This window comes from Ceratotherium simum, chromosome 33, assembly GCF_057802395.1.
Source record: "Ceratotherium simum simum isolate JZ-2026a chromosome 33, ASM5780239v1, whole genome shotgun sequence".
NCBI lineage: Eukaryota > Metazoa > Chordata > Mammalia > Perissodactyla > Rhinocerotidae > Ceratotherium > Ceratotherium simum.
The window spans coordinates 24282343-24404079 of record NC_141932.1 but is presented as its reverse complement, the minus strand read 5'-3'; the positions used below and the strand labels follow the sequence as shown (position 1 = coordinate 24404079).

Sequence of the window (121737 nt, the reverse complement as noted above, 5' to 3'; positions counted from 1 at the left end):
TTTCTTTGTTGGGAGGTTTTTGATTACTAACTTAATTTCCTTTTTTGTTATAGTTCTGTTTAGATTTTCTATTTCTTCTTGAGTTGATTTTTGTAGTTTGTGTATTTCTAGGAGTTTGACCATTTCATCAAGGTTATCAATTTGGTTGGCCTACAATTGTTTATAGTATTCTCTTATAATCCTTTTTATTTCTGTGAAATTGGTAGTAATGTCCCTATTTTCAATTCTGACTTTAGTAATTTGAGTCTTATTTTTTTTATATATTCAATCTAGGCAAAGGGTTGTCAATTTTGCTGTTATTTTCAAAGAACTAACTTCTGGGTTTGTTGGTTATTTTTTTTGAATTTTCTATTTTGTTTATCTCTGCGCTAATCTTTATTATTTCCATTCTTTTGATGGCTTTGGGTTTAGTTTGTTTTTCTTTTTCTAGTTTCATATGGTGTAAAGTTAGGTTATTGATTTGCGATCTTTCTTTTTTTAATGTAAATGTTTACAGCTATGAATTTCCCTCTTGGCACTGATTTGGATGCATCTCAGAAGTTTTGGTATGTTGTGTCTTTATTTCAATTTGTCTCAAGATATTTTCTAATTTCCCTTGTTATTTCTTCTTTAATGCATTGGTTGAGAGTATGTTTAATTTCCACATATTTGTGGATTTTCCACTTTTCCTTCTGCTGTTGATTTCTAGTTTCACTCCACTGGGCTCACTGCATCCCATAAGTTTTGGTATGTTGTGTTTTCATTTTTATTCATCTCAAGGTATTTTCTAATTTAAATTTTGATTTCTTCTTCAATCCATTAGTTTTTTAAGAGTGTGTTGTTTAATTTCCACATACATGTGAATTTTCCTACTGTTATTTCTAGTTTTATCCCATTGTGATTGGTAGATACTTGGTATATTTTCAGTCTTTTAAAATTTATTATGATTTATTTTGTGGCTTATTATATAATCTTTCCTGGAGAATGTTCCATGTGCACTTGAGAAAAAATGACTGTTCTGCTGTTATTGGCTGGAGTGTTCTGTATATGTCTGTTGGTTCATAGCATTTTTCAAGTCCTCTATTTCCTTACTGATCTTCTGTCTCATTGTTTATTCGTTATTGAAAGTGGAGTATTGAAGTCTCCAAATACTACTGTATAACTGTTTCTCCCTTCAATCATATTGTTTTTTGCTTCATAGGTTTTACAGCTCTGTTCTAGGTGCATATAATGGACTGAGTGTTGTGTGCCACCCAAATTCATATATTGAAGCCCTAATCCCCAATGTGATTGTTTTTGGAAATGGGACCTTTGGGAGGTAATTTGTTAGGGTTAGATGAAATCATGGGGTGCAGCCCTCATGATGGGGTTAGTGCTCTTATAAAAAGAGACACCAGAGAACTTGCTGACTCTCTTTCTCCGTACCTGGACAAAGAAGTGGTTATGTTAGCATATAGCAGGAAGGTGGCCATCTGCAACCCAAAAGAAGAGATCTCACCAGAAACTGACCATGCTGGCTCCCTGATCTCCAAAGTGTAAGAAACTCCAGAACTGTAAGAAAATTGATTTCTGTTGCTTAAACATACCAGTCTATGGTATTTTGTAATGGCAGCCCAAACTGACTAAGACAGTGTGTATATGTTTGAGGTTGTTATATTTATTTGATAGATTGAAGCTTTTATCAATATCTCTGCCTGACCTCAGAGATAAAGGAACAGAAGCTCAGTGACCACACACAACATGGACTACACATTTTGTAAAAACAGTTTGGAAGTAACTAAACAAATGGATGGCTGCAGTCCTCAATAAGCAAAAATCAGCAATCCCTAAGGAAGGAAAGAATCTGGTTTCTAGAGTTACAATACTATATTACTCAAAATGTCAAGACCTAAAAATTAAGTTACAAAGCATACAAAGAAACAGGAAAGTATGTCCCATTCACATATAAAAAAAAGAATTTGACAGAAACTATCACTAAGGAAACCCAGACATTGCAATTACTAATCAAATACATTAAGCCAACTATCTTAAATATGCTCAATGAGCTAAAGAAAACCATGGACAAAAAATCAAAGGAAATCAAGAAAATAATATATGAATAAAAATGAATGTCAATCAAAAGACCGAAATTATAAAAAGGAAACAAAAAGAAATTCTGGAGCTGAAAAGTACAATAGCTGATATGGAAAACTCATTAGAGGAGTTTGATGGCAGATTTGAGAAGGCAAAAAACTTAATGAACTTGAAGATAAGGCAATTGAAATGATATAATCTGAAGACCAGAAAGAAAAAAGGGTGAAGAAAAATGAAGAGAATCTGAGAGACCTGTGTGACACCATCAAGCATAGCAATATATGTATAATAGAAGTCCAAAAGGAGGAGAAAGAAAGAGGCAGAAAAAATATTTGAAGAAATGACTGCCAAAGTCTTCCCAAACTTGATGCAGACATGAAATACAAACATCCAAGACTCTCAATGAACTGCAGGTAGGATAAACTCAAAGGAATTCACACTGAGACATGTTATAGTTAAATTATTGAAAATCAAAGACAAAGACAGACTCTTGAAGCAGCAAGAGGTAATCAATTTGTCATGTATAAGGGAGCTTCAATAAGGTTAATAGCCGATTTCTCATCAGAAACCATGGAAGACAGAAGACGGTGAGATGATATGTATGTTTAACATCCTGAATGAGGAAAAATAAAACTTTGACAGTTGTTCTATATCTAGCAAAATGATCCTTCAAGAATGAAGGGGAAGTAGTTTAGCTAAACTCTCAATCCTTCCTTGCAAGAAATGTTTCAGGCTGAAATTAAAGGACACTAGATAGTAACTTGAAGCCATAAATACATAGGTAAATATAAAAGCCAGTATTATTTTATTTGGTTTGGAAATCCTCTGTTTTTCTCTATGATTTAAAAGCAAAGCATAAAATATTATAAATCTATGTTAATGGGCAGACAGTGTATAAAGGTGTAATCTGTGACAATAACAATATAAAGGGGGGCAAAGGGATGTACAGGAGCAGACTGTATACTAGTGAGACTAAATTGATATTATCCAAACTATAAATTTAAGATGTTAATTGTAATCTCCAAGGCAACCCCTAGAAAAGTAACTATAAGACAAGGAAAGGGGAGAATTGAAGTTGTATACTACAAAAAATCAACTAAATACAAAAGAAATGGAGGAATTGAGGGACAAAAAACACGTAAGACATACAGAAAACAAATAGATAAATAGCAGAAGTTCTTCCTTCCTTATCGTTAATTACTTTAAATGTAAATGGATTAAATTCTCCAATTAAATGGCAGAGATTGGTGGAATAGATAAAAAACATGATACATCTATATGCTATCTATAAGAGACTCCTTTTAGATACAATGTGTTCTGCCTTACACCCCACTGGGTGAGCAGTGTGGGATAGGTTGCTGAGAGACCAAAGAAGAGACCTGGAGATGGTGAACAAGACATATGGGTTTATTGGATGTTACTTACGGGGAAGGTCCAGTGGCAGCCAGCTAGATGGAAGTGTACACTGCTACCGCCCCCTGAAAGAAGCTTGCGTAAGTAGGCAGAGGAACAAAGGCTGTGTGCTTGCCAAGGGGGATTGTCACTGTATGACCTGCATTCCAAGGACCAGAGCTCCCCCTGGAGCGCCTCTGTGTTCCCTCAGATCACCATGGTCTTTGTGCTAACTCTCCCATGAGAAACAGCTGGCCAAGCCCAGGACTGTTATCATCATGTCTGCTGGTACGTAGTCCAGACAAGGGGCCCCAAGGATGCATGGCTTAAAGGGCATGTAGGCTAGTACCCCTACACAAAGACAAAAGATATTGAAAGTAAAAGGATGCATAAAGATACTCCATGCAGATAGTGACCAATATAGAGCTGGAGTGGCTATATTAGTGTTAGAGAAAATAGACTTTAAGTGAAAAACTGTTACAAAACACAGAGTATTTCTCAATAAAACTGGGAAAAAACCCACAAATAGTACAGTATATATTGATAAAAGTTTCAATACATTCTTAAGTATATATATATATATATATATATATGTTTTTTTTTTTTGGTGAGGAAGATTGGCCCTAAGCTAATATCTCTTGCCAATCTTCCTCTTTTTGCTGAGGAAGATTGGCCCTGAGCTAACATCCTTGCCCATCGTCCTCCATTTTGTATGTGGGACACCGCCACAGCATGGCTTGATGAGTGGTGCATCGGTCTGCGCCTGGAATCGGACCTGTGAACCCTGGGCTGCTGAAGCAGAGCTTGAGAACTTAACCACTACACCACCGGCCAGCCCCCTTAAATATATTTTTAATATAAATTCCTACTTATCAATGAAACTGCTTTTTTAATTTCTCTAATTATAAAGATACATATACTTGTTAACAAAGTTTTAAGAAATATCTGTCCAGACAGAGATTAAAAACCATTAACTTGTATCTTTTTAAAAGTTATTTACTTGTTGGATTGAGTAAAGCAATATTGGCTACATTTTTTTGGTACAAGATATTATGATCAGCACTGGGGAAAGAGATGAAAGGTAGGGTTTAGTTCTAAAGTATATCATAGTTTTATTGGTGAGACCAGAAAAGTGTAAAATGTAAGATATAAAATAGTGAAGCTAGTTAGAAATATAAAGCAAAGATTCTCAAAATTCTAGCATAGTCATAGGTTTTCATTTGTTTCTACATTCATTTGGAAAGAGAGGGCAGTGACATTACACTCCTCAAAAACTAAAAAGAAATACAAAGATGGAACAGCACTTTCAAAAAACTCAAGAGGTAGTGTGGACAAAGGATTTTATATCCAGCCAAGTTTTCCTTCCTGTATAAGGCTATGGAAAAATAGTTTTAAATATCTATGCATACCCATAGTTCTTGAGGACTCTATTAAAGGGCAAACTTCATCCAATCAAGAGTTTACTGGGAAGACTTTAGTAAAACGACTGAAGTTCAGCATTTCATGTATTTAATTATACCGATCCCATGTATGCTTTACCCAGTTTCCCTCAAAAATAACATCTTGCAAAACTATAATGCAATATCACAACGAGGATATTGACATTGATACAATCCACTGATCTTATTTAGATTTTCCCAGTTTTAGTTGTACTCATTTGTGTGTGTATCTCTGTGACTCTGTGTGTTTAGTTCTATACAGTTTTATCACATATGTAGGTTTGCATATCCACCAACTTAGTCAAGATACAGAACAGTTCTGTCACAACAATCTCTTGCCTTGCCGTTTTATAATCACACCCACATCCCTCCATTCCTTTCATTCCCCCCATCCTTAATCCCTGGCACCCACTAATCTTTTCTACATTCCTATAATTTTGACATTTCAGCTATGTTATATAAATGGAGTCATACATTATGTAACCTGTTGAGATCGGCTTTTTTTTCACTCAGCATAATTCCCTGGAGATTCCTCCAAGTTGTGTGTATCAATAGTTCATTCTATTTTTTAAATTTTAATTGCTGAGTATTATTCCATGGTATGGATGTACCACGGTTTGTTTAACCATTCACCTGCTGAAGGACATCTGAATTGTTTTGTTTTTGCTTATTCTAAACAAAGCTGATATGACTATTCGTGTCATTTCAATTTCATGTAGACATTTTTTATTTCCCTTGAGACTTCCTCTTTGACTCATAGATTGTTTAGAAGTATGTTGAATAATTTTCAAGTGTTGCTGTTTTTCCTGTTGGTTTTCTGTTTTTATTGATTCTAGTTTGATTCCATTATGGTCAGAGAACATACTCTGTATGATTTCAATTCTTTTAAATTTGTTGATGTTTGTTTTATGACCCAACACATAGTCTATCTTGGTGAATTTTTTATGAGTGCTTAAAAGAATGTGTATTCTGCTATTAGTGGGTAGTCTATAAATAATATATTTAATTATAGATCTAAGACTAAAATAAAGGTAAAACCCACAATATCACTAGGAGCATATTTGTGTTTATGTCCTAGTATATCTGTGTAGGTCTTCTATAGGGGACAAATTTATTATATATCTATATGCTGAATATAACTATATACTAAGTCTTTGGGCATGTGCACCTTTAAAATTAATAGGTACTGCCTATTTCTGCAAAGTCGTAATGATTTTCACTCTTAGCAGCAAATCAAATTTCCATTTCTCCAAATCCTCACCAACTCTTGATAATTGCGAACTTTATTTTTGCCAATAGACATTTGTGAGAAGGTATCTCTGTGCAGTTCTGGTTCACATTTTCCTGATTATCAATGAGGATGAACAACTTTTCTTATGTTTATGGATAATTTATGCTTTCTCTTCTGTGAAATGCATATGAATTTCTTCACTTTTCAATTCACTTACTTGAGTTTTTCTGACTGAAAGGAGTTTATATTTTGAGGATATTCATCCATTCTTGTGCCAGTTATCAATATATTGCCTCACAGCTCCAAATTCAACTTTTAGTACCTGCTGTGCTGTAATGGACTGGCTTCTAAGCATTTTCTCCTTTATAGTAAGCATGATGTTAAGCTTTTCAATAGGCTTCTCTTACTGGTCCTGGTGTACATGGTTTTGCTTTTTCTTGCTTCTCCTGTATAGTTGTTTACCAGTGTGGGTACATGAGAACATTTGGTGGTGCTCCGCCCCAGCCATATACATAGAGAGCATAGAGTCCCTTGGCAACTCTGCAGCCCAGCCAAGGCCAACTGACTATCTTCCTGATGCCGACAATGTGAACTGTAGTCCTTGGGCCACAGCAGCGTCTGACTGTCCTTAGGTACTCACCCACTAGCTATGGCTCACCTGTGCCGTGGTGGTTTCCCATGGCCCTCTCAATGCGGACACTGTGTGCTCCAAGCTTTAACCTGCACCTCAACTCTACCAGTTGCAACTCAATTGTGTCCCAAAGGTTTGTTTCCTGCTTGCTCAGTGTTATAGATCAGCTTTGGCCCTGGCAACCCACCAAAATTCTCCACTATCCAGTGGGGCTGAAACCACAGCTTCTATGAAGCCTGAACCCCAGACTTAGATGTGGGGCCCACCTTCAAAATGTATCCTTCCTTGGATACTCTGTCTCAGACTTTGGGTACTCTTCGGAGTTCTTTTACATCTTATAGTTACTCTTGTACCATAGTTTAATATTTCTTTATACTCCATCTTGGTCCACAACTGGAAGTAAAATATATCCTTTAATAGCCACATTAAATATTTACATTAACTATAATTAATGATGTATTAGGATTTATTTCTATACTCTTATGGAAATTACTTTTTAAGCAAATGAGAGGGAAATTGGATATAATGTCACTTAGTCACAGGGCCACGATTGGCAAGGGAGAATGGGAAATTTGGTAGCTAGCTGGGTAACCAGATGCCCAAGAAAGAAAAAAAAGAGAATTTTGGCAGTGTGCCAAAATTATGGTACATCAATAAAAGAATACTATATAGCTATAAGAATAATATGCCACCATAAAAATGAGGAAACTCTTCATGTATGAGAGGATCTCTGGGACAGAATATATTTTCTAAAAATGTGCACCAAAATGTATCTCATCCTATATGCTCTACTTACAATGTGACATTCTCCCATTGAGATGTAACTGCCTAAACCAATAGAGAATGGCAGAAATGAGATTATGTGACTTCCAAGGCTAGGTATGGAAGCATGTTTATGGCATTTTCCAAAAATGGCCACAATATATCCCATCCTACTCTTCTTACAATGTGACACTTCTTCCATTGACCTATAACTGCCTCAACCAATGGAGTACAACACAAGTGATGTTATGTGATTTCTGAGGCTAGACCATAAAAATTACATGTGCTTCCACCTTGTTCTTTGGGACACACTTTTGGAACCCAAGTCACCATGCTAAGCAGCCTCATAGAGATATCACACGTAGGTATTCCGGCTGACCACCCTGAGGTCCAGCTGACAGCCAGAATCAACTGCCAGATGTGAGCAAGTGAGTCTTCAGGTGATGCCAGCCTTCAGCCATCAAGTGACCGCTAGCTTTCAAGCCACCCCATCTGAGGCTGTGTGGATCAGAGATGAGCTGTTGTTGCCAAGCCCTGAACAAATTTTTGTAGATGTGTCAGCTAAATCAATGATTATTGTATTTTAAGCCAAGTTTGGGGTGGTTGGTTGTTATACCCCAATAGAAACTGGAACAATTGCCCAAATTGTAAGTGAAAAAGCAAGGCACATTTTAAAAACAGAATATACAATTTACGTATTTTTAAAAAGCAGATGGAAAAAGAGAACTACATTCTAGGTATGTATAGATATATTTTCATAACATATATAGTTTCATATATATATTTGGAAAAATTACATAAATGGGTTATTTCCTGATGGATCTGTACCATAGCCTGGGAATTGTTTGGGAGAGTTGAATCGTAGGCTGTTGCAGGCTACGATTGGGTTTTATTAGCAGTACATTTCCCTCAAACACTCAATAGGCTTTCAAACTGTTTGCTACTGTTTAATTACAATGCCAAAGATCTGGTGTAAATATAGTTTTAAGCCTGATTATTCCTTTTGCTTACTGGCCCCTTTGCTCTTTCATTTCCCTAGCCCTCTAATGTTCCCAGGCAATCATACTGTACATTAAATATCTCACTTTAGTGACTATTTCATATTTCTTTTCTTTTAAACCCCAAACTTTTCATCTTCCTTACTTTCAGCTAACCTTGCTGACCATTTCATGAAAGCACTGAAGGAATCAGAAGAATGCTTCCCAAGACTTCTTCCATCTCATCTACCCACTTCCCAGCATCTGCACCCCATATTCTGCCGTTCTATTGCCAGGAATAAACTTTCCATGATGTTATGTAAAGCTAATCCCTCCATCCACTAAATCTTATCCCCTCTCACCAACATAAGGTCATTGCTCCAGTGACTCTCACTTCTTTGTCCTGAATCATTTTCCTTGCTCTACTGGAATATTCTAATCAGCATACAGAATTGCTATTACTTCTCTTATTCTGAAAACAAACAAACAAAAACACTCCTATTCCTATTTCCACACTAATTATTAACCTATTTCTTTGCCTTTTGCAACAAAATGCCTCCAAGCAGTTGCTCTATACTCACTGTCTCCAATTTCTTTTATCAGGTTTTACTTCAGTCACTCAAAACAAATCAACACACAAATACCCCTCCTCTTCTTAAGATAATAGATAATAATTCAACAATATCGATATTGTTAAATCCAATAGCCAGTTCTCAAGCCTTGTATTATGTAACCTGCCAATGGTATCTGATACCATTGATCTTCCTTCCTTTGACTCACTTTCACTTGGCTTCTGTAATGCCACACTATCTTGGTTTTCTTTCCATCTCACTGGTCCTCCTTAGCATACTTGGCTGGTCTGTCCTTTTATCCTTGAACTCAATGCTGGAATGCACTGTGGATCAGTCTTGGCTGTTCTTCATTTCTCTGTCTACAGTCAGTCAGGTCCTTAATGATTATCCTGCCTCATGATTTTAATTAAGTATAGACAATAACTACCAAATTAATATAATCTCTAGAATAGTACAAGCTAGAACATCCAAGTGCCTACTCAATATTGTCATTTTGTGTCTAAAAGACATTTCAAACTCCACATGTTCAAAACTGAACTCCTAATCTTCCCCCACAAACCTGACAGAACTGTAGGTTTGCCTATCTCAGCTGATGGGAGCACCATCTTTCCAGTTAGAACCACAACCTTTGAATCAAAGTCATCCGGGACTTTTTTCTTTCTCTCACACCTGACCTCTAACCCCTAAACAGATCTTGCTTGTTCCATCACATTTACATATATCTAGAATCCAACCACTTCTCAACATTGTTACCACCCTGGGCTGAGCCACTATCATCTTTCATCTGATCTAATGCCATAGCCTCTTATCCCCTTAGTTTTTTTTTTTACAATACAATAGCAGCATGTCAGATCAAGTTCTCTGCTCAGAACTCTCCAGTGGCTCCCCATTTCCCTCAGAATAAAATCCAAAACGCTTACAATGACTTACAAGGCCTTACAAGATACAGTCCTGCTCTCTCTGAGCTCCTCTATCAATCACTCCCTTGCACAGACCTGCCTGATGGTCCTCAAATACACCAGCATAGTCCCATTGTAGGGCCTCTGCTCTAGCTTTTTCTTTTGTCTGGAATGCTCTTCCCTTAGAGAACCACTGACTTACTCCTTCACATCTTCAAATCTTGACTCAAATCTTTCCTTCTCCCTGGTCTATTCTATTTCATTGGTCATTCTATTTCATACAGCAACCTAAAATGTCATACCCCTCTCGACTCCTTTTGAACGACCTTTTCCCCCATACTACTTATGTTCTAACATACTATACAATTTATTTATTATTATTCTATCTCCTCTTGCTAGAATTGCTCATTGATATATCCCAAACACCTAAGATAGTGGCTGGAATATAGTAAGTATTTAATAAATATGACTAATTTTAGAACAATAGGTTTGGGTGGGGAAAGCATTTTAAACTCATCTTTACTAGCAGACTCACTGCCTTTGTATGGATGGGGCAATGGTCTCATTTTTTGTTCAGACTGCTACTTTATTTTTTTTGGTGAGGAAGATTGGCCTTGAGTTAACATCTGTTGCCAATCTTCCTCTTTTTGCTTGAGGAAGATTGTTCCTGAGCTGACATCTTTGCCAATCTTCCTCTATTTTGTACACGGGACGCCACCACAGCACGGCTTGATGAGCAGTGTGTAGGTCCACGCCTAGGATCCAAACCCCCGAACCCCAGGCTGCAGAAGTGGAGCACATGAACTTAACCACTATGCCACTGGGCCGGCCCCTCAGACTGCTACTTTAAATCACTATAGGTGGCTTCAGTTAAGGGTATAGAATCAGTTTAGCATTTTGAATCCCACAAGTTTCAAAATTATGAATTTACTGACTACCTGGATTGAGCGCCTGCATGTAGAGATAATATCTCAACAAAGCAATATCACTTTCAATCTCTGCTAGCGGCCTCTGTAGCTAACTCTACACTAAATTCATCTCTTTCACAGGACATTAGTGAGAGCAGCAAGAAACATCCAACACACACATTCTGAGTCACTCCTAACATTTCCCCTAACATTACAGCTTTAATTGACACAAGATCTGCCTTGTAAGATAGAGTGGAAGGGAGTATGACCAAATGTCCCATCTATAAAAATAAGCATCTTCAGTTTTCTAGCCTGAAGTGGATATATGCTCATTCTTGATGGCTCTAAGTCAATCCACATCTGGGATTTCTTCAACCCACAGCACTCCACTTCCAGGTACAAAATTTTACATCCTTAATAATTTTTAGGGTCAATAACAGCATCAACAAATAAGAAATTTATGTTAATTTTATATAAAGAAATACAGGAGGCAGGTAGACCAGAGTTGGTATGGCTGTTCCATAAAATTAGCACAGGTGTAGACCCGTTCTGTATTTTTTCTCTATCATCCTTAATACCCAGATCCCGTTCTCAAAGTCCCCATAAAATTGTCAGGGCTGCAGATTAAATGTTCACATTGTAGGCAGGGAAACGAAGTGCAGAGAGGAAAAAAGGATTTCTTAAATGTCCTACTCATACAAATACCACTTCTATCTTGTTGACCTGCAAGGGAGGCTGAGAGTTTTTCAGCCAAGCATTCTATTATTAAAGAAGGGAAAATGGATATTGGGTAGGGAAACAGCAGTCTCTGACACAGACTCTCATCATTTTTCATTGCAAAATAGTCTGTAATGTAAGTTTTTAATTTTAATTCAAAAGCTGTACATTCAAGTTTAAAAAAATTTCCTAGTAGAAAGATTTATTTTGGCTATCCATTTTTTTTCATTGTTAAATAATATTCTTGAATTGTGGTCAGAGATGGTAGAAAATACTGGTTTTTGGACTTTCTTATAGTTCACATTCCTTCAACAATCCACTGATTAAATCTGAAGGGTTTTTTACAGTATGAATTGCCTCCTACAGCACATGGGATGAGATATGACTAGAGCTTTCTTGCATTCATTACAGCATACAGTACCCCTCACTCAAATAATTGGGGTTAAGAGTTATGAAAGATTTCTCAATATTTATTTTATTCATGTGTCCTCCTCTCATGCAAATTCTCTAAAATAACACTACTAATAATGATAGCTAATATATGTGATATGCTATGTTCAAGGCACTGTTCTAAGAGCTTTACATGTAATAACTCACATAATACTTCCAAGAATCTTATAAGGAAGGTATTATTCATAGGTCTATCTTACAAATCATTAAACCAAAGCAGAGGTTAATTATCATGATACATGTCACAAAGGAAAGCAATTGGTAGAGTCAAGATAATGTTGAAAAAGACATATGCCATGGCTAAAGGCCTTCCTATATTTACTACATTAACAGAATTATTCTCTATATAATTTGCTAAAGTTTAACAGGTTCCAGTAACGATAGGTTTTTCTACATGGATTACATTAGCATTATCTTTCCCCCATATAAATTTACTGATGCTGAACTTTATGAGGCAAATGTGCTCCCATATTCACATTTTAAAAATTATTTGATAATAATGGATTAATGACCAGAGAAAGCTCTCCAAATTAATCACAAATAATCAGGTAATTCATATATAAACTTGTGAGCCATGACTGAAGTCTATCCCACATTGCTTATATTCAAAAGATTTCTCACTGATATGAATTCTCTGATGTTGTGTTAGTTGTGAACCACGAGTAAAGGCCTTCCCACATTCCTTACATTGATATGGTTTCTCACCGGTATGAATTCTTTGATGTCGAGAAAGATGTGAGCTCTGAGTAAAGGCTTTTCTACATTCTTTGCATTCATAGGGTTTCTCACCAGTATGGATTCTCTGATGTAGAGTAAGTTGAGAGCCATGACTAAAGGCCTTCCCACATTCCTTGCATTCATAGGGTTTTTCTCCAGTGTGAATTCGCTGATGTTGAGTAAGTTGTGAACCACGAATAAAGGCCTTCCCACATTCCTTACACTGATATGGTTTCTCACCTGTATGAATTCTCTGATGCTGTATAAGTAGTAAGCCACGAGCAAAGGCCTTCCCACATTCGTTACATACATAGGGTTTCTCACCAGTATGAAGTCTCTGATGTTGAGAAAGATGTGAACTCTGAGTAAAGGCCATTCTACATTCTTTACATTCATAGGGTTTCTCACCAGTATGGATTCTCTGATGTTGAGTAAGCTGTGAGCCACGAATAAAAGACTTCCCACATTCTTTACACTCATAGGGTTTCTCACCAGTGTGAATTCTCTCATGTTGAGTAAGTTCTGAGCCACGACTGAAGGTCTTCCCACATTCTTTACATTCATAGGGTTTTTCACCAGTATGAATCCTCTGATGTCGAGTAAGGAGTGAGCCACGATTAAAGGCCTTTCCACATTCCTTACATTGATAGGGTTTCTCACCAGTATGAATTCTCTGATGTTGAGTAAGTTGTGAACCATGACTAAAGGTCTTTCCACATTCCTTACATTCATAGGGCTTCTCATTGGTATGAATTCTCTGGTGTTGAGTAAGTTGTGAGCCACGGATAAAGGCCTTCCCACATTCTTCACATTTATAGGGTTTTTCACCAGTATGAATCCGCTGATGTTGCATAAGTAATGAGCCACGAATAAAGGCCTTTCCACATTCTTTACATTCATATGGCTTTTCCCCATTATGAATTTTCTGATGTTGAGAAAGCTGTGAGCCACAAATAAAAGCTTTCCCACATTCCTTACATTCATAAGGTTTTTCACCAGTATGAATTCTCTTATGCAGAATAAGTTGTGAGAGCTGAGTAAAGACTTTCCTACATTCTTTACATTCATAGAGTTTCTCACCAGTATGAAGTCTCTGATGCAGAGTAAGTTGTGAGTTCTGAGTAAAGGCCTTCCCACATTCTTTACATTCATAAGGTTTCTCACCAGTATGGACTTTCTGATGTCGGGTGAGTTGTGAGCTACGAATAAAGGCTTTCCCACATTCTTCACATTTATATGGTTTTTCACCTGTATGAATTCTATGATGTAAAATAAGTTGTGAGCTCTGAGTAAAGGCCTTCCCACATTCCTTGCATGCATAGGGTTTCTCACCAGTATGAAGTCTCTGGTGAAGACTGAGCTGTGAGTCTCGACTAAAAGCTTTCCCACATTGCTTACATTCATAGGGTTTTTCACCAGTATGAATACTCTGATGTTGGGTTAGGTGTGAGGCTCGTCTAAAGGCCTTCCCACATTCCTTACATTTATAGGGTTTCTCAGGAGAGAGACATCTGGGATGTTGAGATAAGTAAGTATGCTGGTTGAAAATGGACATTTTTTCATATATGATCATCCCTTGCCTGAAATATTCCTTTTGATTTTCTTGTTGCTTTTCCAATGTGCCTTTGACTTCCAAATAATCTCTGGAACTGGACTCAAGATCACAGTTTTCAAGCCTGGCACTCATTTTCCATTGGGATAATTCTCTTTCATAAGTGTCCTTTTTTAGACGTAAGTTCGTGTTTGCACTCCTTGAAGGCAAATCTGAAAAATATAAAATGTCTGTTGTCATTTTAGAAGAGGGAGAACTTCCATAGTAGAAAAGACTATATATGAAAAAATATATATGGAAATAATACCCATAAGAAATAACTGGCTTATATCAGTTTTACAAAATTTTTCAAATATTGTTTACTATGACCTATAGTAATACCTACTTACCTTTCACATTACAACCTGATACATAAATAGTTTCATAAAACAATAACTACCCTGTTTTCTAGTCTATTCTACCCTATTCTAGTCTTCTCTTTTTCCCCCCATACACACACACACACACACACACAGTCAAAACCCACTAAACTGATTTCATGCTGCAGTAGAGTTTGAAAAAATATTAGCTTAGAATGATCTCATATATTAACATGTAAAAAGGGCACATGAGAGATCAGAGAATAATGAAAACTCACAGAGAAGATAAGGGAAGAGATTAAGAAAACTTTTTAAGTCAGTGGTTCTCAAACTGGTGGGGATAAAATCACTCGGGGACCTTGTTAAAATTAAAGATGCCCAGATACCACACCAGACTAACTAAATCTGAATCTAGTGAATCAGAAAAAGAGCATGGAGATCTCTAGTTTTAATACTTTCCACCAACTGATTCTTATTCAGATTCAGATCATGATTTGCTATCTCTGCTTAAAACTTCTAAATAACTTTCAAATTAAACTTAGAATAAAATCCAATGCCTTCCATGACTTTGACAAAGCCCTCCATGGACTGGTCCCTGCTTATGTATCTGATTTCCCCATAAGCCTTCTCAGCTTTGCTCCCTATTTGCCAAACATGCTAGACTCCTTTTAGCTCTGAAAAAGTCACAAAGCCAATTTCAACTTACAACTAGCTAGATCCTGTTCCATGTCTTTGGACTGCTTTGTATGAGATACTCTACACAGTCTGATTCTTTCTCATCCTTCAGGTCTCAATTTAAATACCATTTCCTGAATCTTACCAATCCATTTCTGGTAACAGAAGACTAGGTAATATAAACCAACCTTCCTGACAAGAGCAATTATACAAATTGCACACAATATAAAAAGGCTCCTGATGAAGGCATTGGAGAATTAACATTGGAATAAAGAGTTGCTCGGCTTGGGCTGGCCCCGTGGCTTAGCGGTCAAGTGTGCTCGCTCTGCTGCTGGCGGCCCAGGTTCGGATCCCGGGCGCGCACTGAGGAACCGCTTCTCCAGCCATGCTAAGGCCGTGTCCCACATACAGCAACTAGAAGGATGTGCAGCTATGACATACAACTATCTACTGGGGCTTTGGGGGGGAAATAAATAAATAAGTAAAAAATTAAAAAAAAAAAAAAAAAAGTTGCTGGGCTAAAAGTTAAAAAATATGAAAACTCAGAGAAATAAGCCCAACATTTGGGGCCACTTTTCCACTTAGGGAGTTCTTACAATTCTAGAAAAGGCAATTGAGATATGGAGAAACTACACAGTGTTTTGGACCATTTCATAGGGCTTGGGTGACAATAACTGGAAAACAGGGCCCACCATAAATTCTCCATATTTTGGGCTGGGAACCCTGAGGGCTACAATGAGGAACAAGGGAGAAACAGTAAACCAGTCTGGGCAGGGTCTGAAGCCTGAATCATCTTTCAGTCATCTCAAACCCAGAAATCTAGACTAAGGTAATTCAAGATTGCTTGCCATAGCAACCCTAAATCTTCATTGAAGGTGTATAACATCATCCAAGGCTTCAATTACTTTTATAATTTTTATTTACAATATCTAGCACTCAATAAAAAATAACCATGTGAATGAGGGTACAAGATAACAACTGAAAAACAGGAGAAAAAAGATAAAAGAAACAGATCTATAAGGGCTCAAGTCATGTATCACCACCGCAGTAATGATACACAACAGTTCTATCACTCCTACACCTTTGTAGTGAACCTCTCCTCACCCTACGGGTAGATGCCTGGAAACCACTGATCTGTGGCTTCCCCAACACCTCCCTACAGATGGAAACAAAAGTATATTCATACTAAATCTAAGATAAAAATGGAAAAAGTGATCATATGTACCTCTCCAGTTGCCTTGCCTCTTGCATACTGCTTCCTAGGTACTAGCCAGGGTTATTTTCTTTAGTTCTCCCTATCCTTTTCAACCAAAATACCAAGTTGCTTTTGTTTACTTAAGTCTTTACTTCAGAGTCTGTTTTGTTTCTTTATGCCCTGTCTCCTGTCTTCTCTTATTTACTCTTCTATCCAAGGCCAATTCTTATTGTTCATCCCAGAAGAATATTTATCATTTCTCAGCTACTTCTACACGTCAAAGATGTAATGAATGATTTCTGTAATCTTGTGGAATGTTGGGGATGTTGAAGAGAAAAAAAAGCAATTATTGAATATAAAGGAAGGAATCTGGAGTGATAAAGTTCCAGGAATTCTATTTAAAAAAGAGTATGTTGGATAGAAATATAGATCAAGAAAAAGAACACAAAAAAATGTCATACACTGCTAATGGGAATCCAAAACAGCACAACCACGATGAGAGAGAGTTTGGTTGTTTCTCATAACATTAAACAGACACTTATATGATCCAGCAGTCATATCTGTAGGTATTTACACTTTGTCCAGACAAAAATCTGTACACCAAAGTATATTATAGCAGCTTTACTCAAAATTGCCCCAAAATGGGAAACCTAGATGTCCCTCAAAAGGTGAATGAATCAACAAACTTTAGTATTTCCAAACAACAGAACACTACTCAGCAATAAATATCGATTCATGCAACAATATAAATAAATCTTAAATATGTTTTACTAAGTGAAAAAAGCCAGACCCCAAAGGCTACATATTTTGATTCCATTTATATCATATTCTGGAAAAGGAAAAACTGTAGACATGGAAAATAGGCCACTGGTTTTCATAGGCTGAAGAAGGACAAGGGGCTGACAACAAAGGGACAGCATGAGGGAATCTGACGGTGTCATGGAACTGTTGTATATTATGACTGTGACAGTAGATACACTTGATATGTAAATGGTGCATCATATTTCCTGAAGGACACCAATAAATGTTGGATAAAACATAACAAACAACCTTCTAAAAGTTGCCAAGCTTAAAAGAAAATAAAGAAGATCCACAGGGCCCACAATGAAGTGAGAACCAGAAACGAGAGAGGTAAACATGCTTTGAAGCCACAGCTACCCTAGGGACATTTGCTGTCTTCAGCTGCCTACATGTGAATCTTAATGATCTAAAAAAATCAAGAGACAAGGACTTGGGCCAACAATAGGTCAGGGATTAGAAATAAACCTCTTGGGCCGGCCCGGTGGCTTAGCGGTTAAGTGCACGCGCTCCGCTGCTGGCGGCCCGGGTTCGGATCCCGGGCGTGCACCGACGCACCGCTTCTCCGGCCATGCTGAGGCCGTGTCCCACATACAGCAACTAGAAGGATGTGCAGCTATGACATACAACTATCTGCTGGGGCTTTGGGGGAAAAAATAAATAAATAAAAATCTTTAAAAAAAGAAATAAACCTCTTTACAAATTTGGAACCATCCAAAGCCTACAGCGCAGAGGGAGGAAAAAAAAATTCCTCTGGCTTCAAAGGCAAATGACAAGGAAATCTTAGTCTTAGCCATTTTAAGAAATGTGACTTTTACTGAGATGGGGAGCCATTGGAGAGTTGTGAGCAGCATGACAAGATCTGACTTTCGTTTCAAAATGAATCATTCTGGTTGTTGTGTTGAATTTTTTTTTTTAAAAACAGATAGTCAGTGGAAAAGTACAGAAGCTGGGTAGACAGAAGTTAGGAGCAATAACACACATGGCTCGGACCAGATGATTGTAGAGGAAGGGGTGGAGAAAGTGAGATGTGACAAGAAATTTTCACATATTGACATATATGGGGTAGCAGCTATTCTGGTTTAAACCTGATTCAGCCTGAACTAAAACAGGCCTGACTTATGGCCTATCAAACATACATTGTACATTTGCTTTAACCATTAAAGTAAAGAATGCATTAAACATTATCTCAAAGTAAAAGAATGCACTCTTTGAAGGATGCATACTTCCTTTCCTACAATACCAGTATCAGTACTCCTGAAGGTAAGTTTCCTTTCCTGGACATCAGGGTCATTTTGACCTGCTAATCTGCAACTGAATACCTCTTTGAAACTGATGAATATGTATCCTGGGCATGTCTGATGTATGTTCTTTGTTCTAAAATGGTATAAAATTGTACTGAAAACCATGCTTCTCTAGAACGCTTTCTTCTTTTGTGGAGACTGCCTTCCCAGATGATAGTCCTCAGCCTGGCTCAAGTAAAATTCACCTTCTCTCTCTTATCTATAGAATGGTTATTGGTTATTTGAGTCTACAGATGTCACTGGATTCTGGATATATTTTGAAGGTTTAATGAAGAAGATTTGATGATGGATTGGATATGTAATATGAGAGAAATCAAAGAAACTCTTAAGTGTTTTGCCTGAGCATCTGGAACAATGGATGTGCCATTTACTGAGAACTTCTCATTGTAGTAGGAGCAGGTTTGGGAGAGAATATCACAGAGTTTGGTTTTGAACTATTAGATATTGTAAAGAAGACGTTGAGTAGGCAGATATATGTACAAATACAGGGTTCTGGGGAGATATTTGGATAGATATATAAGTTTGGGAGTCATCAATAGAGGACGTTTAAAGCTATGGAATTTGAAGAGAGCATCCCGGGAGAGTCTTTGGATACAGAAGGGATGGGAAGAGAAGGGAAGAAAAGATAAGGGAAGTTTGAGGATTGAGCCCTGGGGCACTTTAACAATTAGAAGTCAGGTAGATGAGAAGGAACCAGCAAAGGAGACTAAGACGGAGCAGCCAATGAGGAAGGAGAAAAATTTGAAGAATGTGGATCCCAGAAACCAAGTCAAAAAAGTATTTTAAGGAGGAATGATCAACTATGTCAAATGCTGAGAGATAAGGCAAATGGTGACTTCTAATTTAACAAAGGCTTTAATAATATGGAGGTAACTGGTGATCTTCACAAGACAGTTTTGGTGGAGTAATGGGGACCAGTTTTGATTGAAGCAGATTTAAGAGAGCATGAGAAAAGAGCTGGAGCTAGGGAGCATGGAAAATTCTTTTGAAAAGTTTTGTTGTAAAAAGTAGCAGAGAAATGGGGCCGTATCAAAAGGAAAATGTGCATCAAGAGATTTGTTTCTGTTTTGTTTTTCCTTTCAAGATGGGGGAAACTACATGTTTGTGTGCTGATGAAAATGATTATAACAATGTCCCTAAACAGATGAGAAGGAATGGCATTTAGTACACAAGTGGAGGTACTGGCCTTAGATAAAGGCACAGAAAGTTCATCTATCATAATAGGAAAAGAGGCAGAATGAGTATAGATGCAGGTAGATTGATAAGGTAGCAGAAGCTTGTAGAAATTCTTCTCTGATTACTTCAGTTTCCTTAATGAAATTAGCTCAGGGCAAGTGGAATTCTAACAGTCATGACCATTATGCAACTAACAACTTAGCTCTGAAGTAAATAAACAAAAATTGATAGACATACAAAGAGAAACCAATAAATCCACAGTCATAGCAGAGGACTGTGATACTGTGACATAATAAGAAATATATATTTGGTCTTTGTCCCTGATTTCTGGCACAGAGCTCCTAAAGCTCTTGGAATTTCCTGAGTGATAAAGGTAAAAGGAATGTCTCTTGTTACTCATAACAAGTCCCTTTCAACCACACCTGAGTTTATGTTAATGAGGTGACTTTTGGAAAGCCCCTAAGAATGGGGGACTGGTTGCCAGGGGAACCAACCATGTCATTAAAGAGTTGGAACTTTCAGTCCGCCCCCCCCCCCACCTCTGGGGAGTGGCAGAGAGGCTAGAAGTTGAATTAATTACTAATGGCCAATGACTTCATCAATCATGCCTATGTAATGAAGCCTCCATGAAAATCCCTAGCTGAAGGGGTTCAGAGAGCTTCTGGGTCAGTGAAGACATTGAAGTGCTGGGTGGGTGGTGTGCCCAGAGAGGACATGGAAGCTCTGCACCCCTTCTCCATATTTTCCCTATGCGTCTCTTCCACTGGTTGTTCCTTAGTTGTACCCTTTATAAGAAACTGGAAAATATAAGTGAAGTGTTTTCTTGAGTTCTATGAGCCATTCTAGCAAATTATTGAACCCAAGGAGGGGGTTGTGGGAACCCCCCATTTATAGCTGATCAGTCAGAAGTACAAGTGACAATCTGAGAATTGCGATTGGCATCTGAAGCGGGGAGGGGCAGTCTTATGGGAACGAGCCCTTAACCTGTAGCATCTGCACTAACTCTGTGCAGAACTGAGTTAAACTGTAGAACACCCAGTTGGTATCCACCCAGAATTAGAGAAGTGCTTGGTGTGGGAAAATCCACACATCTGGTTTCAGAAGTGTTGTGTGAGTAGAAGAAAATAGTTTTTTTCCCTTTCAGTATAGTATTATAAACAGACAAGAAATAAGGACAGAAGACCAGAACATAATTGGTAAGATAGATAGACAGATAAAACGGATGTTACCACATTACAGTAAAATTAGAAATGATAAAAACATAGAAAAAACAATATATAATCCTAGAATTAAGTAACCAGGATACTTCTATATAATGTTTGTCATAAAAGGAAGAAAAAATAAAACTTAGAATTTAGAACTAAATACCAAGAGCAACTCGGTGTGAAATCCCATGAGATGCAGCATTTAAGAAAACTTACAGTCTTAAATGCATTTATTAGAAAACAAGATATAATTAAAAACAAGAATTAAGATTTCAACTCAAGAAGGAGAGGTAGAAATAAAAACAAAACAATTAGCTTGCTAGAAATCAGAACACAAGTAAACTGGAATTTAGAAAGAATAGAAATGTCTAGCAAAACTAAAAGTAAATTCTTTGCAAATACCAATAAACGATACAGAAACTTGACGTGTAGAAAAAAAATCAGATTGGGCACAAATCTAAAACACTGGAAAGGAAAAGGAAGAAAAGAATATAAATCCCCAAATCCAAAGGAGTTAAAGTGTTTATGAGAAAAATTTATATATAACTCAACAGTAAATTAGAAAAATTAAATGGATAAAACTAATAAAAAGTGACTCATGAATATAGAGAATCTGAGTATACATCAATATCCACATAAGAATTTTAAATTTGAGTTCAATGTCTATGTTCTAAAAGGCAATAGATACTGATGACTGATAGTATTTCTGGCAAAGATCCTCCAAACCATTAAAGAATACATAATTCCAATTATTTGTGACTGTTGTCGAACATATAAAAATATGGAAATCTATCCAAGTCATTTTACAAAGTCAAATTAACTTAAATAACAAAACTGGACAAAGAGAGCTCAGGAAAACCAAGCCAATCTCATGAACAAACATAGGTAACATTTTAAAATAAAATATTAGCAACATAGAATCTACCTATGTATTTAAGGACTAATACATCATGATCAAATAAGGTTTATTCCATGCATGCAGGAATAGTTCAACATCAGAAAATCTATTTTGGGCCAGCCCTGGTGGACTAGTGGTTAAGTTTGGTGCACTCTGCTTTGGCGGCCTGGGTTTGGTTCCCATGTGCAGACCTACACCACTTGTCTTTCAGTGGCCATGTGGTAGTAGTGGCTCACATACAAAAAGAGGAAGATTGGCAGCAGACGTTAGCTGTTAGCTCAGGGCGAATCTTCCTCAGCAAAAAAAAAAAAAAAAAAAGAAAAAAAAATAAGAAGAAAAAGAAGAAAGAAGAACTATTTTGAGACCCTCTATTAAAAACTCTCTAAGACCTGAATGGTTCTTCCTTAACCTAATTAAGGGTATTTACCAGAAAACTCTAGAAACATATTTTAATAGTTACAGATGGTCATAATGGTTTGACTTCGATTTTTCAACTTTATGATGGTGCGAAAGCAATACACATTTAGTAGAAACCACACTTTGGATTTTGATATTTTCTTGGGCTAGTGATATGCTGTACCGATACTCTTTTATGATGCTGGGTGGCAGCAGCTGAGCCACAGCTCCCAGTCAGCCATGCGATCACAAGGGTAAACAACTGACACACTTACAACCATTCTGTACCCATCCAACCATTCTATTTTTCACTTTTAGTACAGTATTCAATAAATTACATGAAATATTCAACACTCTATTATAAAATAGGTTTTGCATGAGATATTTTGCCCGATTTTAAGCTAATGTAAGTGTCCTGAGCATGTTTAAGGTAGGCTAGGCTAAGCTATGATGTCTGGTAGGTTAAGTGTATTAAATGCATTTTTGACTTATGAAATTTTCAACCTATGATGGGTTTATTAGGACAGAACTCCATTGTAAGTCAAGGAAGATCTGTAAACATCAGAAGCACTCCCAATAAAGTTTGCAAAAGACAAGAATTGTTTTCAAATTGTGAAATACTTCAATACTCAGCTCCTACTGATTATAGTTTTTTAAAAACAGTACAAATAGAAAAAGAAGAGATAATACATTATATAGAAAGAGAAAAGGAAGAGATAATACATTATATGTAGAAAGCAAAATTGCATGTATATATATATATGTATGAGTATTAACCATTTAGAAAATGTCATAGAACAAAATATTCCTAATCATAATATCAACAGAATTACTTAACAAGAAATGTGCAAGACCTTTAAAAAAAAAAAACGATGAAATTTTACAGAAGGGCATAATAAGAAAAGTAGATATATATAGCATGTTCAAAGATAGAAGGACTCAATATTGTAAATATGTGAATGGTGCATCAGATTTCCTGAAAACACCACGAAATGCTGGATAAATATGACAAACATCCTTTTAAAAGTATGCCATGCTTAAAGAAGAGTGAAAGGAGGCACAATGAAGTGAGAACCAAAAACTAGAGGTAAACATGCTCTGAAGTCACAGCTACCCTCAGGACACTTGTTGACTTCAATTGCCTAAAAGTTTGTATCTTAATGGTCTGAAAAAATCCAGATACAAAGCCTTAAGCCCACAAAAGGTCAGGGATTAGCACTGAACATCTTCACAGAATCAGAACTATCTAAGGCCTACAGTTCAGAGAAAGGAAAAAAAATCCATCTGCCCTCAAAGGAAAATGACAAGGAAGATTTCAGTCTTGGCCTAGACTCTCAATGAAAAGGAGAAAAGAAGGCTATGGATAATTCATCATTACACAACAGTCCCCATGCATGCAAGAAACTGCAGAATTAGACCTGTTCCCCAGAAATTGGAATTGTTGACTGATACATATAATGTAAATGCTTGAAATATATAAAATTAAAACCATGAGAAAGGGACTATATAGAAGTAAAAAAAATAAGATCTAGGGGAGGGGGAAAAATTGAAGTTCTAGAAATAAAACAGTATAATCAATTATATTAAAATCTTAAGAAAAAAAATCTTAAAAGCAGCTAGAGAGAAAATACAGATTACTTACAAAAGGAACAACAATGAGACAGATGGCAGACTTCTCAAGAGCAACAATAGAAGCCAGAAGACAGTGGAATAATATCTTCAGAGTGCTGAGAAAAAAATAATTGTCAGTATAGAATTCTATACCCAGTTAAATCATCAGGCAAGAATGAAAGTTGAAACAAGGTTATTTTGCAACAATAACAAAAATAAAAACTGAGAGCATTTACTAACAATAGGCCTTGCCTAATGTATTTCATGATAAATAAAATGATCCCAGTAGGAAGGTATGATGGAAGAGGAATAGTGTAAAAATAAAAGGATAATCATGTGAGTAAAGCTATAAGCAAACATGGTCTTTATAAAGAAAAACAATGCCCATTTTAGGGGTTAAAAAGAAAACAGAACTAAAATACCAGACAACAATAACATATTAGATGGGAAAGATTAATCCAAGTTAAAGCATTCTAAGATCCTTTATATTGTCATGGGAGAAGAGAGAAATTAACTTTAGCCTCTATTAAGTATGTATTTGTTAAGTGACATTCACAGTAATGATAATGATTAAAGGACCAAAACAGGCATAAATAATCCCAAAATATTTAAACTCACCACTAATCACAGGTATATATTATTCCGTTTTTTAATCTATAAATTGACAAAGATATTTTTAAGTGAAAATATCTAGTGTTGGTAAAAGTATAGAAAAAGAGTAGTCACACACTGCTGATACACTCTTGATAAGAATTTTGTGACAATGAAACATATATTTGACATAGAGCTGTCAATATCTCAACTCTCTATAGAACTTCAACTCACTGCCACAACAGCCACCAATTTATTTCACGTAGACATGATCCTTTTTATCTGTGTTTTTCAACTTGTTGGCCTTAAAATCCTAGGGGTGAGAGAGCAAAACCTCTGCAGAGCAGTATGCAAACTGCATATTGTATGTGGAGTGAATAACTATGTTTTAATATTAATTAAAATAATTTTATCTAACAAAAATTTAATTTCCATTAAATATGTATATTTCTTCAATCATATTATAATTAATAAAAACTACAAAACTCAATTTGCATGAAAAGAAATGAAGTGCATGTGATAAAAAGTTAAAGATAACCATTAAAAGCATATAAATAGTACATGTCTTCCAAACTAAATAAGAGGGGAAATGGAGTTAAAAAGCAAAAACAAAATACTGTATCCATCCTGATTAAGGAGAGAGATTACAAAAGGAAGCAAAGAAGATTAAAAGAGTAAACTAAAAGCATAAAATAGGGGAGAAATAAATTTAAGCATATTGGCAATAATTAAGTGGAGTGAACCTTCAAATTTAAAAACTAAATTCTCAGATAATATCATATTGCAGTGGTTACCAAACATGTCTGAATATTTGAACAACCTAAGGAGCTTCAAAAAACAATGATATTTGCATCTCATGCCCAGAGATTGTGATTTAATTGGTCTGGGGTGTGGCCTGGGATCTAGAATTGTTAAAAGGACCCCAGCTGTTTCTAAAGTACATATAAGTTTGGATATCATTGCCATATTTTTTTCCAAAGTGGTTATGCCAACTGATACTGCCATCAGTAAGGTATAGAGCATTTAAAAAAAAAAAAACCGGGCTGGCCCACTGGCATAGTGGTTAAGTTCACATGCTCCACTTCGGCGGCTCAGGGTTTGCCGGTTTGGATCCCAGGCATGGACCGACACACTGCTTGTCAAGCCATGCTGTGTTGGTGTCCCATATAAAGTAGAGGAAGATGGGCACAGATGTTAGCCCAGGGCCAATCTTCCTCAGCAAAAGGAGGAGGACTGGCAATGGATGTTAGCTCAGGACTGATCTTCCTAACAACAACAACAACAACAACAACAACAACAACAAAAAAAAAAAACAGACCTACTCACATATAATTCCCAAACCTATAGTTCATTCAAAGTGTACAATTCAATGGTTTTTAGTATATTCACACAGTTGTGCAACAATCATCACAATCTAATTTTATAACATTTTATCACCTCAAAAAGAAACCCCATGCCTATTAGCTATTATTTTCAATTTCCTCATTCTCATTCTCCAGTCCACTCCTACCTCCCAGCCCCTGCCCCAGTGCTGGGCAACTACTAGTCTACTTCCTGTCTCTACAGATTTGTCTATTGTGGACATTTCATATACATAGAATCATACAATATGTAGTCTTTGTGTCTGGCTCCTTTCATTTAGCATGTTTTCAAATTTCATCCATGTTGTAGCATGTATCAGAACTTCATTCCTTTTTATTGCTGAATAATATTCCACTGTAAGGATGCACCAAATTTTATTCATCCATTGATGGACATTTGGGTTGTTTCCACTTTTTGGCTATTATGAATAATGACGTATACAGTACTTCTGCCTCCAAAAGTTGTGAACACTTGGTACTGTCAGACTTCTTAATTACTGCTAATCTAGGATGTGTGAAATAATTATCTCACTGTGGTTAATTTGCATTTCCTGATTGCTAATGAGGTTGAGCATTTTTTCAGGTTTATTAGCTACTTGCATTTTCCTTGAACTGCCTATAAATGTCTTTTACTCAATTTTTCAAAAAGGTTATTTACCTTTTTCTTATCAATCTATAGAAGCTTTTTATAGTCTAGATACTAATTTCATGGCAAATATCTTCACCCAGTTCATGGCTTGTCTTTTACTTTCTTTATGATGTCTTTTTATAAAGAGAATAATTTTCATGCAGTCAAATTTATCAATCTTTTAATGATTATTTTTAAAAAGAACTAAACAAAACCTTAAGAAATGTCCTATTTGGTTCTCTTTCAAATCTGTTCCTTTATGAAAATCCTATTGCTTGTCATTTTTGCAATTTAGTCCATTTCTTTAAACATTTTGCCAAAGCTTATATTTACATCTAATAATTCCAATATGTGAAATTTTTTGCCACGTAATCTGTTGTTTCTTTAGATTATCTATCACTCACCTGTGACCTGTTTCCTTGTGGGTGTGATGATCTTTTTGAGTTCATCTTTTGTTGATCTTAATTTGTGAGACTTCTAAAGCCCTCCTACTTTCCTCCAGAGAGGATCTGCATTTGCTGTGGCCAGGAGTCAGAGGGTACCACCTTAGCGAATAAAATTTCAACTCCTTTTTTTCTATTGCCTGTCTTTATCTCTTATTACTCTTTCACTCACTCTTCTTTAGATATAATGTTTTTCTCTTCCTCCTACAAAGTTAATGCCCATCCCAAGCCCTTTACACTTACTGCTCCATCTGCCTGGAATACTGTTCCCCCAGATATTAGCCTGACTCATGCCCTTAACTTCAGTCAAGTTTTTGTTCAAATATTACCTCTTCAGAGAGGTTTTTCCAATATCGATCTATCTAAAATGGCCCACCTCCATTCCCCATTTAGTTCTTTATTTGCCTACTCTTCTTTACCTTTATTCATAGTGCTCATTGCTACCTGCAATTGTTATATTTGTTAAATAAAGGTATATATGTGCATATATAGGCATACACATATACACATTTTTGTTTCCTTATTTATTTTGTATTTCTCCCATAAGCATTAAGTTTTAGCAGAATAGGAACTTTGTCTAGATTGTTATTTCACCAAGGCCTACTACAGTCCTTGGCACAGAAGAGGCCCTCAATAAATATATTTTGAATGATATATTGAATAAATATATTTTGAATGAATGAACACATTTTAAAGAATGAAGACAATGATATGAGTCTAAATACAAAAAAAATAAATCTGGAAAAAACCTGACTCCCAAGTTTACATAACAGGGTTGTCACTAGGGAAAAGGAAGAGCCCCTCCCTCCAATGAAAGTTGGATGGATTATTATTAAAGACTAAAAGGGAGAAGAAGAAGTAGGGATTAGATGGGATTCCTTAGGGAGATTGTGCTGCAAAGCCCTTGCTTTTCTTCTCAAGTCAGAGAGTTTTTCCCATACATCTTGGGCCCTGCAGGGGAGTGTACCCACCAATAACTTCATAAAGACTTTGAGGAAAGAGGAGCGAAGGGGCAAGAGACAGTTATATTCCACTGACTTGGAGAGTCCAAAGAATCAAGTGATCGTGTAGGTGGGAAAATCACTTAATAAAGTTTTAATTGATATAGGCTCTGTCTCTTATTTTGCTACAGGAAAAAACAAACTCTCTTAGACAATCACTGGTTCTTCCTGAGCTATTTTCCAAAAACTGGTTCTAGCATATTCATTCAATGTAAAATACAAAGTGCTTAAAATGTAATATTCAACCAAAAAACAAATAAGAGAATGTGTTTGTTGTAATGGATTGTGTTCACTTGAATTATTAGTAAAATGCACTGATTCACCCTATCACTATATAAATAATATAAGCTCTTATGTTGTCAGAAAAACGTCCATTTCTGCATCCATTTTTTAAAAAATATTTAGAGCTCCTTTAGTAGATCTAAATTGTAACAACACATAACCTGTTTTTTCTGACAATATTGCAAGTGTCCCAGAATTCAAGTCTAGCTCCTTGATCATCAAGGAAGACAGAAGAAAGGTATGTAATTATATTTGAAGGATGGAGAAGATAAATGCACCCGATGAAACTATCTATGTCGACTGCCAGTAATTTAAAACCATTCCTTTGAGAATAAGAAGAAGAAATTCAGTTATTACTTAAAAACAACCTGGAAATAACATTAGAGAAAACAGCCATTCCAGAGGTAGATCCTGAAACACTATGGGTAGATACCTTACCTAGTGACACCAGGTTACTATAGTTCTCCAACATCACATCTCTATACAAATCTCTCTGAGCAGAGTCCAGGCATTCCCACTCTTCCTGAGAGAAGTCAATGGCAACATCCCTGAACATCACAGATCTCTGAAACAACAAACATAATACTAGTTGTGGAAATAAAGAAAATATTTTTTCCATGGAGGGAAGATGATGGGGAGCTTTCCACAAAGGAGGCAACAGAGCAAACAGCCTGGGAAGCCTCTGACATGGATGAGGCACTAAAGAAATTGGTGCTTCTGAAGTGCCAATATGTTCCTTTTCATTCCTGTTGCTGTAGATATTTCCTGCATATAGAACATCTCATTATAGAAATAAGTCTGAGAATTAATAAAGTAAATGCAATGTCCCAATTAAAAGAAATAGCATACATGGGTGACCTGTACAATATGTATCTTGTATATCACACATTCTCAATAAATGCAAGTTTCTCTTTCTTCTTCTCTATTTAAGAAATAAGAAAAATAATTGGGGAAATTTTTCTGTAAAATCTTATAAAATCTCTATCTTATAAAATATGATTTGTATAAAAGTAAAGAATTTATTGAAATGTCAGGTTCATCATTATATCAGAATATTACCTGATAAGCATTTTCCTTGTTGCCAATAATTTAGTAAATATTTTTAATAGGCTACAGAATAGCTCTATATAATGAATTTATCTGACTTAATAAGTGCATATTTGAACATTTTAGGTTATATAAAAATCTCATAAGCATTTCTTACATCTAAATGTAATTTATAATTACATTTTATAATTCTCAACAACTTTTGTATATGAATGATGATCTTTCTTATTACTATTCATTACTTATAAACATAACTTTTCTTTGTGCTAAGTAATAAAAAGGTGGAAAAGATAATCCAAATGTACACATTGACGATTAGCACATAACATTGAATCTCAAAATGATCCATATTATTGGTATTTGTGAATTATAGATTCCCAGGGAAGATCCCTGATCTCTCTGCCTTCAGTCTCTAATCATGTTCCTAATCTTAAAAGCTCACAAAGCATGAGCTCTTGCCATGTAAGGAGACTGAGCCCAGTCAAGACTGACTCCTATCCTGTCTAACTGGGAAACAGGTCTAAAGAGAAGTTCAAAGTTTTCTCGTGTGGTGAATCTGCTTTTGTTATATCAGTGCTGCTAGTGAAAGATGCTCAATGAATTTTTGAAAAGTATGGAAATACAGGTTAGATTAGAAAGACATACTTAGGGAAGACGTTATCACTTATAAGAATGGAACAAACTGGGAACACATTCCTGAGTGGGGTCAGTTAGGAAGGAAGTTTCAGGAATGCAAACATGCACATATTCTGTAAAAAAGTGACTATTTAAAGAGGGCACAAGGAAACACCAATTTACCTGAGCCATGGTTTTTAGAGCTGCAAGAAATGATCAATCCTCTTCTGGATTCCTATCTTAGAGAAGCGCAGAGTCTGGAAAAGGGAGAGCTGAGAGGAGAAAACAAAGCCATGAAACCATGCTCTTTGCAAAGCTCCAAATGAGTAAGGTAGAATTATCTCTCTTGCTCTCCTCTTCTTGTCTCTTGCTTCCATCCCCAAAATACACACTAAACAGAGGAGATATAGGTGGTGGTTCTTACCCCAGTCAAGCTCAGTGCTCTCTAAATACAAAAAGAAAATATTTACAATAATTTTTCTACCATTTCTGAAATGAAACTTATAGATAATATGACATATTTATATATATATTATACCAAAAATAGAGATAATGACCAACTGTTATATTTCAACATATTAATGATCATAAACAACCTCACCAGAAACCACAAATAATTAAATGCTTATGCTTACACCTACTTATAATGAACAAATTTAAATTTATAAGATGACAATATTCAACTAAGTATTGTTGACATCTTTTATTTATATTTGACATTTTAAAATAAAGGCTGTATATGTACATAGGCATACCCCGGAGATATTGCAGGTTCAGTTCTGGGCCACTACAATAGAGTGAATATCGCAATAAAGCAAATCACCTGAATTTTTTTGGTCTCCCAGTGCATATAAAAGTTATGTTTACACTATGCTATAGTCTATTAAGTGTATTATGTAGTATTATGTCGAAGAAAACAGTACATACCCTAATTAAAAAATACGTTATTGCTAAAAGATGCTAACCATCATCTGAGCCTTCAGTGAACTGTAATCTTTTTACTGGTGAGGGTCTTGTAAAAAACACAGTATCTGCAAAGTGCACTAAAGCAAAGTACAATAAATGAGGTATGCCTGTATATATATGTGTGTCTCTGTGTTCACGTGTGTGTGTGGAGAATCAATGAAATTCATTATCTACAAATGGAGGCTTCTACAGGTATGTGATGTTGGCAAGTCAAATATCACAAGCAGTGGTGCCATCAGTGCCGTGACTTTTGAAATGGTTAAAAAAGAAATCTCAGCAAATTTCTGAATGAAACAAAGTACAGTCTTTTCTCAGTCAAACTATAGTAGCACTCCTAGAAGATTTAGCTAATAGTAAAACCAGGCAGTAATAGTAAAATAGATAAATTCAGCGATTCTTTAAAATCATGCAAAAAATGCTTTATATGAGGGGTTCCAGACCCAGATAATTATAAACACATTTTTTTACCAGCTATGGTCCTCATTTTGCAGGTTATAGAACAATTCTTTGTTGTGTACTGCAGGACATTTTGATCAAAAGTTGGCAAACTACTGCCCACCAACTATTTTTGTAAATAAAGCTTTACTGGAATACATCTACACTCAACTGTTTATAAACTGTCTTTGGCTACTTTCACACTATAGTGGTAGAGTTGAATAGTTTCAACAGAGACCATATGACCCATAAAACTTAAAATATTTACTGGCTAGCCCTTTACAGAAAAGCTATCTAAACTATGATCTAGATCCATGGCTTCAGTCCTTCAAAAGCCAGAAGCCTTCAACCCTCAACCCAGTTATTTTAACATTCAAAAGCACCCAGATATATTTCCAAACATCCCCTAGGGAGACTCACTGCCCCTCCAGAGAATCAGTGATAAAGGTGCTCAATAAATAATTAATTAGAAATTCTACTTCTTCCAGATGTGGAAAGCTCAATAGACAACTGTGCCATCTTAACAACCAAAAATAATTCAGACAAGATGAAAAATCATAAATTCTTTTAAATTCATCACAGAGTGGAAGACACAAAGAAATTTAAATGAAATAAACTTCAAAAAGTGCCAACCTCTTTTTAAAAGACATATATGGATGCTCCCATCCCTGGCAGGGCTCAAACTAAATTGTGATTACCTTAAAGGTAAACAGCCCAACCATTCCAATAAAAAGACAATGCCAAGATAAAAAAAAAGTCACAACTATATGCTCTTTACAAGAAACGCACTTTAAATATAAAGACACAGATGAGTTGAAAGTAAAATGGTGGAGAAAGATATATCATACAATACTAAGCATAAGAAAGCCTGCGTACCTGTATTAACATAAGACAAAAGAGACTTTAAGATAAAGAGTAAAACTAGAGATTAAGAGGACAACTTCATTAGGAAGACACAGCAATCCTAAATGTGTAAAGATTTAACAACAAAGCATCAAAATATATGAAGCAAAAATTGAAAGAACTAAAGGAAGAAATAAACAAACCCACAATCAGATTTGGAAATTTTAACATCTTTCTCCCAGTAATTGATAGAACAAGTAGATAAAAAAATCAGTAACAATATAGAGGATTTATATACAACACTGTCAAGTTTCCTGACAAAATTGATACCACACCCAACTGTCAAGACCTAAGCTGAGCTGAAAGAGCCGAGCTGGCAGTTGTGAGAAAAACTGATTAAGACAACAAACCAAAATGAAAGTAACAGTCAAGGCTTTAATCATTTACTAATCACTTAGTATAAGCAAGAGGCTAACCCAGAGAAAGCGCTGACTCCTCCATTGTTCCATTTTCCCCATAGAACAATATCTAGAGAGGGTCAGATGGATCAGCACAGATGTGGGGAGTCATCTCACTGCCAAGGGAGTACCAAACAAAAGACTCCTCCCATTTCCTGGAGTAGGGCCATGGAGAGGGAAATGGGGCAAGGGCTAGGAGTAGAAAAGTACTGAGTACTGAGTCACAGCAGAGAGAAAGTATCTTCAAGGTTTTCCCACCTACCCTTGATAAGGAAGTCTTGGCAGAGGTGCCTGATAAAGAGGTATCCTAATGGAGGTGCTTGGGCTAGGATGCAGATATGCATAAGAGCATGGCTGGCCAGGGGGCCTGAGTCCTTGACCACAACTCCCTTAGGAGACTGCAATGCACTGGCTATGCACTAAGTCTGATGTGGGGAGGAAACAAGTTATCAAAGATATTTTAAAATTGAATCATACAGAGTATATTTTCTGGTCTTTGTCCACACATTATTAAATTAGAAACTAATAAAAATAAGAGGTCTAGAAGAATCTCCAAATATTTACAAATTAAACACACTTCTAAATAACCCGTGAGTCAGAGAAGAAATAACAAAGGACATTAGCAAATATGTTGAACTGAATGACTATTAAAACACAACTTACCAAATTTTGTGGGATGCAGCAAAAGCAGTATTTAAAGGGAAAGTTACAGCTTTAAATGCTTATATTAGAAAAAAAGGATGATGTGAGATCAATGATTTAGGCTCCTACCTTAAGGAGCTGAAAAAAAAGAAGAACAAATGAAGTGCAAAGTAAGAAGAAAAGAAATAATTTAAATGATATGGACAAATTCCTTAAAATACAAATACCAAAAGTCACACAGAAGAAAAAGAAAACATAAATTACCTCATAGATATTAAAGAAATTGAATTTTTAGTTAAAACAAAACAAAACATCTTGCCCACAGAGAAAGTCCAGATGGCTTCACCAGTAAATTCTATCAACACTTAAGGCAGATAAAATACTATTCTTTCACATACTTTTTCAGAAAACAGAAAAAGGAGAAAACACTCTCTTCTACATTTTAAAGCCAAATAACTGTGATTCCAAAACCTAACAAAAATATTACCAAAAAAAAATTATAGCTCAATATCTCTCATGAACATAGACACACAAAAAAATTATAAATTAATATCAAGTTGAATCCATTTGACTTTGGAACCATGAGTATGTTTTATATAAGACAAATCAAAATGAAAAAAAATACCTAAGAACCAAAGGCAAAACAAAATACATTTATCTGTACATAATACTAGCAGGGTAAATACAGAAAGGAAGTGGTTATTTCAAGGAACTTTAAAATAACAGTCATTTGACATAGATCCCTAGCATAATAAACCTATAGACAGAATAACCATAAACTGTTTTTCAGTAATTACACTGTTATTAATAATATTGGCATTGTTATTCTAAAACATATATATATTCTGAAACAATTACATGCACATACATATATATCAATGAGAATAAAGCAATTATCTTAATTATCTTAATGTTATTAGGAATAAAGATTTTCAGAGTACAAAAGGAAATACAAATATAAAATCAAGAACAACTCTATAATCTTTAAATTCAGTTGGAAATATCAGTATAAACTCAGGATTTTTCTCCTTCTAAAAAATATGTATTTAACCAGCTCTGTAATGGCCTACAAGCAATACCAACCAGAAGCAATGAGAACTCCTACTATCTTACTTGTGGCTTCTTAAAACCACTTCCCACTAAAAGGAATCAGGGCTCCATAAAGAAGTGGCTGGTTTCAGGTTTGGGACAGGAAAACATATTGTATAAGATGAGCCTACAACATCTTGTCATACGAGAAAGTTTGGAATCTACCAAAGACTACTGGCGTGATGTCAAAAGGAATCCAAAAGAAGTCAAATCAGAGGGAGTAAAGAGGAACCACTGGCCATAGATGGACAATTTGGGTATTAATACTAACAATAACTGCTATGGACTGAAACGTAGCAAATATATTTAAATCCTGAAGTTTATAATGATAATTTAAAAGGAAAACATAGGATAAACTTTGGAAGATGCTGAAAAATAATGAGAGAAAAATCAAGCTTTTATCCTACCTTTTTTTGCATAAGCTATACTTCAGAGTAACAAAGACACTAATGAGAGGATGGGTCCCTTTACAGAAGCATTCCAGCTAACAAATGCAGAAGAAACGATAGAATTAGACTATCATTTTGTAACTACTGATAAAATAGTGGATTCCAAGTAAAGATGATCAATAGCTACTACCATCACATAAAGGAAAACAACCAAATATTATGCACAACTTCATAGATGTTCACACCATTATCTATAAAGGATTAGTGCAAAACAATCAAGCAAAAACACAAAAAACCTGAACTTGATCAAGCCTCTAGAATTAAATACCAGTTTACAAGAAATACAGGGTTAGGGGAACATGTTAAATGATACCACATATATGCAATCAACAAAATCCAGAATATGGGTAACTCTATAAGAAAACTCTGTTTTTGGAACACATAAACTGCAAGAAAAGAGAAAGAAAGATTTAAGAAACATATCACACTATTACAAATAGTGTGTAATATTTGTACACAAACAGACATTGTTTGGATCTTGATTCTAACAAACCATAAAAAAAATATTTATGGACAATGGGGTAAACTTGAACACTGAATGGCTGTTTCATGACATTAAGAGAGTATTGAGTTTTTTTCTTTTTAGTAGTAATGATATTGTGGTTATGTTTTTTAAATAAAAAGTTCTTATCTTTTAGAAACACATATTAAAATATTTGTGGATGAAATTATGTATCTGGAATTTACTTCAAGATAATCCATGGTTTTTTAGGGGGAGAGAGTAGTGGAGCTACAGATGAACCATGTTTAGTCATAAATTGGTATTTGTTGAAGCTGAGTGATGGGTAGGGTATATGGGGATGTATTACACTATACTTTTTAGTTTTGTATATGTTTGAATTTTTCCCTAATAAGAAGCTAAAAAAAAAAAAAAGACTTGGGCTGGCCCGGTGGCATAGTGGTTAAGTACGTGCACTCCACTTCGGCGGCCTGGGGTTCGCAGGTTGGGATCCCAGGCATGCACCAACGCACCAGTTGTCAAGCCATGCTGTGGCGGTGTCCCATATAAACTAGAGGAAGATGGGAACGGATGTTAGCCCAGGGCCAATCTTCCTCAGCAAAAAAAGAGGAGGATTGGCATCGGATGTTAGGTCAGGGCTAATCTTCACAAAAAAAAAAAAAAAAAGACTTGAAGGATAGATTCCAAATATGAACTGTGATTCATTCCAAGGGAGGGTTTTTGAGTAACTGTTATTTTCTTCCTTGTTTGTTTCTTTTTGTGTTTTCTAAATTGTGCTGACAAACATGTATTACTTTGATATCAGAAAAAAAGGAAATAACAGCTTCCTGAAATTTAAAACAAGGACATGCAATGGTTAAAAAAAAAAGAAATTATCAATAAATTCAGAGAAAAAAGAATATTTAATAGTATAAAGATAAACTCTAAGACATTTTTTTAAATTGGGTAATGGAGAAAAAGATGGGGGGGAATGAGGAAATGCACCAATTTTATTATTACTCAGAGTTGTGATTCAGGTAGAATTTATGTCAAAAGCATTAAAATAAACTAAAAGTAAGCCACTTCTAGAAATGTGCCCCAAAGAAAAACCTCTACAAATAGAAACCATATACAGTTATTGATTGCTGTATTATGTAATGCTAAATATTGAAAAAAAATGCCCACCCATAGGAGACTGGCTGAATAAACTATTACACCCACACAAAAGAATATGTAGCTATAAAAAAGAATGAGGAAGAACGCGATAAGCTGCTACGGAATGATCTCTGGGATATATTAAACATGTGAAAAAAAAAGGAAGATGCAGAACAGTGTACATAGAATGCTCCCTTTTAATTAAGAATGGAGGCAATAAAAAATATATACATACACATACAAACACATACACATAAACATATATATCATTTAAAAGAAAAATAGAAGAATAAACCAAAGAGAAGTACAGGTAGTCATCTAGAGAGGGAAAAAGGAAACAGGGTGGAGGGGACAGGAATGGATGCTAGACTTCTCTGAATTCACCTTGCTCTGTAGTTTTGATTTTGGAAATCTATAAATATTTTATGTAATTTTAAGATGAAGTTAAGTCAAAGTGGGGGAAAAACAATCCCTATAAAGTAGAAAGCAAGATGAAACAAAGAAGCCTAACTGTGTGTCTCAAACTGGTGGCTTAACTATATGAGACCTGTTATTTTAGGTGACTTTAAAAACACAGTAATTTGATTATAGATCACTAGTGGGTTATATCCTATTGAACTCCAAGAAGTCTTGATTGTTTTTCTATATTCATATGGTTGGTAAAAATATTGGTATTGCTATTTTGAAACTCTCTCAATTCAAAAGAAGGCAGAAAAGAAGGAAAAGGTAATAAAGAACAGATGGGACAAATATAAAACAAATGGCAAGATGATGGATTTGACACAAACCAGATCAACAATCACACTAAATATAAATGGTATAAATATTCCAATTAAAAGACAGATATTATCAAACTAGATAAAAACACAAGATCCAACTAAATGCTGCCAACAAGAAATGCACTTTAACTATCAGAACACAAATAGGCTAAAAGTAAAAAGATGGGAAAAGATATACCATGCTAACACTAATGAAAAGAAAGCTGGGGTGGCTACATTAAATATCAGACAAAGTAGATGTTCAGAGCAAAGAACATTACCAGGGATAAAGAAGACCATTTCATAATGATAAAGGAGTCAATTCATCATTAGGACATATAATCTAAAACATTTATGTACCTAATAACAGAGCTTCAAAATACATGAAGCAGAAACTCATGGAAACTACAAGGAGAAAGAGATACATCCAACAAACAGAGAGAAAATCAGTGAGGGTTCAGAAGATTTAAACAATGCTATCAACTAACTGACCTAGCTGGCATTTATAGAACATTCCACCCAACAATAGTAAAGTACAATCTTTTCAAGTGTACACCAAACATTTACTAAGATAGACCACACATTCTGGGTCATAAAACAAATCTTAATACATTTAAAAGGATTTAAGTCACACAAAGTATGTTCTCTAAACACAATGGAATAAAATTAGAAATCAGTAACAGAAAGATCTCTGGAAGATTCTCAAAATATTTGAAAACTAACATATTTCTAAATAACCCATAAGTCAAATAAGAAATCAAAAGGCAAATTAGAAAGGATTTTGAACTGACGGCAGAGTAAATGAAATAAGACTGGCAAGTGATGACTTTTGAGCTGGGCATATGATGGTTCATTATACTTTTATGTACGTTTGAAAATTAACAAACAAAAAAAGTTAAAAAAACCAGAATGCTGCTGTGTCAGAAATAACACAATATTATTTCCTTTTAAAATTTATGAATCTTAAATCCATTCTTCCTCAATTTAACCACTATTAGGAAGCATCTATCACAATTAACTGCACACATTCCTTGCCCCCAATCTACAGAAAATTGCTTTAGCCTTTCATCATTTGAGAATGCTTAGCTAGGGAATTTTAAAAAGAAAACAAAGATTCATATGTCCTGAAAAAACAAAGGCATTTCAAGCATTTCATTTCATCTACTCACCTTGTACTCTGCTTTTGAATGTGTAACAGCCATTCTTTCCTCCTCTGGGCTCTACTTTCAGGAAAAGAAAGTGGAATGAGATGTTGGGCCTTTCTTAGGGTATACTCTAAGTTAGAACACATCCTCCATCCCTGCCCCCACCCCCAACCCAACCATCTACCCCTTATTTAACATAGAGGAAAGTCAGAAGGAGACCACAACAGTTCTGTACTTTCTGTATCAGAAAGAAAGGCCCGCAAGATCACAGCTGTTTTGGGCTATAATGTATTTCTGGATTCAAAGCTGTCCACTGGAGACAGAGCCCTGCAGTAGAGTGCCACAGGTTCTAAAGTGTGTGGCTGGCTCCTCTAGCACACTCTCTGGAAGTATTCCCACTCCTGGAACCCCACTGCATTTCCAAGTGGCCTGTCTTGAAGGTGCTATCAGCTTTAAAATTCTCATCTCAAGACAAGGTCTGTGGCTTAGAAATAACCCATATTCTTCATTCAGGGGCTCAAATTTCTGACTTCCTTCCTTCCTGTCACTTCTCTGCATCCAATACCCTTAAGGCTATAAGGTGAGAGGGCACCGGGAAGCAGCGGGGACTCTACAACTACAATCCCAGGGTGAACTAAGGATGGATACAGAAATGAAGCAATACAGGCCATATGTCAACGGAGGGGGAGGGTAGTCACTGAGGTCAGAAAAGAAAGAAGTCAAGTGCTCAGAAGAGGCCAAAGCCACATGGGGGTCATGATCTATAGGCAGACTCAGCCCCAGGATGAGTCCCAGAAATACCAAAACTCAATGTCACCTCTGTACCTCACTAAACTCCCATTAGGTCCCAGACTATAAAATATACAAATGACCACAAAAAGTCACACACAATCACATTTTCACAGTCACACAGCCAGAGTTATAATCACCAAGTTAATGCTACATTGTCAGACCACCTAGTCTGAAACAAAATCCCATCACACACAGAGCAAACACACAATCACTCAAGCACATCCAAGCACCCTGTCAGGGACACACATGGCCAAAAACACCCTTTCACAGCAGCACTTTTACTTTCTTCACACAGTCGAGAATACGGCACACACACAATCATCCAATCAGATACTGAGAAAAACACAACCAATACCAGGTCAAGGAAACAAGCAGTCACAAAAACCGTGTCACTGCAACACTGTCAGAACACCTCAAAGTCACAGGCAAACCCCAGTAATACACGCGGGGCACATGCAATCACGTTGTCACATAAGCACATTCTCAGGTAAGCACGCGGTCACACACACAGTCACAGCAGCATTATCACACCCTCAGAGTCACAAACAACTCACACTCACACAAACGCTTATACACAAAACCTCAGTCGCACACGCCCATTCGTCCACACAGTCACCAATACCCGGCAGGCTGTAGCACGACATAAAACCGCAGGAGACACGGCCACACACGCTTCCTCCGAGCGTCTCCACCCTGGCATTCCGCACATCCTCACCTCGACAGAAGGTGCACTTTAAGGTCCAAGATCTGGCGCCTGGGCTCCAAACCCGATTTCGGGTCCGCCCGCCCTGCCGGAGCAGGGCCAAGCTCTTTCACAGACGCAGCCCTCTCCCCACGCGAGGCCCCCAAATCGCGCGAACAAACGGAAATGAAGCCGCGTTCGGGACGCGGAGGGCTCTGGGAAATGTAGTCCAACGCCAGGAAGGCTGTGGCCGGCTGGCCAGGACGCTAGGAGACCGAGGCTACTAACCCTCAGCTGGGTTTGTGGACCCCGCTGCTAGAACCGGCTCGCCCCAACGGCCGCGCCCCGGAGATTTCTGGGAGTGCCCGCCTGAGCTCAGTGCGCAGGCGTCGGGCGCAATCTACTGGAGCGGTTGCGGCCTCAGACAGGGAGCGATGAGTCGTCCGCGGGTCTTACTGCGTCAGAATGTGGGACCCGCCGGCAGGTGCTGGGGGGGAACTGGAGCGGGGCGGTAACCGACCAGCCGGAGCCTCGGACCGGAGTGAGACCCTCTGTGTGCCCTGCCAGGCCCTTTGGTGTGTGTGAATGTGTGCGAGACGACGCGAGATGTTGTCGGGCGGACTGGGAGTCCCTCAGTGGCCGGCTGTATGGTTGTGTTTCTGCCTGTGTGTGATTCTACGTGCTGAGGGGTGTGAGGCGATTCGTGCTTGGAGCCGCATGGTAATAGCATTTTATAAGTGTACGGGATTGTCTGACAGGGTCAGGGACCTCTGCTGTGTGGTTTGTGTCCATAATTGAGTGTGGTTTCGTGACTGGTGATGATATAAATGTGCTTTTCCCGTGCCTGTATTTCAGAGCGTCTGTAGGAGTTCGACTAGCGAAAGAGCGAGCATGCCTGTGACTGAAAAAGACAATGGATGGTCATTTCTTTCTTGAACACTGATGATCTGGAAAAGGTTATCAGTTTATCTGGCAAAGAATTTAAACATAATTTTTCTACTGGATCAAATACATGTATTATGGGGGAAAATGCAAAATTAGCATAGTTTTTTTTTTTTTTTTAAGAAAGATGGTTTCAAAGCCAGCCCCAGAGTAACTGCTTTTTCCTCTGCCACAGCCAGAGTAGGCATCCATTCTTTTCTACTCTTAGGGGGACATTATTGGGTCAGGTTGAGAGGCCATCGACTAATAAAATAATAAAATAACTTTATACATAAGAAGAGTGAATTTTAGTAGAGTCCAGCGTTAGTCGGATTTCCTGAATTCTAGGTCAAACCCTTGTCCCCGTTTTCTGATGAGCAAACCTTGGCTCACAGGGAGAAAGGAACTTAAGGCTATATGGTTTGTTGATAAGCCTGAACTTGTCTTCACTTACTTTAAGAACTCACGGTCGTTTTTTTTTTTTTCCGAATCATCACAAACTTTTAAACTTCCAGGACAGTGGAGATAGAGTTGTAATTCCGCCACTCCTCCAGGGGGAAAAAAATTAATAAAACTTGCTCTGACATTCAGGACCGTATACTAAATACTTTGATCTCTTCTGGGTAATGTGACTGGAGTAGCAAGTTTGGTGACCGGGATTGCTGAGGGAATGAACCTGTGTGCATGATCCAGTATAGCTATGTGAAATAAAGATGGTCAACTGCACTGACTTAGAGTGGGTCAGAGTGTCCAAGTGGAGCAAGAATTTTGTTAGGGTGTACAGGAGAGATGTAGATTGGTTTGTTTTTAGAGGTGACACATTCTGGTTTCGGATTAGACAGCATGCATTGATCTCAAGCCATATCTGTTTGATTCTGGGTTCTCTCTTGGCTTCTGAATATTTGTGATGACTGCTTGCAAGAAAAAGGAGGCTATTTTGTTTAAAAGTAAAAAATAGGAACTGTTAACCTGAGACGAATAGATTCCAAGGGATGGGCTTCTTGTTATATATTAAACTTGTGGCATTTCGTATGTGTAGATATAATGTGAATTTTTTTTTTTCCCCAAAGAAAGTACAGGCAGTTTTATCAGATTCACAAAGAGGTACTTTAACCCAAAAAAGGTTAAGACCATTAGAAATACAGACTGCAGGAGCTGAGGAGGTCTTTTTTTTTTTTTTTAGCATACTATGTGATATATTTAATATAAAAAATAGTATGTATTTTATGGAAGGATACACACCAAACTCCTGTCAATAGCAACCTTTGGGGTGAGAAGAGAGCACTGACGGTAAGGAGGGAGAAATATCAAAGGGGACTTTAAGCATTACTGATAATCTCTCTTTTTTTTTTTCTTTACAAGGAAAACATATTACTTGTGCATTTAAATTTTAATTTTAAAATTCAAAAGAAAACGGAGACGTTGAAGATTTTGGAGCAAGAAAGTGAGCCAAGGAACTTAAACGCTGTGGAAGGAGGCAAAATCCAAAAAAAGATGCCCCTTAGGAAGACTGCAGAGAGAAAGGGATACTCAGGCAATAATTTTTCATAGGCCTCAGGTACCTTATCAGCTGGCTGTTTCAGATTTATGTCGTTATGACCCGTTTTGACCTTGCAGACCTCTAAGAATTAGTTATCTCTTCAGCCCAGCAACTGGATTCAGCCCTGTGGTAGTGGCTGCCCATGAACAGCACTGGTAAGTACGTTCTCTTTCCTGGCACTGGATCATTTTCTTTGAGAGTCTTTGTCGATGCTGGCAAATGATTTTAACCTTTTTCCAATAGATAGGGTTTATACCAGTACCTGTGAGTCAGGCATTTAATCAGTGGTCCTGGGAAAGTATTTGAGGCACTCTGGTATTTTTATAATTATTGTTCCCTAAGTTTTTATTTTTTTTTTTATTTTTTATTTATTTATTTTTTAACCATTTTTTTTTTTTAAGATTATTTATTTATTTATTTTCCCCCCAAAGCCCCAGTAGATAGTTGTATGTCATAGCTGCACATCCTTCTAGTTGCTGCATGTGGGACGCGGCCTCAGCATGGCCGGAGAAGCGGTGCGTCGGTGTGCACCCGGGATCTGAACCTGGGACGCCAGCAGCGGAGCGCGCAGACTTAACCACCAAGCCACGGGGCCGGCCCCCCTAAGTTTTTATTTTGAAAAATGTTAAAGCTATAGGAAAACTAAAAGTATAATATGTACAGTGTATATAGTTCACCTAGATTCACCAGTTTTTAACATCTTGTACTATTTGCTTAATCTATGTCTATTTACATATTTTTCTTTGTTTTTTGCTCAACATTTATGAGTAAGCTGTAGACATCATATACTTCACCACTAAATATTTCAACATGCATCTCTAGGAACAAGGTTGTTCTCCTGTATAACCTCAATATCATGAATACACATAAGAAATTTAACAGTGATTCATAATATCATCTAATATATAATTTGTATTTAAATTGCCCCAGTTGTTCCCCAAATGTCCTACATGTCCTTTTTAAAAATTGATCTACAATCCAAATCAAAGTCATACATTGCATTGGATGGGTGTGTCTTTGTTTTTTGTTTAAATAAAAAAAAAAAAAAGCATTTATTTCTAACAGTTCTGGAGGCTGGGAAGTCCAAGATCAAGGTATGGGCAGATTTGGGTCCTGGTGAGAATGCCTTATTGGTTTACAAATGGCCGCCATCTTGCTGTTTCCTCAAGAGAGGGCTTATTATTAGTTTCTGTAGTATAGAGCAGTGTTCCCCTTACCTTTTTTTGTGTTTCACAATGACATTTTTGAAGAGTTGAAGGTCTAGAACATATGTCTTGTAGAATGTCTAACATTCTGGATTTGTTTCTTTTGCCGTGATTAGGTTAAGTTTAAATATATTTGGCAAGAATACTATGGGTGGTGGTGTGTTCTTCCTATTATATCACATCAAGAAGCACATAATTTAAGTTTGATCCATTCTTGTTGATACTAAATTTGATCACTTTGGTTCAAGTAGTGTGTGCACCTGGTTTCTCCATGGTAAAAGTTACCTTTTTTCTTTGTAAGTCAAGAAGTAATCTGATGGGGATATTTTGAGACCATTTCACATATAACTTTACCTAATGGTTTTAGCATCCATTGATGATCTTTGCTTAAATAAATTATTAAATTAGGGGTTGCAATGGTGATTTTTATCATTCCTTCTTTTGTATAAAAAAGCTTTGCCTTTTCCCCCCTTTCCCTCTCTACCTCTGTTTTTTCTCTTTTGAGTATCACTATAGTTCATAGGTTTTTTTTTTTTCCATTCAAAGTATTTTAGTACAAGGAACAAAATATTTTAGCCCATTATCATCATTCTTTGTGTTGCTCAAATTGTCCCAAATCTGGCCTCTCAAGCTGGCTCCTGTCCCCATTTATCTTTGAGCACTTCCTTACTTTTTGACACAGATGTTCCAGACTTAACATTGTACCTTCCCTGTCCTAGACCTGGAATTAGCCACTTTCTGAGGAGAATTTTTGAGATGATCTTTTCAAATATATATCCTTAACAAAGTTAGGTAATTTGTGGTACACATGCAATGGAATGTTATACATCCAATAAACTTGGGTTTATAAAGATTATACATTTTAAATTAACAAAAATGAATCTTAAATATTTACTCAGTATTATATTGGAGACATCTATCCATGTTGATTATTGATGTTCTATATCATAAACGTGAATGACTGTATTGATAGTGTTCCATTTTTTTAATTTATCACAATTTGTCATTCCTCTCTGATGAATATTATGTTGCCATTTTTTCAATATAATGAATAATACTCCCATGAACATTCTTATGCATTCACTTATGGGTACCTGTCAGGTTGTTACTTCTGAGAAATCAATGAAAATGAAGAGTTTGGTTAAAAATGAGGACATTTATCAAATTATTATAATATTCAGGGTACTAGGTACTTGGTATTAGGTACTTAACAAAGATACAAAGATGAAAAGTTGTTTTTAGCCTAGCAAAGAAGATAAAAGCTATACTGAAGTAACTCTGAGTATATAAAAGTCATTACCAAGTTACAAATGCATGTTCTGGAAGTTTAGAGGAGGGAGGTATTCCAAAATATAATATCCAAAATACAAAGAACTCAAGGGATCTCTTGATATTAATGGATTTTGTGAGTCAGTTTTACTCGCAGTTTTTATTTTGATGATCTTATTAATTAAATTAAAATTGAAGATAGTTGAATGAGGTGACTTGATAGCTGTTTGGGATCGTTTGTCCAACTGGGCTGGTTTGGAAGTAAAGTTAAATAGACCAGCACTGATTTAGGTAACAAAAGGCTCAAATAACTTGCAGTCATTACTTTCTAGGCAGGAATTGAACACATAACTGTATATTTCACAAAACAAAAAACTCATTCAAGTTTTGGGAAATCACAGTAAACTCCATTTAATAAAAATATAGCAGTTGTTTAAAAATTATCTGTTTATTCCTTCTCTTGTTATTTGCAAATAGCTTTCATTTAACCAAATATAAAAAAATATTAGAAAAATATATATGTTCTTGAGCATAATAAATGGCCATTATTGAAAAATTCAGAAATAAACTTAATGAAAAGAAAAATTAAAAAATCACCAATAGTCTCACAACCAAGAGATAACCACATTTTAGGTTTATCTTTCCAAATGCCATTCAGATATTTATATGGTCATATATGATGGTATCCTGTAGTACATACTATTTTATAATCTGCTTTTTTCACATTTTGAAACAAAGTATTGCAATAAAATTCATATACCTTTTAAATGTTCATAATATTTAAAAACAGATCATTAGTGTTTTGAAGTAATGATATAATACATTTTGAATATTTTTGACTAAGTTGTTAAAATTTGTTAATATGGCATATGTTTTATTGGGATGTACATATTAAAGGTTACATAGTACCTACTGACCTATTGATCATCATAATTTTTTAACCATTCTGCACTTGTCGGAATCCTGAAACATAACTGAATAGTTCCTCAGTCATGATGGCCACCTCTTGGATCTGACCTTGGCTTTGGGTGATTAAGAACTTGTCATTGCAGGGGCCAATGACCTTCAAGACTTCTAAGAAAAGTAGAGATAATTGAACTCAGAGGAGTTTGTATACAGATTGTATGTTGGAAAACTAGAGGGATCTCATCTGGCTAGAGAAGGACATCTTCTTTCTAAAATTTTAAATCTACCACCTGGAACATCTTGTTTTTCCCTTTGTGAATCTGTGAAGCTTTGCTCTATGTTCTCAGAAAATGGTTAGAGCTTTGCAGTTGTACAGAGACAACTCTGCCCATTGCTTTATTTTCTCATCTTGCATACCTTTCTCTAGCCCTTCCTGGGATGGCCTTGCTTCCCTGATTATCATGGAAATGGGCCTCAATTACTGAACAGCCAGACCCTGACCAATTCCTCATCTTTTACTATATGCAAGATGGTAGTTTCTAAGCCCATTATTATTTCCTTATTGGATCATGAGAAAGAAAGACATGGTTGAAGGACGAGTGACAAGAGTCTAGGTGAGTGAGGAGAAATCATGCATGGTAAAACCATTGGCTGGTGAAGCCCAGTTTTTCAGTTAACAGGAATTATATTTTATAATGTTATTTGGGAACTTGCTTTAGAGGTTCCAGTACAGTGGGGAAAATTGAGTCGACTTCAGGATGACCTACCAAAAGAATTTAACTTTCTTTTGGTTTATTCTGCCATTTTTTCCCTCACATTCTAAGTTGGATACTTAGGTAATTAATTTTTATACTTCTAATATAAATTCTTAAGGTTATAACTTTTCTTCTAGGTACTACTTTGGCTACATCCTACAAATTTTGATATATAGTAGCCTCATGATTCAGTTTTAAATACTTTTAAATTTCTGCTATGATTTCTTTCTAAAGTAATTTAGCAGGATATTTCTTAATCATATAGTTTTTTTTCTAATTATCCTCTGATGACTTATAGCTAACATAACTGCATTTGTGGGCAGTATAAAATTAGTCCATTGGAATTTTTTTAGATTTGCTTTATGGCCAAATATATGTCTAATTTTTCTGAGTATTCAGTGTGTCTCTGAAAATAATTTGTCTTCTGCAGTTATTGTGTATAGTATTTAAAAAAAATATATCCATTAGATAAAGCTTATAAATTTTTTGTCCTAATCTTCTATAATTTCACTGATTTTGTGTCTTTCATCTATCAGTTACTAAAAGAAATAAGTTAAATCTCCAACTATGGCTGTGATGTTATTTTTCCTTGTAGTTTCACTAATTTTCATTTACGTGTGTTTTTAGTAACACAAGTTTAGAATTTTTATATCTTCATGGAGATTTGAACGTTTCATCACTATGTAGTGATCTCTTTATAATTATGCTTAAAAGTCTATTTTAGGGGCCGGCCCCGTGGCTTAGCGGTTAAGTGCGTGCGCTCCGCTGCCGGCGGCCCGGGTTCGGATCCCGGGTGCGCACCGAGGCACCACTCCTCCAGCCATGCTGAGGCCGCGTCCCACATGCAGCAACTAGAAGGATGTGCAGCTGTGACAGACAACTATGTACTGGGGCTTTGGGGGAAAAATAAATAAATAAAATCTTTAAAAAAAAAAAAAAAAGTCTATTTTATCTGATATTAATATAGCTACACCAACTTTCTTTTGATTAGTATTTTGCCTTATGTTTTTTCTGTTCTCTCATTTTTAGCCTTTCTCTATAGTTCTTTAATATATCTCCTGAAAACAGCATATAGTTAGATTTTGTTTCTTTATCCAGTCAGACATTTACTGACGTATTTGTATTTGTTTCTACCATTTTATTTTGTGATGTGATATATATCACACATATATATATATCACATATAACTTCTTAAGGTTTCCATTTCTCCCTTTATTCTTTCTTTAGATTGATTCCCCTCCCCTTCCTTTATTTGCTACTCTTTTGGAAGGTATACATTCTATTTGCATTACTTTGGTACTTTTGCTAAAACTTTAACAGAACATGCTTAAGTTACCGAAGTCTAAACTTAATTAACATTTTTCCTGCGCGGCAGTATAATGATGTTAGAATACTTTTACACCAATCATTACTTTTACCAACTTAAATGTCATCATTGTGGTATATTTTAGTTATATATGTATATATGTGTGTGTATCTGTATACACACAGATACATAATTTAAAAATACCACAATAATAGCTTATAAGCTGGCAGGAGAAGTGACTGGAGTTGAAGTAGTCTAACATCATTGGACTGCTGGGCAGAAAATAAAAATGTTAATTAAGTTTAGACTTTGATCATTTAAGAATGTCCTGGTAAATTTTTTAACATAAGCATTAAAATAATGCACACACACGTATGGAGACATTCTTATAACTGTTTTCTGAACTGACTGTTTAATTCCACATAAGTGTACTACATCCTTTGCCAAAGTCTTTCTTCTTTCATCACTTTCCTTCCACCTGAAGTACAGCCATCACAGTTTCCTTTAGGAGGGTCTGTTATTGAAAACTCTCTCAGTCATTATTTGTCTAAAACCCCCGCATTCTTAAAAGATATTTTTGCTGAGTGTAGAATTATAGGTTGATAGTTATCTTTTTATATTACATGAAAATTTCCAAACATATAGGAAACTAAAATAATTGTACAATGAATACCCATATATTCACCACCTAGATACTACAATTAATATTTTGCTATATTTGCTTTATCAAATAATTAACCATCTATCCATCTATGTATTCATCCGTGAATTGATTTTTTTTTTTTTTTGGAGAGGAAGACTCACTCTGAGCTAACATCTGTTGCCAATCTTCCTCTTTTTTTGCTTGAGGAAGATTAGCCCTGAACTAACATCTGTGCCAGTCTTCCTCTGTTTTGTATGTGGGTCGCCACCACAGCATGGCTGACCAGTGGTGTAGGTCCACACCTGGGATCCGAACCTGCAAACCCGAGCTGCTGAAGCGGAGTGTGCTGGATTTAACCACTATGCCATGGGGCCAGCCCCTGATTCATTTTTTGAAGTATTTCAAAGTAAGTTGCAGACAGCAGTATACTTTACCCCAAACACTTAACATGCAGATCACTAACTAAAGTTGAATATTTAGTTACAGTTTTTTAGGTAAAATTAATATACAATGAAACACACTCATCTTAAAATTACCATTTGAAGAATGTTGACAAATTGATACACTTGTGCAAACCAAAATCCTATCAAAGTAAAGAAAAATATCATCATCGCAGAAAGTTTCCTCTTGCTCCTGCCCAGTTTCCATCCCCATATCCAGAAGCAACTACTGTTCTGATATTTTTCAATTGTAGATTAATTTTGTCTCTTCTAGAACTTCACATAAATGAGATCATAGAATATTCTTTTGTGTAATGCTTCTTTCACTCAGTATGTTTTTAAAATTCATCCATGTTGTAATGTGTGTGTGGGTGTGTATTTGTGGTGTGTCTTAGTAGTTCTTATTGCTGAGTTATATTCCATTGTATGACTATATCACAGTTTATCCATTCTCCTGTTGTTGGACTTCTAGGATATTTCTAGGGTTTTGGCTATTATGAATAATGCTATTATAAACATTCCTGGACATGTCTTTTTATGAATGTATGTTTCCATTTCTTTTAGGTAAACTCCTAGGAGTGGAATTCTTTGGACATAGTGTATGGGTGTAAGTTCAGTTTTATAAGAAACTGCCAGACCTTTATCCAAAGTAGTTGTACCATTTTACACTCCTAACAACAGAGTATGGGAGTTCCAGTTGCCCTACGTTTTCACCAACATTCAGTGCTGTCCTTCTGGGTATCTCTCTCATTGGTGTTCTGTAGTGTCTCATAGTGGTTTTAATTTGCATTTCCCTAATGACTATTGATGTTGACTACTTTTTTATATGCTTATTGGCCATTTGAACATTTCCCTTTGTGAACTGCTCAAATTTTCCATTTTTAATTGATTTGTTCATATTTTGATTGTTGAGTTATGTAAGTTCTTAATATATCCTAGATATCAGGCCTCTGTCAGACAAATGCTCTGTGAATATTTTTCCTAGCCTTTGGGTTTCCTAGTCATTTTTTTTTTTTTTGTGAGGAAGATGGGCCCTGAGCTAACATCTGCCAATCCTCCTCTTTTTTGCTGAGGAAGACTGGCCGTGGGCTAACATCCATGCCCATCTTCCTCCACTTTACATGGGACGCTGCCACAGCATGACTCGCCAAGTAGTGCGTCGGTGTGCGCCCGGGATCTGAACCGGTGAACCCCGGGCCGCCGCAGTGGAGCACGTGCACTTAACCGCATGCGCCACCGGGCAGGCCCCCCCCAGTCATTTTTTTAATAATGTGTTTTGATGAGCAGGAGTGTTGTTTTTTATAAAGTTTATCAATTTTTTCCTTTTACAGTTATTACTTTCTGTGTTCTAAGAAACTGTTGTCTATTGCCAAGTTGGAAAGATATTTAGATAGTTATCTATATTTTTTTTCTAGAAGCTTTATAATTGCAGCTTTTTATATTCAGTCTAGGATTTATCTTGAATAATTTCTGTTCATGGTGTCAGATGGGGTTGAAGTTCTTTTTTTTTTTTTCCCTATATGGATATCAAGTTGTTTCAGTACGATTTTGTTACACATAGCATTTTCAACAGTAGATGTCTGTGGTACCTTTCTTGAAAATTAAATGACCATTGTGTTAGTTTTCTCTTGCTGCTGTAACAAATTCCCACGAACTTAGTGACTTAAAACAACACAAATTTATTATCGTACAGTTCTATAGGTCAGAAGTCCAGTACAGGTCTCACCAGACTAAAATCAAGTGTCAGCAATGCTGTTATTTTCTGGAGGCTCTAGGGGAGAATCTGTTTCCTGCTTATTTGGGTTATTGGCAGAATTTAGTTGCTTGCGTCTGTAGATCCTAGGTCTCCATTTTCTTGCTGGCTATAAGCTGAGGATCATTCCCAGCTTCTAGGGCCCACATTCCTTGGCTCATGGCCCCCTTCCTCCATCTTTAAAGCCAACAACAGTGGGTTGAGTCCTTCTTACAATACATCTCTCTAACCTAGCTGCGAAAGATTCTTCACTTTCTTTTCTCCTAATGATTTAATCCTAAAGCCATTAGGTGGAGCTGAGCGAGGTAGGCATACATGCCAGTGAAGCCATGATGGCCAGAGCAGTGTGCTGGAGCCTGAGCACGGTGAGGAGAGAGTATGGCAGTGGCAATGGGATTTTGATTACTTTCAGGGAGAATAATCAATGTATTTTGTATACACACACATATATATGTGTATATATATATTTTAAGGATAACAGAACAAATATTTGTCAGAGAAGGAAGTTACACATATGAAAATGGACAAAACTAGAATGAACCCAGGGGTTTTAGATTAGAATTGGAAGTATTAGTGTGAACTTATAATTTTAATTATATATACAGATGTAAAAATATAGATGTAAATGTGTGTATGCAATCTATGTGTGTATTTATTTATATTCATTAGCTTTGTCCACTGAGAGGACCTGGGAGCAGTGACTCCTGATAGCAGTGAGCACACTAGCACCCAGATCATGGCCTCTAAATACCATTCCCCCCACTAATAGGAACCAGGGCTCCTTGAAGAAATGATTGATTCCAGTGTTGGGGCAGGGCAAATACAATATGAGCCTGGAACATCTTGTACGTGAAAGTAAGGAAGTGCTCAAAGAATGATAGGGACTTGTTAAAAAGGCCACAGGAGCCAGAGAGAAGGGGTTCCCACTTACCAAATCTGGGACAAACTGAACATTAATATAAATAATAATAGTAATAGATTATAGGCTTTGAATGAAATAGGAAATCACAAGTCCATACTGATATAAATTAATAAATTGAAAATTTGATGAAGAATGGGATGTTTATGTGGTCTCAGAATACTCCCTCCATAAAATGCTTATTAATTACAAAGGGAAAAAGAGTAATTTTATAGTGGAGAAGGCTGGCAGATACATCTTACTAGTTGATCAAAAAGAATATCACCAGTAATGGGCCAGGCTGTCATCATGTGCCTCCTGATATGCCCTGAGAAGAATGCAGCGTCACTTCTGTGGCATTCCTTCCAAAATGCATAACCTGATTATGAGGCAACACTAAAGAAAACCCCATCGGAGGGACATTCTCCGAAGACTAGCTTATAATCATCAAAAGCGTCAAGATTATGAAAGTCAGGGCAAGACTGAGAAACTGTTTCAGGCTAAGGGAGATTAAAGAGACATGACATGAACACAATGCGTGATTCTGAACTGGATCCTTTAGTGCAAAGGACATTATTGACACAATTGGCAAAATTGAATGGGATCTGATGTAGATGATAGTAATGTATTAATGTTAATTTCTTGATTTTGGTAATTGTGTTGTGGTTATGTAGGGACATGTCTTTGTTTGTGGGAAATACATAGCATATTCAGAGGTGATGTGGCATTAGGTCAGCTATTTATTCTCAAGTGGTTCGGGGAAAAAAAAGCTCTTTCTACTATATTTGCAACTTTACTATAAGTTTGAGATTGGATAGATAGATTAAAAAAAACAAAAGTCTGGAGTGGTCTTTAAAAATACTTTGTGAATTATACTTCTAATCTTAAAATAATTTTAAAAATTCACATTGAAGCTCCATAGGCTTTTGTCAGTCATGCTTGTACATATTGGTGCCTCCAAACAGTGTGGTTATTCTTAGCTTTTTGATAGGTCTTAAGATTGTTCGCCCACAAGGTGATTGAACTTATTTACCTGGAGATTTCTTGCCTGACTTGTCTACAGCTACAAAGCAAGCCTGATTTTTCATGGCTTCTTTTCCACCCATCACGCAGCTTGGCCATTTCCGGATTCTTGACTCGCCCAGGAAGAAGAAGAAATGACCAAATCCCAAGTGAGTTTAAATGATGTGTTTCTTTTATTGTCTTATTCTGTACTGCAGATAAAGTGGGTCACAATAATCTCAATAATAAGATGAAAAACCCTAAATGGATAAAAATCCCATCAGGAAAAAATATAAATGATTAAGACCAGGAGAAAATTACAATTAGAATATAGAGAAATAAGTTAATTTAGAATTGAGCTTCAAATTTGAATCTGACCTTCATAGGAAAAACAAATTGGGACATAAAATTAACAAAATTCATTACCTAGTTTATGCTGTCTTCCATTAAAAAGCTCATTAATTTCTCAGAAGAAAATAAAGGATTTTAATGGGCACAAAGTAAAATGCTTTGGCATGATTTTGAAGTTGTGATCCAGAGCTCTCCCCATACCTTCTTTACTCTGGTCTCAGAAAATGAAGTGTTCCTCCTCTCAAAGATATTGTCTTTTCTGTTCTTTTTGTGTGTGTGTGAGGAAGATTAGCCCTGGGCTAACATCTGTGCCCATCTTCCTCTACTTTATATGGGACGGCCACAGCATGGCTTGACAAGCGGTGCGTCTCTGCGCGCCCGGGATCCAAATCTGCAAAGTTGGGGCCCTGCAGCGGAACGAGCGCACTTAACGGCTGCGGCACCTGGCCGGCCCCTCTTTTTCTGTTCTTGATCTCATCTTTCCTGTGTCTTCTGAAACCTTTCTCCATCAGTTAATACTTATACTCAAACATATCAAATAGTTCTTTCTTTACTGCCTCATTTCCCTTTCTTTACTTTCCTCATTCTCCACCTCCTGGGAGAAAACAAACCAACCATTCTTTGTCCATGTGTCCTTGTTAGTTACCTCTGATAATGTAGAGGTTAAGTGCACAGACTTTAGAGGTAAAAAGACAGGTTTCAATCCTGGCTCCACCACTTTTTATGACCATGAGCAAATTACTTAAACTGTCAGTGCCTCAGTTTTATCACCTAAAGATGAGGCTAACTCTTTGGATGGTGGTTTTTGAGAATCAATGAGTTGTACATGTAAGTTGCTAAGAGCAGTGATTGGTACCATTTAATGTTCAATTGATGTCTGCCTCATTTCTTTCTCAGAAACAGTACTGATGACTCACATCTTGGTGATTTCTTTCTATCTCATCCCATTTGTAGTATTTTTGTAAGAAAGTCTTCCAAGCATAGGATATGTGGATGCCTCACTTTCTTGTTTCCATTACAGATGAAGATGTTTTTTTTTATTCGACATTCTTTTGGAAATTAGGTTTTTGTTTTTTTGTTGGTTTCTTAGTTTTATGAGAGGGGAGGTTAAAATCTGGTCTTCATGACTTTTTTTTTTAAGAAATCTAAAATATTTTCCTTAGCTTCATTATATTATTTTCTCATGATGCTAATTAAAATCCTCTGACAACATAAAAACAATTTTCCATTAATGAATCCTTTTCCTTTGTTTCTTTTTTTTTTTTTTTTTTTTTTAAAGATTTTATTTATTTTATTTTTTCCCCCCAAAGCCCCAGTGGATAGTTGTGTGTCGTAGCTGCACATCCTTCTAGTTGCTGTATGTGGGACTCGGCCTCAGGATGAACGGAGAAGTGGTGCTTCGATGCGCACCCGGGATCCGAACCCGGGCCGCCAGCATCGCAGCGCGCGCACTTAACCACCAAGCCACAGGGCCGGCCCCCTTTGTTTCTTAAGTGATGGTTGTTTCTAGAATTCTTTTGGTGCCTCCCCTGCTCATCCCATTCAGCATAGCCTCAGTGAATGATCACATCCCACTGCAGTGGCTTCAGCTACCAGTTACAGACTGATGATTATCAAATTACTCATTCCCTTTCTAGTCCATTCTTTTGGTGCCTCCCCTGCTCATCCCATTCAGCATAGCCTCAGTGAATGATCACATCCCACTGCAGTGGCTTCAGCTACCAGTTACAGACTGATGATTATCAAATTACTCATTCCCTTTCTAGTCCCTACTCGAGCTCCTGATTAACATGTTTAACAGTCAGATGGATCTCTTTACCTGGTTGTTCTGTAGAAAACTTGAGTTTTACATGTCCAGAATTTCATTATCTCCCTTTTACCACCTTCTGCCACCAGCACCCTTTGCCCTATTCCCTGTCCCAGTGACTCACATAGCCATCTCTTCCTCAGTTCCATCTCTGTCATTTCCCGGTATAGGATCTTCTCTCTCACAGATAGCAGATAATGTACCTTTAAGTTGGCCGAAGCAACGAATAAACCTGTGCTTATAGAAAATATCCTATATGACTTATTCTCTTCTAGAATACAAAATAAAACTAGATAAATATTAGGCATCTATGTAGCTTTTTATGAATTCTGACCCCTGAATGCTTTCAGAAGATGTCACTCAGTATTCTCAAATTGATGAGGAATATGTTGTTACAGGAAACAGTAACATTCAAGGATGTGACTATTGACTTTACTCAGGAGGAATGGCAACAACTGAAACCTGCTCAGAGGAATCTGTACAGGGATGTGATGCTGGAGAACTATAACAACCTATTAATAGTAGGTAAGGATAATCTCTCTGTGAAAATCAGATTCTCCATTTCTGAAATAGGAGAGGCCTTTAAATGGTATGGGGAGTATAACCTTGATTTGTCAGATTGAAAGATTCTTATTTCCTTTGTTCACATGATAGTATATATTCCAGCCATTGTTGCATTTCACAGGAAATTTCGTTATGCCTCTCTAGAAACTACACCTTCCTCATTCATCAGAAGCCCTGTAGCTTCCCATACTCAGCCTAAATTCTGAGATGGTACTTTCTCCCTCATGTTAATACCCAAGTCATATATCTTCTGATAAACAGGCTATCAGCTCACCAAACCAGATATCATTTTCAAGTTGGAGCAGGAAGAAGAGCCATGGGTTGTAGAGGAAGGAATGTTCAGAAGACGTTCAGGTGAGTCAGTGATGCATGTGTGCATGGTGCAGTCACATGACTGCCTCTGCAGAGGTGTTCAGAGGATAACACCTCTGAAACGTTTTCCAGTGTGATTTTCTTAAAGGGCCTAGTCTTTCAAGTGGCAGTTGATATAACTTCCTCAGATACCTAGATGGCACTTCTAGATATTTCTTATACATCAGGGCTCTCTTTTTATTGAAATTTAGAGGATTAACCTTCCTTATATTCTGGATGCCAAATCTCCCCACTTCCTTTACAACCTTGTTTTCACGATTATTTTCCCTTTTACTTGCATTCTCATTCTTTACCTCCTCCTGCTTTCATCTAGTTATCTGCTTATGTATTCAGTCTTTCAAAATTCTACAGTCTTACCAAAACCGTTTGACATGTAGGTTCATTTTTCATTTCTTTCTCTTTTAGCTCTTTGCATCCATTGTGAAATGCTTCAGAATCATAAATTTAGAGCTACAGGCATATCTCCCATTACTTATCATCATACTATAAAAACTCTCCCATGCCACCCCCGTTTTGTTATAAAAGTTGCTGCCTTCCTGCTAGCCCATTTCCAGCCTTACTACCCTTCTGCACTTTTTTTTTTACCATTTATATTGTGAAGTATAACAAACACATCAAAAAAGCATAAAACATAGATGTATAACTTAAACAAATTACTATTAACTAGACATCCATGTAGTCAGTACCCTGGTGAAGAAATAGAACATTGCCAGCTCCCCAGAAGTCCTTCACTGATGCCTTACAATCTCTATTCCTACCCTTCATCCTGAATTTAACAATATCCTGACTTTTATGGTAATCACTCTCCTTATTTCTTCTTCTTTTTTTTTTTTTTTGAGGAAGATTGGCCCTGTGCTAACATCTGTTGCCAATCTTCCTCTTTTTCTTTTTTTCCTCGCCAAAGCCCCAGTACATAGTTGTGTATCATAGTTGTAGAACTGTAGCTCTCCTATGTGGGATGCCGCCTCAGCATGGCTTGATGAGTGGTGAGTAGGTCCGCACCCAGGATCCTAACCAGCGAACCCTGGGCCACTGAAGCGGAATGTGCGAACTTAACTGCTACACCATCGGGCCGGCCCCATTATTTCTTCCTAGTTTTATAACTTAACTATGCAATCCTAAAGATTATGGTTTAGTTTTCTGAACTTTCTGTAAATTGGATCATATATGTATTTTTTATGCTTGCTGCCATTTGCTCAATATTATAATTGCATGATTTGTTCATGCTATTATATGTAACTAGTTCATTCATTTTTATTGCTGAATAGTTTTCCTTTGCATCACTATACCACAACTTTTTTATCCATTCTATTGATGGAAATTTGAGTGGTTTCCAATTTATAGCTGTTATAAATAATGCTGCTATGAACATCCTTGTATATACCTCCTGATGCAGATGTGCATGCATTTCTGTCAGTTATATACTTAGGAGTATAATTACAGCATAATGGGTTATGTGTATTTTCAACTTTAGTTTGATAATGCCAGAGCATTTTCCAAAATGTTTGTTCCAGTATATTCTCACTGTAAGTGTGAAGTGTTGCTCCACAGACTTGCCAACATTTACTATTATTGGTCTTTTTATTTTTAGCCATTCTGTTGAATATATGAGTGATATCTCATTGTAGCTTTAATTTGCTTCTTTCTGCTTACCTGTGAGGTCAAACACCTTTTCATACGTTTATTATGTATGACTTTCCCATTTTGTGAATTGTTAATCCAAGGCTTTTACCTATTTTTCTACTGAATTGTTTTTTTCTTGTTAAGTTGAAAAAGAACCTTTTTATATTCTGGATAAGAGTGTTTTGTGGCTTGTATGTGCTGCACAAATCTTTTTCCATTTTATAGCTTGCTTTCTCTGTTTCCTCATGGCATTTTGTGATGAACAGATCTTCTTAAGTTTAATATAGTCAGTTTTGTAAACCTTTTATTTTAAAATTAATGATTTGTATATCCTGTTTAAAAATTATTTTCCTAACCCGAGCTCATGAAGATATTCTCTGACATTATCTTCTAAAGGGTTTACTGTTTTGCCTTCAAAATTTAGGTTTGCAGTCTACATGGAATTGGTTTTTCCATATGGTGTAAGACAGATAGCAAGTTTCACTTATTTGCACCTGGGTATCCAGATAATGCAGCACAGTTTATTGAAAAGACCATTCTTTCCCTGCTGCTCTGGTGTGCCACCTTTCTCATGAGTCAAGTACCCATACACATGAGAATCTATTTCTGGTGCTCTATTCATTTCTATCATTCTAGTTGTCTTATCTTGTGCCACTAGTAAACTGATTTAATAAGTGTTGATATCTAGTAGAGCAAGTCCTTCCACTTTGTTTTTCTTCTTCCAGATTGTTTTGGCTCTTCTATGTCCTTTGTATTTCCATATAAATTTTAGAATCACTTTATCTAGTTCCACAGAAAAAAACTGTTGAGAATTAGATTGAGATTGCATTAAATCTACAAATCAGAGGACAGTGGACATCTTTACTATATTTTGTCCTCCATTCATGAACGTGGTATCTCTCCATTTATTTTTTAATAATTTTTTTTGTGGAGGTTTTGAACATTAAGCCACCTTTGCAGTAATTCTGCCAGGAATTCTACTTGGTTGTGTCTTATTCTTATGATATACTACTGGATTCTAGTTGTTAAGCTTTTCTTTTAGATTTTATCTCAATATACATTGAGGAGATCTGTCCTTTATGGGTCTCTGCATTCTTTGTCAAAATTTGCTGTTATTATGTTTTCTTCATAAAAAGATTTTGGAAGCTTCTTTTTCTATTCTTTAGAACAGAGGTCAGCAAACTCTTCTTTTAGGGTCAGATAGTAGATATTTAGGCTTTGTTGACTACTCATTTCTGCTGTTGTAGTGAAAGTGGCCATAGATAATACATAAACTGATGAGTGTGGCTATATTCCACTAAAACTTTACTTACAAAACAGGTGGATGTGGTCCATGGGCTGTAGTTTGCTGACCCACTGCTCTAGAACAGTTTAAATAAGAATGGTATAATCTTAAGGTTTTAGTAAAATTCACCTGTTAACAACATCAAAATCTTGTGCTTTTCAGGAGGGCATAGTTTCTTTTATTTTGAATCTGTTTCTGTATTAGTTCTTCTTCCTGGGAGATTTCCTAACCCTTATTTTCTAAATTTCTCTTGAACTTTCTAAATTTATTAACCACAATTTTAATTCCCAAAGGTGCTTTTTTATTATGTTTGTTCTTTTTTTTTATACTGCCATTATGGACATCTTTGATGGTTCCATTCTCTTGGGCTTTCTACAATATTGTTACTGTTATTTTTAAGCTTTCTTTTTCTCCCTGATTTGCTCCATTTTCTCACATTTCTTCAGCTACTTCCTGTTTCTTTTTTTTTACTGCCAGATATTTAAAGAAAGACATCTCTCACATGTTTGGTGACCCCTGGCTGTTCTTTAAGTACAATGCATGAAAAAAGAACTGATTTGAATTGTGTATCTGGGCAAGACTCTTATTAACTAGTGGGCTTCACTGTGGTGTTACTGGGCAGGGACCCGGGCATTTTTGGGGTGAGAAGCAAGTACAGGTATTCAGTATGTCTGTGTCTTTTCCCTGAGTCTATTCAATTTCCTCAGAAAGAGTTCTCCCATCTCTTATATACAGGTATACTTCTGGTTGTCAGTATTCTGGGGGATGGCAAGTAGAAGGGACTGGGGTGGGGGAAGTCTTGCCATTCAATATGTAAATTTTCACTTAATCTTCCTGTTTGTTCTTCCTTCCTTATAGGCTGTCCTTGGCACCTCTCTGATTCAGTTTCTGTATGAAATGTAACTTGATCTTCTGGTGTGGAAAAATAGTTACTATGAGTTCTATAGGGTGGGAAATGCAACTGCTCTATATACTATTTTTAGCCATAGCCTTCATGCTCACCTTTTGAGGTACCTTGTTCTACCCATTCCTGAGACATTTTGGCTTTTGTGGCACAAATCAACTTCTTCACATTATTCTTTATAAGTACTTCATTTCACTTTCCTCAGCTTTACTGTCCATGAACAGTCCTCCCTCAATTTTCCAGCTTCTAAAAATAGGACATAGCTTATCCTCTTTTGTACTTTCTCCAATGATTTGTCCTTGTAGTTATATATATTTTTTTCTCTTCTGTTATTTTAGTGGAATTTTGGAAGTGAGTGTATATAAGTGCATGTTCTTCAATCTGTCATTTTTAATTGCATGACTTATTCTTTGATGATTCACCTGATCATTCTACTTTTTTTGCAGTCATCCTAGATGGATTCTGCTGATTGTATATAATTTTACATTTTCATCTTGTCATTTGTCACTTTTTGATCTGTTTATTTCCCTGATTTCTGCACTGTGCAAAGTCACATGAAAAGCATTCAAAAATCTTTATACTCATACAAGTTACTTTTTCTATTCCTAAATCTTCTAAGGAGTTTTCTTTCTGAAAACAAGGTGATGTGGAATATTTGCACTTGAGATTTCTTTTATTTTGGGAGACAAGTCATGAAACGAAAGAATCAATTTCACATTAATTCATTTCTGAAATTTTATTAATAATATAATGATGGAAATTTTTATAAGTTATTTTTTATTCCTCTTTAGAAGACTGGGAACTTGGTGAGCAAATGGAAACAGAACAGCAAAGATTTGTGAAAGGAGTTACAACCATATTTAAGAAAACCTTGACTGAGGAGAAAGGCAATGAAGTTAAAAAAGTTGGAAAAATGTCTCCTGTGAACTCAGACATTAATTTTACAAGGATATGCCTCTATAAATGTGATTCTTCAGGAAAGAGTATGAAACATAATTTAGACTTACTTAATCATGGGAGAACCTGTGTAATAAAGAAACATCATGAATGTAATAAAACTGGAAAATCTTGCCCTAGGTCATGCTCTATTGCATTAGCCCCTTTTAAGTGTGCTCAGTGTGGAAAAGTCTTCATTCAGGAGTTGGATCTCATCAGACATTTGAGAATTCATACTGCAGAGAAACCTTATGAATGTTACGAATGTGGGAAAGCCTTTAGCAGGAAGGAAAACCTCAGTTCACATCAGAAAATTCATACAGGAGAGAAACCCTGTGAATGTAATGAATGTGGAAAAGCTTTCATTCACATGTCAAACCTCATTAGACACTATAGAACTCATACAGGAGAAAAACCCTATGCATGTAAGGCATGTTGGAAAGCTTTCAGCCAGAAATCAAATCTCATTGAACATGAGAAAATTCATACTGGAGAGAAACCCTATGAATGTAATGAATGTGGAAAGACATTCAGCCAGAAGCGAAACCTTATTGAGCATGAGAAAATTCACACTGGAGAGAAACCATATGACTGTAATGAATGTGGGAAAGCCTTCTCTCGAATCTCATCTCTTACTCTACACATAAGAAGTCACACAGGGGAGAAACCCTATAAATGTAATATATGTGGAAAAGCCTTCTCTCAATGCTCAGTATTTATTATACATATGAGAAGTCATACAGGTGAGAAACCTTATGAATGTAATGAATGTGGGAAAGCCTTCTCCCGAAGCTCATCTCTCACTGTACATATGAGAAATCATACAGGTGAAAAACCTTATGAATGTAATGATTGTGGAAAAGCCTTCAGTCAAAAGGAAAATCTCATTACACATAAGAAAATTCATACTGGAGAGAAACCTTTTGAATGTAATGAATGTGGAAAAGCTTTTATTCAGATGTCAAACCTTATAAGACACCAGAGAATTCATGCTGGAGAGAAACCTTATACATGTAAGCAGTGTGGGAAGGCATGTAGTCACAAATCGAATCTCACTGAGCATGAAAAAATTCATACTAGAGAAAAACCTTATGAATGTACTAAGTGTGAAAAAGCCTTCAGACATAAGCAGAATCTCATTGAGCACTAGAAAATTCACACTGGAGAGAAACCTTATGAATGTAATGAATGTATGAAAGCCTTCTCTCGTATCTCATCTCTTACGCTTCATCTGAGACGTCATACAGGGGAGAAACCCCATGAATATAATGAATGTGGGAAAGCATTCTCTCAAGATTCATTACTTATTATACATGAGAAGTCATAGAGGTGAGAAAGCATTTGAATGTAATGAATGTGGGAAGCTTTTTTCTCAAGAAGCATCTCTTACTATACATGTGCAAGGTCATTCAGGTGAGAAATACAGTAAGTGTAATGAATGTGGGAAGGCCTTCTCTCGAATTTCAGCCCTTGCTCTACATGTGAGAACACACACAGGTGAGAAGCCCTATCAGTGTGATGAATGTGGGAAAACTTTCATACAGAACTCATACTTCATTAGACACCAACAAATTCATAGTCAGTATAAATCCTTTGAATGCTCTGAGTGTCAGAAAATCTTCAGTAGAAATTCAATCTCATAGCTCATCTAAAAATTCATTCTTCAGCAAAACACTATAAAAGTTAAAAAGCCTTCAGCAAAAACTCAAAATTTATGAAACACAGATAGATTCACACTGAGGGAAAAGACCATTGGTGTTGTGAAAAGCCTGGACCCACAAAAAATTACAGGAAACATTGTACTTAGCAATGAAATTTAGAAGCATGACCATTAATGTAAGGAATAAGATGTGAATGCCTTCTATCACTACTATTTGTCCAGTAGTACTAGATGAACTAGTCAATGAAACAAACATGAGAAAAATAAATACATAATATAGATTGAAAGTAAAACAAAGGTTAAGGTCATGGTTTGAATCTTGGCTCTGCCACTTAATAGCAGTGTGACTTTTTGTAAATTACTTAACCTCTGTATAAAATGGGGATAATAATAGTGCCCACCCCAGCATTCTTAAAAGGATTACATGAGCTAATAGCTACAAATGACGTATAACAGCGCATGATATCATTTAGTATTCTATAACTATTAGGCATTAACATTGTCATTATGTGCAAATGATATGCATATATATAGAAAGCCCAGTTGACAAACTCCCAATGAGGTAGTTAACATACAAAAATCAATAGCATTTCATTATGCCAACAGTATCAAACTAAAAATGTAACCCAAAACAAAACTTGAAAATGTGTATGAGTAAACCTAATTAAAATATGTGCAGAAAGTTATAAAACATTGAAGGTCATAAAAGAAACCTGAGTAATAAAGGAATAGACAATATTATAAAGGTGTCAGTTTTCCTCCAAATTAATTTGTAAATTCATTGCAGCCTCAATTAAAACTCCCAGAACTTGACATACTGATTTTTATATAGGAAAAGATCTATAAATAACAGAAAAAATTTTTAAATAACAGATTAGAAGGAGACACCCCCTATCAGATATCAAAATTTATTGTAATGCTGGAATAATTAAAACTCTATTATTGGTATAGTAATAGGTAAAACAGAATAGAGAGCCCAGGAACAACCATATAATTGTAGGACCTTTGCATATTATAAAGGTGACATCGCAAAAATGTGGAAATAATGAACTATGCACCCTATGGTATTGGGATAATGGGCTTTACGTATTATACCAAAATTCTATCTTAAGAAAATATAGAATTCCTGTAACAGCATTTGTCCAATAGGAATTTCTGCAATGATGTAAATGTTGTGTATCTGCACTGTCCTCTATAGTAGCCACTAATCACTCATGGCTGTTCAGCACTTGAGGTGTAGCTACTGTGACTGAGGAACTGATTTTTTAAATTACATTAAAATTTTAAGAGTACTTGAGGGAAGCATTTCTTTGAGAAGATACAATAGGGGCCAGCCCCGTGGCCTAGTGGTAAGTTTGGTGTGCTCTGTTTCAGCAGCCCCGGTTCGGTTCTGGGGCATGGACGTACACCACTCGTTGGCTGCCATGCTGTGGTGGCAACCCACATACAAAATAGAGGAAGATGGGCACAGATGTTAGCTCATGGTGAATCTTCCTCAGCAGAAAAAAACAAAAGATACAGTAAGACTCATCAATTCCACTCTGAGACTATGACTTAGGAGTCTTCCAACATTTTTAGCTAATGTGTCTCCTAAGGAAATTTTGAAGAACTATTTATACCTTGTAAATTTTTTAAAGTTAATGTATAAATATTTCATCATGGGCTTAAACAGATGCAAAGTTTCTAATTTCTGGCATAATGTTATGTTTCATTTTAAAATTAAACTAGTAAGGCACTACTTTAAATATCCCAAGGGAATCTAAACACCTAATGATTGGACACTATCAGATGTGTACATGAATAAACGCTTTAACAAATTTTATATTCCTTTTTCTCTTTAATCATATTTGTATTCATTTCTCACGAAATTTTATCATATATTTTTATGCTTGAAATTCTTATTGATCACTATAGCATAATTCTATGTAATAAAAATGTATATAAATTGAAATTTTAAACTTTAAAAGTTTTCTGTGGACATAAGCAATAGGTCAAAATAAAGTAGTATAAATTTGTATTAAAATTACTTTGTATGTTTAATATTTTTTAAATATACATCTCTTAAAAATGAATGGGGCTATTTTTCATATAGTTCATGTATTAGTAAACGAATATATCTTATTGCTAGAATGAGATAATTGAGCATCAGTTCCAATCCTGTGTTTTTGTTTTTAATAGTTGAAAGCACCCAGAAACCATGTTCATATAAATAAGAATAGAAGGGATTTGTTATTATAACATTAGTCATTTTTTTTTCAACTCCTTCCTGGATATATACAAAATAATCACTTAGTGCTCTATGATTAAAAATACTTTTAATAATCAGTGGATTACTCAAGTAAGCTGTCCTTTAACTGTGTTGTGAGCAAAAAATTGGAAGGCACCAGACTTGGAAAAGGATTTGTTATGCAGTCATCTTTTTTCTCAGTTTCTGAGAAATATACCAAAAAGCTTTAATCAATATTTATCAAATGACTATTAATTATGCCTTGTTACTCTTTCTCTTAGAGGCACCTAGTTTAGCATAGTATACTTTGGAAGGCTTGGAAACATTGAAATATTGTTAATTATATTATGTCTTTACCAATATAATGTTTTTGGATTAAAATGATTTTGTCATCTATTTTAGAAATATTTTCATCAAAATCTTGGCATTGCAGACTTATCATGTTTACTTGATGGAAAGCATCCCCCATGTATCTTGGAGCAAAGCAAATTCTCATTTTTAAGCCCATCAGCCAAATCATACTTACTTTCTAGTAAAGAAAGTCACTTCATTTTTCACTCTAATAATGTGTTAAAGTGTTGTTAAGAATTTTACAAAAACTGAGAAATAAATTACAGAACATTTTGTAAGATAGATTACTAAAAGCACTCAAGATTAAAATAATGTAGATTTGATGTAATGTTTAGTCATTCTCTAGTTATAAAACAAGATAAATATGATTTTTCTTATGACAAAAGCCCATGTTAATATTAATATGTCCAGTAATGAAGCATTAGATATAATAATTGGCATTTGGGTACTCTCTTCTAGAAACCCAGTCTCCTTTTCAAGGGGAATAGGCTAAAATTTTTTTCTTTTTGTGGGGAAAGAGGTGAAGAAGTGACAGATTCATGATCATTTGGGACTTTCTCAGTAGTGTATTATTAGCTATATTTTGTGCTCTTTGAGATAGTACACACCAACTAAATATACTGTATACTGTATTTTATTAACCTCACAATAGCTAAAACCTGCATTTTATGTAATTGAATTTTTGGACTCTACTTACAGCAAGGTTTTACTAACTTTATTTGTAATAGTGCAATTTAGCATATGGCTAAAAAAATTCAAGGTTTTTTGGTGAAGCAGAGTATGATAGTTCCTTGATAAGTGTGTATGTGTGTGCATGTTTCAAAATATGATTGACTTTTTTGAATAATTAAGTATTTAAGATCAGATATAACTCCTTTTTGTCAGAACTTATGATCAAACTTTTCCTATATATTTAATGAGAGATACACACTGTGTAAAATTGGTTATGCACCTAGCATATAATTTTATTACATTTTTATGGTTATGTGTTTTTCTCCAGCTATGTTTATCTATAGTTTTAATCAGAGAAAAGGTAAAGTAAGCAATAAAAGGCAAGGGTTTTAATAATGGGCCACAATTTAAATAGAGAAGTGATGGGGTGAGGGGGTGAAGGACAGTGAAGAAGTTGTAAAATTCAATGGGTTGTAGATCTAGGTGGGACTCAAGAATTTTTGGAGTTAGGAGGGTTTTAGAGTGAGTGAGCTAGAAAGATAGGGATGATGTTCAAATAGTTGTGTGGTTGAAATTCAGTTGACTGAGGCATTGTAGTTATTGATAATGTTCAGATCTAGGTATTTATCTGGGAATGAGTGGCTAAGGTAAGATGGATGACAAAAACACAGGAGAATAGGAGGTCACAGAACTGAGAGAAAAGGGTATTGGAAAGGCCATGTATATTAAAATGACAGAAATAGTATTGAAAAGACTAACTGAACCAGAGGCTAAAATCTTTAAGGAACACGGGAGGTGATTCATGGAGTAGTAATAGGCGGTGGTATCTGATGTCTTAAGAGTCAAAGCTGGGCATTTTTAGAAAGTAGAAAAATTTTAGAAAATCATGTGGAAGCAAAAATGAGTAGCAAGAGAGCCAGTTCCCCCCCATTCCCCAAGGCCCACTGGCATGATGGATGGGAAAAGAAAACAGCTACCATGGGAGGAAGGAGGCAGTGGAAGCAGAGTCTTCAGGGAAGAGCCAGGTTTCACTTAGAGCAAGAGGGAAACACTGAGAAATTGTTGAGGACATGGGGAATTTTGTTGATGACACTGTGAGTTCCAGAGAGCACAGGGTTTCTAGAGTTGGGCAGGGGTAGAAAATGTAGTCCAAAAGGGGGCTATACAGAGCCTGTGAGTAAAAGTCTGAGGGATTAAGGATGAGCTGGGAATCCTTGGCTATTTGAGGTGACTGACACAAATAGCAATAGGAAGTATCAGTCCTACCAGTGGTGGAATGGTAAAGGGGTGGGGCTCTTTCTTTAGGGTATTTCCAATTCCTGACAAATGGTGAGCTTGCGTGGGCTGCTAGGTCCTTCTCAAAAAATCAATTCTCAAGACACTACAGAAGTGAAAGTAAAACAAGATCTGAGGAATAACAGCAAAAACAAAACACAACTCTGAGATTGTTGGGTGTGTTTCTGTGGGAGAAATGGGAGTGGAGAGATTGGCAACACGGGGCAGAGGCATTTGTATGGTGATGTACGGGAACGGATTAGGAAAGCTTTAAATTCTGCTGTTGCTTCTTGCCCACATTACTTTGGGATTATCATTGCTTGCCCCATTGCCAAAGAAATCCGCAGCAACAATCCATGCAGCACTCTATCAGTGGGGAAATTTCAGGGCATGAAAATGTTGAGTTAATCAGCTACCTTCAAGCATGTATTCACTCACTTTCATTCCAGCCCCCCAGGGATGGTTGATTACCTAAAGAAACTGCTGCTTTCTAAGAGTTTAAAGGAGTCCTTGACTGGAAGAAACAGCAGCAAATCAGTGTAGTCAGTGGTTGTGTGTTACTTAGCATTCTATACCCAGGGGTTCATCCTCTCCTCTCTTTAAACAAGTGCCTGGTTTGGGGTCTTTTTCAGCACACGTTATTAGGTAAGACAGCAATTACCCCATAGAAACATTAGCTCACAGGCCAAAGTAACTAAACATCTAATTAGTTACTATAATAGATAAACTGAACAGGATACAGCAACTGAAGCAGAATTATTGGTTCAGATGAACTAAGAACTTAAAACATTCGTAATGCATATCCTCTAAGAGAAGGGAAGATATCTGTAATATTTAACAAGTACCAGAAGTCATAAAAAAGTAGCAATATTGGGGCCGGCTTGGTGGCCTAGTGGTTAAGTTTGCGAACTCTGCTTTGGCGGCCTGGGGTTTGCAGGTTTGGATCCTGGGCGTGGACCTGCACGCTGCTCATTGGCCCATGCGGTGGAGGCATCCCACGTGCAAAGTGGAGGAGGATTGGCAAGGATGTCAGCTCAGGGACAATCTTCCTCAAGCAAAAAGAGGAAGACTGGCACCAGATGTTAGCTTAAGGCCAATCTTCCTCACCCCCCCCCCCAAAAGTAGAAATGTTAAGAAAAATATAATTGAAATAAAAAGTACAACAGATAGGATGACTACAGAAGAATGAATGAGCTAGAGTATCATAAAAATGTTCTTAGAAAGCAGCAAAAATTTAAAAAGAGCAATTAATAAGTAAAAGCAGATAAATATGGAGAATAGAAGTGGACATGCTAATATTCAGATAGAAGTCCTAGAGAGGGGGAAAAGGAGAATGAGAAAGAAAATGAAGGAAATATTTGAAAAATCAGTTCCTAAGTATGAAGATAGAAGGAGAATCTTGGCTTGAAAGGGCTACTGTAGTACCAAATAAAATAGTTAAGGGAAAACCCACACCTAGATACATTATAGTGAAACTTAAAACAGCACATTCTACAATATTTTGGAGGAGTGGGGAATGACAATAAGAATCAGCAGATTTTCTAATGGCAACACTGGAAGACAATGGAGTTATATTTTTTGAGTACTGAATGAAAAAAGTTTCAACACAAGACTTTTATATCCAGCCAGTGTCTTTTAAATATGAGGACACAATAAGTAATATAGGCATATAAAGCATCAGAAGCCAGAATGGCCAGTAGATTAAAAAAACCTCAACCTCATTAAAATCTGCAAATGAAACAAATGAAAAGCAAAACAACACTGAAACACTACAAGTTTTTGGAATAATGAGACTTGAAAGTAATCACACTTTGCTGTTTAGTGGGTGCTTTTTGGTACAATTTTGCAGAAAATTTTGTCAATATTAAGTACAGCTGGAAACACATAGAAAATAACAGTTATTCTACTTGTCAGTATTAACAGAATACTTTTCCACATGTGAGCTGGAAGACATCAACAAGGATATTGATTGCAACATTTGTAGTAGAAAAATATTGGAAACAAATATTTCTGAACAAGAATGTGGTAGATACCAAAAATTGGCTCATTCAACAACCACTCTGACTTCTATCTCATATATTCTTCCTGTGCTAGAGGCTGAATAAAACCTATGTGTAACAGGATACTAAAGAAAAAATGTTGGCTAAGACTCTAAGTCTTAAGGACTAAGGGAAAGAGATACCAGATTTAAAAATAGAGCACCTTGTAGGATTGAAAAAGGAGGTTGCCAAAAACTGATTACAAAACCCCCATACACCATATTCAAAGCATCAGATTGTGGAGATTAGGGAAGAATTTGGGGAGAGCTCTTTGTGTGCTATAAGTCTTGTCTCTTCCAGGGTAGAAGAGAATGCCTGCCCATTTGCCATGCTTACTGGGAGGGGCTACACTGAGATCACCATACCTGGGGGACAAAGTGGAATGCTCTCTGACTTCCTGGAGAAATCTAAACACCAAGAGAAGGGTTGAATAGTGCTGCTTTTCAATCAGCCAGCAATCTCAAAGTGTATCCAGAAAAAGAATGCATGAGTGTTTCCCAAGGACCAGATGTGGTCCTAGGTCTGATGAAGGAGGGCCAGTTGGAGAAGTGGGCCTTTAGCATAGACAATCTAGAGGTACTGCTAAATTCCTAAAGGCTGAGGAATACAGATACATTTGTCTGAGTCAAAGGAACTGTAGGTTCCCAACTGCTTGGGTATTCTCCAAAGTAACCACAAAAGGATTCCATTAGGTGGTCACCTTTAAACATCTGCCAAGTGCAGAGAACGGCGATGTTGAATCACAACAGTAGCAGTCAAGTAATCTGCGAGCTTTTCCACTTCTTATCTTGAAGCGGTCAGAAACTAGTTAGCAAGCTGAGTGATGAGTAAAAGTGCCACCCTGGTAAAGAGAGAAGTTACTTCTATCACTCTCCTTCTCCGATGGTATGCTTTTCACCTGCAACAGTCTGAAATGTGACTAAGGAGAAGCCTCGATAAATAGTTTGTTTCCTTATACTGGATTACCTAAGAGTGACCAAAACACTCAGGTGACTTCCTAGGTTTTCATTCAGTGGAAGAACCAACCTCAATGAATTCATTGAATAAATTTAAGTGGTCACCAGGCAATAAAAATAGTTGCCAAGGATTCAACCTAATAATTACCTACATACAGTAAAGAGGCTGTACAAAAAAGTGGTTGTGTATAGACTTGAGCCAGACTCTCCAAGTTGAGCTCTAAAAACTTGTATTTTCTCAGATCCAGCAAGACACTACCTCACATGGACAGTGTCACCAGAAGCGTTGTGCTTCCTAAGGGAAATAGGGAGGCTCCTGTCCTACATGGTTGCCCACCTTTTCATAAGCATCTCTACTTTGGTTTGAATCAGGGCTATGCCACTGTAATTGTGCAAACTGCCAAGTTATTTTACTTCTTTGTGCCTCACTTTCCTCATCTAAAATGAGGATAACAGTTTCTATGCATAGTGGTGTTGTGAGGATTCAATGAGTTTATATATAAAGGGTAAGTAGAATGTTGTAAGGAACGTTCGTTGTCTGGCACATATTAAGACATTCTATAAATGATAGCCATTATACATCCTAGAATCTCTTGTAGTAAGAATTCCCATTGAGGGTATTATGCAAAGTGAAATAAGTCAGAGGGAGAAGGTCAAATACTGTATGATTTCCTTCATTAAGTAGTTGATAATAACAACAATAAACAAACACATAGAGACAGAGATTGGATTGGTGGTTACCAGAGGGGAAGGGGGGAGGGAGGAGGGCGAAAGGGATAATTTGGCACATGTGTGTGGTGATGGGTTGTAATTAACCCAATTCACCCATGGTGAACATGATGTATTCTATGCAGAAACAGAAGTATAATGATGTACACCTGAAATTTATACAATGTTATAAACCAATGTTACTGCAATAAACAAAAAAACAAACAAAAAAACAATTCCATACATGATCTCTTTTTGACCAAGCTGATTCAATGCCGGAAACTTGGAGACCAAGTGTGCACTGCGAGTCACACATAGGGACATTAGATCTATCAATATGGTGGCAAAAGTCTTTGGTTCTCATTGGCTGCAGCCGTGGTGGAAACTGTAATACCCAGTTCTTAGAATCACAGGGACTGAGTAGCCGGTACAGTGACAGTGGCAGTGGTTTTTCCACCAGTCCAATGGTGTGTTCAGCATTTCTCTTGTTTTCACTGTCCTTAGTCCTTTGCACCCAACCCCCACCTCTGATAGTCTGAAAACTATCCACTATCCTTTAATAAATCTCTTTCTACTCAAACTAGCTACAACAAACTGTTATGAACTAAAAACTGACAGAAGGCGAAATAGATAAAATGTGATATATTCATATAATGGAATAGTGGTACAGACATAAAAATAAATGAAGTCTATCTGTATATTTCAGCCTGAATGGGTCTCAAAAACTAATAAATTTATGGAAACATAATATCGTCTGAGGGAATTAAAAACTATGCAAAATAACGTTTATAGGTACACATACATGTCTCTCTCACATTTGAACGTTTTATCCAAATATTCACTGTGAACGTTTACAAAAATTTTTTTTACCCCAAATTCACCATCTGAATAAAAACCTCTCAATAATGTAACTTGGTTCTCGCACTGTGTAAAAAGTTTAAATCGAAGCAAGTCTGGGTGAGAGGATGTAGAAGGTACTGTGGTCACATCTCAGCTAACCTTGTTTAAGCCTCCCACTTCTACAGTTTAAACATGTGCATTATCGCTATCATTTCTCCAAGAATTTAGCCCCTCATGGATCCCAGTTCATTTCCGCTAGGTGCCTAGGAGCATTACCAACCTTGTTTAATTTAGAGACTATTTTTAACATTATTTCTTCATTTAGTTTCATTATAAAACATGTCCCCTTGCATTATAAAAGGGAAACTTCAACTTTATTGAGTTTCTTCTATTAAAGAATTATATAATGTTTAAATGCTTTATGTTAATCAGAAGTCCTTAGTGGATTATTTTATAGATACTTAAGAGTGTTTTAGTGGCATTGAGGAAACTGGAGTTTGGGGATGAGCTAGATACACAGTGCTAAGTAATGAAATATATAGGCTCCTGCTATCTAAAAATTAGCCATCCAACACATTTAGAGAATACATTAGATCTGAAAAAATGATAGATACCTGTATATGGGCTGGAATTACACACACTAAATCTGTGGTAGGGCTGCCTCAAGGATAAGAAGGGAATAGGATTGAGAAAAAATGGGTTTTTGACATTCATCTTTATATCTTCACTATAAAAATATGAAGCAAACATTATACAATGTTAACTTGTATTAATTCTACATGGCAATACATGAGTGTTTTGTCATATTTTTTGAACTATTCAAAAAACGTTTATCCATCCCACACAATGCTTACTGAGTAGAAAGTTAAAAAGTACGTTTACAATGGAAAGGTCTGGTAGTCACCACCTTAATCAGTGATCAAACGTAGCAATACCAACAGTGGGACAACTTATTTATTTTTATAATGACCTGTTTAATGCTTTATATTATGCACAGTACATCTCCTGCTATAATAATCAGTACATATCAGTCATGTAGTTTTCTTGCCAAAATTGCTTCTCCTGCATTTAATCATCAGGAAACAGATAAATCCTGAAAGTAGGATATTCTACTAATCCTAGATTCTAAAAATGGTAGCATCCCCCCCAAAAAAGTGTCGGTTGTGACTGTTCTCAATTAAAAGAGATGAAAAGATGACAACCTTGATCAGATCCTGAGTGGGGAAAACAACATTTCATAAGCCAGTTTTGAGATAATTTGGGAAACTGGGGAATTATTTTTAATTTTCTAACATCATGGTCCTGTGATTAAGACAATCTCCTTATTTTTAGATGATGCATGAAGTATTTAGGAGCAAACTGTAATGTTAATAAAGATAAAAAATGTGGCAGGATGTCAACAACTAGTGAATCTAGGATATAATGGGTGTTCATTGTACTATTATTTTAGCTTTTCTATGGTTTTAGAAAACTTCAAAAGAAAAAGTTGAAGGAAAATATAGCTAAAGAAGACTTCAAAATACAAAAAATATTAGGAAAATGTGAATAATCTTGGGGAGGGAGGAAACATTCTACATAGGTATATTTTATTCTAGAAAAGTAAAACTAAAGTCTATGACAAAGGATGTATTAAAAACACAAAAGTAGGCTGAGAAATTATTTTTATCACCCATATGATAAAGATAATAGCCAAAAACACACAAAAACTTCTACAAATTAATGAAAGAGAAAAATAATACAATAGAAATAGTGCAAAGGTTATCAATGGGTAACTTACAGAAAATTCAGATGACCAGTAAGCAAATGAAAGCATGCTCAATCTACCTCCCATTTATAAGAATTCCAATTAAAGCAATGACATCTTTTTCATCAGAAAGACTGACAAAGAACATCAAGTGCTGTTGGATTGTAGGGAAAAGGGCAACTCAACACTGTTGTTGAGACTGAAAGTACGGTATCTGAAACATAATCAGTTATAAGCTATGACAATAAAAAATACACATACTCTTTGATTCACAAAGCTGATACAAAGGAATCTATCTTACAGAAACAAAAACACATATGCAAGTATTTGTGTATAAAGATGTTTATTGACAACTGTTTGAAATAGCAAAGAACTGGAAACAACATGAATGTTCATCAACAGAGGAACAATATGACGACACTACACATGTAGTATTCTGCAGCTACCAATACTAAAATGAGTAATTAGATCTATATGTACCTGGAAAGATATCCATGATGTATTTTACAGGAAAAGTTGCACACTGATGTCCATACAGTGATCGTTTAAATATATAAATACCCACAAACAACCAAGAAAAAAAAAGACCCACCTATGAACGTGTACATTTTAAGCATAAAGAAAGGTATGGAAAGGTATTCACGAGGCTTTTAACATGTTAGTGTAGGAAGTCAGGTATTTTTCCTTTATGTATATTTGCTATAATTTCTTGTTTTGCAGGGAAATGCATTATATAATTTCAGAAGGGCAATTTAGTCAAATATGGAAAGAATGAATGTGTACATAAAAATATAAGTTTAATTTCTAACATTCTTTATGAGAATAGGTCAAAAACAGAAGTAGAGAACAAAGTAATGGAATAATGGCCCATTTGACCATCTTTATTTTTCTATTTGTTGTATATTTCACCTTAGAATCTCCAATTCTGAAAACTTGATTTATGGACTAAATATCCCTGTGATAAAGCCATGTATTTCATTACCATACCTTTAAAATTCCAGGAACCTGTTCTTTTTGTTTTTTTAAAATTTCATTAAGCTGAATTAAGATGAAGGGGTGGGGGAGGGTGAGAAAGGACTGTGAAGGAAGATCCTTACTTAGCTAGAGAGATTTTTTTCTTTAGGACAACAAAGGTCCATATTGTGATTGGTTTACAGAGAAAGCACCTTGCTCTTTCCTAAACTTAGCTGGCCACCAGCTATGTTTAGAATTTCTACCCCTGACGTTCTTTCTTTTAGCTAGAGCAGCATCTACAAAAATAGTTCACATACAAAAGATATTAACACTTATTATAAGAAAGGATTCATGGTCAAATAAGTTTGGCACACGATAGGTTAAAGTAAAAAAAAAAAAGCTTCAGTGCAATGTTCAGTATAGCCCTGAAGAAATAAAATGAACTTATTGCTCTAAGAAGTGACGTGAAATAGGCCATGATTTACAGGCTTGTTTGACCACAGAATCTTTTTTTCCAATATCATCTGAGTTCTAGCATTACTTGAAATACAGTATGGGGAATTTTAGGTTAACATATATCTCTGAAATGCAATTATTAACACACAGATATGGTCCTAAGTAAAGGAATTAGAAACAAATAATTTTAAGCTAGCACATGGAGCTTAAATCATGGTAGTTTACAATTAAATCATTGTAAAAACATTTTTCATACGTGGCAATCATGCAAGCCACTGAGAACTGGTGAAAGGTTTATTTACGATGTAATGAATTACAAAACCTGAGCAAAACAGGCTGGGCGGTACAGGTGACAGTGGAAGGCTGTTGTGACTCCAGAGCAATCATGCTGAGTGTGCATGAATTATGATTCTCTAATATTTTTTTGGTGTATAATGACTAAACTTGGAACTTAATTTGGCAAGTCACACATAGTGTATTTAAATTGTGGGTATCAATAATTAAAAAATTTTTTTTTAAATTTATTTTTCCCCCAAAGCCCCAGTAGATAGTTGTATGTCATAGTTGCACATCCTTCTAGTTGCTGTATGTGGGACGCGGCCTCAGCATGGCTGGAGAAGCGGTGCGTCGGTGCGCGCCCGGGATCTGAACCCTGGTGGCCAGCAGCGGAGCGTGTGCACTTAACCGCTAAGCCATGGGGCCGGCCCTAATTTAAATTTTGTTAAACAGTAAGACAGATAACAGTTAACTAAAATATTAAGGGAGTGTGTCTTAGCTCGATAACTTTAGGAGTTATTTTTTCAGAGCCAATGAATTTATAATTCATATAACAAAAAGGCAAATTAATAGACTAGATCATAATTGAAATCTGTGTAGAACTGGTGGGATACTAGCATTGATAGTTTGAACAACTAAAAATCAAATATAATTCTTAATGTTATTTTAATTTCACTTTGGCTATTAATCTCAACAAAAAGTCCTAGTTGGGAATTCTTATATTGTAAAAATTAATTAAAAGCAAAATGTCACATAAAATGCCTCAAAATTTCATGAGAAAAACTCTGAAATTATTTAACAAAATCTATCATAAAAAAATAAAATTTCAGATTTATTTTTGTATGTCCGAAGTTGATTCCATAGTAGTGCATTTATCTTAAGGCAAATATTAATTTTAAAAAACTTAGCTACTAAGCATGCAGCCAAATTGTGTTTTTGACAAACTTCTGCAAGTAATTGTACTATGAAACTTTTATTTAAATTTTGTTCATAGTGGATTGTGATGTACAATATATTTCTTCATTTGGGTAGCCCTCAAAGAACCTTGAAAAACACATCATATTCTAAAACCATACTCTAAGAGAATGGAAATGACTTGAGGCTGTATTGTCATTTTTCCATCAAAATCATCTCTTGGAAATATAATTTCTAAACTCTGGAATTGTAATTAATCTAGCAAAGATTAAATCTTGGACATTCTGGACAAGTGGTATTCCTCTGTATTCTTTTAATTATTTGGTAGATATTATTTATATTTTATTTAGAATATTTATATCTATCATCATAAGGGAATCTGGTCATGTTTGATTATGAGACTAGGGCTATGCTACTAGCCTCACAGAATGAGCTTCAAAAGTTTTTTAGGGGTGAGGGGAATGGAAAATTTCAAGTGTAAAACTACTTGGTCTAAATTTCTCAAAAACCATAAACTACCAAATATCAACTAAGATGAAACATATAACTCAAATAGCCAGATAACTGAAACACCATTTATAATTGTAAAGCTCCCTAAATAGAAATCCTCAGGCCCAGATGGCTTCATAGGCAAATTTTCACAAATATTTGAAGGACAAACACAAATTTGATACACCTTCTCCCAGAAAACAGAGGAACACTTCCCAACCCATTTTATGAGGCCACTATTACACTGATACCAAAACCACACAAAGACAAAAAAAAAAAAAAAGAAAAAAAAAGGAAAATGGAGAAATATCTCTCATCATCTTAGAAAAATCCTCAATAAAACGTTAGCAAGTCAATTCCAACAAGAAATTATATAACGTGACTGAGTGGGATTTATCACAGGTATACAAGACTGATTTGACATTCAAAAATCAATCAGTGTAATTCACCACATATGGATAGGTTGAAGAAGAAAAATTTTATGATGATATCAATTGCTGCAGAAAAAGCATGTGATCAAATCTAACATCCATACATGATTTTTTTTTAAAAAAAGAACCTTTCAGCAAGTTATGAACAGAGGGGAACTCCTTCAATTTAAAAAAGAGCATCTACATAAAACCTACTTACATCTTAATGGTGAAAGACTGAATGTTTCCTCCTAAGACCAGGAACAAGGCAAGGATGTCTGTTCTCACTAGTGTTAATTCAACGTAGCAGTATAAGTTACAGCCAGCATAATAAGGCAAGCAAAAGAAACAAAAGACAACCAGACTAGAAAGGAAGAAATAAAATTGTCCTTACTTATAGATGACATGATTGTCTATGTAGAAATCCCTACGGAATTTACTTAAAAAAAAAAAACAAAACCTTCCAGAACTAACTAGTGAGTTCTGCAGCAAGATCACATTACCAAATCAGTATACAGATATATGTATAATTTGTATATACTAGTGATGAATAGGTAAAAACTGGAATTAAAAACACAACACCATTTACAACTTTTCCAAAGAAAACGAAACACTTAGGTATACACTTACAAATTGTGTATAATATGTGTATGCCAAAAATTACAACTCCTAATAAAAAAAATCAAAGAAGATTGTATTTGTTTCCCAGGGCTGCCATAACAAATTACAACAAGCTTAGGGTTTTAAAACAACAAAAATCTACTTTCTTACAACAAGCTTAGGGTTTTAAAACAACAAAAATCTATTTTCTTATAGTTCTGGGGAATAGATGTTCAAAATCAAGGTATTGGCAGGGCCATGCTCTCTCGGAAGGCTCTAGGGGAGGATCCTTTCTTGCCCCTTCCAGTTTCTGGTGGTTACCAGTAATCCTGGGTGCTCCTTGGCTTGTCAATGTATCATTCCAACCTCTGTCTCTGATTTCACATGGCATTCCCTGTGTTTGTGTCCATATTTCCCTCTTATTAGGACACCAGTCATTAGAGCAGTGCCTGCTCTAATCCAATATGACCTCATTTTAACTTGATTAAATCTGCAAAGACCCTATTTCCAAATAAAGTCACATTCACAAGTACGGGAGTTAGGACTTGAATATTTTGGGGAACATAATTAAACCCACAACAAAGACCTAAAAATGGACAGACATAACATGTTCATGGATTGGAAGACTCAGACAGTAAAGATGTCAATTATCCCCAAATTGAATTCCTATTAAAACCTTAGCAAGCTTTTTTTTTGTAGATATAGGTAAGCTTATTCTAGAAATTATATGAAATGGCAAAAGACCTAGAATAGCTAAATCAATTTCAAAAAAGAATAAAGTGGGGGGAATCACTCTACCCAATATTAAGATATCCTACAGAGTGACGATAATCAAGACAAGGTGGTATTGGCAGTGGTACAGACACATAGGTCAATGGAAGAGAAGAGAAAACCCAGAAATAGATGTACACAAATATATTCAATGGATTTTTGACAAAGGTGCACAACTATTCAATGGAGGAAAAATATTCTTTTCAACAAATGGTGCTGGAACTATTGGACATCTATAAGCCAAAACAAACAAGAAAGAACATCAAGCTAAAGCATACAATGTATACAAAAAATACCTCAAAATGGATCACAGACTTAAATGTAAAACATAAAACCATGAAAACTTTATGCAAAAACATAGAAGAAAATCTTTGGGAGCTGAGGCTAGGCAAGGAGTCCTTAGATTTGATACCACAAGCAAGATCCACAAAAGGAAAAATTGGGGCCGGCCCCGTGGCTTAGCGGTTAAGTGCTCGCTCTCTGCTGCTGGCAGCCCGGGTTTGGATCCCGGACGGGCACCAACGCACCGCTTCTCCAGCCACGATGAGGCCGCATCCCACATACAGCAACTAGAAGGCTGTGCAACTATGACATACAACTATCTACTGGGGCTTTGGGGGAAAAAAATAAAATAAATAAAAATTAAAAAAAAAAAAAAAAGGAAAAATTGATAAACTAAACCTTATCAAAATTGAAAACTTTTGCTCTTCAAAAGATCCTGTTAAAAGTATGAAAAGATAAGCTATGCACTGTGAAAAAATATTTGCAAATCATGTATCCAACAAAGGACTAGTATCATCTACAATACAGAAAGCACACTTTCAAAACCCAACAGTAAAAAAAAAAAATACAGGCATATCTCATTTTATTGCACTTCACTTTATTGTGATCTGAAGATACTGCTTTTTTTCACAAGACCCTCCACCAGCAAAAAGATTATGACTCACTGAAGGCTCAGATGATGATCAGTATTTTTTAGCAATATTTTTTAATTAAGGTATGTACATTGTTTTTTTAGACATAATGCTATTGCACACTTAACAGCCTACAGTATAGTGTAAACATAACTTTTATATGCACTGGGAAACCAAAAAATTCATGTGACTTGCTTCACTGCGATATTTGCTTTATTGCAGTGGTCTGGAACCGAACCCACAATATCTCTGAGGTATGCCTGTACAATTAAAAAATGAGTAAAAGACATGAAAAGGCATTTCACAAAACTGGATATATGGATGGGAAATAAGCACATGAAAAGGTATTCAATGTCATTAGCCATTAGGGAAATGCAAATTAAAACCACAAAGAGATATCACTACACACCTATCGGAATGGCTAAGATAAAAAGTGGTGACAACACCAAATGCTACATGCAGAGAAACTGGGTCACTCATTTGTTCCTGGTAGGAATGTAAAATGGTAAAGACATTTTGAAAAATAATTTGTCCATTTCTTATAAGAGAAAACATGCATTTACTGTAAGACCCAGAAATTGCACTGTTAGGCATTTATACCAGAGAAATGGAAATTTATGTTCACACAAAAACCTATACACAAATGTTCATAAGCAGCTTTATTTGTAACAGCCAAATACTTATTTTTTTCCTTAGGGTTTCTTTCTAGTAAGAATTTTATGATTCAGAGCAAGGAATAACCTCACATTAATTATATTAGAATCTTTTGTTCCAAAATAATTTATCTGATGCTTAGTAAAAATGATGAAAAGATTACCTTATGTACTGTATTTGTAAAGTCTCCCTCTCATTTGAATTCTGTAATGATATATGATTAAAATACCAAATAAAAATGTTTACAATAATAGCTAACATTTATTAAGCATAAACTATGTATTACACATTGCTTTAAGGCTTTATCTGTATTTACTCCTTTAAATTGCAAAACACTATGATGAGAAATATGATATTAATGTTTTATAAATGAGCAAACTAAAAGTTAGGTAACTTTCCCAAAGGAACACACACATGGTAAATGGTAGAGCTCAGATGATGCTGAAGAGAATGATGCTGAACAAGAGAAGCCTACATTTTAGGGTTGTGATCTTATAATGAATTCACTAATGTCTAACAAAGAATGAAATATAATGAAAAGTGATTCTGCATTTATATTAATCTATCCTTTCTCACTGTGAATTCTCTGAAAGTGAATTACTTATGAGTGAAAATAAACAAGGATTCCCACATTAATAATCTGAATTTTCAAACATTCCAAAGCTGAATGTCATGGACAGACAGGTAAAGGATGTACCAAACTAAGATTTTGGTGCAGTTTTTCTCCATTATGAAGTTTATGATGTTGAGTAAGGTGTGAATGACGTCTAAAGTCCTTGCCACATTCATTACATTTATAAGGCTTCTCACCAGAATGAATTCTTTGATGTTGAGTAAGTTGTGAGCCACGATTAAAGGCCTTCCCACATTCATTACATTTGTACGGTTTCTCACCAGTATGAATTCTCTGGTGCTGAGTAAGATGTGAACCACGAATAAAGGCTTTCCCACATTCATTACATTCATAGTGCTTCTCACCAGTATGAACTCTCTGATGGTAAGTTAGCTGTGAGCCACGAATAAAAGCCTTACCACATTCCTTACATTCATATGGTTTCTTACCAGTATGAAAAATCTGATGTAGAGTAAGTTGTGAGGCACAAATAAAGATTTTCCCACACTGCTTGCATTCATAGGGATTCTCACCTGTATGAATTCTCTGATGTTGAGTCAACTGTGAGCCATAAATAAAGGCCTTCCCACACTCTTTACATTCATAGGGTTTTTCACCAGTATGAATCCTCTGGTGCTGAGTAAGATGTGAGCTACGAATAAAAGCTTTCCCACATTCCTTACATTCAAAGGGTTTTTCACCAGTGTGAATTTTTTCATGTTCAGTAAGTTGTGAGCCACGAATAAATGACTTCCCACATTCTTGACATTCATAGGGTTTCTCACCAGTATGAATCCTCTGATGTCGAATAAGCTGTGAGCCATAGTTAAAGGCCTTTCCACACTGCTTACATTCATGTGGTTTCCCACCTGTATGGATCCTCTGATGTTCAGTAAGTTGTGAGCCACGAATAAAGGACATCTCACAATCTTTACATTTATAGGGTTTTTCACCAGTATGAAGTCTATTATGTAGAGTAAGCTGTGAGCCATAACTAAAAGCTTTCCCACATTTCGTACATTCATAGGGTTTCTCACCAGTATGAATTCTCTGATGCTCCGTAAGTTGGGAGCCACGAATAAAGGCCTTTCCACATTCCTTACATTGATAGGGTTTCTCTGCGGTATGAACCCTCTGATGGTAAGTAAGTTGGGAGCCACGAAAAAAGGCCTTCCCACATTCATCACATTCATACGATCTTTCACCAGTATGAATTCTTTGATGCTGGGTAAGATGAGAGCCACGAATAAAGGCCTTCCCACACTCTTTACATTCATAAGGTTTTTCCCCAGTATGAATTCTTTGATGATAAGTAAGTTGCGAGGCACAAATAAAGGCTTTTCCACATTCCTTACAGTCGTAGGGTTTCTTAGCAACATGAACTCTCTGATGGTAAGTAAGTTGTGAGCCTTGAATAAAGGCCTTTCCACATTCTTTACATTCATAGAATTTTTCATCAGAATGAATTTTCTGATGTTCAGTCAGTTGAAAGCCATGGATGAAGTATTTTCTGCACGCTTTACATTCATAGGATTTCTCAGTAGAATGAATTCTCTGTTTTAATGTAAGGGATGTGATCTGGCTAAAATTGGAAATTTCTTCATAAGTGATGACTAACTGACTGAAAAGTTTCTCTTTATTTCCTAATTGGCTTTCAAACTGGTCTTTGCATTCCCTATCATCTTGAAAACTTTTATACTCACACTTATGGCTTGCAAGTTGTTCTGTTATCTCCCATTGAGATGATTCTATTTCACAAATTTCTCCTTTTGATGATAGATTCTTGGTCTCACAGCTGGATCCACAGTCTGTAGGATAACAAGAAAGTAAACAAATGCTATTTTCATATTCCTTGAAAAATGAAACTTGTAAGGTAGAAATGGTAGATTCAAATTGAATATTATATTCACACTCATAAAATATCAATGGAATCAATGTAGAAGAAAAGAAAAATCCAGAAACAGACAGAATTACAACTGCAAATTTAGTATACAATAAAGCTGGCAGCTCAACTCAGTAGGGAAAAGATGGACTCTTTTTAATAAATGAAGTGATAAACATAAGAATAAACATATAGAAAAAGGATAAAATTGCATTAATTCCTCAGATAATACAGCCAGATAAATTCCAAATAGATCAGATGTCCACATTTACAGAAATGAAAACATACAAATAATTAGAATAAAACTTGGGTGACTTCCCTTCTGTAACCTAGGAATGGGGAAAACTTTCCTAATCGTAACTTGATAAAAATGACCATATTACATTCAAAGAAGAAAAAAAAAGGCTGCCATGTCAAAAACATGATAAGGCAAGTAAAATGACAAACTGGGAAAAAATATTTGCAAAGGTGAAATATCCCTAATATATAAAGTTTCTAAAAGTAGACTAGAAAGAAAGAGACTACCAACATTATATAAAAATGGACTAGAGAAATGGACAGTTGATAGAAAAGTAATACGAACAGCTTTTAACCATATGAAAATATACTCAAACTTTTTAAGATAAACGCAAATTAAAACTACAGAGAGGTGACACAGGGAGAATATGGAGGATATGGACAAAGTGGAACTGTCATACATTGATGGGAATGGAAAATGGTACAGCTGCTTTGGAAAACAGTTTTGCAGTTCCTCAAAAGGTTAACATAGAGTTGCCACATTACCCAGCAATTTCACTCCTACTTATATACCCAATAGAAATGTCCAAAATAACCCCAAATCCCACTCATGATATATACCCAAGAGAACGGAAAACATATGTCCATATAAAAACCTGTACACAATGTTGACAACATTGTGTTGTATTATTCATAATAAGCAAAAAGTAGAAACAACTCAAACATCCATTAACTGCTGAATGGATAAATAAAATGTGGTATATCCATACAATGAAATATTTGGCAATAAAAAGAAATACTGACACATGCTACAACATGAATAAACTTTGAAAACATTATGCTTAGTGAAAGAAGCTTGTCACAAAAGACTACATGTTATATAATTCCATTTATATGAGTTGTCCAGAATGGGCAAATCTATAGAGACAGAAAGATCAGCAGTTGCATAGGGCTGGGGGTTGGGGTTGAGGTTAGAGGAACACGCGGAATGGCTATAACTGGATACTGAGTTTCCTGTTGGGGTGATGAAAACATTCTAAAATTGACTGTGGTGATGGCTCCACAAGACTATGAATATACTAAAAGTCATCAATTTATCTACTATAAATGGGTAAATTGTGTGGTATGTGAATCATATCTCAATAAAGTAGTTAAAAAAAAAAAAAAACACTACACTGAGATGCTATTTCTCACCTCTTAGAATAGTGAATTTCCAAACATGACATCAAATTCTGTTGGCAAGGCTACAAGGAAAATGGTACTCTTAGACATTGTCAGTAAGAATATGAATGAATACAAACCCTATGAAAGGGAATGTGGCAATATTTAGCACAATTATGTATGTTTTGGTCTAGCAACCCTTCTGTGAAATCTATCCCAAAATTCCACTAGCAAAAATTCAAAAATTCTGATGCACAAGGTTTTCACCGAAGCACAACTTGTTACAGTAAAAGATCAAAAATAATACAATTGTCCACTTGTAGGTGGCTGCTTGAAGTAATTCATGGTATATCCACATCATGGAGTACTACGCAGCAGTTAAAAAAGGGAATATACTTTTATAATAATATGGACTGCTATTTAAAATACACTGTTAATTGTAAACAAAAACATAGACAAATGTATAGTTATGCTTTTTACCTTAGGAGAGAGAGGAAGTATGGATGTATAATATACATCTGCTTTTATTTTTAAAAGAGGGGGATAAACCCCATAGTTACAGGGTGGAGAAGGAATAAGTGGAGGGGACAGGGATAGAAGTCAGACTTCTTTCAATATAACTTGTTTTGTAGATTTGACTTTAAAGATATATAAATATTTTATGTAATTATAAACAAAATTAAATTATAAGAAAGCATAGCTTAAAAATTGAAAACACTGAATAAAAAAACCCCACAGTATTTACAATTGGCAGCATAACCATAACAGGAAACTATTTCAAATAACTTTCAAACATAGTAATTTGACTGTGAGATGTACCCTATGTGAAGGAAAAAGATGAACTTCCAAAACAATGATCTCAAACTGTGTTGAGTAACCATATTGTTGGTGGTAGTGTTGATCTTATTTCAAAGGATTGTGTGTATAATGTGGGATAAAATAACTATGTGATATTCTAATTCTATCATTATTGTGTCCACGATAACTGGGACTCTTTGCATGGGAGAAAATGGATGCAGATCTAAGATTTTAAAAAGGGTTAAATAAAAAGCCCATAGTTCAGAATTTAAATTGGAAGTATTGGTATGAACTCATGCTGTAGTTTATCTTTTATTTTAATCAACACATTTTATTGCTTAGAGCAGTTTTAGGTTTACATAAAAACTGAACAAAGTTCAGAGAGTTCCCACAAGCCCCCTTTCCTTGCCTTCCAGTTTCTCTTATTATTAATATCTTAATATCTTGCATTGGTGTAGTACATTTCTTACAAGCGATAAAGGTACACTGAAACATTATCATCAACTAAAGTTAATAGTTTACATTAGGGATCACTCTTTGTGTTATAAAGTTCTAAGGGTTTAGCCAAATGCATAATATCATGTATTCACTACATGAATATCATATACTACAGTATCATACAGAATAGTTTACCTAAAAATCCCCTGTACTCCACCTAGTCATTCCTCCTCCCTCCCCAAATCCTCGCAACCACTGATGGTTTTACTGACTCTACAGTCTGCCTTTTCCAGAATGTCATACAGTTGGAGTCATAAAGTATGCAGACTTTTCAAACTGGCTTTTTTCACTTGGCAAGATGCTAAGCATTTAAGGTTCCTCCATGTCCTTGAATGGCCTGATCACTTATTTCTTTTCACTGCTGAATAATATTCCATTGTATGGATGTACTGCATTTTGTTTATTCATTCACCAATTGAAGGACATCTTGGTTGCTTCCAAGTTTTGGTAATTATGAACAAAGCTTCTATAAACATTTGTGTGCAGGGTTTTGTGTAGACAAACATTTTCAATTTATTTGGGTAAATATCTAGGAGCACAATTGCTGGATCATATAGTAAGACTATGTTTAGTTTTGTAATAAACTGCCACACTGGCTACCAAAGTGGCTGTACCATTTTGCATTCCCACCAGCAATGAAAGAGAGTTCCTGTTGCTCCACATCCTTGATAGCATTTGGAGCTGTCAGTGTTTTGGATTTTAGTCATTCTAACAGATATGTAGTTACATCTCATGGTTGTTTTATTTTGCAATCCCCTAATGACATACGATGCTGAGCATCTTTTCATATTACCATGAGCTTACCTTCTCTGGTGAGGTAGCTGTTCAGATCTCTTGCCCATTTTTGAATTGGGTTTTTTGTTGTTGTTGTTGAGTTTTAATAATTCTCTGTATATTTTGGATGTAAGTCCTTTATGAGATATCTGTTTTGCAAAGATTTTTATCCCAGTCTGTGGCTTTTCTTTTCATTCTCATAACTGTCTTTCACACAGCAGAACTTTTTAATTTTAATGAAGACCAACTTTTAACTTTTTTTGTTCATGATTATGTTTTTGGTGTTCTATATAAAAACTCAGTCCCAACCCAAGATCACCTAGATTTTCTCCTCTGTTATCATCTAGAAGTTTTATAATTTTGCATTTTACATTAAAGACTTATAATGTATTTCTGTGAAAGGTATAAGGTCAGTGTATAGATTTTTTTTTTTTTTTTGCATGTAGATGTTCAGTTTTTCTAGCAACATTTGTTGAAAAGACTATCCTTTCTCCATTGGATTGCCTTTGCTCCTCTGCCAAAGATTAGTGGAGTATATTTGTGTAGGTTTATTTCTGGGCTCTCTATTCAGTTGCACTGATGTGTTTATTCTTTCACTAATACCACATTGTCTTGATTATTGTAGCTTTATAGAAGTCTTGAAGTCAGGTAATTTTGAAATCAGGAAGTCTGAGTCCTGCAGTTTTGTTATTATCTTTTTCTATCCTTTTACTTTCAATCTATTTGTGTCTTTGGATCTAAAGTAACTTTCTTATAGACAGTATATAGTTTTATCATGTTTATATCCATTCTACCAATGTCTGTACTTTGTTTGGAGAGTTTTGCCCATCTCTGTTTGGAGAGTTTAATCTCTTTAAAGTAATTACTGATAAGGAGAAACTCAATTCTGACCTTTGGCTGTTTTCTATATGCCTTATAGTTTTCCTGTCCTTCATTTCCTGCATTACTGTCTTCTTTTTGTTCTTTTTGTTTCTTTTAGTTCACTTTTGTAGAGGAATGTTTAAATTCCTTTCTCATTTCCTTTTGTGTATATCCAAAAGCTATTTTCTTTGTGGTTACCAGGGAGATTACATTTAACATCCTAAAGTTATAACACTCTAATTTGAATTTATACCAGCTTAATTTCAATAATATATGAAAACTCTACTCCTTTTACATCTCAGTCCCCACCCTCTTCAATCACTGATGTCACAAAGTTACATCTTTATCCATTTTGTGCCCCAAAACATAAACTAATAATTCTCCTAAAATCATTAGTCTCTTAAATTATGTAGAAAACAAGATTGGAGTTACAAACAAAAGTTACAATAATACTAGCTTTTAGACTAATAATTGTTTTTTCTTTAACTGTATTAGTCTCTTAAATCATGTAGAAAACAAAAAGTCTGGCTACAAACCATTGTTACAATACTAGCTTTTAAAATTGCCCATGTCCTTACCTTTACTGAGTTCTTTGTTTCTCCACACAGCTTCTAGTTACTGTCTAGTGTCCTTTAATTTCACTTTACAGGACTCGCTTGAGCATGTCCTGCAGAGCACGTATAATGCTCACGAGCTCCCTCAGCTTTTATCTGAAAATGTCTTAATTGCTCCCTCACTTTGAGAGAGAGTTTTAACAGATATAGGATTCTTGGTTAACAGTTCTTATCTTTTAGCACTCTGTCCACTGCCTTCTGACCTCTAAAGTTTCTGATGAGAAATCTGATAATCTTATTGAGGATCCCTTATGTGTAATGATTTGCTTCTCTTGCTGCTTTCAAGATTCTCTGTCTATGGCTTTTTAAAGTTTGACTATAACGTGTCTTCATGTGGGTCTCTCTGAGTTTGTCCTACTTCGAGTTTGTTGAGCTCCTTGTATGTTTATATTTACGTCTTTTATCAAATTTGGGAAGGTTTTCATTATTTCTTCAAATATTCTGTGTCTTTCTTTCTCTTCTCCTTCTGGGACTCCCACAATGCATATGTTTGGCTGTCTGGTGGTGTCCCACAGGTCCTTTAGGCTTTGGTTAACTTTTCTTCAATCTTTTGTCTTTCTGTTCCTCAGAGTCGATAATTTTCATCGTCCTATTTTCAAGTTTGCTGATTCTTCAGCCTCCCTCAAATCTGTCTTTGAATCTCTCTAGTGAATTTTTCATTTGAGTTATTGTACTTTTCAGCTCCAGAATTTCTTTTTGGTTTCTCTTTAGGTTTTCTATTTCTTTATGGATATTTACATTTTGTTCATATATCATTTTCCTGACTTTCTCCACATCTTCCTTTAGTTGTCTGAGCATCTTTATGATTTTATTTATTTTATTTTTTGCCCCTAAAGCCCCAGTAGATAGTTGTATGTCATAGCTGCACACCCTTCTAGTTGCTGTATGTGGGACTCGGCCTCAGGATGGACAGAGAAGTGGTGCCTCAATGCGCACCCGGGATCCGAACCCGGGCCGCCAGCATCGCAGCGCACACACTTAACCACCAAGCCACAGGGCCGGCCCTGTCTGAGCATCTTTAAGACAGTTGTTTTAAAGTCCTTGTCTAGTCAAGTCTGCCATCAGGTCTTCTTTAAGAACAGTTTCTGCTGACATCTTTTGTCCTTTGAATGGGGCACACTTTCCTGTTTCTTTGTATGTCTTGTGAATTTTTTTGTTGAACACTAGATGTTGGAATCTAATAATGTGGTAACTCTGGAAAACAGATTCTCCCACTTTGCCAGGATTTGCTGATTTTTGTTGTTTTGATTGTTGTGGGTTGTCTCTGTGCTAAGGATCAGCCTGAGGTGTAAACTTAAGGTCTTCTGAGGTCTTTTCTGAGCTTTTCTTGGGCATGCATGGTCACTCTCTAATTTTCCCCATATATGCGGTCATTTTTGAATGTCCTAGTCTTTAATGTCTGGCTCCAAAAATGGGAAAAAGAAAAATAAATGTGAAGAAAAAAGGAGTGCTGGCCCGTTAAATCTCCTAGAAGTCACTTCAGCCAGATGGGGACGGGCTGCAGCAATCAGGGGAAGTGCAACAATAATGGTCACTCCCTCTTTGTCTGCCACTCTGTGATCAAAAGCAGATCTCCAATATTTGGAGGACAGTTCCTTTTTGTCCACCCTGGCTCTCTCAAGGTGCGTGTAAGGTGCTCCAAGAACGTGTGCACAGCTGCCTGTCTTGTGGCTGGGGGATGAATAGTTGCTACTGTGCTAAGAACTGAAATTAACCACAATTTACCATCCAAGCCTTCTCCTGGAAGTTGCAAGCCTTCTGAAGACTCCAGATTCCCAAAATAGTTATATCAGATTCTGCCAGTACAACTGATGTCTAGGTGGGGAGGCAGATTCCTGGGGCTTCCTACTCTGCCATCTTCCCAGAATCCTCTCTGTAGGGATTTTTTTTCATAGATGTTCTTTATCAAGTTGAGGAAGCTTCCTTCTATTATTAGTTTGCTGAAAGGTTTCATCATGAATAGGTGTTTGTTCGTCAAATGCTATTTCTGCATTTATTGATATGATCATATGATTTTTTTAGTGTGTTAATGTGATGGATTACATTCATTGGTTTTCGAATACTGAAGAAGCCTTGCATAAGTGGAATAAATCCCAATTGGTCATGGTGTAGAATTCTTTTTAAACATTGTTTAACTTCCTTTCTATTTGCTGGAGGATTTTTGAATCTATGTTCATGAGAGATATTGGTCTGTAGTTTTCCTTTCTTGTAATGTCTTTGACAAGTAATGTTGGCCTCATAAAACAAGTTAGGAAGTGTTCCCTGTTTTATTTTCTAGAATAGATTGTAGAGAATTGGTATCACTTGTTCCTTAAATGTTTGGTAGAATTCACCGGTGAAACAACATGGGCCTGGTGTTCTCTATTTTGGAAGGTAATTAATCACTGATTCAATTTCACTAATAGATATAGGCCTGTTCAGGTAATTTATTTCTTATTGTGTGAGTTTTGGTAGATCTGTGTCTTTTAAAAAATTGGTTGATTTCATCTAAGTTATCAAATTTCTGGACAGAGAGTTGTTCACAATATTCATTTATTATCTTTTTAATGTCCATGGAATCAGTAACAATGGCCCCTCTTTCATTTCTGATATTAGTAATTTCCTTTTTTTTTTTGGTTAGCCTGGCTAGTAGTTTACTATTTTTATTTATCTCTTCAAAGAACTTTCTTTTGGTTTCATTGATTTTATTTATTCTTTTCCTGTTTTCAATTTCATTGCTTTCTGCTCTAATTTCAGTTATTTCTTTTCTTTTTCTTACTTTCAATATAATTCGCTGTTCTTTTTCTAGTTTCCTACAGTGGAGCTTAGATTATCGATTTTAAATCTTTTTTCTTTTCTAACATGCATTCAATGCTATAAATTTCCCTCTAAGCATTGCTTTCACAGCCTCCCACAAGTTTTGATAAGTTGTATTTTCATTTTCATTTAGCATAAAATATTTTTTGATTCCTCTTAAGACTTCTTCTTGGATCCATATGTTATTTAGAAGTGTGTTGTTTAATCTCAGTATTTTGAGATTTTCCAGCTGTCTTTCTGCTATTAATTTCTAGTTTAATTCTATTATGATCTGAGAGTATGGTTTGTATGCTTTCTATTCTTTTTAACTTGTTAAGGTGGGTTTTATGGCCCACAATGTGGTCTGTCTTTTTTTTTTGACGAAGATTGGTCCTGTGCTAACATCTGTTGCCAATCTTCCTCTTTTTTTTTTCTTTTTTCTCCCCAAAGCTCCAGTGCAGAGTTGTGTATCATAGTTGTAGAGTTGTAGCTCTTCTATATGGGACGCCGCCTCTGCTTGGCTTGATGAGCAGTGAGTAGGTCCACACCCAGGATCCAAACCAGTGAACCCTGGGCTGCCGAAGTGGAAAGTGGGAACTTAACCGCTATGCCACCGGGCCAGCCCTGTGGTCTATCTTGGTGAACGTACCATGTGAGCTTGAGAAGAATGTGTATTCTGCTTTTGTTAGATGAAGTATTCTATAAATGTCAATTAAGATCCACTTGCTTGGTAGTGCTGTTTAGTTCAACTATATTCTTACTGATTTTCTGCCTGCTGGATCTGTCAATTACTGATAGAGTGGTGTTGAAGGCTCCAACTATAATAAGTGGATTAATCAATCTATTTCTCCTTGCAGTTTTACCTGTTTTTGCTCTATGTTTTTTGATACTTTGTTACTAGGCATGTAACATTAAGGATTATTACATTTTCTTAGAGAATTGACCCCTTTATCATTATGTAATTCCTCTGTTATCCCTGATAATTTTTCCTTGCTCTGAAATATGCTTTGTCTTAAATTAACATAGTTACTCCATCTTTCTCTTGATTTGTGTTAGCATAGTATATCTTTTGCCATCCCTTTATTTTATTTTATTTTGGTGAGGAAGATTAGCCCTGAGCTAACGTCTGTTGCTAATCCTCCTGTTTTTGCTGAGGAAGATTGGCCCTGGGCTAACATCCGTGCCCATCTTCCTCTACTTTACATGTGGGATGCCTGCCACAGCATGGCGTGATAAGCAGTGCGTAGGTCCACACCTGAAATCTGAATCTGCAAGCCCCAGGCCACCAAAGCAGAGCATGCGACCTTAAGCACTATGCCACCGGGCCAGCACCCCATCCCTTTATTTTTAATCTATGTATGTCTTATATTTAAAATGGGTTTCTTGATGAAAACATATAGTTGGGTCTTTTTTTTAATCAACATTGACAGTTTCTTTTGTTTAACTGGTGTATTTAGAATATTCACATTGAAACTGATTATTGATGTAGTTGGATTAATTATCTACCACATTGGTAACTATTTTCTATTTGTTGCCCTTGTTCTTTGTTTTGTGTTTGTTTTTGTCTTCCACTCTTTTGCTTCTCTGGTTTTACTTGAGTATTTTATGATTCCATTTTTCCTCCCTGTCTTAGCATATCAATTATACTTCTTTAAGAACATTTTTGTAGTTGACCTAGAGTTTGCAATATATACTTACAATCCAACCAAGTCCACTATCAAATAACACTATACTGCTTCACAGGTAGTGCAAGTACTTTTTAATAGTATTTCTCACTCTTCCCTCTGTACCTTATAATGTTGCATTCACTCATTTCACTTATGCATAAGATATAACTATCAAATATATTGCTGCTATTATTAGTTTGAACAAACTATTATTTCTTTAAGTCAGAAAAATATTTTATTTTACCTTCATTTATTCCTTCTCTAATACTCTCTATTTATGTATATCAAAGTCTCTGAGTTATATCATTTTCCTTCTCCCTGAAGAACTTCTTTTAACATTTCTTGCACAGCAGGTCTACTGGCAACAAATTTCCTAGTCTTTATTTTCTGAGAAAGTCTTTATTTTTCCTTGACTTTCAAAGGATAATTTTGTTGGATACAGAATTCTACAGAATGGGGTTTTTTTCTTTCAATACTTTCAATATTTCATTCTACTCTTTTTTTGCTTGCTTGGTTTCTGAAGATAAGTCTGATTCTTACCCTTGTTCCTCTGTAGGTAAAGTATTTTTCCCTCTATGGCTTATTCCACGATTTCCTCTTTGTCTTTGATTCTTTCAGTTTGAATATGATATACCTAGGTGCAATGGACTGAATGATTATATCTTTCCAAAATTCACATTGCAATTGTAACCTCCAATGTGATTTTACTAGGAGATGGGGTCTTTGGGACGTAATTAGATCATGAGAGTGGAGCCCTCATGAAAGGGATTAGTGCCTGTATAAAAGAGATCCCAGAGAACTCTCTGGCAGTTCCTAGCCAGTGCAATAAAACAAGAAAAATAAAATTCTGAAAGGAAGAAACAAATACATCATTATTCATAGATGATGATATCACACTTAAAAAAAATCCCAAAGAAACTATAGATAAATTAACAGGAGAATTAAATGAGTTTTTTGGATGCAAAATAAATATACAAATAAAAATTCTATTCCTTTATCCAAGCAACAAATGAAAAAGGAAATGGAATAGTAGAAAATTGAAAGATAAATATCATTTAAAATAGCATAAAAATAAATATTATCTAGGAACAAATCTAAAGATGTAAAAGACCTGTATGGAGAATAATTTAAATCCTTAGTGAGAAATATAAGTAAAGCCTACATAAACGGAGAGAGATACAATGTTTATGAAACATTATTGAAAGAACATATGAAAACATTATTAAGAAAAATACGGAGAAAATTCAAAATTGTTCACATGTCAGTTCTCTCCCACAATGATTTGTAGATTCAAGGCAATCTTAATCAAAATCCAAACACAGTGGAGCAGAGAGGGCTGTCAAGCTAATTAAAAGGACATAAGACCATGAAAAGTGAGCACATTTTAAAGAAAAAGGAGAAGGTGAGAATATTTTCTCCACTAGGTAGCAAGATGCACTAAAAGCAACTATAATTAAAACAATGTATTATTAGCACAGAGCTAAAATATAGAAAGTCCAGAAATATGCCCACATAAAAATAGAAATTATACTTGACTGAAGAAGCACTTTAGATCAGTGGGGAGAAAATGGACTTTATAATTAATCTTGCCAAGAAAACTACAAACAACTGGACCCCTATTTCACACACGATGAGAGAAATTAACTTTAACGCTAAATGTGAAAGGCAAAATTAAAAAGCTTTTAGAAAATAATAATGATATAGAAAAATATGTTCATGAATGTAAGGTACAGAAGAATTTTTTTATAGATCACAAAAAAAAAGTCCATCACAAAGGAAATATCTGATAAATTCCACTACATTAAAATTAAGAACTTTTATTCATCAAAAGATTCTAGAAAAGCAGTGGAAAGCCAAGCCACACAGCAGGAGAAGATATGTGAAACACAAATAATTAAGAAAGAACTAGTATCTATAATACATAAAGAACCCATCTAGTCAATAAGAGAAAGATTAACAACCCAATAGAAAAATAAGCCAAAGACTTGACTAGAAATCTACAAAAGTTCTAAATGGCCAATAAATATATTAAAAAGAGCCCAAACTCATTAGTAATTAGGGAAATGGAAATAAGATTTCAATGAGACACAAATACACACCCACTAGATTGGCAAAAATTTTAAAATTTGACAGTATTATGTGTAGTTAAGGATGTAGAGCAACCAGATTCTCATATACGCTGATAGGAATGTATGGTGGTACAATTACTTTAGAACAGAGTTTGGCATTATCTAGTAAAATCAAAGATATATATACCTCTGACCCAGCAGTTTTACCCCTAGGTAGATATCCCTACCTAGGTATAGGTATATCCCATGCTCAGGTATATGAGTAAATATGTCTTGTGACATTTATAGCTTCATTATTTATAACAGCTAAAATTAGAAATGACCCAAATTTTAACCAAGAGTAGACTGAGAGTTAAAAATCGAGAGTTAGTTTTGGTATATTCAAACAATGAAATTCTAAAAAAATGAATGAACTAGAGCTACCAACATGGATGACTCACAAATATAATACCGAGTGAAAGGAGCAAGACACAAAAGAACACAAGAATACACATAATATGATGTCATTCATCTAAAATCCTAAAGCAGGCAAAATTAAATAATCCTATTTAGAAATGTATATATAGGTAATAAATATATACAATCAAAGGGGGTTTCTGGAGTGCTGGCAATGTTTTATCTCTTGTGATGGGTGGTTATTCATCAAACTGTACACATGTTTTATGTACTTTTCTGTATATTTATAACAATAAATTTTTAAAAATCATGTGGTTGGTACAGTTTTGTTCTAAATGTTAACAAAATTCCCTAAATGAAAACTCTGTAAATAAAAACCCTGGACTCTCCTAATGCTCTCTGTAAGGGTCCAGGGCAAACTTGGAACCCAATGCTTGTATTCCTCTAACTGATGAGCTGGCCCAAAGTGGTAGCAGAACAAGAAGTAAAGAGATGGCAATCCATACAAAGAATTAGACTAAGAGATATCCAAATTGTTGAATGATTCTGGCATATATTACGGATGGAGGAATTATACCATGTCTAAAGTATGAAATGTGTTTGCAATCTAGTAAAAAAAAAGCATTTTCTTGAGCATGCTATAAAATCATCCAGGGAGGAAGAGAAAAGGCACTCAGCAATAGCTATAACTACAGCTGAAAGAGGAAAGAAAATGGAAAGTGAGAAGGTATAGATAATTCACAGCTATGAGGAGAGCAAAGTAATGGAACAGAAAATGTAACCTGGTCAAACACAATTTATTTTTTTAATGTGGGAGACATCACAACATATGGGTTGAAGTGGCGGTACAAGAGTAAGTTAGCTGAAAAGTTAGGAAGTAGCTCTCAGAGAGAGGGAATGTCTGAAACAGAGATTTTGGGCTGGTAATTGAAAGGTTTATGTATCACTTATGGTAGTGAATAAGTGAAGGAATTTGGAGGAGAAAGATTATTTGAATTGAGGTTAAGGAATTGAGATGTATTATTATGAGGATGTTGAAGTCACCAAGAATGGTGACAGGTGTAGTGGAGGAGAAAAAGTCAGTGGGCCAAGTGTTTTGATCTTAGTCTATTCAAGGAGAGGAAATTGGGAGATGATGGGACAAGAAGGCACAGTGGGTGGTTCAGTCTTTGAAGTGCTTTAAAGGAGCTGGGGGCTTTGATGAGGCAAAATAATGGACTGTGGAGGAAAACAAAACCACCACCATTATCAAGTGTTCCAAGGGAAAGTTGTACGTTCATGGCATGGCTAAGGGTTCATTGAAGCCAAAAGGTGAAAGGAATATCCAGAGTCTGAGATATATCTTACAGAGTTTCAAACAGTATGGTGAAAGGGATTTGAGTGTTAGGAAATGGTGGAGAATTAAGTCTGATTAGGAGATACATATACAGACCTGTATGGTGAGAAGAGTTCAGCTGATGACTGGTGTCCTTGAAAGACTGGACTTCTGGGCGAGTGAGGCAATCAAAGATGTAGGACAAACTGAGATTAGTCCTAAATAATCTCTTAGGGGAAGGTGGATAATTTTGCTAATGGGAATTGGTCTCTTAGACAGTTCTAGTGGTAAGAAAGATACTGCCATGCTAGTACAGGAAGTGACCCTATCTCCTGTAAACTCTGCTGGGCAGTGCTGAGGCCTGTCGGGCTGGTCTTACCAGGATCATGTGAGATTTTGAAGGCTTCGCTTTAATTAGGAGCACAGAGAGCTCTGCAGATCTCCTTCACAGATAGTAACGTGTAGTGTTGCAGCCAAAGGAGTGACAGTCTTACTAGGAAGAGAATTATATAATTATAGCTTGGAAATTACTATAAGAAAAGCTACCAGGTTATTATTATTGAGAGTAGGGTCAGGAAAGACTTCTCAGGATGTAATGATGTATAGGTTGAGACCTGAAGAAGCAAAGCAGTTAGTCAGGCGAGTAGGGCATTCCAGGCAGAGGGAGTGCCCTAATGGGGAAGGGCATATACTAGAGACCAGGTACACAGATACTAGATGTGTCTGAGGTCATGAATGACGGCTACTGTGCCTGGAGTCTAATGGGAGAGGGGAGAGGTGTCTAAGGTACGAGTGTAGAGGTCTGCTGGAGCCAGATTAGGCAGGGCTTTCTAGTTTGGATTTTACCATTATGTGATCTGATTTCTATTTTTTTAAAATATTATTCTAGCTGTTGTGTAAAGACTAGTTAGAAAACTACTGTAGTAGCCCAGATTAGAAATAGTATGGGCTCGGGGCCAGCCCTGTGGCTTAGCGGTTAAGTGCGCGAGCTCCACTACTGGTGGTCTGGGTTCGGATCCCAGGCGCGCACCGACACACCGCTTCCCCAGCCACGCTGAGGCCACGTCCCACGTACAGCAACTAGAAGGATGTGCAGCTATGACATACAACTATCTACTGGGGCTTTGGGAAAAAAAAAGGAGGAGGATCGGCAATAGATGTTAGCTCAGAGCCGGTCTTCCTCAGCAAAAACAGGAGGATTAGCACGGATGTTAGCTCAGGGCTGATCTTCCTCACAAAAAAAACAAAAAGAAAAAAAGAAATAGTATGGGCTTAGTTTGAAGTGCTGCCAGTGGATGTGGGGATAGCACACAGAATCAAGAGGTATTTAGTTAGGAGAATCATCGGGAAAAACTTGATTGTAGGGTAGTCACAGCAGAGAGCATCCCCTAGGATGTCTTCTAGCTCTCGATGGGAGCTATTCTGCCAGGTTCTATTTTGAAATCTTCAGTCCATACTTCAAAATGCAGCAGAAATGTAGTTTTCCCATTTCTACTAATTTTTATTCCATAAAAATTATCTCTTATTGAGAACTTAAGGTGATGTACTTGCATTTAGTATTCCAAATCTTCTCTATAACCTTATCAGTTAGGTGTTCTTTTCCTCTTAAACTATGAGGAAATGGGGGGTCGTAGTGGTGTTCAAGTCTAGTAAAGTAATTTGCTTAAGACAAAAGCTGGAGGGGCCGGCCTGGTGGCACAAGCAGTTAAGTGCGCACGCTCCACTTCGGCGGCCCGGGGTTCACCCGTTTGGATCCCGGGCGCGCACCAAAGCACCGCTTGGCAAGCCATGCTGTGGCGGCATCCCATATAAAGTGGAGGAAGATGGGCATGGATGTTAGCCCAGGGCCAGTCTTCCTCAGCAAAAAGAGGAGGATTGGCAGATGTTAGCTCAGGGCCAATCTTCCTCACAAAAAAAAAAAAAAAGCTGGAGCTAAAACCCTGGTCTATGTGACTCCAGTTCTTGCGATCATCCTCTATGCTACACTATCTCCCATTTTCCTCTCTTCCCTTCTATCCGAACCAATCTATAGCTTTCTTTTCCCTCATTACCAACTCCAGTGATCAATTCTCAGTCTTCAACTTACTCGTGTTCTCGGATATGCAAGACCCTGCCCTTCTTAAATAACTTTTTCCACTTGGCTTCTGAGATAACACATTTTCTTTATTTTCCTACCAGCTCACCAGATATTCCTTCTCATCTCCTTTGTTGAACCTTCTCCTTCTTTCTGACCAAACTGCAGAGCATACTGGGTCCTTCTCTTTTATAACTACTATAACTTCATAAATGATTTCTTCCAAGCCTAAAGTTTAAATACTATTTATATTATTTCTTCCTAGGTCATTTCCTGACTTCTTCCCATTTCTAATAGATATCTCTAAAGTATCATGTCCAAAACACAACACAACTCTTGAACACTTGTCTTCCCTAAGAAAAGGATATCCAGTTGCTTAGGCAGAAATCTAAGAAGTTATCCTGGATTTCTCTTTCTTCATACACCATTTCCAATTAATCAGCAAGAGGCTCTACCTTTAAAATCTGCTCAGAATCTGACCCCTTCACGTCACCTTCACTTCCTACTGCCCTCATGCAAGCCACCATAATCTCTAATCTGGACTAAAAAAATGGCTTTCCAACTGGTTTTCCTGCTTCACTCTTGCTCCCAGTTTATTTGCTATACAGTATCCACAGTGTTCTTTAAAAATAACAAGTTTAGGGGCCAGCCTGGTGGCGTAGTGGTTAAGTTTGCGTATTCTGCTTCAGCAGCCCGGGGTTCACTGGTTCAGATCCTGGGCGTGGACCTACTCACTGCTCCTCAGGCCATGCAGAGGCAGTGGCCCACAAAGAAGAGCTACAACTCTACAACCATGATACACAACTATGTACTGGGGCTTTGGGGAGAAAAAAAAGAAAAAAAGGAAGATTGGCAACAGATGTTAGCGCAGGGCCAATCTTCCTCAAAAAAACCCAATAAAAAACACACAAAAAAATCTTAATATAGAGCACACTGCTTTAAAAAATAACAAGTTTAATCACATCATCACATCACTCCCCTGCCCGAAATCAGCCCATCACTCCCATGGTACTTTAATTGTAATCCCAATTCTTTGTCATGGCCTACGAGTCCCTATGTGATCTAGCCCCACCTCGTCTCTGACCTCATTTTCAACTACTTCCGTTCTCCCTGACTCACTCTAGCCACACTTGTTTATCTGCTAATCCTCAAAAGCATCAAACTCATTCCTACCTCAGTCCCTTTGCAACTGCTAGTCCCTCTGCCTTAAGTGCTCTTCTCTCAGAATTTGTATGGCTTACTCCAGCACTTGCTTCACGTCTCTCCTCCCATGCCAGCACCTCAGAGAGCCATCCCTGACCACTCTCTCTAGAAGAACAACTCCCCCAACTACTCCGTTATTCTCTGTGCTTTTTGTTTTGCTTCATAACACTTATCACTCCTTGTACATTCTTATCTGTTACTCTTTCTTCTGCTAGGAAAGATCCACAGGATAGGGAATTTTTCTTGTTCACTGCTATATTCTCAATACTTAGAATATACAGGGCATTTAAAAAATATTTTGTTGGATAAAGACTCTTATACAGGTTTCACTGGATCAAAAATACAGGTAAAATGGAAGGCTATTCCCCGTCTGAAAATACAGGGGAAAATGAAATAAAAGCAGGGAAGTGGTAAATGGGGTGAAGAAGAGGTTTCCTTTGGTAATTGATGATAGCTTTGCCCTCTAGGGCTCAGGCTTTTACTCCACAGGCCTTGGTTGGGTCTTTGTGGAAAGTTTCCAGCTAATATCTCAAAGGTGTGGCCAACTTTTTAAGCAATTTGATTCTACCCACAATGGCCTCCCCTTGCCTGACCATCTCTTACTCACCTGAGCTCTGACTTCTTGTCACACCCTGCACAACCTTCCAGGGTTCCTTCCCTTGCTCCAATAAGGACAGCACATCTGCCTTAAAAATGGAAAATCCTGCTGATAAGAATGGAAATGGATATGGTTATGCTCTGCTTATCCAGAATTAAAATTGAGTCCATTTTTCATCAAGTTAAGAAGGTCAATTAGAGAAAAGGTCAGAGGAAGGATATCTGAGAATAGAGAAGATAAAGGTACCCAATGGAGCTGTCCACATCAAAGTCTATAAGGCACAAACAATTTATTTGGGACTAGGGGTCTGAAATTCAGCTAGGCACACATGTTTCCCAAAATTCACAAAAACTGAAGTCGAATTATTAAGAGAAGACACACTTACCCAGTGAGACCAGGTTGCTGTAGTTCTCCAACATCACATCTCTGTACAAATCCTTCTGTTCCAAATCCAGGCATTCCCACTCCTCCTGAGAAAAGTCTACAGCCACATCCTCGAACAACACTAACCTCTGAAATGACAAACCCAAGTGTTAATGGCAAAATAAAGAAATATTTTTTAGAAGTAATGAGGGGAGGAGAGAAGTATTACATAAAGGGGCCAAAACAGTGAGCGAATATGTTGAAGCTGGAAGCTTGCAATGTGGGTAGGTAACAGAAAGGAAGTGAGTGTGATAAATGCAGAGCGCCTGAACAGTTCCTGAACATTCCTATCACTCTATCACAGCCTCTTAGGAACAGCTATGATAACGAACAAAAGCCAGGTGAGTGGAGTTTTCTGATTAAATGAAATAATGTGTGTAAGCACACAACACATGCAAATTTTCAAATAAATTGCAAGTTCCTTCCTCCGCTTTTCCCTTTAAAGAATTGAAAACAACAGAAAGGAGGAAAGGGAAGAAGGTCGGAATGGAAGGAGGGAGGGAAGGAGAAAAAAATAAACCTAATGGGTACATTCCAAAATGTGTTTTAAAATGTTTATCTTAGAAAAAGAAAATAAGATTTACATGTAATTTAAGAATTTCTTTCCAAGTCAAGTCTCAGAATAATTTGGAAATAATATTCTTCCTTGTCCTGGCAAATCCTTTCACAGATATCATTTTTATAGTCTACATAATATTCCACATTATGATCGTAATCATTCTCTTTGTGGTAGTTTGTGCTCCTCCTCTAACATCCTTCACAGTTCTGTTTCTAAAATTCTCAACCATTTAATCATCTAGATGATCATATGATCACTCATCATTGCTCACTGTACACTTCTGATTATTTAGAGCAAGAGAAAGCTGATGAAAGATGAGCTACACTCACATGGCTGTGGCCCTTGACCTACACATACTATTCAAATTCAAAATGGACCTTGTCACTGGCATTAATCTCTGAGGTATTCCCTGACACAATGCTCTCTCTCTCTGTTCTCAATCCTGCATTTGATCACATTTCCAGTCTTAAAAGCTTCACACAGCAGGAGATCTCACCACATTCTGACACTAACACCAATTTCCATCTTAATCAACCAGAAAATTCAGGTCAATGAGAAAGATCAAATTTCTCATGTGTAGTCCCCTCTCATCAAACCACATTATGACAGGAGAGGTTCTACTCTTTCCTCAAATACATTTCCTGATTTTCAAATAGATGCCTAAATATGGTAGAGAAGACAGGGGCAGTTGAGGAAGGCCTGGGGCTCATTCCTGTCATTCACTAGAATGGGAGTGAGGAGGACAGCAGACACTTGGTGAGGCAGAAAGGCTGGAGATAAGGATATTGAACATTCATATCTTAGAAAACAATGACTACTTGATGAAGGGAAAAAGAAACACCAACTCACATGGGGCATGGCTCAGAAATGCAACTTATGAGTCCTCCTCTGGCTTCTTCTCGTGCAGAAGTGCAGAGTCCTGAGAAGACAGTCTGGGAAGAAAAGGGAAACCATGAGAACAGGCCTGCTTCTAAACGACTAAGTTGAGATAAATATTTCCTCCCCTCTTCATGGCACCTGGTCACTTCCATGTCCCAAAATATATACTGAGAAGATCTGCAGAAGTCTAAACAATCTCATCTCTTCCCCAATCCCAAAAACACAGATGTAGAAGAATTAATTTATGCTAAAGCAGTACCCAATCCCTGTGATGCAGTTGGGGTTCTCTACCTGGTCTGAGTGGTTCATCTTTTATGGCCTAGGGGGCCCTGATTCAAATATATCCACACAGTACCCAGCTCAAGGACACTGATGGGGCTCTCAGGCCTGGAAATGGTCGTACCCATGTAGGCCAATTCCGGTGCAAACGCTTCCCACAACTAAGATCTGCCTCTTTCCCCCAGGCCCAACACACTAAACACCTCAGGTACTTCCCTGGCTGGTTCTCACATTCCAGGTGCAAGAAGCATTATGAGTCCAAAGCATAGGCTTCATCCAGGCTACATGGAGTCACACTAGACTCATCAAGTAACCAAGGAACAAGTCCAAAGCATCCTCTAACAGAAAACAACTGCCTGTTGTATTGAGTCATAGCGTCACCTGAATTCAGCAACTTTGGAAGCAGCACCTCCCAGTTATCCTGCCTAACATCATTCTGCCTCTAAATGTAAGGCTGTGGATGACCTGCGAAAGCGGCTGTAGAACAAATAATTTCCACAGAAATTTCCACCACTACGTGCTGGATGCTTTATACACATTAACACTTACTTGATCAGCAAATAGGTCTGTGAATTTAACCACTACTACCACCATTCTCCACCCCCACTAGCTATAGCATCTTCCTCCTATTTGTTTCTTCTTATAACAGTTTTATTGACATATAACTCACATTCCATAAAGTCATCCTTTTAAAAGTACAACTGAGTGGTTTTTAGTATATTCACAGAGATGTGCAACCATCACCACTATCTAATTTTAGAACATTTTCATCACCCCAAAAACAAAATCCCATACCCATTAGCAATTACTTCCCACTCTCTCGTTTCCCCAGACCCTGGCAACCACTAATCTACTTTTTCTATCTATAAATTTGCTTATTCTAGGTAGACATATAATATAAATGAAATCATACAGTACGTGGTCTTTTGTGACTGGCTTCTTTCACATAGTATAATGTTTCGAGGTTCATCCATGTTGTAGCATGATCAGTACTTCATTCCTTTATATTGCTAAATAATGTTCCACTGTGTGGATACACCACCTTTTTTTCCATTCATCAGCTGATGGACATTTGCATTCTTTTCACCTTTTGTTACTATGAATAATGCTACTAAGAACATTCACGTACATGTTTTTGTGTGGACATACGTTTCATTTCTCTTAGATATATGCCTAGGAATAGAATTGCTGGGTCATATGGTAACTCTATGTTTAATATTTTAAGGAACTGCCAAACTCTGTGCCAAAACAGCTGCATCCTCTTACAAGTCCACCAAATATATATATATCAAAGTTCCAATCTTTCCAGACCTTTGCCATCTCTTGGATTATAGTCATCCTAGTGGACTTGAAGTAGTATGTCACTGTGATTTTGATTTGTGTTTCCATGATGATACTGAACATCTTTATGTGCTTATTGGCCATTTGTATATCTTCTTGGGAGAAATGTATATTCAAATGCTTTGCTCGTTTTTAAAATTTGGTTGTCTTTTGATTGTTGAGTTGTAATAATTCCTCATATATCCTAAGACACAATTCCCTTAATGAACATATGATTTGCACATTTTGGGTCTCATTTTGTGTGCTATATGTTCACTTTCTTGATGGTGTCCTTTGAAGCTCAAAGGTCTTTAATTTTCATGAAGTCCAATTTAGGTATTCTTTTCCTTTGATGGCTTGTGCTTTTGGTGTCACATAAAAGAAACCACTGCCTAACCTAGGTAATGGAGATCTCCTTTGTTTTCTTCTAAGAGTTTTATGGTTTTAGCTCTTACATTTAGGTCAATGGTCCATTTTGGGTAAATTGTGTGTGGCATGAAGTATAAGCCTGTGATAAAACATTTCACAAGCGCTGTCTTAACCCAATTCTGATGTCATGTCTAAAAATTCAATTCCTCTTCACAGGCAGTTTACTAAACTCCCATCCTAAATATCTCCCTTATCAGGGCCTAACATGATACACATTTACCAGGCTACCTATGGATACCTCAGTAGCCTTGCCATTGTAGGCAATCTTGAAGGCAAGATCTTAACTGCATCCACTTTTTTCCAGGAGCACAGGTAAGACATTACATTGATGACATCCTCCTTTGAGGAGATTCATTGAACATACTCATTAAAGACATACAAATACTTACAAAAGAGCTCACAAAAAAAGGCATGGGCCATTGTCCCACACATAGTGCAAAGCCCTAACACTTTGGTTAAATTCCTGAAAATTATTGGTAAAAAGGGACAGCTCTATCCCTAACACTGTTGAAAAACTGCAGTTAAACCACTCAGCACCCATAATGTCTTTTAGGCTTATTTGGGTTCTGGAGGCAACATAATCCTCATTTACAAATTTTACTTAATCTCACTGATGTTGTTACTTACAAATTATCCCACCTTGAATAGGGCCCCCTCCAACAAAAGGCTCCAGAATCCATTCAAATTAAAATCAACAGTCACTGCTCTTAGTGCCCTCAGAGACTCCTTCACTGTAGAGGCTGTAGCAACCTCCTCGCATGCCTCTGGAGTCTCTGAACCACCTATGATGGCCACAAGTTGCCCATGGGCTTATGATGCAAGAAACTGCCCTTTTTGGCCCTGTAGTATACACATCATTAGAGTAACAACTAGCTGGCCATATGCTGAGATCTCTTGGAAATAGAGGTTTTCACAGACCCTGAGCCTGGGACCCTCTGAACCCAGCTGTCCATTATGCCATCATGGAATCATGGAATCATTGCTTCATGGAATTATGCAATCATTGAAGCAGCACTCCACAAGGTCAGCACAGGTATTGAGGCCTCCTTGATGCATCCTATAGGATGGAGCCAAACCTGAGTCCTCTGGAATATTCCACCTGCAAGGAGTGGGCTCTCCTATCCTTAGTCTCTTGCCTGTGTCATGGTGCTAGAGGAGGTCACCTCTTCCCCAGGCCCCCAGACTACCTGGGAAGGCCCTTGGGACTAACTGAGTAAACAGCAATGCGAGTTCACAGACTGTATGGACAGCACTGCCACTGCTATAGGGGATGGAGCTCAGTGGAATGTTGCTGCTTTCCATTCCTTAACTAGGATGTCCCTGATAAAGGATGGGATCCAAGGGCCAGCACAAGTGGTCAAACTTTAGGAAGTCATCTTAGCACGGAACGTCCTAGCCAGCAAATGGCCCTATCTGCATATTTTTCCAAACTCTTGGGCCTAAGAGTTTCCCATCCTTAAGGGTAAAGAACTCTGGGAATCTCTCACCTCACAGATACTCAAAATATAAATCAAAGCCGCACACGTCTCTACATACAGTAAGGCTACAATACAAGGCCTCACCAGGATACTCCTTATTCCCTTCAGAGTTCCAGACATTACTGACAGTGACCAAGGCACACATTTCACTTCTCAAAATACACAATGCTGGGCCCCTGGGAAAAGCATTCAGTGGAGCTTTCATCTCCCAATAGGTCCTAGGCAGCTGGTTTAATTAAGAGACATAATAGCTTCAAATAGCTCCCTCTTAAATGCCAGTCCGGCAAAAGGACCCCAAACGTGTCTCTCTTTTGTCCCAAGTCTTAATCTCTCTTAATTTAAGGCCCCTTGGCTGACTCACATTTCACGGAAATTTTATGAAACCGCCCTATCACCATGTCCTATATTAAAGAAGGATCTATCTTGCCCTCCATGTGTATGAAGACTCATCACACATGAGGCCCTGTAATAATGTCTCCCTCTATCTTTACGGATTTTCAATCCTGCTGCCATTTCATAAAGGCTGGAGATCACATCGAGGGCGCATACTCTCCTGGCACCATTAATCATAGATTATCATGAGCCAGACATGTGTCCACTTGGTATGTGATCCATGTGAGCTTGAACTTTCCCTACCCAAGAAACTTTCCCCAAAATTTGGGTTATAAGGGGCTGAAAATTAATCTGGGCTCTCCTCCTGATCCCCTCCAGGAAATTAAAACTAGTGCTCCGGGCTATTCCCATAGACAGAGTGGACTACCAAGAAGGGAGATAGAAAACTCCACTTAGTAAATGAAAATCATATTCAGAGATAATAAAATCAACAGCATATCCCATAACGATGAAACCAAATGAATCCTCTTTGGTGATAATAGATACCAGAGGAAAATCAGTATCAGTTGGCAAAAGCCTGTCAAGTGAAACTGCACACCATTCTGTTGGCTATTGGTCTTGTTGCTACTGGTCTGGGTGCTCGCATCGGTTTGCAATCTGGAGGCCCAAACCCTCCAAGGAAGCCATTTTTGAACCAAACATGGCAAATGCTGAGGCCATTTGAGTGTAGCTAATACAAGCCCTACAGCCCAAAGGCCCTGTTGGCTTGCCCACCAGCAATCACACCAGCACTTAAAACAAAAGACCCATAATGACAGGCAACGTTGAAGGGTCTGCCTACACGCTAGTGCCAGGACTCCAATCTCAGCTACAGATATCTTAAGTGGAAATCAGTCTAAAATCTTATTGACCACATGCACCCAAATCAGACTACATGACCTAAAACCCATTTGCAGCAAATCCCCTCTCATTACTTATCTGGGCAAAACCTTGGACAGCCAGGAACTCTGAGATTCAGCTACCATCAATGGGGCTTCAACTGTGCCAGTCATGGCCCAGCTACTTTGGTCCACCTATAGCAACATCAAAAACACTGGCAACACTTTTGCTAACTGTGCACCAACAAAGCCCCTTGAATTAAAAGATATCTGTTAAAGAGAGCTCCAACACTGCCTTCAAGTTTTACAAATGGCTCAAAACCTATATATAACCAGAGAGCACAAAGGCATAACCCAAAGCAAACCCAACGGATGGCTACATGGGAGGGGTTCCCTGGGCCTGCACCAGAGATAACTTCACCTCAGGCACTGAGACCAGCTCCCCCTCGACACCCATGGGGTGCCTCTCCCAAGGTCTGACAAATTGGACACAGGACATTTACTGCTTTTCTTCCTTTTACATCATATATTCTGTTACATTTCCTGAGCTTGCTGTTTGCTCAGCCCATGATTCTGTTATACTTCCTGCTCTAAGTTTCTATCCCCATGAATCTGAAACTACCCTAATCCACTGTAAACCCTATTGGGTCAAAAACAGTGTCTCTTCAATGCCTCTCTCACTCTACCTGCTAACACCCCCACATTCCTACACTTAAAGGGAAGTCTTGTAGAAGTTACTATCTGTGCCACTATTAAAATTAATGGAGACTACTGTTTCCCCCAGGAAGCAACAATTAACGGAGATTATTGTTGCCCCCAAGAAGTAACTGCTTCACATCAATCCACCCCTAAACCCCCTAGGAAGAGGACCTTCCATTCGCTGGCACCTTCTCCTACTGCCCCTCCCCCTCCAGCTTTCCACCACAACCTCCCACCCTGCATCACCAACCTTGAACACCACAACTTGGTGGTTACAGGTCAGCCTACAAGGATTTCATATATTTCTACTTGTTTTCCTCTCATAATAAAATGTTTTCTTCACTGTTTTATACGATGGCATTTGCCCTATTCCCTAGAAGTCTCATCCACCATTTGAGCCATCCAAATATCCCAAATAATTGAACTCACAACTGATGTAAAGAGATCAAGGGGTCAATTATAATATAATATTTCACAAGCGCTGTCTTGACTCAGTTTTGTAGTCATGGCTAAAAACTCTTAATGCCCTTTACAGGCAGTTTGCTAAAATCCCACCCAACTACTTGCCTTATCAGGCTCCAACACTCCTGGGTTATAATACGCATCTACCCAACAGCCAGAGCCTCCCAGATGTTTAACCTAAGGATGGCCCGTTCTTCCTTGGGCCCACGGAATTACACAAAATATCCAGTCCCTAGGAAGCCCACAAAACCTAGCTAACCCCACCCCACTTGCTATACATAAGTGGCCTCCTACAGTTCCAGTTTGTTCCTGGGTGCAACTCCCTGTGTGGCCTTACGTGGCAGCCTTCTGGTGTTCGCAGCTGTAAGTAACAAAGTTCCATCTTTCACCTACTCAAGCGTCTTTATGTTGTTTCCTACCATCAAAAGAATCTTGAAATCTTATACAACAGAGCCAGCTTTGTTCTTTTGCAGGTGGATATCTAGTCCTCCCAGCACCATTTGTTGAAAAGACAATTCTTTCCCCCATTGAATTATCTTGAAACTCTTGCTGAAAATCAATTAACCACAAATGTGAGAGTTTATTTCTGGACTTTCAATTCTATTCCATTGATCTATATGTCTATCCTTATATCAGTCTCATGTTGTCTTGATTACTATAGCTTTGAAATAAGTTGTGAAATGGGAAATTGTGACACCTCCAACTTTGCCCTTCTTTTTTGAGGTTGTTTGGGCTATCTGAATTTTCGTATGAAATTTAGAATCATCTTATTAATTTCTGCAAAGGAGCCAGCTGGGATTCTGACAGAAATTACAGTGAACTTGTAGATCAGCTTGGGGAGTACTGTCATCTTAGCAATATTAAGTCTTCCAATGCATAAACATGGGATGTCATTCCTTTATTTAGGTCTTTAACTTCTTATAAGAATATTTTGTAGTTTTCAGTATACAAATCTTAGACTTCTTTTGTTAAATTTATTTCTAAATATATTATTCTTCTTGATACTATCATAAATAAAATTCTTTCCTTAAATTCATTTTCAGATTATTAACTGCTACTGGATAAAAATTCATTTTTGCATATTTATCTTGCATCCTGCAACCTTGCTGACCCCATTTATTAGCTCTAATAGTTTTTTTTGTAGATTCCTTAGGATTTTCCATAGAAAAGATTATATCATCTGCAAATAGAGGTAGTGTTACTTCTTCCTTTCTAGTGTGGGTGCCTTTTATTTCTATTTCTTGCATAACTGCCCAGGCTAAAACCTTAAGAACAATGTTAAATAGAAATGGTGAGAGCAGACATCCTCATATTCTTTCCGATCTGAGGAAAGGCATTCAGTTTTTAACCATTAAATAAGACACTCTAGCTATGGGTTTTTCATAGATGCCCTTTATCAGGTCAAGTTGCCTTCTATTCCTAGTTTGGTGAGTATTCTCATCATGAAAGGGCACTGGATTTTGTCAATGGTTTTTCTGCATCTATTGAGATGATTATGACTTTTACCCCTTATTCTATTAATATGATATATATATATATATTTCCCAAATGTTAAACCAACATTACATTCCTGACATAAATCTCACTTAGTTATAGTACATAATCCTTTTTATATTTGCTGGATTCTGTTTGCTAGCATTCCTTGAGGATTTTTTGCATCTATAATCACAAGAGATATTGGTCTGTGATCTTCTCTTTTTGTAATGTCTTGTTTGGTTTTGGATTCAGGCTGACACTGGTCTCACAGACTTCACTGGGAAGTGTTCTCTCTTTTATTTTCTGAAGAGTTTGTGAAAGAATGGTGTTAATTCTTCTTTAAATGTCTGATAGAATTCACCAGTGAAGGTACCTACACCTCAGCTTTTCTATGTGAGAAGTTTCTTGATTATAATATCACTAACTTTGTTGCAAGCCTAATTAGATTTTTAAATTTATTCTTAAGTCAGAAGCTTCAGTAATTTGTGTCTAAGAATTTGTCTATTCATTTAAATTATCAAATTTATTGGCATACATATGTTGATAGTATTTCCTTATAATACTTATTTTGGTTAGATTGGTTGTGATATGCCCTTTCATTCCTGATATTAGTAATTTAACTATTCTCTCTTCACTTTTCAGTTTAGTGGAAGTTTGTCTGTCCTGTTGATCTTTTCAAACAACCAAGTTTATGGTTTTGTTGATTTTTCCCTACTGTTTCTCTATTCCCTAGTTTATTTATCTTCAACTCCAATCTTTATTATTTCCTTCCTTCTCCTTGCTTTGGGTTTAATTTGCTAGTTTCCTGAGGCAGAGGTTTAAATTATTGCTTGAGATTTTTCTCCTCTTGGAAGTTTGCAGCTATAAATTTCCCTCTAAGCAATCCTTTAGCTGCATCCCAAGTTTTGGTATATAATGTTTTTGTTTTCCTTCATATCAAAGTATTTCCTAATTTCTCTTGTGATTTCTCCATTGACTCATTTGTTATTATGAATGTGTTTTTTTTTTTTTTTTTTTTTTTTTTTAAAGATTTTGTTTATTTTATTTTTTCCCCCCAAAGCCCCAGTGGATAGTTGTGTGTCATAGCTGCACATCCTTCTAGTTGCTGTATGTGGGACTCGGCCTCAGGATGAACGGAGAAGTGGTGCCTCGACGCGCACCCGGGATCCGAACCCGGGCCACTAGCATCGCAGCGCGCGCACTTAACCACCAAGCCACAGGGCCGGCCCTGAATGTGTTGTTTAATGCGGATATATTTGTGAATTTCTCAAATTTTTTTCTATTGCTAATTTCTAATTTAATTCCCTATGGTCAGAAAATATGCTGTTATTACTTCAATTCTTTTAAATGATTTGAGGCTCATTTTACGGCTAGCATATGGCCTATTCTGGAGAATGTCTCATGTACAGTTAACAAGAATGTATATTCTGCAATTTCGGATGAAATGTTCTATAGATGTCTGTTAGCTCTAGATAGTTTAGAATGTTGTTCAAGTTCTCTATATCCTTTTTTATTTTTTGTCTAGTTGTTCTATCAATTATTGAAGTGGAGTTACAAAGTCCCCAGCTATTATTGTTGAATTGTCTATTTTCCCTGAAATACTTCCATTTTTATTTCATGTATTTTAGAGCCCTGTTAGTAGCTGTTATACCTTCCTGACATTCTGACTCTTTTATCATGGTTAGATGTCCTTCTTTATCTAATAACAGTATTTGTCTTAAAGTTTATTTTTTTGTGTGTGTGTGAGGAGGACTAGCCCTGAGCTAACATCCGATGCCAATCGTCCCCTTTTTTCTTGAGGAAGAGTGGCCCTGAGCTAACGTCTGTGCCCATCTTCCTCCACTTTATATGGGACGCTGCCACAGCATGGCTTGCCAAGCAGTGCATCGGTGTGCACCTGTGATCCGAACCTGTGAACCCCGGGCCGCCAAAGCAGAGCGCATGCACTTAACCGCTTGCGCCACCAGGCCGGCCCCATTAAAGTCTATTTTGTCTGATATTAATATAGCCAGTCCAGCTTGCTTAAGGTTGCAGTTTGCACTGTGTATCTTTTTTCCCATCCTTTTACAGTTTCAACCTATTAGTGTCTTTGAATCTAAAGTGTATCTCCTGTAGATAGTGTAGAGCTGCATCTTTTTATTTTTAAAATTCAGTTAGAAAATCTCTGCCTTTTGATTGGATTGTCTAACCCTTTCACTTTTAATATTATTATTGATATGGTTGAATATGTCTGCCATTTTGCTACTGGTTTTCTATATGTCTCATTACTACTTTGTTCCTCAGTTTCTCCTTTTTTACCACCTTTTGTCTAAAGTGGATATATTCTAGCGCGTCAGTTTAATTCCTTTAATGATTTTTAAAACTATATATTTTTAAATGATTTTCTAATGATTGCTCTTAGGTAATCATTACAATATCCATCTTCTGAGACTCTACTTCAGATGTATACTAACTTAATTCCAGTGTGGGGGCAAGTCTTTAATTTGCTTTCATGTTCAAAAAATAGCTTTGCTGGATACAGGATTTTTGTTTTTTGCTTTCAGCACTTTAAATATGTTGTCACACTGCCTTCTAGCCTCTATGACTCCCGATGAGAAGTCAGCTGTTAATCTTATTGTGGTTCACTTGTATGCGATGAGTCATTTTTCCTTACTACTTTCAAGATTATCTATTTTTGGCTTTCAACATTTTGACTATGATGTCTCTGGGTGTACATCTCTGCATTTATCCTACTTGGTGTTCATTAAACTTACTGGATGGCTAGATCAGTGGTTTTCATCAGATCTGAAAGTTTTTCAGCCATTATTTCTTTGAATTTTTTTCATTCAAATGTAAAATCTAAGCTTGCTACCTTATAATCGGGTCTTAATATCAAGATTGTTTTGGTTTTTGCTTTAATTTCATTAATCATTCACTCAATTCTTGTTTTATTCTTCCTGGTTTTCCTGTTCCATGTGTTTTATGAAGTTCTGAATTTCTGATTTAAGTGTTGTTTCTTATTTATAAAAGCCTTTTTGATATTAACTCATACCAGAAGATTATGTTACTTTTCCTCTGTTTTCATGTTTGGTTTTGTACAGAGTATTTTAGTAGCTAAAAATGGTTTGATTCTCATTTTCTGTTTTCTTTTAGTAATTTTTAGTAGCTTTGCATATATATTTCTTACCATTTTCTGTTGATTTTTTAACGTCTTAGATTTTTCTATCCCAGCATAACAGGTATTATTAAAGAAGGATGTGAAGTTTTGGGTAGTTTAATAGAATTTCTAGTCCAAGGGCATTTTCTTCTTTGATTATATGATGTGCAATGTTCTTAGTAAATAGTCTCTTTTTTGGAGTGGGATTTTGTATGAGTTTTGACCAATCACAAAGTTAGAAAGCACAGGCCCCCAAGATTGCCCTCACTCTGACACCAACTGCAAGCTCCCAAAACCAACTAAGGGCAACTGACACAAACTGAGAGCTCCCTAAACCACCCTCAGGTTCAATAATTGATGACAAGGACTCACAGAACTTGCAGAAAGCTATTACACTCATAGTTACAGTTTAAAGGAAAAGGATACAGATTAAAAGCAACTAAGGGAAGAAGCACATAGGGCAGAGTCCAGGAGAAATACCAAACATGGAGCTTCCATGTCGTCTTCCTATAGAGTCAGGATGTATTACCTCCTGGCATCAATGTGTGACAAAATGCATGAAGTACTGCCAACCATGGAAGGTCACCGGAGCCTCAATTTTCAGAGTTTTTATGGGGGCTCCATAAGTGGGAATGACTGATTAATTGACTATGTGGTTGATGTCAGTCTCCAGGTCAACTGGTACCATGTGAACCAAAGCCCCCACTCTAGGTCACATTGTTGTCCTTTTGTGCGTGGCCAGCCCCTACCCTAAGACTATACAGGTGTGGCCAGTTCCCATTCTAAATCACATTGTTAGACTATACTGTGTGACCTAAGGCCTCCAGGCAAACAAAGACACCAATCAGGCATCATATTTCAAGGGCCTGGAGATTATCTCCCAAAAGCCTAGAAACAAGACCAGGCCTCTCTTTGGACAAGGCCAAATTCTTCACTGTACACATTCTGTCTCTTCTGATTCTGTGACACTTTTTTGGTTCTGAAGAGCACTTAGTTTCCATCACTTGATTCCTTCTTTCCTTTCACCATCAGCCCCTAAGGCATGCTTTTTCTTTTCATGTTGCTTTCCCTCTCCTCCAGAAGTGCTCACTTCCTAAGACTGCCACATTTCATCTCACCATTTTCAAGAATCTTCCTTTTAACTCCCCAAAAGGCAATGCTCTAATCCAACAGGCTCAGTCATGTTAATATTTCCCCACTCAAGGGGGAACTCTGTCTTCCTGGGGATTAAGTTATCCATTTTCCAACATTGGCAGCACTGCAATACATCCCTTTTTTCAAAGTCTCTGCCTGACTCTGCAGTTTGGGGTGGACACCAGAGCTAGGTCTGCCTGTTTTGGGTATGCATTTCTCCACTTACATAAAAACCGAAGTTTATAGTAACATCTAGCTCTGAATTAGGCCATAGGTGTAGGCTGTTACATGCAGTTTTAATTGTTCTCTTTGTTCATTTGTATGGTTTTTAAAGGATATGTGGGGAGATATAGATTTAGGTATCCTATGGGAACCTTCAGAAGCCCTCCTTATTTTTAAAAATTCCTTCATAATACTAGCGAGAAAATCCAGTGAAAATTAGTAAAGTTTAAAAATTGACCCAAATATTTGGAAATTTTGTATTTGATAAAAGTGGCATCTCATATCACTCGGGAATATATGGACCTTTAAAAAGGTGATGATGGGATAAGTAGATAGTCATATGAAAAATCATGAAATTGCACTACTTCTCACAACACATCAGATTAAGTTTCAGATGGGGCCGAGAGAGAAATGTAAAAATTGAAATCATGTAAGTACAAGAAGAAACAATGCCTGGATTTTTCTGAAATTAGGAGTTGGAGAAATTTACCTAGCCATGAGACAAATATACAGGTCATAAGAGAAAGATGGATATTTAACTACAAAAAATTTATTTTAATTGAATGGAAAAACACCGTAAGTAAAAGAAAAGGGTAAATGACAACATGGGAAAAGGCATTTGGAACTTATATTACAGAGAAAGGAGTAACATAAATAATATATCAAACAGCTTTAAAAACAGGAATGGACAGTTCACAGAAAAACAAATGCAAATACACTAAAGTATATAAGGAGATGCTCAACCTTGCTCATTATGACAGAAATGCTAATTAAAATTACACTGAAAGACCAATAACATTGGAAAATACCCCAAAGTTTGACAGTACAGTCTGTGGGAGGACCCGTGGGAAAACCAGCACCAAAATGTTGCTTGAGTGAATGTACAACCTCAAAGGAGGAGGATTTAGCAGTAACTAGGAAATTACAGAAGCATTTATCCATTGATCCAGGTATTCCATTCCTAGCAATTCCTTTCAAAAATAAGCTGGCAACATTTCCAAAAGATAAATGCCACTGAACTTTGTTTCTTATTTATATATTTGTTGATTTTTCTTTTCTTAATTTTTAGAATACTTCCATATTTTGTTGTTTCCCTATAGAAAATCATATTATCTGCTCATCAATTTCCTGTTGCTTTTCAATGGTTAGACTTTTTACCATTTTTCCCCTTAGTCTTACTGCAGTGCCTACAATGTGAAGTAAACATTGAACAGAAGTGGGGATAGTGAGTGCATCACTCTTTTTTCCTTATTTTTATTTAAGAGCACACTTTTTAAGACAATTTTATTGAGATTTAATTCACATGCCATAAAATTCACCCTTTTAAGTGTACGATTCATTGGCTTTTAGTATGTTCAGAGTCCATCACCATAATCAATTTTAGAACATTTTCATTACCTCAAAAGAAATCCTGCACTCATTAGTCATCACTCCTCCAGACTACTTTCCACAGCAGCTGCACAAATACACACTCATGCTTTCTTATAGTATTGTATACTATATACTTTCTTATATATTTTAAAAGGTGCAATAAACTATAAAATAGAAAACAATAGCTACTTATAGGTAGAAAGTAAGGCTATGGGGGAAGAGACATAGAATTAAACATTATTTTGCATATTTGACTTTGGGGCCATGTAAATACTTTACATAATTATAGGTCAAAATTATAATTTTAAAAGACCAATCTCTAAAAAGTGAAAGTGAAACAAACAAATCGGTGATTCCAATTGGTGGCTTAACCTCTCAAGAGGAACTATTCCAAATGACTTTAAAATACAGCAATTTTATTGCATCTCCCTAGTGGGATACACCCTAAAGAGCAAAAAGATTGTAATAAACAAACAAAATCGAAAAACTGTTTTCAGTAATCAAATCATTGATCGGTCTTATTATTCTGAGTATTCTTCATAAAGTGTGGAATAAATCAGGATTTTTGTCCTTTTTCTGTTCCAGGCTCACATCCAGGATACCACATTACATTGAGTCATCATGTCTCTTTAGGCTCCTCGGGGCTGTGAAAGTTTATTTTTTAATCTTTAAAAAAATACCTATATATTAGCTTTGTAAAGCCATAGAAACAATGAACAACCCAGTAACAATGAAGATCCTAGCAACTAGACTATAGTCTTGAAATACCATTTCCCATTAACATAAAGGAGTCTGAATCAGGAAATGTATGAGAGTCTAGAACAGAGTAATAATGGTCTCTTAGCCAAATCTAGCCCACTGCTTGCTTTTGTTTTTGTTTTCAACATTAAGTTAATACAATTCAAGTACTCTGGGTACCTGCAATGAGACCAGTCCTATTTGGGGCATTACTCAGCCAATGACCTCACCAACAGGATAAAAATGCATAAGAATAAAATAACACATAATAAAATGAGCCTTCTGCTTCTCCTTTTCTCTCAAATTTAACTCCAAATAAATTCCATCTATCCATTTCATTTGTTTTCCTGAACAAATCATCAAGTTTATAAGAGGCCTTTTCACATACAAGGTGAGGCTCTTATTTGAGATATTAACCAGAAATCTGACAACTGCTTTGGAAACAGTAATAGCATTTCTCTCCCATGGGTGTTCCAGGGAATTTGATTTCCATTAAGTGTGTGTGAGAAGGTGTGCATGTGGGAGGTGTTTACTTAAAAATTGGAGCTGACACCTATTCTTTGTAAAAACTAAACCGTCTCTATTAGCATCCACTAAATTAGATATCAAATTTCACCTTTTAAACTCTGCTCCTATTTGGTAGGCCCACTGCCTGTGTTTGGAAATAAAGTTTCACAGGAACTCAGCCACATGCCTTTGTTTACAGATTATATGCGGCTGCTTTCACTCTACAACAAAGCTGAGTAGTCGCAACTCAGACTCTGAGACCCACAAGCCTAAAATATTAACTACCTGGCCCTTTCCAGAAAAGTCTGTCAACTCTTTTTTTTTTTAATAACAGTTTTTGAGGAATAAGAGAAGTTTTTGTTTTTTGTTTTCTTTTGAGGAAGATTGACTCTGCGCTAACATCTGTTGCCAATCTTCCTCTTTTTCTTTTATCTCCCCAAAGCCCCAGTACATAGTTGTACGTCCTAATTGTAGAGCTGTAGCTCTTCTATGTGGGACGCTGCCTCAGCATGGCTTGAGGAGTGGTGAGTAGGTCTGTGCCCAGGATCCGAACCTGCGAACTCCAGGCTGCCGAGACAGAACACGTGAACTTAACTGCTATACCACCAGGCCAGCCCCTGTCAACTCTTGACTAAAAAGATATACTGAAAACCAAGACAGCTATCAAAGACTACTAGGACCAAGTCAAAAGGACCCATAGCCAAACTGAATAGGCTCCAACTGGTCAAATATAGAAAAATGCTAATTTAAGTCCACAGAAATAGAACAACTGCAATAGATTGAAACATGTAAATTTATCAAAATCCATACATTCATAATGATAGTAAAACATAAAAATCACTGGTCCCCAGGAGAGGATGCTAGCAAACCATTATTTCATTATTGTTCATTATTTCCTCAGTTTGAAAACTTAAAAATTAAGAGAAAGAATCTGTCCTGCTTCCCTGGAACAGTCTGTACCTCAGTATAACCAGGTGATGAAGGGAATTTTCACTTTAGAGAAGTACTCCAATTATCAAGATAAGAATTAATGAATTAGCATATAACTATTTAGCAACCATTAATGAAATAACAGCAAACATCACAAAAAGAGATACGCAGACATTATGTACTTCTTAATGGAAGTATATATTACCATCAATGAAGTCATTTTGCCAAAAAAAAAAAAAAAAGAAGTAAGAAACATGAACTTGATCAAGCCTCTAGATATAACTTCTAAGTACAGAAAACACATAAAAATCTGTTAATGATAGCAGACTGTGGGAAGCTGTACAGGACAAATCACTCAGTTTCTTCAACAAATTCATTGCAAGGAAAGAGAGATAGAAAGAAGGAGAATGAGAAACTACAGATTTCTAAAAAGATTTTATTAAAAGACTTATGAACCAATCACAATGCATGGATCTTATTTGGACCTGGATTCAAAGAAACCTTAAAATTAAAAAAAAGTTATTTGTCCTGTGGGGAAATCCAAACAGTAACTGGACATCTGATATTAAGGAAGTATTATTCACTTTTTTTAGGGAGAATAATGGTATTGTGATTAAGCTTTGTAAAAGACTTTTCATCATTCATATATGCGTTGAAATATTTATAGATGAAATGCTACAATGCCTGGTGTTTGCTTCAAAATAATCCTGGGGCGGACAGAGGTATAGATTAAACAAGAATGGTCATGAGTCAATCATTATTGAAGCTGAGCAAAGTGGTACATAGAGGTTCATTGCTATTTTGTCGATTTTTGTACATGTTTGAATTTTTTATAATAAAAAGTTAATGAAAATGCTGATCATGGCTCAGTAAATTGATTTTACCATACATAAAAAATCAGGTAATAACCCTATAGTTTGAAAAACTCTGTTAAGAGCATATTAATAATTTCCTTAAACTTTCCAACAACCAGCAAAATACCTTGACTGAAACATAAAATCAGAAAATATTGGTTAGGAAAGTGATGGTACAGCCTCCTTGAGGGACAATATAGCAAAAATTATTGAAATTTGATGTCCACATGTAAGTTGGCCCAGAAATTAGTATTCACGCTACTGATAAACTCATCAATGAGCTAAATGACATATATACCAAGAATATTTATCCCACCATTGTTTATAATAGCAAAAGACTGACAGCCGTCTGAAAGTTCATTAACAGGGGTCAGTTTTAAAAATTATAGAAGCATGGAATACTGTGCAGCTATAAAAAGTGAGGAAGCCCTTCATATCCTAATATATGTATAGAATTCCCCTGGAAGTACTCAAGAAACTAGACACACTGGTTGCCTCTGAAGTGGGAAAACCACATGACTAGGGGCAAGGCTGAGAGGGCGAATTTGCTGTGTACTCTTCTGAATCTTTTTAATACTTAAGAGGATTATCTCTTAAACAATAAAATTGAAAAGAAAATACTAAAAATAAAGGCTTTCAAATTTCACTCTGAGGGATGTGTTCTATTCCTTCAAAAATCTTGGAAAAAGACTAAGTACGGAGACAGAATTGAAATATTTGCCACATGAATATGTGCACCTCAGATGAAAAGGACGGAAATGGAGTGGAAGAGCCTTTTTGGGTCCATTCCCTCTGCCCCCATTATTCTTTGGAATAGCAAGGCCCAAGGACCAGATCATTAAAAGGATCCAAATGTTCGCCTATCTTGAAAAAACCAGAAAGCGCTTCGGAGATAGAAGAGAAAATAACAACACACCTCGGATAAAACTCTCAGTTGTCCAACAGTTGCTCTTCCCTTGCTCTCTGGTCGCCTGTGTAGGAGAAGGCCATTAGTAGGTAAGGGATAATGAATCCTGAGACACCAAGCCTTTCTTTGAGGCCAGCCTGACTTGTTAGACATCTTCTACTTCCACTCCCTTGAGCTAAAGCAGCCATTCAGCGGAAGGTCAGAGGGAGACTTGGGCAAAGCGGCCCTCTCTGGGCACCACAGGAGGTCGAGAATCCCCAAGGGCTCCCCAGGTGGACTCCTGAGGGGAGAGAGCGGCATCTTACTACCTCGATTTTTCCCTCCTTTCTTCTCAGCCCCCCGAACTTGGGGCTGCTTCTGGCTCTACAATTCTCATTCTGAGATCAGGTCGCGACTTGGAGACACGTTTCTTTATCTGAAATCTTTAGTCTGGGACTCACCTTTCTATCGTCCCACATCGGGAGGGGCCATTTCTAGGGAATCTGGGACCCCGTGGCTACAAGTAGAGGGAGCAGTCAGCCACAGAGACCTCACAACCATAAGCTTCCAGAAACCCTCGAACTCACAAATGGCCTCAGCGTGAGCAATTCTCACCCTACTGTTGCCCGCCCCGTATCGGCTCCTGGCTGGGCACGGTTGAGGAGGGAACAGGGACATAAAGACAGTCAATGACATCGGGGTCACTGGGTCATCGCACAGCTTCACACAACCACTCTCTCGGCTGGAGACACAATTAGCACTTTCTCATGTGGTCACACACTCAAGCATGCAGCCTCACAGACACATCGCGCACACACACGCTGGTGTGCTAACGCCTGAGGCTCCAGACACCGCCGGCCTCCGTCCCAAGCTCAGACACGCCTCACCTCTCGCTTCTCCTGGAATCCGGCCCGGTCTCGGCTGTCGCAACACAGACCAACAAGCCGCGCTCCCTCCGCGCCGCGCCGCTCCACTCGCCCAGCACAACAGCCAAGACAACGCAGAAGAAAGTGACGTGACACCCGGAGGCCTATGGGAAATGTAGTCCAGAACACGGAAGCCGGGAGAGAGCCAGCACCCCAAGCCTCTTGCTTCCTCTCAGCACGGCCATCCTCCGGCGGTGCCAGCCCGCGACCTGCGGGTCCGCGGCTGACTAAGGCGAATCCCCTCGACCCGCGGCAGGCGCGGCTTTGCGGTGCGGCGCTCCATCTCGCCTTCCAGCCGGAAGTTTATTTCCGCCGCGGGGACTTCTGGGACGTGTAGTGCGGCCTGGGAACCCCCGAGGGCGGAGCGGGTAGTCTTGATCTGTCAGCTCGCGGTTAGGCCTGGCTGTCGTGGATGCCGCCGCAGAGTGGTGGAGGCCAGGAGACCTGGCCGGCGTTGGGGAAGATAGAGCGGTGTCTGAGGAGGCTGAAGGAGAGGAATCCTCGGCCCTGACCGCAGCCAGGCCTGGCGGGGAGGAGGGCATAGGAGGGTGACTCTTTACTGCTGGTTTGAAGGCGTTTGCTTCAGCTTGTGACACTGGGGTGTGATTGTGCTGCCGTGCCTGAGACTTTTTATGATTTTTTTTAAATAAAAAAATTTTAAGTGTTTAAAGTATGTAAGTGAGCATAAGTGAGGCCATCTTGTTACATTAAATGGCTCCAGCCACTCCTCCGTGTGACTGCTCGCTGCACGGCACATACTCCAAAAAATTCACATGCTCTCCTGATTCATGGCCTCTATTTAGATATGTACTGTCCAATAGCTTGATAAATTAAAACTTTGTTCTATGAGTTTCTCTCTAGGAACAGGCTGACTGCAGGCAGGAAATACAACTACAAGGTATCCATCACAGCTGACAGAAGAATGGAACAATGTGGTGCCTGGAGAGCAACATCCCTGGACTCCCTCCTTACTGCCCATTTTCCCCATATAACGCCCTCAAGATTCTGTAATCTTTGAAGATGGGTCTTTGAGACATTAGTCACCTGTCTTCTGATTTGCCAGCCAATCTAATTAAACTTTGTTTCTTGATCTCTAACTTGTGATTAATAGGCTCAGATCGTGGTGAGCAGAGCGAGCCCATTGCTCGGTATCAAATTCAGTTTTTGAATATAACATACAAAACGTGCCCAAATCATTAGAGTAAAGCTGGATAAAGTTGCAAACCCGTGTGAGCAGCACCTCAGAAGACCCCTACTGGTCTCCTGTAAAGGTATCCATCATCTGACTTAGAACAACATAGATAAGTTTTGCCTGATTTTGAACTTTTTAAATGTTATCATGTTGAATGTACTTTTTTCCCCTTTGATCTGACTTCTTTCGCCAAATATTCTGTTTGTGAGATTAATCAGTGAAGTTTGTTTATTCTCATTGTTGATGGTATTTGGCTTGTTTTCAGCTTGGGGCTACTAGGAATAGTGCTCTATGAACATTCTTGTCTGTATCTTTTGCTGTGTATATGTACGCATATTGGTTGCATATATACCTAGGAGGGGAATTGCTGGGTCATAGCTTATACATAAGTTTAGCTTCAGTATATATTGCCAGTTTTCCAAAGTGGTTTTCCCAAGTGGTTTTCCAGTTGCAAATCCACCAGCTATGTATTATAGTTCCAGTTGCTCTGCATCCTAAACACATAATATCGTATGTCTTTTCCTTTTTAACCTTTATGGTGGGTGTGTGGTGGTGTTAATTTAAGTTTCCCTGATGTGTCCATTTGTATATCTTCTGTAAAGGGGAGGTACCCAGCCAGCCAGCTTTAGCATTTATTGTGGACAAACGGGAAGAGGACCAAGAGGACCTAGATCCCCGTGCAGAGGTCTGTGCTGTTTGGATTGATGTTGATCCAATGCCTTCAATATTGCCTCTTTCCAGACCTTACCTACTTTAAGAACAAATAGGACTGGAATAAAGGCAAAGGTCTGTCCTTCCCTGAGAGGGACCCAGGGCCACATACGCTGGTCAAGGTATGTTGAGGACTTGACAATGACCAAGGTTGCTAAACGTTTTAAGCCCTTCTGGACATTGGAACATAAGTTTCTGTGGTGCTAGGAATCGCCCTTGGGCATGGTCAAAAAAATTACTTGAAGTGGATTTGGAAGTAATTTTCAGATTGGACAATGGATTGGTATAACTTTATAGGTGGGCTCTTTGGGGGCAATAGCCACTCAAGTGGTTGTCACTGATACTGCTGAATGTATTGTGGGAATAAATGTGTTAATTATAGGTAATAATTCTCTTGATCATAAGGGATGTTCCCAATGGGGAAACGCCATGATTGGAACAGTGGTAGTGGCACAAGTACACAACCTGGAGCCTACTAGACCTCTCGAGTATAATCATGTAGTTACTGTGAAGCAGTATAGGATGCAGGCGAAGGGAGATAGGGGGAGTGGAAGAGGTCAGAGGTCACTATACTGATCAAGGAGCTAATGGAGGCAGAGGTGCTTAAAGAAACCATGTCACATATTAGCCCTCAGTGGCCGGTGGAAAAAGACAATGTTATTTGGCACTTGACTGTGGACTACCATGAGCTCAATGTGACAGTAGTCTTTCTCACACACCGTTCCAATTTTAACAATCACGGAGTCCATAGTGCACACTGAAAGTGTCTGTTTTGCAGTCGTGGACATTGCTAATGCCTTCTCAGCATCCCATTGCATCCTGAAGATCAGAGCCAATTTGCCTTCACAAAGTTCTAATTACCTTTATTTTATCATGTTGCCACAGGCTGCCTAAACATTACTGGTGGATAGGCTGAGACCTAGAAAAGGCTGAAATATCACCAGAGGTGTCCTGGTACCATTACATTGATGGCATTATTCTGATTGGAAGGGCTAAGGATAACATACAGACTGCCTTTCATAAGATGAGTCAGTATCTGAACCAGGGCTGGAAGATTAACATCCCAACAAGATACAGGGGCTAACCACTCAAGTAAGCTTCTTGGGAACCATGTGGGCTGATGATGCCCAGAGAAAAAGCCCTGGGTTTGTTAAAGAAAAACTGTTGGCTTTAAAACCTCTAACAAACAAAAATGAGGCACAACATCTGACAGGCTTGTTTGGGTGTTGGAGGAACTTCATACCTCACATGA

At 36.8% G+C, this 121737-nt stretch overlaps 3 protein-coding genes across 9 annotated transcripts; 1 reads left to right on the top strand and 2 right to left on the bottom strand.

Annotated features, from left to right (window-relative positions):
• Nucleotides 1–4280: 4280 nt before the first annotated feature.
• ZNF420 (zinc finger protein 420) lies at nt 4281–39900 on the bottom strand. Of its 5 annotated transcripts, none has more exons than XM_087422090.1 (5): nt 39771–39900; nt 38288–38338; nt 30068–30156; nt 28661–28787; nt 4281–14511 (listed from the first exon to the last, which is right to left on the bottom strand). In XM_087422090.1, the coding sequence occupies exons 3-5, from the start codon at nt 30074–30076 to the stop codon at nt 12584–12586; spliced, it is 2064 nt and encodes a 687-aa protein (XP_087278216.1). In that variant the 5' UTR covers nt 30077–30156; nt 38288–38338; nt 39771–39900; the 3' UTR covers nt 4281–12583. The 5 variants fall into 5 exon arrangements, with proteins under 5 accessions (XP_087278216.1, XP_014650238.1, XP_087278217.1 ...); XM_014794752.2 differs by having other exon boundaries at nt 38288–38341; nt 39771–39876; XM_087422091.1 differs by lacking the exons at nt 28661–28787; nt 30068–30156.
• A 271-nt stretch (nt 39901–40171) lies between these two features.
• Nucleotides 40172–63900, top strand: LOC101388972 (uncharacterized). The gene is given in 8 exon segments (XM_014794753.2): nt 40172–40312; nt 42021–42353; nt 49287–49329; nt 52487–52545; nt 54932–55058; nt 55359–55451; nt 60073–61504; nt 61506–63900. Coding segments are annotated over 5 exon segments (2022 nt in total). The 5' UTR covers nt 40172–40312; nt 42021–42353; nt 49287–49329; nt 52487–52530; the 3' UTR covers nt 61861–63900.
• Nucleotides 63901–79361: 15461 nt separating this feature from the next.
• LOC106803420 (uncharacterized) lies at nt 79362–118860 on the bottom strand. 3 transcript variants are annotated; one of them, XM_087422094.1, is made up of 7 exons: nt 118544–118860; nt 117687–117741; nt 100495–100577; nt 99049–99175; nt 98673–98771; nt 94906–94959; nt 79362–81549 (listed from the first exon to the last, which is right to left on the bottom strand). In XM_087422094.1, exons 3-7 carry the CDS (start codon nt 100501–100503, stop codon nt 79799–79801), a joined length of 2040 nt encoding a protein of 679 aa, XP_087278220.1. In that variant the 5' UTR covers nt 100504–100577; nt 117687–117741; nt 118544–118860; the 3' UTR covers nt 79362–79798. The 3 variants fall into 3 exon arrangements, with proteins under 3 accessions (XP_087278220.1, XP_014650240.1, XP_087278221.1); XM_014794754.2 differs by lacking the exon at nt 94906–94959 and having other exon boundaries at nt 79363–81549; nt 118544–118859; XM_087422095.1 differs by lacking the exon at nt 94906–94959 and having other exon boundaries at nt 79363–81549; nt 98673–98768; nt 118544–118859.
• Between the last annotated feature and the right edge of the window lie 2877 nt (nt 118861–121737).

Coding starts and splice junctions, on each gene's coding strand:
- ZNF420 (XM_087422090.1), bottom strand. Junction 14,512..28,660: donor TAGTAACCTGGTGTCACTAG/GTAAGGTATCTA, acceptor TATATTTTTCAG/ATTTGCCTTCAAGGAGTGCA.
- LOC106803420 (XM_087422094.1), bottom strand. Junction 98,772..99,048: donor CAGCAACCTGGTCTCACTGG/GTAAGTGTGTCT, acceptor CATTCTTATCAG/CAGGATTTTCCATTTTTAAG. Junction 81,550..94,905: donor GAACTCTTCTCACCATACAG/GTCTGTATATGT, acceptor GTTATCCTACAG/ACTGTGGATCCAGCTGTGAG.